Source organism: Haematobia irritans, chromosome 2 (assembly GCF_050003625.1).
Source record: "Haematobia irritans isolate KBUSLIRL chromosome 2, ASM5000362v1, whole genome shotgun sequence".
In the NCBI taxonomy this organism is placed as follows: Eukaryota; Metazoa; Arthropoda; class Insecta; order Diptera; family Muscidae; genus Haematobia; species Haematobia irritans.
In genome coordinates, this window is record NC_134398.1 from 89,770,160 (window position 1) to 89,903,108 (window position 132,949).

The 132,949-nt window shown below is 34.6% G+C and overlaps 6 protein-coding genes and 1 long non-coding RNA gene across 8 annotated transcripts; 3 read left to right on the plus strand and 4 right to left on the minus strand.

Annotated features, from left to right (window-relative positions):
- The first annotated feature begins 36,005 nt into the window (after positions 1 to 36,005).
- Haspin (haspin) lies at positions 36,006 to 86,469 on the plus strand. 2 transcript variants are annotated; one of them, XM_075295558.1, is made up of 7 exons: positions 36,006 to 36,226; positions 72,235 to 72,848; positions 84,822 to 85,279; positions 85,337 to 85,540; positions 85,596 to 85,891; positions 85,953 to 86,159; positions 86,216 to 86,469. In XM_075295558.1, exons 1-7 carry the CDS (start codon positions 36,141 to 36,143, stop codon positions 86,280 to 86,282), a joined length of 1,932 nt encoding a protein of 643 aa, XP_075151673.1. In that variant the 5' UTR covers positions 36,006 to 36,140; the 3' UTR covers positions 86,283 to 86,469. The 2 variants fall into 2 exon arrangements, with proteins under 2 accessions (XP_075151673.1, XP_075151674.1); XM_075295559.1 differs by having other exon boundaries at positions 86,237 to 86,469.
- Positions 74,990 to 76,699, minus strand: LOC142225728 (uncharacterized). The gene is made up of 2 exons (XR_012719387.1): positions 76,663 to 76,699; positions 74,990 to 76,563 (listed from the first exon to the last, which is right to left on the minus strand). It is a non-coding gene; the product is annotated as an uncharacterized LOC142225728 (long non-coding RNA).
- Positions 86,470 to 87,878: 1,409 nt separating the features above from the next.
- On the minus strand, positions 87,879 to 88,349 carry LOC142224749 (uncharacterized). The gene has a single exon (XM_075294536.1). It carries the CDS (start codon positions 88,347 to 88,349, stop codon positions 87,879 to 87,881), a length of 471 nt encoding a protein of 156 aa, XP_075150651.1.
- Positions 88,350 to 93,328: 4,979 nt separating this feature from the next.
- On the minus strand, positions 93,329 to 102,554 carry LOC142225726 (uncharacterized). The gene is made up of 2 exons (XM_075295557.1): positions 102,053 to 102,554; positions 93,329 to 94,305 (listed from the first exon to the last, which is right to left on the minus strand). Exon 2 carries the CDS (start codon positions 94,282 to 94,284, stop codon positions 93,412 to 93,414), a length of 873 nt encoding a protein of 290 aa, XP_075151672.1. The 5' UTR covers positions 94,285 to 94,305; positions 102,053 to 102,554; the 3' UTR covers positions 93,329 to 93,411.
- LOC142224750 (uncharacterized) lies at positions 94,366 to 99,612 on the minus strand. The gene has a single exon (XM_075294537.1). It carries the CDS (start codon positions 99,610 to 99,612, stop codon positions 94,366 to 94,368), a length of 5,247 nt encoding a protein of 1,748 aa, XP_075150652.1.
- Positions 102,555 to 125,631: 23,077 nt separating the features above from the next.
- LOC142224751 (uncharacterized) lies at positions 125,632 to 127,265 on the plus strand. The gene is made up of 4 exons (XM_075294538.1): positions 125,632 to 126,352; positions 126,412 to 126,778; positions 126,854 to 126,998; positions 127,059 to 127,265. Exons 1-4 carry the CDS (start codon positions 125,632 to 125,634, stop codon positions 127,263 to 127,265), a joined length of 1,440 nt encoding a protein of 479 aa, XP_075150653.1.
- Positions 127,266 to 127,705: 440 nt separating this feature from the next.
- LOC142224752 (uncharacterized) lies at positions 127,706 to 129,822 on the plus strand. Its single transcript, XM_075294539.1, has 4 exons — positions 127,706 to 127,977; positions 128,107 to 128,774; positions 129,045 to 129,210; positions 129,405 to 129,822. The coding sequence occupies exons 1-4, from the start codon at positions 127,706 to 127,708 to the stop codon at positions 129,820 to 129,822; spliced, it is 1,524 nt and encodes a 507-aa protein (XP_075150654.1).
- The last annotated feature ends 3,127 nt before the right edge of the window (positions 129,823 to 132,949 follow it).

Below are 132,949 nucleotides of genomic sequence, written 5' to 3' on the forward strand. Positions count from 1 at the left end.
TATCCGCGTGTATAAGGCCAATAAATGTAGAAGTTAAAGTATTAAATAATTTATGGGTTTCATTTCAACATATCGTTAAAAAAAGACAAATTGTGTTGCTGGGACAACAAACATTTGTAGTTGTTATAGCAGTAAAAATTTTAGCTATTTCAACTAACGCAGTTTGCTACTTTAGCAGCGATGTTTGTCAAAAGCTTTTAGCAAACACGTTTGCTAATTCAGCAGCATTTGTTTGCTATTTTAGCTGTAAAAAATGTCTGCTGTTTCAACTAACGAATGTTTGCTCCCTTTTTCAGCAAACAAAAACTGCTGTTTAAGCAAACATTTTTACTATTATGAGTAACAAAATTTTTTGGGTGTATGTTCCGTTCAGACGCCACCGATTTGTCGAATGTCGTGCGAAGTTGTCATTGCCCATAAAAAATGCATGTCTTATGGTGTTTTCTTTTCTAAACAAAAGTGCTTTGCCTTCATTTTGTCTATACAGAATGCGCATTTTTAAAATTTTACCAGCAACCTAAAAAAATGCTATCAATTCAAAGAAGGAAACAGGGCAATCGCAGCACTCTCGTTTGTTGGCAGTGCTCAAAATGCCAGCAATTTGCCTCTATGCGCGGTGCTATTTTCACAACAGAATTCGAAGCCTTTTCGCACTTTTGCCTGTTTTTTTAGATAAGAACCTAAAAAGTACATTTTCCGGACAAAATGCATAAATAGTGGGCATTTTTACAAGAAAAGAAAAATTTTATTGAATCGTAATAGATATCCTATACAAAAGAACTACATAAACAAAATAACAATATTAGCTTCATTAGCTAAGAAAAAGTATATTTATTCTACTGGGCCGGCATTCGCATTAAAATGTACGGTTGGTAAAGGGCGGCCAAGTGCTATAATTATACCATCACCCATTTTGATTGAAACCCAACACGATTTTCAATTAAAAATTTAATTCAATTCTGTCACGGAATCAATTAATTGTGTGATTGAATCAATTAAAAATGTGATTGATTTTTGAAATAAAATTCAATCACAGTTTTAATTGAATCAATCAAAATTTTGATTAATTTCGCGACAAAAATCAATCAACTATTTGATTGATTCAATTATATTGTTAATTGATATGTGCAATAAATTTCAATCAAAAAATGTATATATTGCGCCCCCAATATCTTATTTAGTTTTATTTGAAATAAAAGAAAATATGCGTATCTTATAAAAAAATCTTCAATATTTTATTTTAGACTAAAGAATTTGGTTTTTATTATTTGTGTGTTTTGTTCTAACATAACATATGCTATGGTCGCACTGGGCAAATATTTGACAGAAATCGAACAAGAATCCGTCGCCACAGCCAAACCTGCAATCATTTTGAGCTCATTTTGGATATATAACATCATGGCAGGGTTATTTTCCAAAAACCGTATCCAGATATATGGAAAATATTTCTGGAAAAATGTTTGATACTCATTTTGATCAATAGCCTAGTGTGACCATACACTAATAGAAAAAAATACGTTCCGCAATCGTGAACGGGCGGTGACAAAATGAAACGGAAACGTTGACAAAATATCAAAACGGAATGTTCACGATTTCGCCCACGGGCGTTCACGACTTCATGAACGGCATTCGTTTTTCTTTGGCCATGAAAATTCTGAAAATAATCCTTAGACGTTGTTATGGCAACTCCGCCGGTGGTGCAATGTGCTAAGGCGACTGTTAACGCGTATGGTGCAGACGACACAGGTTCGAGTCACGGTAGCGGAAATCTTTTTTTAAATTTGTTTTTAAATACGTAACCATTACGTTTTCAGATCATGAACGCTGGTTGTTGTTTTGACAACGTATGGTGTCATTTTAACGTTGTCAGATTGACCCCATATGTTCTCAGTTTGACAACACATGTGTGTTGTTGATTCACTTTCATGAACGGATCGTTTTGAAATGACCACGCCGTTCATGATTTTTTCTATGGGTGTAGCCTTACACATACAATCATGGCTGAATAAGGAGGTTGAATCACGATAACAAAAACAACAAATTTCAATATGTTGTTTACAATTTTAAGAAGTCAAAATCAGCTGATAAGAGACTCGTATGGCATTGGTAAAAATGGCAATTATTTATTCTTTCAATTGTCCTGAAAAAAAAATAATTCAAATCAGAGAAAAATAAAGGTTCAAATTTAATTGCGTCACCTATGAGTGATTGTGAAGTGGATAATTCATCCGAGGAACGCCGATATGAGACAAATAAGACTATAATACCCACCAAAGTTAAGAATGGAAGTCAGTCAAATGGATCTTCGCCATCTAGTAACAAAAATAGTTTATAATGCAGTTTAAAAACTGATGTGCGTGGTATTTTGGGTCTGGAATATGTTATTAAGATACTCAAGTCATCTTTGAACAATTCTCCAGCTATGAATGCGCGAGTTTGTTTGAAATGCATTTGCTATGCAGTGTCATTTGGAGAGCTGAAATCACCATAAACATATGATTTAGACGTCTTAAAATTTTGTCGAAATAAAAAAATTGTAATCATATGGGCCTATGATTTAACCTTCTTGTTCAGCCATGCATACAATTATGATCAACAACAACTAAAGGGTTAAAAAAATAAACTATATAAATCATTATCTTCCTTATCGTATTAACGATGTCAGCATGTTCCTTCTAACATTTAGATGCGCCTAGATGTCCAATAAATCAGCAGCCGTAAGCTAAATTAGTTTTTCTGAAAGTAAACAGAATAATTCGAATTTCATTTTGTTCAATTAAAAGTTAATTTTGTTAAACATTACCTGCATAGAATATCAAGTTCCAGGTTGCCTATTTATAATCTTCTTTTTCAGTTGTACTCGTTTAACATAAAAAGTGTATCAAGGAGCTCGGTAATTTAATTTTCGTAACAATTCCTTTCCAAAATGTCCACACATTGAAATTGTGTATTAAAATTTGAACCAATCAAAGACAAAAATAATGGCAAAACAATGTAATATTTGGTATTATATTGATGATACTTTTCAAATTCTGGAAATAGAAAAAAAATATAAATGGAAAATACATATTTTTATAATTTTCGGATATTTTTCATATTTTTAAATTCAAAAGAAAGAACTTTTTTACCCTTACATAATTCAGCTCATTAGTCTATATAACAGATATACTGCTCTCTACTTGGGTTCAAACTGAAAAAGACAAGTAAAACAAAAATGCAATTTAATGCCAACGCTACTTCGCAACATCTAGGTGAATCTTCCAACAAACCCATATCGCTCTTGGTTTTAAGAAAACTAGGAGTGAAAAAATTTATAATTTTAAAAGATCAATACGGTACCCACCTTTTGATTGCAAACATATTCTTATATATTTGATAAAATGATGGAGTCGATGGGATTGATTGGTCAATTTCACGAAATAAAATTGGTCACTAAAAGAAATGAATAAAAAATATATTATTTTAGTCCGTTTAATGTAAACAGGCTTCAATGGAAAACGGTATTTACATTTCACAATTTCTTTCCTTCAATAAACGTAGATTGTAGTTTCAAATGCGTTCTGTCATATATTTTTTCAAACCTTTATATATTTTTTCAAACCTTTTCAAACCACGTGGTCATTTGTTGTTGCACACTTTATTTATTTCAATCCTTTACTATGATTTGTTTTTGCGTTCAAAATATTTATGCACACATTTTGAATGCAGCAGACAGAATGTCGCCAATCATGTTTTTCAATTTACGCGAAACACAAAAACCCAACCGTTCGTTACGAGATACTTCCACAAACTGATCTCTCCACATTTTTTAATAAATACCCATTCTCTTGTTCTCTTTTCGCTCTTTCCATTGCTCAAAATTATTCAATTTCAATCACAAAGGTGACATGTGTAATTGGAAACGGAAAAATTATCAATCACGTTTGTAATTGAAAATTATTTCCGAATTGATTAACAAATTTATTGAATCAGTTAATATTTTAATTGGAAACGTAACAAATATCAATCATTTTTTTAATTGGTTTTTATTTGGATTTGATTAAATAATTAATTGAATCAATTAACATATTAATTGAATCCGTTTCCAAATTCAATTAAATTATTAATTGAAAAAATTTCGGTGATAATTTTTTGTGTGTAGGGATGTGTGTACAAATTATGTATTAATTTTCAGCTACCAAATGGGTGGTTACCGATAATGCAGAGAATAGCTTATTGGTTATTTTGAGCGACATCTCCTCGTTTAATTCTCCGCTCAAATACAAGGGCGGTAGTCAGGCTTATAAGTAGGGGTGTTTACGAATATATAGCCATATAAGTAGGCATTCACTACTTACCCGAACATGCGGGTTCAAAAGCGCGCAATTTTAATAATCTTCTTCTTACTTGGCATACACACCATGTATGCACTTTATTGACATTAGTTCTGTTCGCGAACTTTGTTAGTAAAAATGATCGAGTAGAAATATGAAACTTTCAACAATAAATATATTAATTTTTTAAATAAATCATTCAAGGAAAAATTAGGTATAGGTTCGATAAAATCACGAATATTATTGGTACACATATGAAACATTTGTTAAACAAAATTTGTCGCTATAGATTGTTGAAAAAATACTTTAGCGTCGATAAAGTGGGTACAAGGCATATTAATTAAAGGTAAAGTCACGAGCAAACGTGTGTACACCCCATGATATTTAGAAAGTCAAACTAAAATGACAGGTCACTTAAGTTGACATTTTGTGTATGTGTAGTGTTGTTGTATTGTAACACAATGTAAATAAAAGCAATATTTATGTACACAAAGAATGTATACAAACCTACTAAACGTAAACAAAGCCTTTGACAAGATGAATGTCGATATTAGTCACCTGATTGCATGACTTTACCTCTTTAATATGCCTTGAAGTGGGTATTTAGCGAACTAAAGTGGGTATACGTAGGTATAACCACTTTAGTTCGCTAAATATCGCTTGATTTTTTGCTAAATATTCGCTTGATTTTTTGCGAATTTTCGTTGAAAAGTTAAAATTAAAAAATTTTCTGATGGTTTGTGACTTGCCTAAAACCAACTTTAGAATACAACTTTAACTTCACAGCCTTTGTGTCTTGCCTAAAAACAAATTTAGAAAACAACTTTAACTTCACACCCTTCATAGAAAGCGGTGTTTATTTAGGTAACAGGGAGCGATATTGAATTAAGTTGGTGCTTGCTGCTTGCTATTACACTGAAAAAACAGTGAACCCTTTTCCATTGCAAAATGAACTAAACTGTAGTAATATTGACCATGATTTAGCCCTTAAGATTTTTTTCAGATTGTCTTAACATTGTTATGTTTTATCCGCGTGTATAAGGCCAATAAATGTAGAAGTTAAAGTATTAAATAATTTATGGGTTTCATTTCAACATATCGTTAAAAAAAGACAAATTGTGTTGCTGGGACAACAAACATTTGTAGTTGTTATAGCAGTAAAAATTTTAGCTATTTCAACTAACGCAGTTTGCTACTTTAGCAGCGATGTTTGTCAAAAGCTTTTAGCAAACACGTTTGCTAATTCAGCAGCATTTGTTTGCTATGTCTGCTGTTTCAACTAACGAATGTTTGCTCCCTTTTTCAGCAAACAAAAACTGCTGTTTAAGCAAACATTTTTACTATTATGAGTAACAAAATTTTTTGGGTGTATGTTCCGTTCAGACGCCACCGATTTGTCGAATGTCGTGCGAAGTTGTCATTGCCCATAAAAAATGCATGTCTTATGGTGTTTTTTTTTCTAAACAAAAGTGCTTTGCCTTCATTTTGTCTATACAGAATGCGCATTTTTAAAATTTTACCAGCAACCTAAAAAAATGCTATCAATTCAAAGAAGGAAACAGGGCAATCGCAGCACTCTCGTTTGTTGGCAGTGCTCAAAATGCCAGCAATTTGCCTCTATGCGCGGTGCTATTTTCACAACAGAATTCGAAGCCTTTTCGCACTTTTGCCTGTTTTTTTAGAAAAGAACCTAAAAAGTACATTTTCCGGACAAAATGCATAAATAGTGGGCATTTTTACAAGAAAAGAAAAATTTTATTGAATCATAATAGATATCCTATACAAAAGAACTACATAAACAAAATAACAATATTAGCTTCATTAGCTAAGAAAAAGTATATTTATTCTACTGGGCCGGCATTCGCATTAAAATGTACGGTTGGTAAAGGGCGGCCAAGTGCTATAATTATACCATCACCCATTTTGATTGAAACCCAACACGATTTTCAATTAAAAATTTAATTCAATTCTGTCACGGAATCAATTAATTGTGTGATTGAATCAATTAAAAATGTGATTGATTTTTGAAATAAAATTCAATCACAGTTTTAATTGAATCAATCAAAATTTTGATTAATTTCGCGACAAAAATCAATCAACTATTTGATTGATTCAATTATATTGTTAATTGATATGTGCAATAAATTTCAATCAAAAAATGTATATATTGCGCCCCCAATATCTTATTTAGTTTTATTTGAAATAAAAGAAAATATGCGTATCTTATAAAAAAATCTTCAATATTTTATTTTAGACTAAAGAATTTGGTTTTTATTATTTGTGTGTTTTGTTCTAACATAACATATGCTATGGTCGCACTGGGCAAATATTTGACAGAAATCGAACAAGAATCCGTCGCCACAGCCAAACCTGCAATCATTTTGAGCTCATTTTGGATATATAACATCATGGCAGGGTTATTTTCCAAAAACCGTATCCAGATATATGGAAAATATTTCTGGAAAAATGTTTGATACTCATTTTGATCAATAGCCTAGTGTGACCATACACTAATAGAAAAAAATACGTTCCGCAATCGTGAACGGGCGGTGACAAAATGAAACGGAAACGTTGACAAAATATCAAAACGGAATGTTCACGATTTCGCCCACGGGCGTTCACGACTTCATGAACGGCATTCGTTTTTCTTTGGCCATGAAAATTCTGAAAATAATCCTTAGACGTTGTTATGGCAACTCCGCCGGTGGTGCAATGTGCTAAGGCGACTGTTAACGCGTATGGTGCAGACGACACAGGTTCGAGTCACGGTAGCGGAAATCTTTTTTTAAATTTGTTTTTAAATACGTAACCATTACGTTTTCAGATCATGAACGCTGGTTGTTGTTTTGACAACGTATGGTGTCATTTTAACGTTGTCAGATTGACCCCATATGTTCTCAGTTTGACAACACATGTGTGTTGTTGATTCACTTTCATGAACGGATCGTTTTGAAATGACCACGCCGTTCATGATTTTTTCTATGGGTGTAGCCTTACACATACAATCATGGCTGAATAAGGAGGTTGAATCACGATAACAAAAACAACAAATTTCAATATGTTGTTTACAATTTTAAGAAGTCAAAATCAGCTGATAAGAGACTCGTATGGCATTGGTAAAAATGGCAATTATTTATTCTTTCAATTGTCCTGAAAAAAAAATAATTCAAATCAGAGAAAAATAAAGGTTCAAATTTAATTGCGTCACCTATGAGTGATTGTGAAGTGGATAATTCATCCGAGGAACGCCGATATGAGACAAATAAGACTATAATACCCACCAAAGTTAAGAATGGAAGTCAGTCAAATGGATCTTCGCCATCTAGTAACAAAAATAGTTTATAATGCAGTTTAAAAACTGATGTGCGTGGTATTTTGGGTCTGGAATATGTTATTAAGATACTCAAGTCATCTTTGAACAATTCTCCAGCTATGAATGCGCGAGTTTGTTTGAAATGCATTTGCTATGCAGTGCCATTTGGAGAGCTGAAATCACCATAAACATATGATTTAGACGTCTTAAAATTTTGTCGAAATAAAAAAATTGTAATCATATGGGCCTATGATTTAACCTTCTTGTTCAGCCATGCATACAATTATGATCAACAACAACTAAAGGGTTAAAAAAATAAACTATATAAATCATTATCTTCCTTATCGTATTAACGATGTCAGCATGTTCCTTCTAACATTTAGATGCGCCTAGATGTCCAATAAATCAGCAGCCGTAAGCTAAATTAGTTTTTCTGAAAGTAAACAGAATAATTCGAATTTCATTTTGTTCAATTAAAAGTTAATTTTGTTAAACATTACCTGCATAGAATATCAAGTTCCAGGTTGCCTATTTATAATCTTCTTTTTCAGTTGTACTCGTTTAACATAAAAAGTGTTTCAAGGAGCTCGGTAATTTAATTTTCGTAACAATTCCTTTCCAAAATGTCCACACATTGAAATTGTGTATTAAAATTTGAACCAATCAAAGACAAAAATAATGGCAAAACAATGTAATATTTGGTATTATATTGATGATACTTTTCAAATTCTGGAAATAGAAAAAAAATATAAATGGAAAATACATATTTTTATAATTTTCGGATATTTTTCATATTTTTAAATTCAAAAGAAAGAACTTTTTTACCCTTACATAATTCAGCTCATTAGTCTATATAACAGATATACTGCTCTCTACTTGGGTTCAAACTGAAAAAGACAAGTAAAACAAAAATGCAATTTAATGCCAACGCTACTTCGCAACATCTAGGTGAATCTTCCAACAAACCCATATCGCTCTTGGTTTTAAGAAAACTAGGAGTGAAAAAATTTATAATTTTAAAAGAGCAATACGGTACCCACCTTTTGATTGCAAACATATTCTTATATATTTGATAAAATGATGGAGTCGATGGGATTGATTGGTCAATTTCACGAAATAAAATTGGTCACTAAAAGAAATGAATAAAAAATATATTATTTTAGTCCGTTTAATGTAAACAGGCTTCAATGGAAAACGGTATTTACATTTCACAATTTCTTACCTTCAATAAACGTAGATTGTAGTTTCAAATGCGTTCTGTCATATATTTTTTCAAACCTTTATATATTTTTTCAAACCTTTTCAAACCACGTGGTCATTTGTTGTTGCACACTTTATTTATTTCAATCCTTTACTATGATTTGTTTTTGCGTTCAAAATATTTATGCACACATTTTGAATGCAGCAGACAGAATGTCGCCAATCATGTTTTTCAATTTACGCGAAACACAAAAACCCAACCGTTCGTTACGAGATACTTCCACAAACTGATCTCTCCACATTTTTTAATAAATACCCATTCTCTTGTTCTCTTTTCGCTCTTTCCATTGCTCAAAATTATTCAATTTCAATCACAAAGGTGACATGTGTAATTGGAAACGGAAAAATTATCAATCACGTTTGTAATTGAAAATTATTTCCGAATTGATTAACAAATTTATTGAATCAGTTAATATTTTAATTGGAAACGTAACAAATATCAATCATTTTTTTAATTGGTTTTTATTTGGATTTGATTAAATAATTAATTGAATCAATTAACATATTAATTGAATCCGTTTCCAAATTCAATTAAATTATTAATTGAAAAAATTTCGGTGATAATTTTTTGTGTGTAGGGATGTGTGTACAAATTATGTATTAATTTTCAGCTACCAAATGGGTGGTTACCGATAATGCAGAGAATAGCCTATTGGTTATTTTGAGCGACATCTCCTCGTTTAATTCTCCGCTCAAATACAAGGGCGGTAGTCAGGCTTATAAGTAGGGGTGTTTACGAATATATAGCCATATAAGTAGGCATTCACTACTTACCCGAACATGCGGGTATCAAAAGCGCGCAATTTTAATAATCTTCTTCTTACTTGGCATACACACCATGTATGCACTTTAGTGACATTAGTTCTGTTCGCGAACTTTGTTAGTAAAAATGATCGAGTAGAAATATGAAACTTTCAACAATAAATATATTAATTTTTTAAATAAATCATTCAAGGAAAAATTAGGTATAGGTTCGATAAAATCACGAATATTATTGGTACACATATGAAACATTTGTTAAACAAAATTTGTCGCTATAGATTGTTGAAAAAATACTTTAGCGTCGATAAAGTGGGTACAAGGCATATTAATTAAAGGTAAAGTCACGAGCAAACGTGTGTACACCCCATGATATTTAGAAAGTCAAACTAAAATGACAGGTCACTTAAGTTGACATTTTGTGTATGTGTAGTGTTGTTGTATTGTAACACAATGTAAATAAAAGCAATATTTATGTACACAAAGAATGTATACAAACCGACTAAACGTAAACAAAGCCTTTGACAAGATGAATGTCGATATTAGTCACCTGATTGCATGACTTTACCTCTTTAATATGCCTTGAAGTGGGTATTTAGCGAACTAAAGTGGGTATACGTAGGTATAACCACTTTAGTTCGCTAAATATCGCTTGATTTTTTGCTAAATATTCGCTTGATTTTTTGCGAATTTTCGTTGAAAAGTTAAAATTAAAAAATTTTCTGATGGTTTGTGACTTGCCTAAAACCAACTTTAGAAAACAACTTTAACTTCACAGCCTTTGTGTCTTGCCTAAAAACAAATTTAGAAAACAACTTTAACTTCACACCCTTCATAGAAAGCGGTGTTTATTTAGGTAACAGGGAGCGATATTGAATTAAGTTGGTGCTTGCTGCTTGCTATTACACTGAAAAAACAGTGAACCCTTTTCCATTGCAAAATGAACTAAACTGTAGTAATATTGACCATGATTTAGCCCTTAAGATTTTTTTCAACTTGTCTAGTTTATAATTCTCTTAAATTTTAGTTCATCTATAACATTGTATTTTAGTTCATTTTTACAACGCCATAAGATTTATATACCCCTACCAAGTTAAAAAGTCAGTATTATTTTGGTTTACTTGCTTATTTTTTGGGAAACCCGATAATAAAAATTGGTTGACAGTCCCTTTAAAATGTCGACGACTAAACTATTTTTAAATCAATCATTCCACAGTACAGAGAAATTAAATAATTAAAGGAACAACAAACCGTTTTACTATTATGAGCATTTTCATACATTAAAATTAAACTTTCTTTAAGTAAAAGTACTTTATTATAAAAACTTATGATGAAAGTTCTTAATACAATGTTTTTTGTGAATAAAGATGATGACCTAGTGGAACAGAGAGTAGTTCCTTTGAACTCGCTGTTTGGACATTTTGACTTATCCTTTTTTTTATTCATCGTAGGCAATTTTTCACATATCTTGCTGGAAAAAAATGGAAACAATAATGAAAATTGTTAAAATTTTACACCATGTAATGAAATATAGTTTTTTAATTCATAATTTTAGCTTGTAACTTACCATATTTGGAGGCCTTTTATCAAATGGTGTAAGGAATTCAACTTTTCTTTGGAAAACGTATCTCATAAAATGTATACCTGAAACAATTAGAGAAATAATGAAGTATTCTATATAAACTCATAAAACTGTGTTGTTATCGATGTGAAGGATATAATAAAATAAATATTCTAGTTGAAAGAAAGCCAAAGTTTTAATATAAAACTTACCAATTCTCTATTAAATTGTACGCTGAGGGGAAATATAAAAAGTTGTCCAAATTTATTTGGGTTACTCTGAAATTAAATATTTATTTTTACATTAAATACAATTATTAAATAGGTTTCTAAAGAATCTAATGGAAAAAATAATAATATGGATAAAAAACCAAATATTCTGGTTAACCCTAGACAGTCATCATTCGTCAAAATGACGACATTTCATTTTCGATTTAAAATGCATTTTAGTCTATTGGGAAATGGTAAATTTAAATTATACTAATTCGACCATTTTATGATCTTTTTTGTTTTATACTAATTAAAACCAAATTGAATAAGAAAATAAATTCAAGTTTCGCTCACGATGAAAATTATAGCGTCTTGAAATGAGCCGTAGTCAAAATGACGAAGGATGACGTTAATGTACAAAAAATAAGGATGACTGTCCAGGGTTAAAATAAAGTTAAAGAATCCTTACCAATTCACTATTAAATTACAGGCAAAGGAGAACTAAAAATTTGTCCAAATTTTTAAGGGGTTTACATCAAAAATATTACATTGGTTTCCAAAAAATTTGATTAAAGAAATACTAAAATATGATATTAAAACCTGTAATTTTGATGATAAAAAGGTCACAAAAACGTAAATGTTCTAAAGGGTGATTCTTTTGAGGTTAGGATTTTCATGCATTAGTATTTGACAGATCACGTGGGATTTCAGACATGGTGTCAAAGAGAAAGATGCTCAGTATGCTTTGACATTTCATCATGAATAGACTTACTAACGAGCCACAACGTCGAATTTTCAGTGAATGGGCCCTAGAAAAGTTGGCAGAAAATCCGCTTTTTTATCGACAAATTTTGTTCAGCGATGAGGCTCATTTCTGGTTGAATGGCTACGTAAATAAGCAAAATTGCCGCATTTGGAGTGAAGAGCAACCAGAAGCCGTTCAAGAACTGCCCATGCATCCCGAAAAATGCACTGTTTGGTGTGGTTTGTACGCTGGTGGAATCATTGGACCGTATTTTTTCAAAGATGCTGTTGGACGCAACGTTACGGTGAATGGCGATCGCTATCGTTCGATGCTAACAAACTTTTTGTTGCCAAAAATGGAAGAACTGAACTTGGTTGACATGTGGTTTCAACAAGATGGCGCTACATGCCACACAGCTCGCGATTCTATGGCCATTTTGAGGGAAAACTTCGGAGAACAATTCATCTCAAGAAATGGACCGGTAAGTTGGCCACCAAGATCATGCGATTTGACGCCTTTAGACTATTTTTTGTGGGGCTACGTCAAGTCTAAAGTCTACAGAAATAAGCCAGCAACTATTCCAGCTTTGGAAGACAACATTTCCGAAGAAATTCGGGCTATTCCGGCCGAAATGCTCGAAAAAGTTGCCCAAAATTGGACTTTCCGAATGGACCACCTAAGACGCAGCCGCGGTCAACATTTAAATGAAATTATCTTCAAAAAGTAAATGTCATGGACCAATCTAACGTTTCAAATAAAGAACCGATTTTGCAAATTTTATGCGTTTTTTTAAAAAAAAAAAGTTATCAAGCTCTTAACAAATCACCCTTTAGTTGAAATAAAGCCAATTTTTAAAAGAAAACTTACCAATTCTTTATTTTTTAAATTTGTTCGAATCCATCTGGAGTTGCTCTGAAATTAAATATTGTTTTTACAACAAAGAAAAACATTAAACTGGTATCCAAAAAAATTAATTAACAAATAATAATATACATAAAAATATTATTTTTAAAAGAAAGCCATATTAAAAAAATACTTACCAATTTATGACTAAACTTATATGCTGAGATATTACAAAAATTTTCCAAATTCATCTGGAATTGAATATTAATTTTTTACATTGAATAATAAAAATTTCAATACACTTTCAATTTCAACATATTTTCATAAATATTCTTGATAACTTTTTTTCTAAACTACCGATAAAATATTAATAACTTTCATTTAAAAGGTTTAATAAACAAACACCAATATATGACTCAAAAATCCAAAATATTCCATGCCTTTATATTCCCTTGTTGCATACCAACTTAAAAGATGCAACAGCCCATGCCAACGCCAACTATACAACTGAAGCATGCCAAACAAAACCAAGCAAAGCCAAAACATCCCTACTACAACAAAACCACATGTGCCTTTATTGAAAACAACATCTCATCCAGCCAAATAAACCATCCACGAATAACAAACACACACACAAACCACTAAATGAACAAAAATAAAAACAACCCCACGTTTATGTATACACAACAAAACTCAAGTAACATCATCTTTACATTAATCACATTCTACTATTCCGATAAAGATCTCTGTACTATGCATTAGTTCATCGCATCTGCTGACAATTTACTCTAAGAATAATATTCGTAAAGGCCGGTATGCACCTCTAGCGAAATTTTCGGTAGCAAAAATTTATTTAAGTCTACAACAAAAAAACAGGGCTGTGTACACAAATTTTAAACCAGCTAATCGCTTTTAAAAATTGTTAATATATGTTCCAAATATTCCTCAAATAAATTGTTTATTATTTACAGACCTTTTAAAACTTTTCGCACACAATGATTGTAATAAATTAAATGTTTGCTGCCAAAATATGCTTTCGACAACCCTGTTATTTTCATTAGAGGTGCGTACCAGCTTACGAAATTGAACGCTACCGAAAATTTCGTTAGCATAAATAGCAATGCATTTCTTATGGGAATGAAATTTTTCGCTAGAGGTGCATACCGGCCTTAAAGGCACACCAGTTTATGAACGATGAAACATTTAACTTAAAATTTGCAAAATTTTCATGAAATGTTATCTACCATTTTTGACGAAAATGTCTATAAATTTAATTACATGTGAACTAAAAATATTTCATTGGGTAATTTTTTACCAACAATTATTAACTATAGGAATTGTCAGTAAGAAATTGCTATCCACTTTCAAGTTAATTTTTCGTAAAACAATATTTTCTCATACAAAAAAATCTTATAGTAAATTGCACTTATTATTTAGAAAATACTTTACATTTCACAAGTAGTTTTATAGCATGACAAAAGAATTTTTAACTACCAGTTATGAAATTTTTTAAGGAAATTTTCATCGTATTTTGTAGGCCATGAACTAAAGGATTGCTAAAGTTAAAGTTAAAATTAAAAAATTTTCTGATGGTTTGTGACTTGCCTAAAACCAACTTTAGAAAACAACTTTAACTTCACAGCCTTTGTGTCTTGCCTAAAAACAAATTTAGAAAACAACTTTAACTTCACACCCTTCATAGAAAGCGGTGTTTATTTAGGTAACAGGGAGCGATATTGAATTAAGTTGGTGCTTGCTGCTTGCTATTACACTGAAAAAACAGTGAACCCTTTTCCATTGCAAAATGAACTAAACTGTAGTAATATTGACCATGATTTAGCCCTTAAGATTTTTTTCAACTTGTCTAGTTTATAATTCTCTTAAATTTTAGTTCATCTATAACATTGTATTTTAGTTCATTTTTACAACGCCATAAGATTTATATACCCCTACCAAGTTAAAAAGTCAGTATTATTTTGGTTTACTTGCTTATTTTTTGGGAAACCCGATAATAAAAATTGGTTAACAGTCCCTTTAAAATGTCGACGACTAAACTATTTTTAAATCAATCATTCCACAGTACAGAGAAATTAAATAATTAAAGGAACAACAAACCGTTTTACTATTATGAGCATTTTCATACATTAAAATTAAACTTTCTTTAAGTAAAAGTACTTTATTATAAAAACTTATGATGAAAGTTCTTAATACAATGTTTTTTTGTGAATAAAGATGATGACCTAGTGGAACAGAGAGTAGTTCCTTTGAACTCGCTGTTTGGACATTTTGACTTATCCTTTTTTTTTATTCATCGTAGGCAATTTTTCACATATCTTGCTGGAAAAAAATGGAAACAATAATAACTTACCATATTTGGAGGCCTTTTATCAAATGGTGTAAGGAATTCAACTTTTCTTTGGAAAACGTATCTCATAAAATGTATACCTGAAACAATTAGAGAAATAATGAAGTATTCTATATAAACTCATAAAACTGTGTTGTTATCGATGTGAAGGATATAATAAAATAAATATTCTAGTTGAAAGAAAGCCAAAGTTTTAATATAAAACTTACCAATTCTCTATTAAATTGTACGCTGAGGGGAAATATAAAAAGTTGTCCAAATTTATTTGGGTTACTCTGAAATTAAATATTTATTTTTACATTAAATACAATTATTAAATAGGTTTCTAAAGAATCTAATGGAAAAAATAATAATATGGATAAAAAACCAAATATTCTGGTTAACCCTAGACAGTCATCATTCGTCAAAATGACGACATTTCATTTTCGATTTAAAATGCATTTTAGTCTATTGGGAAATGGTAAATTTAAATTATACTAATTCGACCATTTTATGATCTTTTTTGTTTTATACTAATTAAAACCAAATTGAATAAGAAAATAAATTCAAGTTTCGCTCACGATGAAAATTATAGCGTCTTGAAATGAGCCGTAGTCAAAATGACGAAGGATGACGTTAATGTACAAAAAATAAGGATGACTGTCCAGGGTTAAAATAAAGTTAAAGAATCCTTACCAATTCACTATTAAATTACAGGCAAAGGAGAACTAAAAATTTGTCCAAATTTTTAAGGGGTTTACATCAAAAATATTACATTGGTTTCCAAAAAAGTTGATTAAAGAAATACTAAAATATGATATTAAAACCTGTAATTTTGATGATAAAAAGGTCACAAAAACGTAAATGTTCTAAAGGGTGATTCTTTTGAGGTTAGGATTTTCATGCATTAGTATTTGACAGATCACGTGGGATTTCAGACATGGTGTCAAAGAGAAAGATGCTCAGTATGCTTTGACATTTCATCATGAATAGACTTACTAACGAGCCACAACGTCGAATTTTCAGTGAATGGGCCCTAGAAAAGTTGGCAGAAAATCCGCTTTTTTATCGACAAATTTTGTTCAGCGATGAGGCTCATTTCTGGTTGAATGGCTACGTAAATAAGCAAAATTGCCGCATTTGGAGTGAAGAGCAACCAGAAGCCGTTCAAGAACTGCCCATGCATCCCGAAAAATGCACTGTTTGGTGTGGTTTGTACGCTGGTGGAATCATTGGACCGTATTTTTTCAAAGATGCTGTTGGACGCAACGTTACGGTGAATGGCGATCGCTATCGTTCGATGCTAACAAACTTTTTGCTGCCAAAAATGGAAGAACTGAACTTGGTTGACATGTGGTTTCAACAAGATGGCGCTACATGCCACACAGCTCGCGATTCTATGGCCATTTTGAGGGAAAACTTCGGAGAACAATTCATCTCAAGAAATGGACCGGTAAGTTGGCCACCAAGATCATGCGATTTGACGCCTTTAGACTATTTTTTGTGGGGCTACGTCAAGTCTAAAGTCTACAGAAATAAGCCAGCAACTATTCCAGCTTTGGAAGACAACATTTCCGAAGAAATTCGGGCTATTCCGGCCGAAATGCTCGAAAAAGTTGCCCAAAATTGGACTTTCCGAATGGACCACCTAAGACGCAGCCGCGGTCAACATTTAAATGAAATTATCTTCAAAAAGTAAATGTCATGGACCAATCTAACGTTTCAAATAAAGAACCGATTTTGCAAATTTTATGCGTTTTTTTAAAAAAAAAAGTTATCAAGCTCTTAACAAATCACCCTTTAGTTGAAATAAAGCCAATTTTTAAAAGAAAACTTACCAATTCTTTATTTTTTAAATTTGTTCGAATCCATCTGGAGTTGCTCTGAAATTAAATATTGTTTTTACAACAAAGAAAAACATTAAACTGGTATCCAAAAAAATTAATTAACAAATAATAATATACATAAAAATATTATTTTTAAAAGAAAGCCATATTAAAAAAATACTTACCAATTTATGACTAAACTTATATGCTGAGATATTACAAAAATTTTCCAAATTCATCTGGAATTGAATATTAATTTTTTACATTGAATAATAAAAATTTCAATACACTTTCAATTTCAACATATTTTCATAAATATTCTTGATAACTTTTTTTCTAAACTACCGATAAAATATTAATAACTTTCATTTAAAAGGTTTAATAAACAAACACCAATATATGACTCAAAAATCCAAAATATTCCATGCCTTTATATTCCCTTGTTGCATACCAACTTAAAAGATGCAACAGCCCATGCCAACGCCAACTATACAACTGAAGCATGCCAAACAAAACCAAGCAAAGCCAAAACATCCCTACAACAACAAAACCACATGTGCCTTTATTGAAAACAACATCTCATCCAGCCAAATAAACCATCCACGAATAACAAACACACACACAAACCACTAAATGAACAAAAATAAAAACAACCCCACGTTTATGTATACACAACAAAACTCAAGTAACATCATCTTTACATTAATCACATTCTACTATTCCGATAAAGATCTCTGTACTATGCATTAGTTCATCGCATCTGCTGACAATTTACTCTAAGAATAATATTCGTAAAGGCACACCAGTTTATGAACGATGAAACATTTAACTTAAAATTTGCAAAATTTTCATGAAATGTTATCTACCATTTTTGACGAAAATGTCTATAAATTTAATTACATGTGAACTAAAAATATTTCATTGGGTAATTTTTTACCAACAATTATTAACTATAGGAATTGTCAGTAAGAAATTGCTATCCACTTTCAAGTTAATTTTTCGTAAAACAATATTTTCTCATACAAAAAAATCTTATAGTAAATTGCACTTATTATTTAGAAAATACTTTACATTTCACAAGTAGTTTTATAGCACGACAAATGAATTTTTAACTACCAGTTATGAAATTTTTTAAGGAAATTTCCATCGTATTTTGTAGGCCATGAACTAAAGGATTGCTACTTAGAATTTGTAAAATTTCCTTTCGAGTAGTTAATTTTCGTTGAAGATACGAAAAATGAACTAAAATTCTGGAAAATTCTTGTAATAAATTATTGCAAAAATCTTCTTAAATTTACGAGATACTTTTTTTTCTGTGTACAAAATTAACATTTTATTTTTCCTTGCATTATAAACCCACACAAATAGCTTTAATAAATAAATTATTTTTTAATTCACATTGCAAATGCGCCATGCTCTAAATGTCAGTTTTTCAACTCGAAAAAACAAAGTTCCACAAATGGAAAAAATTTCGCTAGTTTTTCGCGTTTTTTGGTTTTGTATGGAGTTTCAACGCGAAAACCGAACAGAGTACCGGCCTGATCTTAAAATGCAGTTTTTCTGATTGTTTGAAGCGGCTCTTATTGGCATCGTTCTAAATTTATTAAAAAAGGCATCTAATAATTACATTTATGCCATACTTTTTTGTAGTAACTTGGCGTGGTACAACTTCTCAATAGCGACGGCGCTTTTCCGACGAGTTTTGGATGTCGTATACGATGGTTTTCGACGTGGTGGGGATTCTCAGAAGCGCCGTCAAATTCAAAAAATGGTGGCAGGGTATATGCCGTAAATGTTTATCAATTATAAAAGCGTGTGGTGTTAGTTAAACAAAGTGAAAACAGTCTTATATCACGTTTCAGTTCTACGTCTAATAACTGTTCGTTGTAATGTTTGTACTTTCGTCGTTACTATGTTCATTCTTGCGAAAAATTTTTATCGAAACCATTATTTCGCACATAGAAAGCGGCGTTTTTTTAGGTAGCTTGGAGCGCTATTTTATAGGGAGCGATATTGGATTAAGTTGGTGGTTGTTGCTTGTTTTTACAAAATAACATTTTATTTTTCCTTGGGCAATTGATCTGCTATTCCTTTGATCCTTTGTATAGTTTCGGAACAAAAATATGGCCCGTGTTTGATTTATAAACCCGCACAAATAGTTTTTAATAAATAAATTATTTCTTAATTCACATTGCAAATGGCGCCGTGCTATAAACGTCAGTTTTTCAACACGAAAAAACAATGTATCGCAAATGGAAAAAATTTCGCACATTTTTCGCATTTTTTGGTTTTGTATGGAGTTTCAACGCGAAAACCGAACAGAGTACCGGCCTTAAAACAGTAATATTATCCGAAAAACACTACATTTGATAAATGTTTGAATTCAATATGTTTTCAAACACGAATTTTTCAAACTTCTATTAACACGCTTTTCAATAATAGGGCTGTTTTCTTTTAGCACTGGATACCCTAAGCCGTGAAGGACTAAAAGAAAACAGAGTACTCGTTTATCCAGGACATCCCCAAAAATATGCAACACTGTCATCAGCTGTTTAAAAACAATCATAGAAAAGAAGTGAAATCTTGCATTTTTAATGTATGAAATGCTCCAATTAGTAATAAATATTTACTGCTGCGATTATTTATGACACTATACCACTTTGAATTACATGTTTTTCGATAAATTAGTCACAATAAAGTGCTATTTGGAATCGATGAAGCGTCAATTTATCAAAACACAATCTGGCAAGATCGGCGCGACTTGCACTGATGAGATGTTCTGGATAGAACACCAGTGCAACGATGTTCTGGATAGCCCATACAAATGTTGTATCCAGTGCAAAAAGAAAACAGCCCTAATGTTGTGCTTAAAGACGATCCTGTATGTGAATCTCATTGTGGACATGTAAACAAACAGAAACAATTCCATTCCACAATAATAACAAATTGTGCAAATCAGAACTCCTTGACGTCGAAAGCATATAGAAAACGAGATACTACCAAGAGGCCCCTGAGGTATATCAACCAACAATCTAGTAAAAAATTCCTTAAGGCCGGTACTATGTTCATTCTGCGAAAAAAATTTATTGGAACCATTATTTCGCAAATAGGAAGCGTTGTTTATTTAGGTGACAGGGAGCGATATTGAATTAAGTTTATGGTTGGTTGGCCTTACGTCATTTTTCATCGGCCAACATCTTTCAAGAATATAGCCTCCAATGATTTTAGTTTTCTGCAAAGCAATCAAGTTTAATGATTTCCATTACGTTTCCATTTTACTTTTTATTTTGACTTACCAGTTATAGTTAAATTTTTGGATTAATTTCAGTCTATTGTCCAAAATATTTCATATTTTTGTATTTCTTCCAACTAACCCACAAAAACCACAAAATTCGATTTCCTCATTAAAATTCGGGCAATTTGCAAGGAACGTGCTGGCTGGAGTGTTAGAATAAATTTCCAGCAACATGAATTCACAAAATAACAAATTAAACCGAGGAAGCGATGTAAATTAAACTACCGATGTGATGCAAATTAACTGCCAAATTTTTTTGAATTTGACGGCGCTTCTGAGATGCCCCACCACGTCGAAAACAATCATATACGACATTCAAAACTCGTCGGAAAGCGCCGTCACTATTGAAAAGTTGTACCACGGCAAGTTACTAAAAAGTATCGCATGAGTGCAATTATTAGGTGCTTTTTTTAATAATATCAGAAAAAGTGATTTTTAAGGTAGTTGTAAAATAATCATTGTGGTCAAGTAAACACGATTGTTTAGATGTTTATTAATTTGATTAAACATTTATAAATTCTTATAAATATAACATTTATACGACTATCACATCACATTAACATTAATAAAAGAATGATGTTGAGTTACACCCAGAAAAAAGTGACCCCTTCTTTAAGTTAAAATGAACTCATTGTGAAGAAAGTTGAACTTCGTATAGCGCCAAAGACATTTTTATTTGTTTGAACGATGTGATTTTCGTAGAAATTAGGTATAATGCATTCCATATATTAGTTAACATTTTCCTATATTTATGTACCACTATACTACAGAATGAAAAAAATTAACTGATTTGAATTCATATATGGAATGATTTTATTGAAATTTTTTCATTCATTTGGACAAATCTTACACATTTGTGGTAAAACTTTTACTTCTTAATTAGAACTGCTTACCTTCGTTTTTAAATACAATTTTATTTATTTATATGAGCAATTTTATCTTCAATAAAAGACATGTTTTATTAATACATTGAATATACTTATTAAGAATCAACAGCATCGAATCTCCTTGAAATATTAGTTTATTATTCCGCTGTTTCCAATTTCCATGTGATATTATCAACTGTAAAACGCACTTTTTCTTCTTCTTGTACTTTTCACTTTTAATAAGTTGCTGCCTAACGATTTTGTCCTCCTTTTACAATTTCAATACCTATAAATATAAAAAATCATAAACCATTTTTGTTACAAAAGGTTAGCGTCACTGAATATTACCTGATAATTGAAGATTCCAAAATGAAGACAAATGAAAGGGTTGTTATTCTGCTGGTGTTTTCTTTCTTTATAAAGGGTGATTCTTTTGAGGTTAGGATTTTCATGCATTAGTATTTGACAGATCACGTGGGATTTCAGACATGGTGTCAAAGAGAAAGATGCTCAGTATGCTTTGACATTTCATCATGAATAGACTTACTAACGAGCAACGCTTGCAAATCATTGAATTTTATTACCAAAATCAGTGGCAGAAAATCCGCTTTTTTATCGACAAATTTTGTTCAGCGATGAGGCTCATTTCTGGTTGAATGGCTACGTAAATAAGCAAAATTGCCGCATTTGGAGTGAAGAGCAACCAGAAGCCGTTCAAGAACTGCCCATGCATCCCGAAAAATGCACTGTTTGGTGTGGTTTGTACGCTGGTGGAATCATTGGACCGTATTTTTTCAAAGATGCTGTTGGACGCAACGTTACGGTGAATGGCGATCGCTATCGTTCGATGCTAACAAACTTTTTGTTGCCAAAAATGGAAGAACTGAACTTGGTTGACATGTGGTTTCAACAAGATGGCGCTACATGCCACACAGCTCGCGATTCTATGGCCATTTTGAGGGAAAACTTCGGAGAACAATTCATCTCAAGAAATTGACCGGTAAGTTGGCCACCAAGATCATGCGATTTGACGCCTTTAGACTATTTTTTGTGGGGCTACGTCAAGTCTAAAGTCTACAGAAATAAGCCAGCAACTATTCCAGCTTTGGAAGACAACATTTCCGAAGAAATTCGGGCTATTCCGGCCGAAATGCTCGAAAAAGTTGCCCAAAATTGGACTTTCCGAATGGACCACCTAAGACGCAGCCGCGGTCAACATTTAAATGAAATTATCTTCAAAAAGTAAATGTCATGGACCAATCTAACGTTTCAAATAAAGAACCGATGAGATTTTGCAAATTTTATGCGTTTTTTTTTTTTAAAAAAGTTATCAAGCTCTTAACAAATCACCCTTTATACCATCACGAACATTGATAGATTTATTTTCAAAAAACGAAAATTTTTCTCACTAATTTAAAATAATAAATATTTTATATATTTTATTTGTTATTTATTATATTATTTTACAATATTATTTTTTAACAATCTTTCCGTATACCACAACAACGCGATTCCAACTAAAAAAACAACCCACGCGCAAACATATCGATTACACCCACGCGCAAACACATCGATTGCGATGACAGGTATCGATTACAGGTAGACAATAGAAAAATAGGAAAATTTCCTATATTCTAACAAGTGTGTTTCCTTAAGTTTTGATTGGATTGCATACTTCTTAGTACGAATGAACTAAAATATTTTTCTATGCCAAGTGTTGTTCGTATGTATGAAAAACTTTCTATTATAAAGGAAGTCGCAATTATCATTTTATAAGAAATTTTACTAATTTTGAGGAAACTTGGTTTTAGTTCGGGTTTTGTTTATTTTTACGAATGCTTTGTTATCGGTGAATAACATTTTCTTGTTCAGTAGTAAATTCTTATACCCAGCGAAGAAAATAGTATGAGTAAAATTCCATGCCTTATTCTAGTTAATGAACTATTCCTAACTGCTTACAGTATAGGATATTTTTACTGAAACGAGTAAATTTTATTATTTCTCACAAAATTTTACCTTAATGGAAATAAAATGGATAAACTATATTGATGAAAAATTTTTCCTTTAGTTTCGAAGGCACTTTTTTCTGGGTGTACAAGTTGCAGGTTACATCCCTGCCAACATTTTGTGAATTTGACGGCGCTTCTGAGAATCCCCACCACGTCGAAAATAATCGTATACGACATCCAAACCAGAGGTGTGCACGTGACACGAAATTATCGTGACTCACGGGTGAGTCGTGAGTCACGCTGACGGCAACGGCGTGAGTGTGCGTGAACGTGATTAACCAACCAAATGTCGTGCGTGATCGTGAGCCACGAAAATAATATCTTCCTGAGTGTGCGTGAGTAACGACTTTCGGAAAAACACTCTCACGAAAATAATCCCGCTTACGAACATAAAATGCTTACGAGTTGAATTCATTTATAATTTTAAGTTGAGTACTATGTTCGGGGTTTTCACCAAAACACTAAATTAAAAATACAAATATATTTAGGAAGACGATTATATTTTGATCAAGTCTTCCAAATAATGGATGGAAAAGATCCAAGGAATTGATTGCAAATAATTTTATATTTCTAAATTAATTAATTAAAAAAGTAACCGTGAAAACAAGCTGGTTTTCAGCTTGAAAACTGAACATAGTACTCAGCTTTAGTGACATCCTAGGTAGTAAGAGTTTGATAACGCACTCGATTTTAACCATACTCATGTTTTCAGTCAGGTTCTATAGGTAAATCACTCATAAAATTATTCGTGAGTCACGACATTTTTCGTGAGTCATATTTTTTGTGAGTCATGACATTTAAAAGATTTTCGTGCGTGAGTATAAATTTTGTTTTCGTGAGCGTGCGTGACCGTGAGTCCTACCAAAAAATATCGTGCGTGAATAAGATTTCTCCGTCGTGAGTGTGCGTGAGCACAATATTACTCACGTGCACACCTCTAATCAAAACCTCGTCGGAAAAGCGCCGTCACTATTGAGAAGTTGTACCACGCCAAGTTACTACAAAAAAGTATAGCATGAGTGCAATTATTAGGTGCCTTTTTTAATAAATTTAGAACGACGACAATAAGATCTTCACACAATCAGATGAAGTGCATTTTAGTTGAAAAGAATCATTGTAGTCAAGTAAAGCACGATTGCTTAGAAGTTTATTAATTTGATTAAGCATTTATAAATTCTTATAAATATAACATTTGTACCACTAATAATAGAATAATGTTGATTTACAAGGGGCAAGTATCTCCACAACTTCATGTTACGCACAAGAAGGGAGAAATATTGCCCACAGAACTATGTCGATAGAGAAAGCATACCAGGTGAACTACTTATTGGATCATTTCGAAACGCTTTAAGGGGCGATTCTCTTTTTTATTCAAACATAGAGCCGACATCAACCGGACGAATCGACGAAAACGGATCCCTTGTACGTGAAAAAATAAAAGACTACTTCAACTCAGAAGATGGTTCGGTCCCTTGGCAGCGAAAATACGCCTTTTTGAACTAATAGATATTTTATTAAACACTGTAATGAATAAAATGTTTAAGTTTCAATTCATTCATATATTTATGTTTAATTACATTTTATAAATCATTTTAATTAATAACATAGAATTTTTGTAGTAAGGACAATTAAAAGTCAACAAAAAATAACATGTTTAAGTTTTAATTCATATATTTTGATTTTATAAACCATTTTTAAATTAATAACACAGAATATCGCTTAGTGTATCAGTACTTTTATAAAAGGAAAATAAAAAGTCAACGCAAAAGTAATTACTCCATACTTTAAAGTCTATTTAAAGCCCATTTACTTATATTTAATAAATCATTTAAAAACCCAATAACACAATTTGTTGTATGCTTCAATTTTGGTTATAAGGCTATTTAAATAAAATAAAAATAGAGTGAAATGAAATCAAAACGAAAAATAAAAAATATAACATTTTCAACGTTTACGTAGCTTTTCATATGCCAATGCCATTACTTCACCCTGAAAGTCTATTAAATCGTCATCCGTGAATCTATTCATTATTGCCATTAGATAGGGCAAAAAAACCGACATGGGGACTATTTTCCTTTTCTGCCATCTCAACCATTTTCGACATGGTTTTCTCCATTCGTTGAGCTGTAGATAAAACGTCGGTGTTTTATTGTTTTTTTCCCAGTTGACGCTGAGCTCGATGACGTATCCATCTAAAAAAACATTTCAACGAATGCGTTCTATCTTACCACATTATTTTCAAAAAAATTAGGACGTACGTATGTATACGAAGAAGTTTGCGACTGCTCAAAATTCAAATTATATTCAGATTGCTCCAAATTCATATCATTGTCAAACTCGTCTGAACAATCGGTTCTAAAAAACGGAATTCAAACTATAAATTAAGTATGGATCTCGTAAATGAAATTATAATGTTACCTTCTTTTTGTTGATGTGTCTTCCAAAAAGTTAATTTCATCTTGTAACTCCCATGGCTCACACGAACTCTAAGTACTCAGTCTCCATTTCTAAATTAATGTCGAAGGGGTTTCCTGACTTCAAACACTTTCTATGGCGATATCGTTTGGCATCCACAACACTTTTCCAACCTTTCCGGCAAACTTTTTCTTAGTGTAAATTAACATTAGCAGGATAAAAAATATTTATGTTTGCAAACCATACCACTTAAACCCACTTCATTTGCCACCATTTCCCATACTCTTTTTATTGCATTTCTATTGCTATGATCCTTTTCGGTCTTTTTCCAAATTATAGGATTGTTTTCCACAGCTCTACAAATATTTTGTTTATTTTGTAAAGACAGTTTCTTGTTTTCTGGCTTTACTATTTTCACTTTTTGAAACGTACGCTTACAAAACGAAAATAAACAAAAAGAAGTGACGGTCGACGTTCGTTAACAGACTAATGCGCTTTACAGACTATCAGTTATTCCGGACGACAGTGCTCGCGTCGAACATATCCCATATATTGTGCACATTATAAGTTAAGGCCGGTACTCTGTTTGTTGGTGCGAAAAAAGTTCCCCTAAATCATTGTTTCGCGTTGAAAAATGATAGTGTTGACAATATATTTTGAGAGGAAAAAACAGCGTTTATTTCGTCGAAATGTATTGACAACATCGCAGACTGTCACGAAATGATTACATATACATACGCAACTAGTTGCTCGATTTACACACACGCATACAAAATAAATAATTTGAAAAAGAAGAAGCAGGCGGTTATTTTACAAATATCTTTGGAATTAAAAAACTAATTTTACAGTGCTGCATTTTAGTTTTTGGAACATAGCAATTAACTCTTGTGATTCCATTCATTGCTACCTCGGTACTGTACATGTTGGTTGAAGTGCTAATGCTTGTATGGAACATCAATTGCTGTGCCTTAGATAGGGTCACGAAAAAAAGTTGATGCGTTCACCCCCCAATTTTGTAGCATATTCGAAGACAATTTCAGAACACCAAAACTTTTTTTTTTCGTGCACCCTACGATCCCCCGAAATACAATTTATTGTGCTGTGTCGTCATTTGAAGTCCGATCGAAAAGAAACGCATATCGTTGTTCGTGGTTGATCAGGGGCTATATTTCGTGCATTGGTCGTTTTTGACTCCAACGTCAAATTTGATTTTTAATTTTTTTATTTCGCTTCGTATTCCCCTATGACGCCTATTTCTAATAACCATTATAAAGATCTTAACAAAATATGAAACTTTTGCTTTTGAAGTATTTACTTATATTCATAAACAAAAAAGTTACAGAGATTTTAAAAAGTCAATAGGTCACCCTACACAACACTAAATAGTTTTTGCTGTGTTGTCATGATGTCCGATCAAAACCACATGCACATCGTTATTCATATCTACGAAATTGATTTATAAGGCATTTAGAACACAAAACCTGTTTATCTGTAAATTTCTAACGGTACCTTAGTATACATACTCATTGTTTGCACTACGGCATTTTCTGCGTTATGCAAAGTGCATGTGTTTTTGCTAGAACAACTTGAGAATTCACAAAAATCAGTTTAATAAATAAATTATTTCTTAATTCACATTGCAAATGGCGCCATGTTATGAAAATACTGAATACGCGAGTTACGTCAGTTTGTCAACTGGAAAAAAAAACAAAGTACCACAAATGGAAAAATTTTCGCTAGTTTTTCGCATGTTTTGGTTTTGTATGGAGTTTCAACGCGAAAACCGAACAGAGTACCGGCCTTTAAGTCCGAAGACATAATCGATACTGCTGCATGTTTATGGGATCGATAACACATTTACCGATTATTTAGTAATCGCCGACAAGTCGTATCGATCCGACACACTGTAAAGCGGACCTTAGACGGTCGGATAAACCCTACGACAGAGGTTCGTCTATTTGTTGTGTGTTCGTTCAAGATTTGCCCTTACACTGCTCGAACAAATATGATGACAATGTGGAAAAATAAGATGAAGCCTAAACATAAACAATGAAGATGTATGAAAAGTTATGGGTGAAGGCATTTTTTACTGAACAAATGAAAGAAAATAATAAAAATCCGGATATATATGACAAACGGGCTTGTGTACATAAAATCATCTCCTGATACGGATCCAATTCTAATTGAAAATTTAGATGATCTTAACAATTTTTTTCGCGCAGTTCATGCAGCATGTTAAGTTGTTCAGCCATAAACATCAATTAAAACTGGGTTCTAATTTTTATTTGCCCTTCTCTTTCTTCATATGTTTTCACGTTATATCCTATTTCGATTATAACTTACTTTTTCTAGTGTGTAATTTTGTAATAGCATTGCCTTACCTCCAACGAAATCTTGATGTCAAATAATGCAATGAGTTCCAGTAACGGCGTTAAATGTTTACTACGGATTTTGTCGAAACAAAAAGTAGGACTGAACATATGTCACATTAATGCTCAAAGTTTAAGAAAAAAAATGGATGAGTTCAGATTTAATTTCGAGCAATCAGGGATTGACATAATTTGTATTTCAGAGACGATCTGATGCAAATGATAAAGTAGAATATGTACTTGTTGAAGTCAAAATAAACACACGCAAATTATTGCTGGGTTGTATTTATCGCCCGAACAAACAAATTCCATATGTAGAACTAATTGATACTCTGGAACATCTGGTTACTAAGTATAACGATGTGATCATCACTGGCGACCTGAACTCTAACCTACTTTTAGAGTCAACCCTCTCTGATTCCTTCAACTCAATTAGAACTATACACTGCAAACACTTCGATCCCAACGCACTTTACTTCGACTAATAATAGCCTACTTGACGTATTCATGGTGGATGATGTAAATAAAATCTTATTATATGACCAGCTATCTGTACCATGTTTCTCAAAACATGACCTAATCTTTTTGACGTTTGATGTTCCTCCGCCTGCAGAAAGAAAACCAAAAAATGTTTTAACTTTTCAAAAATAAATTATGATATACTTCAACGTGAGTTTCACAGTATAAATTGGGATCAAATATACAATATTCAAACTGCGAATAACCAGCTTATATACTTGAACAATCATTTGAAATATCTACAAAATATCTCAGTGCCACAACAAACTTTACGTCAATTCGACCCGAAGAAAGGCTGGTTTAACTCATCTATTAAAACACTAATTGCGAAACGGAATGAGGCATATAAACGTTGGAAACGATTCAAAACATCTCAACTTAAAGAAGAGTTTCGAGCTTTGAGAGTTTATGTGAATAAAGCTATCAAAACATGTAAAAAATTATACTACAAACAACGATTTGCATCTGCTCTAGACTCGCGCAAGAAATGGAAAACTATTCGAGAGATAGGAATCGGTACAACTAGACAATTACAGATTGATGCAGATCCTAATGAAATAAATGAAAAATTTCTGAACTTGCCAATAACCAACAACACAGCAAATTACATCCCCACATCTGTGAATAGACGTGTTTTCCCACGGTACTCGAATTTTGAGTATGCTTGTATCCGACCATCTGACGTATTCTCTAGTATTTCAGTAAAATCAGAAGCCGTTGGTATAAATTGTTGTCATCCGAAATCAATTAAAATATGTTTACCGTTTCTACTAAACCATATAACTCACATATTCAACACCGTAATAACAACTAGCGAGTTTCCGAACTGCTGGAAACACGCTAAGATTCTACCTATACCAAAGAATGTAGATGGTACAGAATATCGTCCTATATCTATTCTGCCTTATCTTTCTAAAGCATTTGAAAGAATTATTCACAACCAAACATCAAAGTATATTAAAACCCATAATCTACTGCACGACAAACAATCGGGTTTCAGGCCAAAACATAGTTGTATCACAGCATTGATCGACGTTGCCGATGATATTTATTCATCAATAGACGACGGCCTCGTCACCTGTCTCACGTTATTGGATCACTCCAAAGCATTCGACTGTGTGAGTCATGAAATCCTCTGCATGAAACTAAAGTACTTCTTTAATTTTTCAACATCTGCGGTCTCTCTTATATCATCCTACTTGGGACAACGAACACAAGCTGTGGAAATTGGTGGCTTAACTTCTAGACCTTTAAATCTCGCTAAGGGTGTACCTCAAGGATCGATTTTGGGTCCCCTCTTATTTTGCCTTTACATAAATGATCTGCCCAGCTGTCTGACGTTTTCGAAAATACATATTTATGCTGACGACGTGCAAATCTACCTAAGTTGTAAAAAATCTCAGCTGACAGATGGAATTAACAAATTAAATTTGGATCTTCTTAATATACATGAATGGGCCACAAAAAACAGTTTACATATCAACCCAAATAAATCTAAATTAATAATAGTCAGCAATCGTACCCAAGTTGTTTCGACTGATCTGTCTATACAAATTGGTAATGATTCTATAGAGAGAGTCAATAAGTCAAAGAACTTGGGAATTATTTTTAATTCATCAATAACCTGGAAGGACCATGTTTGTTTAACCGCTGGTAAAATCTTTGGAATGCTACGCACCAAAACTACATTCAAAAATGCTTTATTCGAACATTTCTCCGCTTAATGCTAATATATATATATTTATACACTTTTATAAATTCATTCTCTATTGCTAAATTTCTGGCTTTTAAAATTTCCTTCTTATTGTTAGAATTTTGTTGCTTGTTATAAAAATTATCTATGTTAATTATCAATTATAATTCATAAATCAAGTCCCAGATTGCATTTACTATCTTCACCTAAAAAAAAGTGACCCCTTCTTTAAGTTAAAATGAACTCATTGTGAAGAAAGTTGAACTTCGTATAGCGCCAAAGACATTTTTATTTGTTTGAACGATGTGATTTTCATAGAAATTAGGTATAATGCATTCCATATATATTAGTTAACGTTTTCCTATATTTATGTACCACTATACTACAGAATGAAAAAATTTAACTGATTTGAATTCATATATGGAATGATTTTATTGAAAATTTTTCATTAATTTGGACAAATCTTACACATTTGTGGTAAAACTTTTACTTCATAATTAGAACTGCTTACCTTCGTTTTTAAATACAATTTTATTTATTTATATAGGCAATTTTTTCTTCAATAAAATACACGTTTTATTAATATATTAAATATATTTATTAAGAATCAACAGCATCGACTGGCCTTGAAATACTAGTTTATTATTCCACTATTTCCAATTTCCATGTAATGTCATCAACTGTAAAACGCATTTTTCTTCTTGTACCTTTCACTTTTAATAAGTTGCTGCCTAACGATTTTGTCCTCCTTTTATAATTTCAATACACTGAAAAAACAGTGAACCCACCAGGAAGAAAACTTTTGATTAATTTTAGAAAATTTTGAATATTTTTAGAAATTTTTAACTAAACAATATTACAAGCGCTGGCATCGCGCCGATATCACAAAAATAAGTAAATATTTTTCGACAAATTCAAGACAATTTATTAGACATAAATAATTTTTTTCACTTTATAAAGAAAATTTTTTAGTTTGAAGGAAAAAATTGGAGTTCAAAATTGCAAGAATGTCTTTAGTGACATACGAAGTTCACAATGGACGCTTTTGTAGTAAAATTTACAAATTTTGAGGAAATAATGAACTATTTTATGACATATACGAATTTAGTAAATCTCTGTCCTTAACTTGTGTATAATTTTTTCCCGTCTTTTAGTTCATTTAACTAACGTACGCAAAAAATTATTAGAGTAAATGAAACTTTCACCAAATTTAATAAGTTCATGAACTAAAATATAGTTAATTTGGCTTTAGTGAAATAGTGAGTTCACTTTTTTTTGAGTGTACCTACAAATATAAAAAATCATAAACCATTTTTGTTACAAAAGGTTAGCGTCACTGAATATTACCTGATAATTGAAGATTCCAAAATGAAGACAAATGAAAGGGTTGTTATTCTGCTGGTGTTTTCTTTCTTTATACGCCATCACGAACATTGATAGATTTATTTTCAAAAAACGAAAATTGTTCTCACTAATTTAAAATAATAAATATTTTATATATTTTATTTGTTATTTATTATATTATTTTACCATATTATTTTTTAACAATCTCTCCGTATACCACAACAACGCGATTCCAACTAAAAAAACAACCCACGCGCAAACATATCGATTACACCCACGCGCAAACACATCGATTACGATGACAGGTATCGATTACAGGTAGACAATAGAAATATAGGAAAATTTCCTTTATTCTAACAAGTGTGTTTCCTCAAGTTTTGAAAGGATTGCATACTTCTTAGTACGAATGAACTAAAATATTTTTTTATGTCAAGTGTTGTTCGTATGTATGAAAAACTTTCTATTATAAAGGAAGTCGCAATTATCATTTTATAAGAAATTTTACTAATTTTGAGGAAACTTGGTTTTAGTTCGGTTTTTGTTTATTTTTACGAATGCTTTGTTATCGGTGAATAAAATTTTCTTGTTCAGTAGTAAATTCTTATAACCAGCGAAGAAAATAGTATGAGTAAAATTCCATGCCTTATTCTAGTTAATGAACTATTCATAACTGCTTACAGTTTAGGTTTTTTTTTTACTGAAACGAGTAAATTTTATTATTTCTCACAAAAATTTACCTTAATGGAAATAAAATGGATAAACTATATTGATGAAAAATTTTTCCTTTAGTTTCGAAGGCACTTTTTTCTGGGTGTTACAACATTAAGCACATACTGTAATTTAAAAGATCTTTGTATATCTTGTAGTGTGTGAATGAATAAATAAATAAATAAAATAAAATAAAAAAACAATGATTCCGGAAGTATTCCACATTTCATAAATTACAAATTACTTGATGGATTTCAAAATACTTCTCGCCTGGTTCTACACTGAATAGAAGTGGAATTTTTCTACGTTTTTGCCACAATTCTTGTTTAGAATTATACATTTTTTAAATTTCCCGCCAGAATTGACGATCCCTCGTTAATTTCATTGCAGAAATGCCTGTTTTTATTGTGAAAACAAATTTGTTTTTGATAATGTTTGGCGAACATCCCCTTACACCCAATGATTTGTGCCACCCAACCAGAAAAAATCAAAATTGTTTTGATTTTTTCCCAACACGTCCCCGAAACACGCGAACATGACCTTATACTACACACAAAAAAATTTCACGAAAATTTTTCCAATTAAAATTTTAATTGAGTTTTAAAAAATATTCAATTAAAAATTTAATTGATTGAACAATTTTTTTAATTGAAACAAAAATCAATCACAAAAATAATAGTATCAATTAATTTTTTAATTGGATCAATTAACTTTTTAATTGACCTTCAATTAATTTTTTAATTGATACTATCATTACTGTGATTGAAGACATTTCAATTAAAAATTAATTGGATCAATTAATTTCGTGATTGAATCAGAAAAAAAATTTTTTGTGTGTAGCGGATTTGTGGCCGCAACGTGTTGTGTCGCAGGGTTTATCCGACCGTATAAGGTGCCCTTAAGATTCTTTACAAACACCGACATTCCGTCCGAAATAACTGATAATCTGTAAAGCGCATAGTAAGGCGTTTGTATGGATGCCGCCAGTGGTAAAGATTGTGTTCATTCATGAGGCCTCGCTTATTTGTCAACAGTTCACTTTTTAAGGAACATAGTATCTGATATGAAATATGTTCACCGCTTGTTTTTCACGTTCTTTTTTATATGGAGTTTCAGCTTGAAACACGAACATAGTACTCAGCTTAATGGAAAAAATTGTGTTAAATGTGATGTGATAGTCGTATAAATGTTATATTTATAAGAATTTATAAATGTTTAATCAAATTAATAAACATTAAGCAATCGTGTTTTACTTGACTACACCCAATAAACACAAACGTTTGAAAAATTCTAAATTTCAACAATTTTTCAAACATTTTTTCAAAGGATTAGGTTAATATTCAAGTTGAAAAATTGTTGAGAAAATCGAGTTCTCAACAAAAAACAGACATTACCCTCAACAGTGAAATTCAACACATTAGCAATAATATCTCAAGTGTTATCCTCAAATTGAAATGCATCGCTACTCAATAATTTGTCCAACAATTTTCGATGCGAGTCAAATTCAAAATTAACATCGTTGCAAATACTTTTCAACCTAAATTTGTATGAATGATATACCCACTTCAAATTGAAAGTCAAAGCCAAAATTCTATGAATTTTGTATAATTTATTCATTTTCATCAAAATAAAATATATAATACACTACACTACATAATACACTACAATACCAATTTATAAATAATAATCTTATTAAACATATCAACAAATAAGAACAAAAAAAAACAAACAACAAAACTTTAAATGTCTTAAACATTATTAGTAAATACTTTTGCATTGATAATTCGATTTCCTTCCTTTTATTGTCATAAAACAGCATTAAAATTTATTAACATGCGGGCAATTTGAAATTAGGAACGTACTGGACCGCGTGTTAGAATTGATTTCCAGCAGAAGGAATTCACAAAATATCCGTTTTAAACTGATAATAGCATATGAATTAAACTGACGATGTGATGCACATTTTCATCCAAAAGTTGTTGAATTCAACAATTTGTTGCTTTTAACAATTTTAATTGGTTGCACTTGTAATGTTTCTGGAAACTTTTTCTTGTCGATAAGCCACTCATTTTTCATTGGTCAGCTTCTTAATGTTTGCAAGAATGTAGCATACAAAGATTTTAGTTTTCTGCAAAGAGATTTAAATTTAGGGACTTCTTTAAAGTGTTGATTTAATTTTTCATATTGACGTACCAATTGTTATAAACTATTTGAAGCAGTTCCAGTTAATTGTTCACCAATTTTTCATCGGTCAGCTTTTTAATGTTTTCAAGAACGTAGAATCCATAATTTTAGTTTTTTGCAAAGAGATATACATTTAGTGATTTCCTTAAAGTTTTATTTCATTTTTTATTTTCACTTACCTATTTTTATAAACTATTTGGTTATTTGTCCAAGATTTTCCATTTTTTAATTTCTTGCAATTGACCACGAACTTCGTTGCACAAATAAGTATTGAAAACCACATGGTTTTTTCGTTGCATTTTAGGGTAGTGTTTTGTCAAAGTTTTCTCATATTATCTTCAACACCTTTTCAAAGATTTCGTCAACATTTTGGCAAATTGGAAGTAATTCGCAAATAATTTGAAGATGTATTGAGGATGAGCTATTTCAAGTCAAGTTGAATTTATGTTGAAAATTAAAACTGAAAAGTTGTTGCATTTGAAAAACGTTCATCCTGTGTTTATTGGGCAATGATTCTTTTACAACTATCTTAAAATTCACTTTTTCTGATTGTTTGAAGGGGCTCTTATTGGCGTCATTCTAAATTTATCTATAAAGGCACCTAATAATTGAACTCATGCGAAACTTTTTTGTAGTAACTTGGCGCAGTACAACTTCTCAATAGTGACGGCGCTTTTCCGACGGGTTTTTGACGTGGTGGGGATTCTCAGAAGTGCCGTCAAATTCAAAAAATGTTGGCAGGGCAATTATTATAAAATATTTTGAGTAATTTCAGTTGATTATTTAAAAAAATTTCCACATGTTTTATTTCATACACGAACTTCGTTGCACAAAGTTGTATTGAAAACCATGTGGTTTTTTCGTTGCATTTCAGGGTAGAGTTTTGTCAAAGTTTTCTCCAATTATCTTCAACACATTTTCAAAGTTTTCATCAAAATTTTGGCAGTTTGGAAGTAATTCGCAAGCAATTTGAAAATGTTTTGAAGATGACCTGTTTCAAGTCAAGTTGAATTTATGTTGAAAATGATATTTATCCTCATGCGCTTTACAGTTATCAGCTTTCCGGACGGAATGTCGGTGTTTGTGAAGAATCTTGCAGTGTGTCGGATCGATACGACTTGTCGGCGATGACTAAATAATCGGTAAATGTGTTATCGACCCCATAAACATGGAGCAGTATAGATTGTGCCTTCGGACTTAACACGAGCACTGTCGTCCGGAATAACTGATAGTCTGCAAAGCGCATCAAACAGAAAAGGTGTTGCATTTGAAAAACGCTCATCCTGTGTTTATTGGGATTTATTGCAAATAATTGGGTACGCGAACGAAGCTATTTTAAAAATAATCTAGCATTGTGAACGGCACATCAGTTTATGCGGCGCTTATACGGTTCAATTTAGGTAGTTTAACACGACAAAGTTACGACACTACATACACTATTTGCTGCTTTTATTTTTATTAGTAGAGGCAAATTCAAAATAGTGGCTTTATTTTATAATCTATATATTTTCCATTATATCTTAATTTTTTGCCTACATTAAACATAACTATATATATATCTTACGATGGCCGAATGCAAATTACATGGGGATGATACATTACCGGATGATGCTTGGAAGGATTCATTTGACAAATTACTGGAACAAAAAGAGTAAGAAAATGATTGAACTTTGCATGTAGAAATTTGGTTTTCTTGCATGCTTTAATACAATTGACTTCAGTTTTGGATTTCAGTCATTTTTTTTTGGATTAATTCCTGTTTAATTTTGTAAATGTTCATTATCATATTATTCTTTGTTTATTTCATTTTCTTTATTGTCCTTGTAATGCAGACACTTTCCTACGTAAAGTTACGATGTTGGTATGCCGCCATCAGGGATGGAAATTTTAATTTTAAAGTAAAACAAGTATATACGACCGTAAGTTCGACCAGGCCGAATCTTATGTACCCTCCTCCATGGATTGCGTAGAAACTTCTACTAAAGACTGTCATCCACAATCGAATGTGGCAATATATACGAAGTTATCTTAAAAATCCTTAACGTGGTATATTATAGACAAAAAAGGCAGATTAAATGCGTATACAATTCAGTTCTTGACAGGTAAATACAGTCAGAAAAAAGGTGTATACCATAGAGTAACACCACGTACCAAATTTCAACCGGATCAGATGAATTTTGCTCCGCCGAGGGGCCCCGGAGGTCAAATCTAGGGATCGGTTTATATGGGGGCTAAGTTAGGTTTAGTTAGGTTAGGAGGCAGCTCGATGTATCACTCTCACTTAGACAATTCAGTCCATTGTGTTTGCATAGTGGTGAACTTCTCTCTTATCACTGAGTGCTGTCCAATTCCATGTTAAGCTCAAGTCGGTTTATATGGGGGCTATACGTAAAAGTGGTCCTATATGGCCCATTTGCAATACCAAGCGACCTACATCAATAACAACTACTTGTATTCACGAAAAATATCGTGACTCACGAAAAACATCGTGACTTTCGAATAATTTTATGTGTAATTTACCTATAGAACCTGACTGAAAACAAGAGAATATTTAAACTCGAGTGCGTTATAAAACTTACCACCTAGGATGTCACTAAAATTATAACTGAATTCAACTCGTAAGCATTTTATGTTCGTAAGCGGGATTATTTTCGTGAGCGTGTTTTTCCGAAATTCGTTACTCACGCACACTCACGAAGATATATGCGTGACTCACGCACGATATTTGGTTGGTTAATCACGCTCAAATACACTTACGCCGGATACAATTTTTCATAAAATTTCAGAAATATTTGCATATTTGGTAAAAATAATATATTTTGAAAGGAAAACATGAAGTAAGCATCTTTTCGAAAGCGCCTAGTTTTAGAGATATCGACGGTCAATTTTTGTTAATCTAGGACGACATTTTTTACTAAGTTAAAAAAAACTGTGTATTTAATATAACATTTTGCTAAAAAAGTCTAGTTATCAAGATATCGACATCCGATTTTTTGGCAACTTTGGCTACATTTTTGTATACTTCAAATACATTTTTGACTATAATGAAAGTATGTTGGTGTAGTATCAGGAAATATTGTGAAAAATATTTGTTGGCTCAGTTTTCCACACCATGTATATTATTTTTATTTATTATTTATTAATTTACTTATATTAACAAACAACAAGATATAAACTCATTTTGTTTACAGTATGTGATTTCTAAAGTGATGATATCATACGATATTACTTTTAGGTAGATTATGTTCGCTGGCTACTAAAACCAATATAAACAGGCCTTTCCGACAAATAATGGTATTTTTTTGTTTTTAGAATCGAACAATCTACACACTGACCAAAAATTGGACCAATCGCGCAACTTGTACTAAATTAGATTTAAGGCCGGAATGCACCTCTTGAGAAAAATTTCCTTCCCATAAGTAGCGCTCAATTTCACTGCGACGTACATTAAAAAATTGTCTATCAGAGATGAGGATTTGTGATAAGTGTCATAATGTGTGGGCATAGAGCTATATACAATCACAACACCCATTCTGGTATAAAATCGCCTAACAGCATCAGCACAAAAACAGCATAATATACAGTGGGAGGCGAATGTGTGTTTTCACGTTTTCAAGAACACCATGTTAAGCAAACCGTTGAAGCCTTATGGTATGGGGATGGTGACATACTTGGACGCTGGTTAATGATAAGGAATAATAAGAAGAGGAGACTACCTTGATATTTTGCAATCGAAGTTTGTGTAAAAACAAAGGAAAATATCACTCAATCCTCAATATGATGTTTTGCATTGATCGGATAGAATCGGTGCAGAAGCAGTGCTTGTTTTTCACTTTGAGGCATCTCCTTTGGAACAGTGACTTTGTTCTTCCTCTTTGCACTTCTAGGTTGAGGCTGATTCATTTACCCACTCTTAAGAGTCGTCGGATGATGTTGAAGTGCTATTAGAATGCATTATTATTACCGCAACCGACCAGTGTTGTAGGTTAGTTAGTTGTGATGTTCCATGCTCGAAATTGATTAGGATTAATATTTCTTTCATGGCTTCTAGGAATTAACAGTTCGTAGGATGTGCATTGGTTTTAATTCAATCTATCATCTGATTGGCACTAACTTAAGTATTGATGTGATAAAGTCCAGAATTTTAGCATATTTGGATAACTAATACATGTTTTTGTTGGATATGCTAGTATTTAGTCTAGTAATGTAATATATCCGGCTGATGAGTCCTCTGTAGCTGGTTACATTCCCCTTCCTCCACTCCGCCATGGTCCGGATCATGGTGTGTACGCTGTCCATACGTTATGGGGAGGAGGCCCTCACGGTGGGAAGGGGCGGGAAAGTGGGCGATGGCAGATCTTTTAGCCTTATATGGGTACATTTACAGAGAATCAAGTCAAATCTACAAGAAATAGAAACCATTATACATTTATTTGGTCGTTGCCCAATATTCAGTTGTTCGAGAGTTAAATATTTCTATAAGGACGAATTAAATGAAGATGAGGTAGCCTTTTATTTAAATGATGGTGAAGATATTTCCTTGTTTCACTATATAATTATTTAAGAGAAGCTCTTTATTACTGAACATTTTTATAACTGAATTCAATTATTAATAAAACTCAAATTTCCAGCAAACGGGTGTATTTAACCATGCTGTAGTAATCTTTATAAATTGTTTTTAATATGATGATGTAATATTTATAATGTTTATGAAAAAATTAAGAATAGCTAAAAAAGGTCTATTAGCAAGCAAATAAAGCATACTCGTAAGTGGTTTTGCTCCCCACCAGAGAACGGCTGCGATCTACCGCAACCGACCAGTGTATTTAGTAAACACCAATATTTGCAATCCTAAAACACCAATTGGTAAAAATTGCAAAAGATGAGTGTGGTACATAGTTTGGACAGAACAAGAAATCGAAATCTTACTCACGGGGCAGGAGGCGATGGAAATGGTAGTCCTATTGGACACAGAACTAGATCTATGACTCGCGGTAACAGAAGGAATCGAGAAATAGCTTCACCATCTCCGGATGGACGATCTGTCGGTACACATGATATGAATTTGAGAATCCCGTCTAGGAATGTTGTTGGGTCGGTCAGGGATTGTCCTAATACTGTAGATAACGTGGCATCTCGAACACAGGAGGATAGAGCAAGTGAACGTACAGGATCCCCTTTGAGGATAGATGAAGGAAGTGTTCGTAGGATGATATCCAATTCTATTTCGGAAGTTCGAGGAGATCTCACGGCGTCAATTGTTAGGGAAGTAGGAGAGATGTTACGGAATATGAATTTCAACACAGATGGAGGGGCCAGGAATTTACGTTCCCATGTGTCTGGAACAACGGAACATCATGACAGACTTTCATTTATATGGGACAATCCAGAGAAAGCATTGAATATTATTCGGAATTGGAAACTTTCTTTTTCTGGCGGTAATCGAGATATGCCGATAGACGAATTTATATATCGAGTACAGATAATGACTAACAATACACTTGGTGGAGACTTTGAAGTTTTATGTAGAAATGTACACATTTTGTTTGAGAACAGGGCTTTAGAATGGTACTGGAGGTACCATCGTCGAAACAGTAATTTCACTTGGAGAAGCTTTTCCGAGTCTTTAAGGGCCCAATTTAAGGATTTTTACAATGACTTCGACATAAAGATAAAACTGTCTTCTGTTATGGTTGTGGACTAAGGGATGCATATAAACCGTCTTATCCAAAGTGTCAGGGTTCGGGAAACGTGCGAAAGGATGTCCCCCGAAAAGGACATCCGAGATCACAAGGAAAGAATCGTTAAAGGAGGAGTTAGGATTAGTACCGAATGAGACGGTATACCCGGATAGTAACAAATCAATTAATATTGCTAAATTAGGATATACTTATTTACCCGATGTGACGAGCGTTATCAATGCCAAAGCTACTAGAAGTGCTATTAGAATGCATAATTATTGGAAGGAATTGAAGAAATTTAAGAAATACAAAATAGCGGCTATAGTGAGCAAGAATTTGGATTCACGACCTTTTTTACCTTTAAATATTGAAGGTAAGTTATATTTAGCTCTACTAGACAGCGGCGCTAATAAGAGCGTCATTGGGGGTAGTTTGGCAAGACAGGTTCAGAATTCTGCGAATTTTAGGAAATGTCGTGGGAATGTTAAAACTGCTGACGGACAGATTCAACAAGTGTCAGGAGTCGTGAATCTTGAATTTACGATGGATAGTCGTCAGTGTAGGTTCGAATTCTTAGTCATTAATACAATAAAGCAGGACTTGATATGTGGCATAGATTTTTGGAGTAAGTTTAATATTTCCATATCTATAGGTAAGGAAGTTGACGAGCTTTACTGTGAAAGGACTGACTCTGTTTTTATAGATCTGTCCCAAGAAGAGAAGCGAAAATTGGACGCTATCATCGGACTATTTCCGAATTCCGAAAAAGAAGGTCTTGGTTGTACACATTTGGTGGAGCACCATATTGATACTGGTGACTCAAAACCAATTAAGCAGAGGTATTACCCGATATCTCCAGCCAGAGAAAAAATTCTCTGTGCTGAAATCGATCGCATGCTTTCTTTGGGGGTTATAGAGGAATGTCCACAGTCGCCTTGGTCATCACCAGGGGTTTTAATCGTTAAACCGGACAAGGTTAGATTTTGCGTCGATAGCAGGAAACTTAACTCTGTCACAGTTAAAGATTCGTACCCGATACCCAATATTGAGGGTATTCTTTCGCGACTACCATCTGTAAATTTTATCTCCAAAGTGGATCTTAAAGATGCCTTTTGGCAGATAAAATTGGATAATTCTTCAAGACCTAAAACTGCTTTCACAATTCCTAACAGACCACTATATCAATTCAAAAGAATGCCATTTGGGTTGTGCAATGCACCCCAAACAATGTGCCGCCTAATGGACATTGTAATTCCCTACAACATGAAATCTCATGTTTTCGTCTATTTAGACGATCTATTGATTATGTCTGAAAGCTTTGAGGACCACCTACAACATCTTCAACAAGTTGCCATGCAACTTAGGAAGGCAGGTCTCACAATAAATGTGAAAAAGAGTTGTTTTGCTATCGCAAATGTACGTTATTTGGGATATATTGTTGGAGATGGAGCTTTAAAGGTCGATCCTGATAAGGTAAAAGCTATCTCAGAATTCCCTACTCCAACTAACATCCGATCCCTTCGCCAGTTCTTAGGTATGATCGGATGGTACCGACGTTTTATTAGCGACTTTTCGACTTGCACATTTCCACTGACGGAACTTTTATCAAAGAAAAAGAAATTTAATTGGTCAAAAGAGGCTCAAGTATCATTCGAGAGTCTTAAATCACGGCTGTGTAGTGCTCCTATTTTGGCACATGCTGATTTTTCTAGACCGTTCGTGTTGCAATGTGATGCAAGCACCGTTGGTATTGGGGCGGTGTTGGCCCAGGAGGATAAGGATGGGGTTGAGAGACCAATTGCCTACATGTCTCAGAAACTCAACAAAGCTCAACGAAACTATACAATTACAGAATTGGAATGTTTAGCCGTTGTGCTGGCTGTGAAGAAATTCCGGTCTTACATTGAGGGGCATGAGTTTAAGGTTGTGACGGATCACGCCAGCCTTAAATGGTTGATGCGACAGACCGACTTGTCAGGACGTTTGGCAAGGTGGTCTTTGCGGCTACAGGGCTTCAATTTTACTATTGAGCACAGGCGTGGTAAGGATAATGTCGTTCCGGACGCACTGTCTCGCATGTTTGAGAATGAAGTTAGTGCTGTGGAAATTGAGGTAGTACCATCAGTGGATTTGGAATCATCTGCTTTTCTCGGAGTGGAATATAGCAGATTGCGCGAGGAACCGCTTAGGTCTCCCTTCCCCGATTTCAAAGTGGAAGGAAAATATATTTTCAAAAGGACCAAATTTTCATCGGAAAATGACTATGACATTGGGGCATGGAAACTATTAATACCTACGGAATTGCGTAAACAAGTTATTTATGCAGCTCATAGTATACCATCGTCTTCGCATTGTGGCATTGCTAAAACAATCGAGTTATTAAGAAGACATTTCTATTGGCCAGGTCTAGTAATAGATGTGAGAAATTTTATAGGAAAATGTGAAATTTGCAGAACGAGTAAAATACCTACAACTGTTTTAAGACCACCTATGGGGCAGATGGTGCAAAGTGAAAGACCATTTCAACGATTGTACGTTGACATTCTGGGGCCTTTTCCCCGAACTCGAAATGGACATACTGGTATACTAATTGTTTTGGATCATTTTTCTAAATTTTCATTTCTAAAGCCATTGCGCAAATTATTAGCCAAACCAATTTCTACTTACTTGAAGGAGGAAATATTTACTTGCTATGGTGTGCCTGAGGTTATAGTTACGGATAATGGTACTCAATTTAAGAGCAAAGAATTCGAAGATCTTCTTTTGGAATTTGGAATAAGGCATCAATATACGGCTGTACACAACCCGCAAGCTAATGCTAGCGAAAGGGTAAACAGAAGTGTAAATGCTGCTTTGAGGTCTTATGTAAAGGAGGACCATCGACTATGGGACAGATTTTTGCCAAGTGTAAATTGTGCCTTGCGCAATAAAGTTCATCAGACAATAGGAATGACACCTTATCAGGTAATTTTTGATCAGAATATGATTAAGCATGGGAAGGACTTTCAACTCTTAAGGAAGTTGAAGTTGTTAAATGAGAGCGATGCACAAATTGAACGAATGGATAAATTTACAATACTCAGGGATTCAATACTGGCAAAGATGAATGCCGCTTATAAGAAAAACGAAAGGACATATAATTTGCGTTCTAAGAATCGACATCTAGATATTGGACAAGAGGTGATACGCCGAAACTTTCCCCAGAGCTCGCAAATTGAACATTTTAATGCAAAATTAGCTCCAACGGGGATAAGAGCAGTGGTTGTGAGAAAAGTAGGCAATGTTCAGTATGAGTTGAGAGACGTAGATAATGGAAAAATTGGCACCTACCATTTAAAGGACATTTGGGAATAATACTGTTTTTTTTTTTTTTTTTTTTTTTTTTTTTTTTTTGCATTGTGTAGTTTGTAGCACTGCTACTTTAGTTGTTTCCAAATTAATAATTCGAAATTTCAGTTGGTGGTTGCTAAGTTTCCTCATTATGAGATTTACGTTCGATATATGCTTTTGGACAATTTAAGAAGGCCATGATTTTTTCTTTGAAACATTTTTGGAAATTTCAACTTGCTTTTAATTCATACCAAATAATTTTAGAAAACTAGGCAGGCCATGATTTTCTTAAAAATCAGTTTTTCTTTCATTATGCCAACTACTAATTTAAAATACTTTCTTGAATATATTTGGTTCTCCTGTACTTGCCTTGAGAATTTTGTTTCTAACCATAGCAAGCTTTGGATTTTGGTTTGGAGAATTTTGGTTGTGACAAAATAAAATGAGAAAAGAAAAAAAAGAAAGAAAGATATTTGATACTTGAATAGTTCGGTCGCTTTTGTGTGATAATAGACTCTGTAACAAAAGTAAAAATTTTGTAAATTATGGAGAGCTTGGTGACCGCGAGTGATTGATTATATAAACAATTATTGAGGAACTTATTCTGTGAAATCATCGATAATATTATTTCCTGCCGTTTTGAATTAGTTCTAATATTCTGGACTAGAAAACTCCATTTGGGTTTGCCAATTTTGTCTTGCTGACCATTAAGGCAGAGAAAGCTGATGATTTTCGTTCGATATATTGCCAGTTTTCAAGAATACAACCAATAAGAAGGACAATCACAAATTTTGGATTTTCAATATCCTTGTGGGGAGATAGTTTCTCAAGAACACTGCAAAGGATTTATGTGAAACATCTTTTTGATTCCCGGCTATTGGGCTGATATTGGTGAAGATTCCTAATCAGTTGGTTTCTGGAAACCCCAGATTTTTGAATATCAAGATATTTCATCTACATTGCGAGAACATTTAATTACCAAGGATCATATAGAGGGATTTATTTCATTAATTGCATAAGAGAAATAGGAAAAATTATTTCATTAACAAAACTTTACGAAGACGTTTGTCTCCATGTGAGAATTCCTAGAATAATTTTGATTTTTTTTTTTTCATAAAAATACATTTTTTTTATTTCCGAATTATTTCAGTTAAATACATTATAACTTTTCTTTATCGATATAATTAACAAATTTTTATGTTTTAAATTTATTTGAGTCAATTTTCATTTAAGATTTTATTTAATTTATAAATGTTAATGTATACCTAAAAATTAGAATTCACTTCACTTATCCACTAATCAGTTATTTTTTTTTATAAAAATTTACCTTTCTCGTGAGCTATGCAATTTTGAAATATATACAATATAGATTTTATACCCTTAAAAAAAAAAAAAACAATAGATCCGAAGTCATCAGGCCTGGAGACAACTAAGGATTAATTTGGTGAGTCAAAATTTATTTATTTCATTTTTGTATATGCTCAAAATTACACTATAATATTTAAATATTTTACTACACTGAAAAAACAGTGAACCCACCAGGAAGAAAACTTTCGGTTAATTTTAGAAAATTTTGAATATTTGTAGAAAATTTTAACTAAACAGTATAACAAACGTTGGCATCACAGCGATGTCATAAAAATAAGTAAATATTTTTCGACAAATACAAGAAAATTTATTAGACATAACTAAGTTTTTTCACTTGTTAAAGAAAATTTTGTAGTTTGAAGAAAAAACTTGGAGTTCAAAATTGCAAGAATGTCTTTAGTGACATACGAAGTTCACGATGGACGAATTTTTGGTAAAATTTACAAATTTAAAGAAATTCTGAACTATTTTGTGGAAGACACGAATTTAATTAATCTTTATGCTTCATTTGAGTATATTTTTTCCTCGGGTTTAGTTAATTTAACTAACGTACACAAAAAAGTATTAGAGTAAAGAAAACTTTCTCCAAACATAATATTTCTATGAACTAAAATAAAGTTAAATTGGCTTTAGTGAAATAGAGAGTTCACTTTTTTTTGAGTGTATATCACACCTATAAAATGTTAGCCAGATTTTAATTATATACGATTAATTTTGTTCTAATTCAAAAATCAATTTTATCTTTCGGTCAAATTTAAAACATTTCTCCTAAGTCATTTTTAGTACGTTTAGTAACTTTTATTAATAAATTTTATTTAGTCAGGATTTTTCTTGCAATATTTGTTACCCTATATTTATGTAAATATAATCTATTGAAATGAATTTTTAAGTTTTAGTTTTCCTTACGAAAGGTGAAAAACTCATTGTAGAAGATGGCAATGCAGGTCAACATACAAATGTTGACATGGTTGAGTGGGAGGTTTAAGAATAGGCGGCAAGTCGACATCTAATGCAGCCCTTTTAAACAAACATCATTCAAAATTTTTAGTTTCTATTTTTCTCTAATATCCCTTCTTTGCTCATCTGTGTCCTATCAAAAGAGCTACCTTATTTTACTTATATGATAATGATTCCGTGTCTGCTTCTAAAGAGCAAGAACCGCCCAAGACTGAGCACGGCCGGCGGCAAGGAGGTAGCCAATCTCGGAGGAAGCAGGGCCCGTGAAGGAATATTAGGAATATATATCTCAGAACTGTTAAAGAATGGCTGTTTGAAAAATAAGAGGTAATAAATTGATTTGTTTAAAGAATGAAATTGGAGATAGATAGTTGAATAAAACTGGTACCACATATTGCTCTCGTTGAGTGCTATTAGAAAGTACAAGAGTTATATTCCAAATTCATTTCAGATGCGAGAATCTTTGATTAAAAAGTTAAATTTTAGAAATCTGAAATTGCCCATTGTGCTGGAATGGAAAAAGATAGGTCAATGAAACTGGTACCACATATAGCACTCGTTGAGAGCTATCAGAATATATGAGCATTATATTCCAAGTCCATTTCAGATTCGAGAAATTTTGATTCAAAAGTAACATTTTATAAATATGAAACGGCCCACTGTGCTGGAATGGGGAATGATAGGCCAATGAAACTGGTTCCACATATAGCCCTCGTCGAGAGCTATTAGAATGTGTAGTCATTACATTTCAAATCCATTTCAGATTCAAGAAACTTTTGAAATTAAAGATAAATTTAAATTTGAAAAATATAAAATGGCCCACTGTGCTGGACACCTCGCTGTTATTAATATAACATAACATACTTTACTCTGAGAGTAGCTCTCTTGATTCGACTCTCAACAGATGTTGTGAAAATAACATAGCAGTGTCTTAATTACCGCATGTATTTTTTAAGTTAAATTTTAAAATAGAAAAATTCAATTTTTTCAAAATCGTTAAAAGATAGGCGAATGAAAATAACGTCAATAATAGCTTTTATCTAGACCTATCAGAATATATAAGCATCATATTACGAATCCATTTCAGATTAGAATTAAAGTTAAATTTTAAAAATAAAAAAAAAAAAAATAAAAATTCAGCACAGTGGGTATGGCCCATTGTGCTGAAATGGAAAAAGATAGGTCAATGGAACTGGTTCCACATATAGCCCTCGTCGAGAGCCATGATCCGGATCATGGTGTGTACGCTGTCCATACGTTATGGGGACGAGGCCCTCACGGTGGGAAGGGGCGGGAAAGTGGGCGATGGGATCGTTCGAAAAAACTGTGTGCGAGAGGAGATCTTTTAGCCTTATATGGGTACATTTACAGAGAATCAAGTCAAATCTACAAGAAATAGAAACCATTATACATTTATTTGGTCGTTGCCCAATATTCAGTTATTTTGAGAGTTAAATATTTCTATAAGGACGAATTAAATGAAGATGAGGTAGCCTTTTATTTAAATGATGGTGAAGATATTTCCTTGTTTCACTATATAATTATTTAAGAGAAGCTCTTTATTACTGAACATTTTTATAACTGAATTCAATTATTAATAAAACTCAAATTTCCAGCAAACGGGTGTATTTAACCATGCTGTAGTAATCTTTATAAATTGTTATTAATATGATGATGTAAGATTTATAATGTTTATGAAAAAATTAAGAATAGCTAAAAAAAGGTCTATGGGCAAGCAAATAAAGCATACTCGTAAGTGGTAAACATGCACATGGTTTTGCTCCCCACCAGAGAACGGCTGCGATCTACCGCAACCGACCAGTGTATTTAGTAAACACCAATATTTGCAATCTTAAAACACCAATTGGTAAAAAAAAAAAACAAATCAATAATAATAGAAAACACAATGAGTAATAACTAAGTTAAAGGAATATTAGGAATATATATCTCAGAACTGTTAAAAGAATGGCTGTTCGCAAAAATAAGAGGTAATAAATTGATTTGTTTAAAGAATGAAATTGGAGATAGATAGGTGATGCGAGAAACTTTGATTAAAAAGTTAAATTTTAGAAATCTGAAATGGCCACTGTGCTGGAATGGAAAAAGATAGGTCAATGAAACTGGTACCACTCGTTGAGAGCTATCAGAATATATGAGCATTATATTCCAAGTCCATTTCAGATTCGAGAAATTTTGATTCAAAAGTAAAATTTGAAAAAATTTGAAATGGCCCACTGTGCTGGAATGGAATATGATAGGCCAATGAAACTGGTACCATATATAGTCCTCGTCGAGAGCTATCAGAATATATAAGCGTTATATTCCGAATCCATTTCAGATTCGAGAAATTTTGAATGTAAACAAAAATTAGGTATAATATTTTCCTTTTGAAAATTTTCTCTGTGACTGCTTAGCAAAATATGTTCAACCTCGCAGCATATTTTACTCTGAGAGTCGCTCTCTTGGTTTAGCTACAGATTCGACTCGCAACAGATGTTTTGAAATAAACACAGGATGAGCGTTTTTCAAATGCAACAACTTTTCAGTTTGAGGGTAAATATAATTTTCAACATAAATTAAACTTGACTTGAAATAGCTCATCTTCAATACATCTTCAAATTGTTTGCGAATTACTTCCAATTTGCCAAAATGTTGACGAAATCTTTGAAAAGGTGTTGAAGATAATATGAGAAAACTTTGACAAAACACTACCCTAAAATGCAACGAAAAAACCATGTGGTTTTCAATACTTATTTGTGCAACGAAGTTCGTGGTCAATTGCAAAAATTAAAAAAATGGAAAATTTTAGACAAATAACCAAATAGTTTATAAAAATAGGTAAGTGAAAATAAAAAATTAAATAAAACTTTAAAGAAGTCACTAAATGTATATCTCTTTGCAGAAAACTAAAATTATGGATTCTACGTTCTTGAAAACATTAAAAAGCTGACCGATGAAAAAATGGTGGACAATTAACTGGAACTGCTTCATATAGTTTATAATAATTGGTACGTCAATATGAAAAATTAAATCAACACTTTAGAGAAGTCACTAAATTTAAATCTCTTTGCAGAAAACTAAAATCTTTGGATGCTACATTCTTGCAAACATTAAGAAGCTGACCAATGAAAAATGAGTGGGTTATCGACAAGAAAAAGTTTCCAGAAACATTACAAGTGCAACCAATTAAAAACAACAAATTGTTGAAATCAACAACTTCTGGATGAAAATGTGCATCACATTGTCAGTTTAATTCACATGCTATTATCAGTTTAAAATTGATATTTTGTGAATTCCTTCTGCTGGAAATCAATTCTAACACGCGGTCCAGTACGTTCCTAATTTCAAATTGCCCGCAGGTTAATAAATTTTAATGCTGTTTTATGACACCAAAAGGAAGGAAATCGATTTATTTATTTATAGATATTTAAAGTTTTGTTGTTTGTTTTGTTTTTTTGTTCTTATTTGTTAATATGTTTAATAAGATTATTATTTGTCAATTGGTATTGTAGTGTATTATGTAGTGTAGTGTATTATTATATATTTTATTTTGATGAAAATTAATAAATTATACAAAATTCATAGAATTTTGGCTTTGACTTTCAATTTGAAGTGGGGATATCATTCATACAAATTTAGGTTGAAAAGTATTTGCAACGATGTTAATTTTGAATTTGACTCGCATCGAAAATTGTTTGACAAATTATTGAGTAGCGATGCATTTCAATTTGAGGATAACACTTGAGATATTATTGCTAATGTGTTGAATTTCACTGTTGAGGGTAATGTCTGTTTTTTGTTGAGAACGCGATTTTCTCAACAATTTCTCAACTTGAATATTACCCTAATCCTTTGAAAAAATGTTTGAAAAATTGTTGAAATTTAGCATTTTTCAAAAGTTTGTGTTTATTGGGACATAGCAGTGTCTCACAACCGCATGAATTTTTGTTGTTAAATTTTAAAATAGAAAAATTCAATTTTTTCAAAATCGTTAAAAGATAGGCGAATGATTATATATTCTGATTGTACTCGACGAGGACTATATGAGGTACCAGTTTTATGAACCTATCTTTTTCGTGTCCAGCACAGTGAGCCATTTAAATTTTTAAAATTTAACTTTAATTTCATACTTTTTCCCATCTGACATGGATTAGGAATATAATGCTTATATATTCTGAAAGCTCCCGATGAAGGTTATATGTGGTACCAGTTCCATTAACCTATCTTTCCCCATTCCAGTACAGTGGGCCATTTGAGATTTTTAAAATTTAACTTTAATTTCAAAATTTCTCACATCTGAAATGGATTCGGAATACAACGCGTATATATTCTAATAGCTCTCGACGAGGGCTATATGTGGAACCAGTTCCATTGACATATCTTTCTCCATTTCAGCACAATGGGACATACCCTATGATGCTTATATATTCTGATATGTCTAGATAAGAGCTATTATTGACGTTAATTTCATTCGCCTATCTTTTAACGATTTTGAAAATTAATTTTTCTACATTAAAAATTTAACTTCAAAAATACATGCGGTAATTGAGACACTGCTATGTTATTTTCACAACATCTGTTGAGAGTCGAATCAAGAGAGCGACTTTCAGAGTAAAGTATGTTATGTTATATTAATAACAGCGAGGTTTAACACATTTTGCTATGCAGTCACAGAGGTAAATTTCAATAGGAAAATATGTCGTAATTTATTTCTAATTTTGACAATATTTCGAAATAAATTTAGAATATAGCAATTATATATTCTGATACCTCTCGACGAGGGCTATATGTGGTACCAGTTTCATTGACCTATATTTCTCCATTCCAGCACAGTGGGTCATTTCAGACTTTTAAAATTTTACTTTAATTTCAAAATTACTCGAATCTGAAATGGGTGCGGAATATAATGCCTATATATTCTTATAACTCTCGACAAGGGCTATATGTGGTAGAAGTTTCATTGACCTATCTTTTTCGTATCCAGGTGTCCAGCACAGTGGGCCATTTTATATTTTTCAAAATTAAATTTAACTTTAATTTCAAAATTTCTTAATTCTGAAATGGATTTGGAAGGTAATGATTATACATTCTAATAGCTCTCGACGAGGGCTATATGTGGAACCAGTTTCATTGGCCTATCATTCTCCATTCCAGCACAGTGGGCCGTTTCATATTTATAAAATTCTACTTTTGAATCAAAATTTCTCGAATCTGAAATGGACTTGGAATATAATGCTTATATATTCTGATAGATCTCGACGAGGGCTATATGTGGCACCAGTTTCATTGACCTATCTTTTTCCATTCCAGCACAGTGGGCCATTTCAGATTTTTAAAATTTAATTTTATAGTCAAAATTTCTCGAATCTGAAATAGATTCGGAATATAACTCTTGTACATTCTAATAGCGCCCAACAAGACCTATATATGGTACCAGCTTCAGTTACCTATCTGCCCAGTCAGAAATTTACGATGGTTATAAATATTGAGCGTTGTAACAGCGTTGGGACCCAACGCTTGCTAAACAAATTAATTGACGGTTTTTAAATAGTAAATTTTCCATAAAATTATCGTTGAAAATGCATGTTCCATCAATGTCCAATGGTTTTTAATGAGTAATGGAGGTATTATTGTTGATAGGAATTGATTTATAATAGGATAATGTTCCTTTATCATATAAAGTGAATATGTACATTAACAGTGAAACCACTAGGAACAACAATTTGGGTAATTTTACAAATGAGTAGAAAGTTTTAACTAAACTAAACGCTGACATCACGCCAAAACCCAAATATAAGTACTTATTTATCGACTAATTGAAGAAATTTTGTTAGACATAATTACTTTTTTTTCACATGTTAAGGTGAGTATTAACTTCGAGTTTAGCCGCTTAAATCGCTAAAGTGAAAACTAAATCAGTAAGAAAATTCACAAAATCATACATATTTGTTGCAAATTTTATTATAACTTGATGGATAAAGCCCAAAGCAAATTTTCACAAAGTTTGTATTCCTTAAAATGGATTATTAAAGAAAAGTAATCGTGAAAAAATGACTTTTTTATCGCCTAAACTCGAACTTAATACCCACCTTTAAAGAAAATTTCATTGTTTGAAGGAAAAAATTGGAGTTCAGTATTGCAAGAATGTTCTTTTGGTGCATTTGGGGTAAAATGTACAAATCTTTTGGCGCATTTGGGGTAAAATGTACAAATCTTAAGAAATTCTGAAGTGTTTTGTGTGAAATACGCACATTTGTGTATAACTTTTTCCCTTTGTTAAGTTCATTTTAGTGTCGTAGAGGATTCTCTTTTTAATGTACCTTAAAATTTTTCCAAGAGTGAATTTTGAACTATTACCAAAGGAAATAATAAAGACATATGACTAGCCCCTAAAATCACAAAATTTTCACGATTACTTTTCTTTAATAATTCATTTTAAGGAATACAAACTTTATGAAAATTTGCTTTGGGCTATTCCCCATCAAGATATAAAGAAATCTGCAACAAATATGTATACTTTTATGCCTTTTTTACTGATTTAGTTTTCACTTTAGCGATTTTTGACCATATTAAAATAATTTTTTTACCAATTATAAATGTCAATCTTAATCTTAGTTATGTATTTTTCCTATTAACGGCCATTTTCATGTAGCTCCGTTAGGCTTTAACTGCCAATTAACAGAAAGTAAATTGCAAATATCTTAACTGGCTATGGAATATATATGCAAGATGACAATTTCGTCCATAATACGGTTCAAAAGTTGGTTAGTTAACGGAACACTAACGGAGCTTTATGAAAATGGGGGTAATTGTTAATTGTTAAGTTTTCTGATGTTCCTTTGTAAAGTGTAAAACACTAATTTTGTTTTGTTTCAATAGCGGTTTTAAGGTACTGTAAAATTATAATTCTAACCCTCCTAAAGCATTCTAGAAACAATTGGAAATGAAATGTCGTTTTTCAGTGCTTTTTAATGGTTGTAAAAACCATCGATACACCGTATAACGATGTTATCATTTTGGGGTTGTCAAAGCGTTCGTTAAACCATCGGAAAAGCGTACAAAATATTGTTTTCATGACGCTTTGAAAACGTTGTTAAATACAATCGATACACCGTGGAATGATGTTATCATTTTGGGGTTGTAACCGTGTATCAACCGTTCACAACGCTTTTACAACGCTTTTCCGATGGTTTTTTTCTGACTGGGTGTTTGTAGTCCAGCACAGTTTTTATCATTTAGCTTTACATTCAAAAGTGCTTGAATCTGAAATTGATTCGGAATACAATGCGTATATATTCTGATAGCTCTATATATATATTTTTCCATTCCAGCACAGTGAGCTATTTCAGATTTCTAAAATTTAACTTTTGAATCAAAATTTCTCGCATCTGAAATGAATTTGGAATATAATTTTTTACTTTCTAATAGCACTCGACGAGAGCTATATGTGGTACCAGTTTTATTCACCTATCTCCAATTTCATACTTTAAACAAATCAATTTATTACCTCTTATTTTTGCAAACAGCCATTCTATAACAGTTCTGAGATTTATAATCCTTTAACTTAGTTATTACTCATTGTGTTTTCTATTATTATTGATTTGTTTTTTTTTTTTTTTTTAATTGTAATGCACATACAACGCCATTTTTTAAGTTTTAATCTAAAATTAAATTCAAATGTGCTATTTTTTTACATAAAAGAGCTCTGTTGACCGTTAACATAGCTCTATTAAACTGTTAAAATTGCTCTGTTAAAGTTAAATTTTAAAATTTATCTTCACACACATACGACTGTCGGTGGTTGTTAGTATGAGTGTTGTTGTTTGTTGTTGAGTGCAATCACACTTAAGTGCAACACTCGTGTTTTGTTTACCGCGCGTTGTTACGATCTCGATTGGTTTAAGATTGCAAGACACTGCATACGACGCATATGCATATACTACGTTTGTTATATTATGATCGTAGTTGTCTGAACATATGTATGTATATAAATTAGTTTTTGTAGAATAATTACTTGTACCATACAGTTTTCATCTTCTGGTTGACATGATTAGCAGGCCTACCTTGCATACATAGGTCCGTGGGTTCAACCCTAGTTTCGACCGAACTTCAAAATATTTTTCAGCGTTGTGTTATCCCTTTTCAGTAATGCTGGTGACATTTCTGAATGTTTCAAAGCTTCTCTACGCCGTTCGGAGTCGCCAATAAGAAGGAGAGTGCTTGTCAATGGGATTAACAACACTCATTGAAAAGAAAGACGTCCACCACCTGTGGTATCACAATTTTATTTCGAGCTGTCAAAGTAGTCAGACGTATATATATAGCGTTCTTAAATAAATTGAAATTTCTATACGAAAATATAACTGAAATATATCAAAAATACACTTAATGTTTTGTGACAAGTGTCCTCTTCATAAAATAAAACGATTCCTACGGAATCATGGATATGCGATGTGGAAAATGTAAAAATACTTGTCGGAATACAGATATAAAATGTGGAGGTTAATGCGAGAGAATGTTTCATACAAGAAGTGTGGCACTCGCTAAATATGATTGTGACTCGCTTTTTAAATGTCCGAATATCAAATACATTTGTGATGATTGTCTGAGTTTAATAAAAACAACGAATGAAAGTTATAAAAGTCTTTACAAACTTGTCAAGGAAAATGAAATAAAAATGGCTGAAGAAATAAACAAAGCAAAAAAAAAAAGCGCGGAAAAACAGTTAGAGAAAGCAAAAAATGAAATTGTCATCGAGATAAAGAGAAACCAAATAAAAGAGAAGGAAACATACGCAAACAAGCTTAAAGCAACAAATAGTGTACCTGTTATACTGAAACCAAAGAACAGTGACATAACAGAGAAAGATGTGAGACAGAAAATTAAGCCGTCGGATCCATAGACCTTATAATACATAGATGATCCACTATTCTCTTTAAAAAACATGTGTCAATTCCAAAAATTAATTTTCTGACATTTCGTTTTGATTTTTTCGTAAAGAGTCAGTCCCAAACATTAATTTTCGTGCATTTGCATTTGTGTTGTTCGTAAAGAGCAATGCTGCTCAAAATTAAAATTCGTATTTTCGCGGTTTTGGTCACAATTTTTGGTTCAAATATGAACTTTTAATATATTAATTTATTTATAAATCCTCTGGTGCATCATAAACGGTCTAATTTTGTGTAAAATTGGCAAACTATAAAAAGGAAAACGAAAGAGATTGTACGCGTGCTCTTATTTTTCTCGTTTATTCTTAATCTTCGGAACTGTCAAACATAGTTTGACACCCATGGCTCATCTATGTATTATAAGGTCTATGGTCGGATCTTAGTATGCAAGTGAGAAGAATAGCAAATAGAAAACGATCGTAATGTATAACGCAATAGTTGAAACAGATGAGGAAGGATTTAATCAAATAATTCAAAGGAAAAAAATATATAATAGGACAGATGTCTAGTCAATGACATCAACATTCCACTGAAAGATATGGAAATAAATAGAGGGCCAAAAAGCGTAGATGATAAATGGTTCACAGTTAATTTAAGAGAAATAAAGATGGAAAAATAATATTAGATAACATAGCATTATGGAAAAATAATGAATTTCACTGGGATAACTATCGTGTATTTAGAAATGAATACACCAAACATTCAAGAGTATGTAAAGGAAACTATAGTTGTGTTCCTTTACTTTACTCGTAGTAAAAAGTAGTAAAAGAGAGAAATATTGAAAATTCTTTCAGACTTGTTAAATGTACAGTAACGAAAATGTAGTAAAAAATTGTAAAAATGTCAAATAAAAAACAAAAGAAGTATTGTGATTTGAATAAATATTTTCAAAACAAGGAATCAGGTAAATTAAATACTTTTATATCGCAATTATTTTGACAAATGGCAGATTTTTTTGCAGGAAACTTTGAAATCCTTATTGTGATGGAAAGGAGCTATGGTTTTTACTTTGTTATTAATATTAATCCTTGTGCAAAATTTAAAATTAAAGTAAACCTCTGACTTCTGGGCCATATAAGGACACCCAGAAAAAAGTGACCCCTTCCTTAAGTTAAAATGAACTCATTGTGAAGAAAGTTGAACTTCGTATAGCGCCAAAAACATTTTTATTTGTTTGAACGATGTGATTTTCGTAGAAATTAGGTAGAATACATTCCATATATTAGTTAACATTTTCCTATATTTATGTACCACTATACTACAGAATGAAAAAATTTAACTGAATTGAATTCATATATGGAATGATTTTATTGATCTGTTTTCATTCATTTGGACAAATCTTATATATTTGTGGTAAACCTTTTACTTCAAATTTAGAACTGCTTACCTTCGTTTTTATATACAATTTTATGTATTTATATAAGCAATTTTTTCTTCAATAAAATACATGTTTTATAAATATATTAAATGTATTTATTTAGAATCAACAGCATCGACTGGCCTTGAAATATTAAAACACATTTTTTTCTTCTTCTAGTACCTTTCACTGTGGAAAAGTTGCTGCCCAGCAATTTTGTCCACCTTTTACAATTTCAATACCTACAAATATAAATAAAAAATCCTAAATCATTTTTTTCACAAAAGGTTAGCGTCACTGAATATTACCTGATAATTGAAGATTCCAAAATGAAGTCGAATGAAGGGGTTGTTATAATGCTGGTGTTTTCTTTTTTTATAAACCAATTTTCAAAAGACGAACATTTTTCTCACTAATTTAAAATAACAAATATTTTATATATTTTATTTGTTTTTATTACATTAATTTACTATATTATTTTTAACAATCTCTCAGTATACCATAACAACGCGATTCCAACTAAAAAAACAACCCACGCGCAAACACATCGCTTACATCGATGACATGTGTTTCCTCAAGTTTTGAAAGGATTGAATACTTCTTAGTACGAATGAACTAAAATATTTTTCTATGCCAAGTGTTAATCGTATGTAAGATAAGCTTTCTATAATAAAGGAAGTCAGAATTATCATTTTATAAGAAATCTTACTAAATTTGAGGAAACTTGGTTTTAGTTCGGTTTTTGTTTATTTTTACGAATGCTTATCAGTGAATAAAATTTTCTTTTTCAGTAGTAAATTCTTATACCCAGCGAAGAAAACAGTATTAGTAAAATGCCATGCCTTATTCTAGTTAATGAACTATTCCTAACTGCTTTCAGTTTAGGATTTTTTTACTGAAACAAATAAATTTTATTATTTCACACAAAAATTTAACTGAATGGAAATAAAATGGCTAAACTAAATTGATGAACATTTTTTCCTTTAGTTTCGAAGACACTTTTTTCTGGGTGTACAGTAATAGCGCATATTATCAGTATCTTATGGGGGTTTGTCATTCCGTTTGTAACATATACAAATAACGATTTCTGACTATAGAAAGCATATATAGTCTTGAGCAGGGAGAAATTATAAGGCGATATAACGATGTCCGTCTGTGTGGTTCTGTTATTTGTTGCAATCAGGCTATATCCTTCAATAATGAACCTATAGCGCTGAAATTTTGCGCAGACACGTATTTTGTCTACAAGCAGGTCAAGTTCGAAGATCGGTCTAATTTTCGATTTTGCCCCCATATAAACTGAACCCCCAGTTGGGATCTTCAGCTAGGAGGTCCCTTGTCATTGAGCTTAACATAGAACCAGCAGCACTCAGTGATAAGAGAGAACCCAGTCAGAAAAAAGCCATTGGAAAAGCGTTGTAAAAGCGTTGTGAACGGTTGATACACGGTGGGAAAAAGCGTTGTTACAACCCCAAAATGATAACATCGTTCCACGGTGTATAGAGTGTTTTTAACAACGTTTTCAAAGCGTCGTAACAATATTTTATACGCTTTTCCGATGGTTTAACGAACGCTTTGACAACCCCAAAATGATAACATCGTTATACGGTGTATCGATGGTTTTTACAAGCACTGAAAAACAACATTTCATACGTCTTTCCAATTGTTTCTAGAATGCTTTAGGAGGGTAAGAATTATAATTTTACTACACCCAGAAAAAAGTGCCTTTGAAACTAAAGGAAAAAATTTTCATCAATATAGTTTATCCATTTTATTTCCATTAAGGTAAATTTTTGTGAAAAATAATAAAATTTACTCGTTTCAGTTAAAAATTTACTCCTTAAGTTAAAATGAACTCATTGTGAAGAAAGTTGAACTTCGTATAGCGCCAAAAACATTTTTATTTGTTTGAACGATGTGATTTTCGTAGAAATTAGGTAGAATACATTCCATATATTAGTTAACATTTTCCTATATTTATGTACCACTATACTACAGAATGAAAAAATTTAACTGAATTGAATTCATATATGGAATGATTTTATTGATCTGTTTTCATTCATTTGGACAAATCTTATATATTTGTGGTAAACCTTTTACTTCAAATTTAGAACTGCTTACCTTCGTTTTTATATACAATTTTATGTATTTATATAAGCAATTTTTTCTTCAATAAAATACATGTTTTATAAATATATTAAATGTATTTATTTAGAATCAACAGCATCGACTGGCCTTGAAATATTAAAACACATTTTTTTCTTCTTCTAGTACCTTTCACTGTGGAAAAGTTGCTGCCCAGCAATTTTGTCCACCTTTTACAATTTCAATACCTACAAATATAAATAAAAAATCCTAAATCATTTTTTTCACAAAAGGTTAGCGTCACTGAATATTACCTGATAATTGAAGATTCCAAAATGAAGTCGAATGAAGGGGTTGTTATAATGCTGGTGTTTTCTTTTTTTATAAACCAATTTTCAAAAGACGAACATTTTTCTCACTAATTTAAAATAACAAATATTTTATATATTTTATTTGTTTTTATTACATTAATTTACTATATTATTTTTAACAATCTCTCAGTATACCATAACAACGCGATTCCAACTAAAAAAACAACCCACGCGCAAACACATCGCTTACATCGATGACATGTGTTTCCTCAAGTTTTGAAAGGATTGAATACTTCTTAGTACGAATGAACTAAAATATTTTTCTATGCCAAGTGTTAATCGTATGTAAGATAAGCTTTCTATAATAAAGGAAGTCAGAATTATCATTTTATAAGAAATCTTACTAAATTTGAGGAAACTTGGTTTTAGTTCGGTTTTTGTTTATTTTTACGAATGCTTATCAGTGAATAAAATTTTCTTTTTCAGTAGTAAATTCTTATACCCAGCGAAGAAAACAGTATTAGTAAAATGCCATGCCTTATTCTAGTTAATGAACTATTCCTAACTGCTTTCAGTTTAGGATTTTTTTACTGAAACAAATAAATTTTATTATTTCACACAAAAATTTAACTGAATGGAAATAAAATGGCTAAACTAAATTGATGAACATTTTTTCCTTTAGTTTCGAAGACACTTTTTTCTGGGTGTACAGTAATAGCGCATATTATCAGTATCTTATGGGGGTTTGTCATTCCGTTTGTAACATATACAAATAACGATTTCTGACTATAGAAAGCATATATAGTCTTGAGCAGGGAGAAATTATAAGGCGATATAACGATGTCCGTCTGTGTGGTTCTGTTATTTGTTGCAATCAGGCTATATCCTTCAATAATGAACCTATAGCGCTGAAATTTTGCGCAGACACGTATTTTGTCTACAAGCAGGTCAAGTTCGAAGATCGGTCTAATTTTCGATTTTGCCCCCATATAAACTGAACCCCCAGTTGGGATCTTCAGCTAGGAGGTCCCTTGTCATTGAGCTTAACATAGAACCGGCAGCACTCAGTGATAAGAGAGAACCCAGTCAGAAAAAAGCCATTGGAAAAGCGTTGTAAAAGCGTTGTGAACGGTTGATACACGGTGGGAAAAAGCGTTGTTACAACCCCAAAATGATAACATCGTTCCACGGTGTATAGAGTGTTTTTAACAACGTTTTCAAAGCGTCGTAACAATATTTTATACGCTTTTCCGATGGTTTAACGAACGCTTTGACAACCCCAAAATGATAACATCGTTATACGGTGTATCGATGGTTTTTACAAGCACTGAAAAACAACATTTCATACGTCTTTCCAATTGTTTCTAGAATGCTTTAGGAGGGTAAGAATTATAATTTTACTACACCCAGAAAAAAGTGCCTTTGAAACTAAAGGAAAAAATTTTCATCAATATAGTTTATCCATTTTATTTCCATTAAGGTAAATTTTTGTGAAAAATAATAAAATTTACTCGTTTCAGTAAAAAAATCCTAAACTGTAAGCAGTTAGGAATAGTTCATTAACTAGAATAAGGCATGGAATTTTACTCATACTATTTTCTTCGCTGGGTATAAGAATTTACTACTGAAAAAGAAAATTTTATTCACCGATAACAAAGCATTCGTAAAAATAAACAAAAACCGAACTAAAACCAAGTTTCCTCAAAATTAGTAAAATTTCTTATAAAATGATAATTGCGACTTCCTTTATAATAGAAAGTTTTTCATACATACGAACAACACTTGGCATAGAAAAATATTTTAGTTCATTCGTACTAAGAAGTATGCAATCCTTTCAAAACTTAAGGAAACACACTTGTTAGAATATAGGAAATTTTCCTAAATTTCTATTGTCTACCTGTAATCGATACCTGTCATCGTAATCGATGTGTTTGCGCGTGGGTGTAATCGATATATTTGCGCGTCGGTTGTTTTTTTAGTTGGAATCGCGTTGTTTTGGTATACGGAGAGATTGTTAAAAAATAATATGGTAAAATAATATAATAAATAACAAATAAAATATATAAAATATTTGTTATTTTAAATTAGTGAGAAAAATTTTCGTTTTTTTTTTTAATAAATCTATCAATGTTCGTGATAGTGTATAAAGAAAGAAAACACCAGCAGAATAACAACCCTTTCATTTGTCTTCATTTTGGAATCTTCAATTATCAGGTAATATTCAGTGACGCTAACCTTATGCAACAAAAATGTTTTATGATTTTTTATATTTGTAGGTATTGAAATTGTAAAAGGAGGACAAAATCGTTAGGCAGCAACTTATTAAAAGTGAAAAGTACAAGAAGAAGAAAAAGTGCGTTTTACAGTTGATAATATCACACGGAAATTGGAAATAGTGGAATAATAAACTAATATTTCAAAGAGATTCGATGCTGTTGATTCTTAATAAATATATTCAATATATTAATAAAACATGTCTTTTATTGAAGATAAAATTGCTTATAGAAATAAATAAAATTGTATTTAAAAACGAAGGTAAGCAGTTCTAATTATGAAGTAAAAGTTTTACCACAAATGTGTAAGATTTGTCGAAATGAATGAAAAAATTTCAATAAAATCATTCCATATATGAATTCAAATTAGTTAAATTTTTTCATTCTGTAGTATAGTGGTATATAAATATAGGAAAATGTTAACTAATATATGGAATGCATTATTCCTAATTTCTACGAAAATCACATCGTTCAAACAAATAAAAATGTCTTTGGCGCTATACGAAGTTCAACTTTCTTCACAATGAGTTCATTTTAACTTAAAGAAGGGGTCACTTTTTTCTGGGTGTATTGAGACAAAACAAAATACGTTGAATATTTTATTGTTATATTTATATTAGTGTTTTACACTTTACAAAGGAACATCAGAAAACTTAACAATTAACAATTAATAGGAAAAATACATAATTGAGATTAAGATTGACATTTCTAATTGGTAAAAAAATTATTTTAATATGGTTATTTAATATGGGGTTCACGTTGGAAATAATAGACTCCTCCATTTTTTGAAGTTATAAAGTAAACTTCTCCGTAAACTGCAAATTTCATTCTTCAACTCATTTTTTATCTCTTCAATTTCGTCCTTAATAGCCCTTAACTCTCTTCTAACTTCATCCCTAAATGAAGCTACATAGAAAGATAAAGAATAACATTTGTTGATGATGGCCTGTATTGGGCGAAATACATTTCCTTAAGGCCGGTATGCACCTCTAGCGAAAAATTTCATTCCCATAAGAAATGCATTGCTATTTATGCTAACGAAATTTTCGGTAGCGTTCAATTTCGTAAGCTGGTACGCACCTCTAATGAAAATAACAGGGTTGTCAAAAGCATATTTTGGCAGCAAACATTTAATTTATTACAATCATTGTGTGCGTAAAAGTTTTAAAAGGTCTGTAAATAATAAACAATTTATTTGAGGAATATTTGGAACATATATTAACAATTTTTAAAAGCGATTATCTGGTTTAAAACTTGTGTACACAGCCCTGTTTTTGTTGTAGACTTAAATAAATTTTTGCTACCGAAAATTTCGCTAGAGGTGCATACCGGCCTTTACTCTCGTCATCCTTATTTACGGAATGGGATGGCATACTGTGATCCTCCGTCTCGAAAAAAAATCCAAATTATCTATAGCATCTGTAAAGTGAAAAATGAATTAAAACAATTATATAAATTCAGGATTTTAAAATGTACCTCTTCTGTGTTTTAGCTTTTGTCGCTTTGCAAAAAAATTTGGAAGTTCTTCCAAAGGCACAACTTTAAAATCACTTCCAGAAGATGCACTCCCATTGATGTTCTTTATTTTAACTACCTTGGAAGTTCTTTTAATTCAATTTTTTATAACTTGATTTGTTCATACTTTTAATGGGTAATTTTAACTTTTTTTGTTTTAAATAGGTTAAAAACGGAGTAGGAATTCATAAAATGGTACAAATCATTTAAATTTTGTCGAAAAAAATGCTAAATTCAATCTGAAGAAATTGTGAATGTTTGACAATATTTGAGGTCAAACGTTTTCAACAAGCGTTAGAATCCATTAAAAATTATAAAAAATTATAAAAATTATTTATTTGACAAAATATAACAGAATTTTTTAATTTACATCCAAAACACTGAATTCGGATTACACCTAAAGAAGTGATGCAAATTCAGTGCAACGGCTGTTGAAATGGAGGACTTCCGTCCTATGACAAGCCCATGTTAAATTCATCGCTTCTGCGTCAATTATGCACCACTTCCGGATCCAAAAAGAACATTTGCATTACTTTTTTGGCGACGCTTTTTTTGCTGGGTACGAAAGGCATCGTTCTAATGGAGTCCAACTTTTTATCAGTGTCTGTAGAAACAAATTGAAAATATAAAGAAATGAATTCTTTATTGCACGACATTTTTCTTACCTTCAGTTGTACCAAGGGTGTTAATTTTCCTTTTGTTAAGATTTTGAGACATTTTACCAATATTTATTCTTTATTTTATTTTCTTATTTCGAAGTGACGCTTGTTTTCGCTGTTATAACTGTTTCACGTTTGTTTATGAATTGTTTCTTGTACACTAAATTATACAAAGAAAATTCCCGACACTAAAGGTGAGTATTAAGTTAGAGTTTCGTCGCATTTTTTCACTAAAGTGAAAACTAAATCTTAAAAGGCATAAAATTATGCATATTTGTTGCAGATTTCATTATAACTTGATGGGGAATAGTACAAAGCAAATTTTCACAAAGTTTGTATTCCTTAAAATGGATTGTTAAAGAAAAGTAATCGTGAAAAATTTGCGATTTTAGGTGGGTATTAAGTTCGCGTTTAAGGTGGGTACTATGTTCGGTTTTCGAGTTGAAAATCACTTTATTTTCGCGATTACTTTTCCTGAAATAATCAAAATTATAAATTAAAACCAAAATATTCCTGTAAAGTCTTGCTGAAATCTAGGGGAACAAGAAACTGAGCATCAATTGAATTAATTTATCTGCTTCATATTGAACTGTTTTATTAAAGTAACCGCGAAAATTTCAACTCGAAAAGCGAACATAGTACTTACCTTTAGCCGCTAAAAACGTCATTTTTTCACGATTACTTTTCTTTAATAATCCATTTTAAGGAATACAAACTTTGTGAAAATTTGCTTTGGGCTTTTCCCCATCAAGTTATAATAAAATTTGCAACAAATCTGTATAATTTCATGCATTTTTCTTACTGATTTAGTTTTCACTTTAGCGATTTTAGCGGCTAAACTCGAACTTAATACCCACCTTTTAGCGGCTAAACTCGAACTTAATACCCACCTTAAGCCGCTAAAATCGTCATTTTATCACGATTATTTTTCTTTAATAATCCGTTTTAAGGAATACAAACTTTGTGAAAATTTGCTTTGGGCTTATCCCCATCAAGTTATAATAAAATTTGCAGCAAATATGTATAATTTTATGCATTTTTCTTACTGATTTAGTTTTCACTTTAGCGATTTAAGCGGCTAAACTCGAAGTCAATACTCACATTAACATGTGAAAAAAAAGTAATTATGTCTAAAAAAATTTCTTCAATTAGTCGATAAATAAGTACTTATATTTGGGTTTTGGCGTGATGTCAGCGTTTAGTTTGGTTAAAACTTTCTACAATTGCCTCATTTGTAAAATTAACCAAAATTGTTGTTCCTAGTGGTTTCACTGTTAATGTACATATTCACTTTATATGATAAAGGAACATTATCCTATTATAAATCAATTCATATCAACAATAATACATCCATTACTCATTAAAAACCATTGGACATTGATGGAACATGCATTTTCAACTATAATTTTATGTACTATTTAAAAACCGTCAATTAATTTGTTTAGCAAGCGTTGTTTCAACGTTGGCTTCCAACGCTGTTACAACGCTCAATATTTATAACTATCGTAAATTTCTGACTGGGAAGTTCACCACTGTGGTATCACAATGGACTGAATAGTCTAATGGTGATTTCGATTGGCAAAAAATATGTTGCACATTTTACACCTTACCCCCATAAGTCGAAAATTTTTGTTCGATTTGTTCAGTGCAGCCTACCCAAAATGTGCACGTTCGATTGACGGGGTGTTACCCATCGCAAGAGCAAAAGTGTAACCCATTTTACACCGTAGCTGGTCTACGGTGCAGATGGTTAAACTTTCAATCAGATGTTGACGCTTTTAGTCTTCGACCTAAATAATAGCGTTGTTGAAAATACAAAAGAAAGTGCTTGACGCGTGTTTTGTCGTTTACCAAGAAGAAACATGTCAATTGTTTAGTGCCGCGACAACAAAAATCGATATTAAATATTTTTAATATAATAGCAAAATGCAAAAAGAAAATGCGTTTTTTTGGTCAACACCATTGTAGATGCGTTTTTTTTTGGCTAACACCATTGACGATCCCACGGCGGCGGGTTCTGTGTACCGGATCGACCCGATGGTCCCCATCCATTGGCCAGTGCTGCCACATCAGTGTACGTGTTGTTTCGTCCGTCTTTTTGTGTTGGAGAAAGAGAAGAAGGAGGTGGATCGCACTAGAAGTTGAGGTGGTGGCCTGGCTTTCATATTACACCGTTCCGTGCACTATAGACCTATCCCGCTTGTGCCAGACACTAGTGATCCGGTGACAATGGGCTCCGGGGTAAGATTAGCGAGATCGTGGACTTTATGAATCGGAAAATGATAAGGGTCGCGGCGATCCAGGAAACTAAGCTGAATTCTACCTGCAGCCTACGCCATTGTGATGGATACAATGTGTTTCGAAAGGATCGCACAAGAAGTGGAGGTGGTGGCCTGGCTTTCATATTACACCGTTCCTATCCCGCTTGTGCCAGACACTAGTGACCCGTATATGGAATGTATGGGGGTAGCAGTCAAGTCTGGGGCTGCCGAGATAGAGCCATACAATGTGTATATACTACAGCCGGTTGGTAGCTGTGCTCCAGGTTATAGCCCGAACATTGAGGGGCTGTTGTGCGGGCATAACCGATTGGTTCTAGGAGACTTTAAAGCCCACCATGAACTTTGGCATTCTCTCCTAGGTAATGACCAGAGAGGTATAGCTTTGGCAGAGCAGATAGATGACTTGCACGGTGAACGAAGAGGCCCCCACGAGGATTATGAGTGAATGCAGCAGTTCGCCAGATTTATCTTTAGCGTCGCCTGGTCTGATAAATGACGTCTCCTGGCAACCCGTCATTTCATTGGGTTCGGACCACCTCCGATCCCATCAACCGACCCTCCGATTTCATAACCTCTGAACGCCGGACGTTTATTAATCAAAAGAAAGCCAACTGGGAAGGCTTCAGAGAATACACCGATCGCCGCTTCAGTGAGCTCCCGTCCCCCCACTCATGTTTATGATGCCCAGAGGGCGTTCCGGGACATCATCAACGCAGCAGCCGCTCACTTCATACCCGCTGGTCGAATTGCCCAAGTGAGGCCCAACTTCCCAGCCCAAGCGGCGGGACTCGCAGACGAGCGTGATGAACGCCGTCGTGCTAATCCTGCTGATCCTAGAATCAGAGAAATAAATCTAGAGATTAGTAAGATAGTCGACGAGCACAAGCGGAACACTTGGTTAGAGCACCTGAAGCAATGTAACTTAGGCACAAGGACTGGTAAATTGTGGTCAACAGTTAGAGCCCTCTCGAACCCCGCTACAAGGGATGATGGGATTTCAGTCACCTTTGGCGACGTGACTGTGACTGATCCGAAGATATGCGCCAAATAATTCAACCGTCGTTTTGTTGAGCATCCCGAGAGTGATAGAGCGAAAAGGAGAGCCACTCGTCGCATACGTGGTCTCCGAGCCGACGACACACAACAATTTACTGCAGCCGAAGTAACCAATGTCATCAACAGCGCGAAACCACCCAAAGCCCCGGGCCCCGACGGAATTTCAATGCTAATGCTGAAGCATCTGGGAATACTGGGAGTTGAGTACCTGACCAGACTGCTCAATTTGTCCTTAGAATTACTCATTATACCCGATGTATGGAAGATGGGAAGGGTGATTCCACTACAGAAACCAGGCAAAGATTCGAGTAAAGGTGAATCGTACAGACCGATATCCCTTCTCACGCCAGTAGCCAAGACACTTGAGGCACTACTCCTCCCTAGCCTTGTGGAGAATTTTCCAGCTGCCCACCATCAACATGGATTCCGTAAGGTACACAGTACGACGACAGCCCAACAAGCCATTTCGACACATATCAATAAGGGACTTAATCAGACCAGGCCGTGTCATAGGACGGTCCTCGTGCCGCTTGACCTATCGAAAGCATTCGATACGGTCAACTATGCCACATTATTTGAGGACATCGAGAATACGTCCCTACCGGCAGGAGTGAAGCGTTGGGTGCTGAATTATATGTGTAGACGCCAGTCGTACGTGGAATTCAGGGAAAAGAAGTAAAAACCCCGTAGAGTTAAACAGGGAGTTCCCCAGGGTGGGGTGATATCTCCGGCACTGTTTAACCTCTACCTGTCCTCGATTCGACGCCCACCTGATGGCGTCAAGATTGTTTCATATGCGGATGACTGTACAATCTTGGCATCTGGGCCCAATGTTGATGACATCTGCGATCGTTTACGTCTACTTAGCCAATCTTACCAGTTATTTCACTTCGAGAAACTTGAGGATATCCCCCACCAAATCCTTAGCCACACTATTCACTACATGGACGGCAGAAGTGCGCAGGCAGTTGAATATTAGTGTCGTTAGCGAAATAATTCCGACCACAAATTACCCCAAGATTCTTGGGGTCACATTCGACAGCCTTTTCAGGTCGTCTGCCCGTTCCACTGCAATTTGTAATAAGCTCCGTGGTAGAAACAAGGTCCTCAAGTCACTTACCGGCAGTACTTGGGGTGCGGACAAAGAAACCTTCTTAACTACCTATAAGGCAATTGGCCGGTCAGTGGTAAACTATGCAGCGCCAGTGTGGACACCGCAGACTAGTGATACGCAGTGGAATAACATACAAACCTGTCAGAACGCTGCCCTTAGAACTGCGACTGGGTGTTCCGCAGCACACCCCTGGATCAACTTTATGTGGAGACAAAGATCATCCCTGTGCGAAGACACAACTACATGTTGCCAAAGCAGTATCTCCTGGGTTGTTATCGCAGTAATCATCCAAACGACCATCTCATGGATACACAACCACCACCAGGAACGTAAGGGTTGATATACATAATCTAGAGCGCGAGATCCAGCGCTACAAAAGAGAACCTCTAGATCAAGCAGCGTACCAGGCAGGTTTGAACAGGATTCATGAGGATCCTGTTATCGGAGTCCTTCCATCGCCCATAGCACCGAGGGAAAGAGACCTCCCACGGCAGATTAGGGTAGTTTTAGCCCAATTAAGATCAGGCAAGTGCAGCCGCCTCAATTCCTACTTATCATTGATTGATAGCAGCGTAGCTGACGTATCCCAGCGGGAAAATTGCGAAGTACCGCAAAAATCATACCTTCTTAGCCCATGATTTTGGGATCCTTAACACCTTCCCATATGCCTTCTCCTATCATGCATTCTATAATGCCTTGCACTTCCTTTCTAAAAATGCCCGCACACATTATTCTGTGCCTTCTTTGGGTATTGGAAAAAGAAGGACCTACATTGTTGTTATAAGAACGAAAATTCAGTTTTACAGACAGTTTTAATCAAATCTTTAATTCGTGAAATTGAATCTGACTTTAGGTGCAAGTAAAAGCAATATTTCTTCCTTGGAGTTAAAGAAGCAAACAAATTGTCTTTGATAGATCAGCTCGCCCATTCTCTCTAGTAATTTTGACAACTTGTTTCACGGTATGAAATTGAAATCTTTTTTAATGCGAATCGTAAAGTCCAATAGGAAAACACGAATTAACTCATTCTCATATTAAACAAGTAAGGAAAGTCTAAAGTCGGGCGGGGCGGGCTATATTATACCCTTCACCACTAAGTATACCAATATCTTAACACCTTCAAATTTGTTAGGAGCTTATAAAGGTTTATGTTATTTTCCCATATACAAATATTTAAATATGAACCGATTTGGGTATTTTTTTAAACATTCACAAAATGTTTAGACTCAAAATTTAAATTGGTTTATGACCCGGACGGACAACAGTGTTAGTAAAAAACAAGTAAGGAAAGTCTAAAGTCTGGTGGGGCCGACTCTATTATACTCTGCACCACTTTGTAAATCCACATTTTCGACACTATATCAAATCCGTCAAATGTGTTGGGCGCTATATATGAAGGTTTTTGTCTGACTCCATCTGAACAAAATTTATAACCTATAGACTTAAAATTTAAGTCGGCTAATGCCCTGGGATGGTACACTATGATAGTAAAAAAAATATGGGAAACATTTTAATCTGAACCAATTTTGAGGCAACTTCGCAAAAGTGTATTTATGATTTATCGGTCGATAGATATGTATAAAGGAATACAGGAAAATTTGAGTCACTTTTACAAGTTTTCGACTTAGCAGTGGAGTTTTTATAAGGAAAATGTGGGTATTTTGGTCATTTTTGCCCAAATTGGAAAAGCATATATGGAAGCTATATAGAAATCTGAACCGATTTTAAACAAATTTGACATGCATACTTACGGCCATTTTCATGAAGATCCGTTAGGCTTTAACTCCGAGTTAACAGAAAATAAATTGCAAATATCTGCTCTCCGGTTAACTTTAACTGAAAATTTTTTGGCAGTTAAGTTCCTAACTGACATATGGAATATATAGGCAAGATTGCAGCTATGGCCATACTACGGTTTAACGGATCACTAACGGAGCTTCATGAAAATGGGAGTTATTATTTTAATTCTACTCCCTGTGCAAAATTTCACGTAAATCGGACTACAACTTTGAACTCTGTGGTCATATGACGGAAAATCGGGCGAAAGATATATGGGAGCTATATCAAAATCTGAACCGATTTCAATTAAAATTCGCTCGCATATCCAGAACCTTAATTCTACTCCCTGTGCAAAGTTTCAAGTAAATCGGGGTAACTCTTTGGTCCCTGTGGGTATACGAGTCGAAATAGGTCGAAAGATATATTCGGGAGCTATATCTAAATCTGAACCGATTTAAACTAAATTTGGTATAATTAACAATACTATTAAACGCACTCCTTGTGCAAAATTTGAAGCAAATCAGGGTAAAACTCTGGCTTTTGGGGCCATATAAGTCCAAATCGGACGAAAGATATATATGGGAGCTATATCTAATAATTTTGCATATTTGACGAGAGCCCCCAAATATTCGGCCTTGCGAATACGTTGATAAATACGTCAATTATGGCCATATCGGTGATTAATATATATGACAGCTATATCTAAATCTGAACCGAAATCAATAGCGATTGTCTTTGAGCCAAGGTAAAACTCTGTGCCAAATTTGAGAACGATCGGACTTAAACTGCGACCTGTACTTTTCACACAAAACTACATATACAGACAAACAGACGGACATCGCTAAATCGACTCAGAATTTAATTCTAAGACGACCGGTATACTAAACATACAAATGCACAAACTTATTATACCCTGTACCACAGTAGTGGTGAAGGGTATAAAAACGAACTAAAAATAAGGACACAATCATAGGCATTTCATTCTATTTTTTGGAATCGTATGAAAATTTTCTTTTGCTTTAGTTCATATGGAATTTATAAAATGTTTGAGACATACGTACAAAAATCGAAAATTTCATTGGGATGTGGAAAATTTCGAAAAAAATAAATTTAACTACAAACAAATAATCAATAGTTATCAATAATTATTGTGCAATAAAAGTAAGTTAAATTTAGCGTTCGGTTAACTACGGATTTTTTCGGTGTAGTAATATCGTCTTTTCATTTTCCCCTAATCAAGTATATATACACTGTATATAGTCGGAAATAGATATTTTGTTGTGCTACGCACGGAATGACAAATTTATTATACCCCCAATACCATTCTGTGACGTCAGGTATAAAAAGGATTTCATACTCATTCTTTGTTGGCTGCCAAGCTATTAATTTACTTATTTCTAGTTACTCCTAACTTTGGCCTTCTAGAAGGCATTCTCTGTAACATATAAAAGATCCGATACCCATTATACGTTCACTTCCAACGGAAGGGAACGCGGAATGACCTCACGTGTAGCTTAAGTTTACATTTTGGCGCCCACATCACATAAATGTGTCGTAGGCCAGTGGATGAGTGTAGGACTATCAATAACGAGGACCCCGGTTCAAATCCCGACGGAGCAGAAAAATAAAAATACACTTGAGGTAAATATTAAAATCACAAAATAAGATAAACTGTATAGGAAAAGTAAGTCAAATTAAATTCTAATCTAAAAGGTATGAGGGCAAATGTTCAGTTCATAGACAACCTTGCCTTCAAAATATTTATTTTTACACGCTTTCTTTTATGCCTTCCTTTCCAGGCCTTTTTGAGGGCCTTATTTGGAAGGCATGATTTTTGTACTTAGTATGAAGGCCTGATAACATGGCAGCGACGACATCACCTCTAGAAGGCATACGAATAGAAGCGAGAGGCAAGGCCTTGGTCTCCAATCCAATCCAATGTTATTTTGAAATGAACACGTAATGCAGCGCCCAGGCCTTATAGCTACCCGGACAGCACTTCCATCATCGATTCCACGTCGCTTCCATTTCCCGCTGGGATGTTCAATTTGCAACCAAGGGCCACACGACACGTGTCATCTTTTCTCTTGCCCAGCTAAATCAACCAGACTTACCGCCAGATCACTCTGGACGCACCCCACATTAGTCGCAGAGTTCCTCGACCTGGCTACAAGCTGAAGTACCAAAAGGTATAACATAAAATGGATGAAATCACAATAAACTGTTACAACAACCACAACAAAGTAGAGGAAAGCGCTGTATACTACAATGGCATCGCCTTACCCACATTAACGAAATGTTGGAAAGTTAGCAATGGTTATCAGTGAATCAACGATTAACAATGAATTTTTTATTACTCACTTTCAAAACTAAACATGGAATGATGCCGAAATATACGGAATAATTGTTGAATTATGTTGTGGATATTCAACTGTACAATCTTAGACATGTCATGGATTTCAGACTTGATTTTTCACCAACAAACGTTGGTCAAAACCTAATGTTCTACAAGGGACTTAACATTTTTAATGGAATGCCTCAAGAATTGAAAAATGAGAACAAAATTTTTGTATTTAAACGTAAAATGATTACATATGTAAAAGAAAGATTTTAAAAGTTTCAATTTGTACTTATTAAGATAATGAGTTGTATATAATAACTTATTGCTAAATAAATCATTCAATCAAAAAATCAAATGGAATAGTTAAAGTGAGCATAACCTATCAAATGTCGACCTAGATTTTTTGACAAAAAAGCGTTTAGTGGAAATGTCGATTTTAAAAACTAATTTGTGGGTTAACTGGGTTTTCATATATTTGCTACATTAAAAATTTCAGATTGGCATAAAGTTAATGCTATGAAGTTGCATCCTATTCCTGGCAGTTTATATGTATGCACTGTCTGTATTGTTTAATTTTTTTGTAATATTTTATTTTCATTGCAGAGTATTGAGAGAAAAGAACTTACTTAAAAAAGATGTCAGAGTATCTTTTAATATGAACTCTAGTTACGAAAACAGTTGCGTCGAAGATCCGGAACATATATTTAACAGTCGAGCTACTCTTCAACTTCCTGCGTCTAATATTCATGAAAACCTGAGCTATAAAAACGTTGAAAATTATAAAGCCATTTCAACCCCACAAAGCAAAACATGTTATCTATTTAAATGTACTTTGTCTCCCATTGGAAACTGGAGATCTAGGCATAGAACTACTGAAATAGAAAACCACCAACAAGTTTTGAATGAAGTACCGGAATTTAATGCCACCGCTGTCCCTAATGACGCAAATAACTTTAATATACCTAATGTTCGTCGTTCTCCAACTGTCGAATGTAATTCCAGAAAAGAACTAACTTTATTATCATTAGTTGTTGAAAGCATCAAAACGAAGAGAATAGCTAAAAATGTGTGCTTCGATTCGCATGTTGTTTCTCAAGAATCAAAACAAAGGCATGAAAAATCTTCGCACGATCCAATACACGCCATTCCCTTACTACCAGGAAAGTGGAGAAAATCATTAAACATTCTTCGTCGAGCACAATCTACGGGTTCAAGAGGTATGTACACTTTTTTGCGCAGTTTGAAACAAAATGCAACTTTTAAAAAGTTTTAGTTTAAAAATGTCAATATAACTAGAAGCGCGCCTTTACAATGTAAATGTACATGTTTGCAACGTACCTAATAGTAATAGAAAAAACAGCATTAGAGAATGAAATGGATCCATATATTTCGCGTCTTTCGATCTTTCATAACGGTAACATTGTGAATATTGGAAGAGTTCTACTTTTCAATTTAAAACAAGTATATACGGCCGCAAGTTCGGCCAGGCCGAATCTTATGTACCCACCACCATGGATTGCGTAGAAACTTCTACGAAAGACTGTCATCCACAATCGAATTACTTGGGTTGTGGTATCTTAAAACTTCTTATTCCTGCATGGTTGTTGGATACCATATACTAACATCACGTACCAAATTTCAACCGAATGGGAAGTATTTTGCTCTTCCAAGGGGCTCTGGAGGTCAAATCTGGGGATCGGTTTATATGGGGCCTATATATAATTATGGACCGATATCGACCAATTTTTGCATGGGAGTTTGAGGCCATATATTAACACCACGTACCAAATTTCAACTGAATCAGATGAATTTTGGTCTTCCAAGAGGTTCCGGAGGTCAAATCTGGTGATCGGTTTATATGGGGGCTATATATAATTATGAGCCGATGTGGACCAATTTTTGCATGGTTGTTAGAGACCATATACTAACATCACGTACCAAATTTCAGCCATATCGGATGAAATTTGCTTCTCTTAGAGGCCTCGCAAGCCAAATCGGGGGATCGGTTTATATGGGGGCTATATATAATTATGGACCGATGTGGACCAATTTTTGCATGGTTATTCGAGACCATATACTAACACCATGTACCAAATTTCAGCCGGATCGGATGAAATTTGCTTCTCTTAGAGGCCTCGCAAGCCAAATCGGGGGATCGGTTTATATGGGGGCTATATATAATTATGGACCGATGTGGACCAATTTTTGCATGGTTGTTAGAGACCATATACTGACACCATGTACCAAATTTCAGCCGGATCGGATGAAATTTGCTTCTCTTAGGGGCCTCGCAAGCTAAATCGGGGGATCGGTTTATATGGGGGCTATATATAATTATGGACCGATGTGGACCAATTTTTGCATGGTTGTTAGATACCATATACTAACACCACGTACCAAATTTCGGCCGGATCGGATGAAATTTGCTTCTCTTAGAGGCCTCGCAAGCCAAATTTTGGGGTCCGTTTATATGGGGGCTATACGTAAAAGTGGACCGATATGGCCCATTTGCAATACCATCCGACCTACATCAATAACAACTACTTGTGCCAAGTTTCAAGTCGATAGCTTGTTTCGTTCGGAAGTTAGCGCGATTTCAACAGACGGACGGACGGACGGACATGCTCAGATCGACTCAGAATTTCACCACGACCCAGAATATATATACTTTCTGCTGTGGGACCCATTGAGAGAAAATGTCATAATAACAAACTATTGATTTTTTAGTGATAAAAGGCTGAAAGTTATGAATGAATTCTATTGGGTGTAAAAATGATCCACATCGCTAGTCAACAATAGCTTCAGAAATAGGTCGATTTCATTGCGAGATCAACAAAGTTTTTTTTTCGTTGACTTGTGTTGCAACAAGTTTCTTTTAGTAACAATCCTTACTAAATTGTTATTGTACATTTTTTAGCTTTTGGACTTCGAAACAGTGCTTACAAGAACATGTGTTTCGAAAATTCGTGATAGCAGAGGGCAATATGGTACAATGAATTCATTTCCGATCTCAATCTCTTGATTTTTAACTTTTTGATGGTTCGATAATTATCTTCTTTTGAACGCCGACGATAGACTGGATATCCATCAGCCATGCAAGCCACTTCATTTGAATGTAATTTTTTCATCAACCAAATTAGGATATGATCATGCCGTAGTCCATGCTTCTGCCATTCCACCGAGAACATATAACAACGTGTGTCACCAAAAACTCGATACTTAGTAAGGACATCCATCATAACCTTAAGTTTTTGCTGAAATACTCTGACGATTATATCATGGCGATCTTGCGGTTTTTGGTCCATTTCCAACTTAACAGGTTGGCTGATAAGTCCCCGGTCTAACAAAGAAAAGCACATTTTTTTTGTCAAAATTAGTTTTTATTATTCAACATAGTTCCCTTCAAGAGCGATACAACGATTATAACGACCTTCCAATTTTTTGATACCATTTTGGTAGTACTCCTTCGGTTTTACCTCAAAATAGGCATCAGTTTCGGTGATCACCTCTTCATTGCAGCCAAATTTTTTTCCCTGCGAGCATCCTTTTGAGGTCTGAGAACAAGAAAAAGTCGCTTGGGGCCAGATCTGGAGAATACGGTGGGTGGGGAAGCAATTCGAAGCCCAATTCATGAATTTTTGCCATCGTTCTCAATGACTTGTGGCACGGTGCGTTGTCTTGGTGGAACTACACTTTTTTCTTCTTCATATGTGGCCGTTTTGTCGCGATTTCGACCTTCAAACGGTCCAATAACGCCATATAATAGTCATTGTTGATGGTTTTTCCCTTCTCAAGATAATCGATAAAAATTATTCCATGCGCATCCCAAAAAACAGAGGCCATTACTTTGCCAGCGGACTTTTGAGTCTTTCCACGCTTCGGAGACGGTTTACCGGTCGCTGTCCACTCAGCCGACTGTCGATTGGACTCAGGAGTGTAGTGATGGAGCCATGTTTCATCCATTGTCACATATCGACGGAAAAACTCGGGTGTATTACGAGTTAACAGCTGCAAACACCGCTCAAAATCATCAACACGTTGTTGTTTTTGGTCAAATGTGAGCTCGCGCAGCATCCATTTTGCACAGAGCTTCCGCATATCCAAATATTGATGAATGATATGACCAACACGTTCCTTTGATATCTTTAAGGCCTCTGTTATCTCGATCAACTTCATTTTACGGTCATTCAAAATCATTTTGTGGATTTTTTTGATGTTTTCGTCGGTAACCACCTCTTTCGGGCGTCCACTGCGTTCACCGTGTTCCGTGCTCATCACCACGCTTAAATTTTGCATACCAATCAATTATTGTTGATTTCCCTGGGGCAGAGTCCGGAAACTCATTATCAAGCCAAGTTTTTGCTTCCACCGTATTTTTTCCCTTCAGAAAACAGTATTTTATCAAAACACCATTTTTTCACAATAACAAAAGTTGCTTCACAAAAGACGCTCTATCTCACAAACTAATTGACTTACAGACGTCAAATTTTGACACGAATCATTTGAAGGTTGGTACTATATAAAAATAATATGCATTTAATACTAGCGACGCCATCTATGTGTCAGACCGGGGACTTATCAGCCAACCTGTTACGTTCAATTTCCGTCCAATTCGGATTGCATGTGAACGTAATAAATAAATCCGAAGTTCCCTATTCGTGCATGTGACGTGGGCTTCCGATATAAGATGATGGGAGAATGATCAGACGTCCAATATTCTGAAGGTCACCATCTGAATGACGCATATGTATGTTATATAGTCCTCAGATCGTAGCATTGCCTGATTGAGTCGGATGAACCCTAAATGTTCGGTCTCGATTTTAACATACATATCCACAGCGAATATGTATGCTTGAATAGCCGACGGCACTTCAGAATGACGTTCTCCTAACGTGTAAGAATCATCATATGATACGGATTGCGCTTAGATTTCTATTCGTTGAAACGCCAGAAAATGTAAAATTAAGTGAATTGTCAATGGAAACCAATAAATAATTAGTGTGTGAATATTGTATCTGTAAATGGATTTACCATTTTCAAGTTATGTCGTCTTCGTCTTGCACTTGCCAATGAATTATTGGATATTGTAACGCATCGTACAAATGATGTGTCTCGTTTACACGATGCATGATATTGCTTCTTCGCTAAACGACAATATCTCGCGATTTAGTTGGATCGTCAATAATAATTGCAGCAACATCATTAACGGTGGGTGCATTGAATCTTCGCACATGTTCACCATTTGGGGTACAATCCGCTCTTAAGACAAATTTGTGCGTATCCGATGTCATTCGTTCCAATGATGTTTTAAACATATTAACGACAGCATTATTAGCGTGAAAAAATGCTTGCAATTGTTCAATAATTCGTCTCTTTAACTGTTGTGTTCCCTGTATATTACACCGCACATTTGCTGATCCACCATCGACGAAATGAAATAAAATTTGCAGAAATTGATGCGGTTCATCTAATGTTGGCACCATTGAACCATGCAAATGATATATTTGTCCTTGTATCTGTATTTGCAAACTATCATTTCCCTATAGCCACGGGAGTTAGTTTCAAATCTGTAGAATAACTAAATCTCAAGTAAGCAGAGCTGACTTTTTTTTTGACGAATTGATTTTTTGTTACATTAATATTTTAATATTTCTTTACTACCTGTACACAGCTTTTAGATATTTTTTGATATTTTCACCTTTGTTTTACTCACTCTTATTTGGTGCGAAAGAACTGACCAATAGAAATCGACTTTGAAAACAGCCATCCCTTCATCGCAAGAATAGCTGAACTTTGTTTTGTTTTTATTTCTCTATTTGCAAAAAAGCATGAAGTAAATTGTGAAATTTGTATATGTATTTCTTGTTTTCGTCATTAAAGCATTCCCTATAGCATTACTTGAGCCCAGTTATGTAGCTAGTACGCCACAAAAACATATTTTGTGAACTAGATACCTTTTTTGGATTCTAAATTACCTGTAGTATAAAATGGAGCCAGCTCAATAAGGCATTTCCAAAATGTAATTTCCGAACTAGGTGTTGGTGGCATTTGGTTACACTCGTGACTAGAGGGTTATTGAAAGAATACGGTGTAACTTCTGATCGTGTGGTTATAGTATTTGTTATGTGTTTCAATTCATTGTGTTGGTGTGAGTGATTGTTTATATGAGTTGTATCTTTTACTTTGCATGTCGACATGAAGCCGCCTTCTCGAATGATATTAGCTCCAAAGGAAGTCATGCGAAAGCAGTTATTGTATTCAAGGATGTGTTGAAGAAAATGGCTGGAATCGGGATCGCTGCCATCGAACAATGATTTCAGTGGCTGTGGTAATTAATTTGATGATTTCCAATTGAAATGTTAGGAAACGATTAAGTTCTTTTTTTTATTATTTTTTCACAATTTCACAGTGTACACAATTCCAATTTGTCACATCACTTTTGCAACTACTTAAATCTTTCGCAATATAAACATTACCGAATATATTTTATTGAATGACAATACATGTGAACAAATAAAATCATTTTATAACAAAAGCAACTGCGATGAATTCAAATTATAATTTTTTGTAATGTGCGCTGTATGTAAAAAAATATTTTCCCGCTTTTGAAACTTTTCTTGATTTTTTATATCAATAAACCTCACAGGGCCCGAGACCCTTCCAACGAATGCAAAACCGCGGAAATCGGTTCGTGCGTTATGGAAAACCCGACTTATTTTTATATAGTAAAAAAAGAAGAAGAAGAAGGCTTCTCAATAAACCAAAAATGGTCTGATGTATTCGAATGTAATCGGAATTTAAATTCCATTTGTGTCATACTTTCAATTGCTGTGTAGATGAAGTTATTTCAGTCTCTCAACTATAAGAATATGCACACACACACGTTCTATTCCTATTTTGTTTGTTGTTGGCACTGACCCGCTTACAGTCTGCATTAGCTGACTTCTGCCAATCAACTGATCGACTATTGTTTTCTTTATTCGATTGATAATTACTTCGTGTCGTATATGATGTTTCGTCTTCGATAAAATAAAATATTTTATTTTCACTAAAATGTTATGTTTTACCCGTGGCGTGACAATGACAACAAAACCAAAATATTGAAAATAATTGCACAATTCCTTTTGCATGTGATGGCTATGCAATGCTTGACATTCTAAACGTTTTCTGTGTTTCGGTTTCATTTGTTACTCGAACCATTCGAAATATTTGTGAAGTGAATTTGCATCACTAGAACGTCGAGTACTTCGAATAGGTTAGTGCCGACCTTTTGTATCGACAAAATTCATTGACACATGATCATCGAAATGTCTACAAACTAGATCGATCGTACTTGTACAACGCGAGATAGATAATGTTTGCAGAAATAAATAGATCAGCGGCGTTTGCTGATATATATTTGTACTTTAGGGTTAGCGAACAACAAATTTCAAAATTTTTAGGTTTTAAAATCTTATCCAAAGCCAAAAATAATTGTAAGAACACAAAGAACAAAAATAGTTTTTTGAGTATTCCTGCACTCTAATATCCTTAAATAACAGGTTGGCTGATAAGTCCCCGGTCTGACACATAGATGGCGTAGCTAGTATTAAGTGCATATTATTTTTATATAGTACCAACCTTCAAATGATTCATGTCAAAATTTGACGTCTGTAAGTCAATTAGTTTGTGAGATAGAGCGTCTTTTGTGAAGCAACTTTTGTTATTGTGAAAAAAATGGAAAAAAAGGAATTTCGTGTTTTGATAAAATACAGTTTTCTGAAGGGAAAAAATACGGTGGAAGCAAAAACTTGGCTTGATAATGAGTTTCCGGAGTCTGCCGGGAAATCAACAATAATTGATTGGTATGCAAAATTTAAGCGTGGTGAAGAGCACGGAGGACGGTGAACGCAGTGGACGCCCGAAAGAGGTGGTTACCGACGAAAACATAAAAAAAAACACAAAATGATTTTGAATGAAATGAAGTTGATCGAGATAGCAGAGGCCTTAAAGATATCAATGGAACGTGTTGGTCATATCATTCATCAATATTTGGATATGCGAAAGCTCTGTGCAAAATGGGTGCCGCGCGAGCTCACATTTGACCAAAAACGTGTTGATGATTCTGAGCGGTGTTTGCAGCTGTTAACTCGTAATACACCCGAGTTTTTCCGTCGATATGTGACATTGGATATAACAGGGCTCCATCACTACACTCCTGAGTCCAATCGACAGACGGCTGAGTGGACAGCGACCGGTGAACCGTCTCCGAAGCGTGGAACGACTCAAAAGTCCGCTGGCAAAGTAATGGCCTCTGTTGGGATGCGCATGGAATAATTTTTATCGATTATCTTGAGAATAATTTTTATCGATTATCTTATATTATATGGCGTTATTGGAGCGTTTGAAGGTCGAAATCGCGGCATAACGGCCCCATATGAAGAAGAAAAAAGTGTTGTTCCACCAAGACAACGCACCGTGCCACAAGTCATTGAGAACGATGGCAAAAATTCATGAATTGGGCTTCGAATTGCTTCCCCACCCACCGTATTCTCCAGATCTGGCCCCCAGCGATATTTTCTTGTTCTCAGACTTCAAAAGGATGCTCGCAGGGAAAAAGTTTGGCTGCAATGAAGAGGAGATCGCCGAAAATGAGGCCTATTTTGAGGCAAAACCGAAGGAGTACTACCAAAATGGTATCAAACAATTGCAAGGTCGTTATAATCGTTGTATCGCTCTTGAAGGGAACTATGTTGAATAATAAAAACGAATTTTGACAAAAAATGTGTTTTTCTTTGTTAGACCAGGGACTTATCAGCCAACCTGTTATTCCTAAATATGATCAGAAAACATTTTGTTTGCTGTTATGTCTTAATTTGATAAGTAACCAATTTCTAATTGTACATCCAAAAATGTTGTTTCTCATAATAGCAAAAATGTTTGCTAAAACATCAGTTTTTGTTTGCTGAAAAAGGGACAGCGGTAGCATGTCATTTTCGACACACCAATTATGGTCTTAAAATACCTCTAGATTTCCATTTTCAGGCAAATCGCATAGTAAATACAGTTTCTAGAAGCCTAAGAAGTAAAGTCGGGAGATCGGTCTATATGGAGTCATATCAAAACATGGACCGATAGGCACCATTTTCGGCACACCTTTTGATGGTCCTAAAATACTTCTAGATTTTCAATTTTAAGCAAATTGGATAAAAACTACGGTTTTTGTAAGCCCAAGACCCCAAATCAGGAGGTCAGTTTATATGGGGACTATATCAAAACTTGGACTGATATAGCCCATCTTCGAACTTGACCTGCCTGCATACAAAAAACGAATCTGTGAATTTTTAAATTATAATTTTAAAAAATTATGGAAAAAGGCAAAGGTAAAAATGCTTTTTCCATAATTTTTTCACTGAGATTTTGTTTTACATTTTTTAAAAATCCTTCGATTCTCAATTTTGTTAAAAATAACTTTTAAAAATAAAATTATATAAAAAAATTGTGCGTTTGATCTGGATTTCCCTTGACCCAAAATAATTATATCGAATTGCTTAATTTTCCCGGCTATTCCTGTGTTAAATGCGATGCTCTCGACGGCATTTACATTTGATACAATGGCGCTGGAGGGCCGGTTAATGGTGAGAATTATGGGGACGTGGTCTGATCCCAATGAAATGACGGGTTGGCAGGAAATGTCATTTATAAGACCAGGGAATGCTAAAAATATATCTGGCCATAGACTAAATGTCTAACTTTTCAGAATCAGTTAGACATTTAATCCATGGTGAAACTACAGTGGTGAACTTCTCTCTTGTCACTGAGTGCTTCCCGATTCCATGTTTAGCTCAGTGCTAAGGAATCTCAGTTTTATAGTCGAGTCCATACATCGTTTCACATTGCGATGAAACTTCTTAGATAAGACAGGGAAACAAAATTGAACTTTTTTTGTGTTGATTTGAAATTTATAGAAAATTTTTAGTAATTTGAGGTCATTGAATCCAAACCTGCACTTTAAGCCGTCTTTGCATTGTTTTTCAATCGGCGAGCTCTGTTCGCCGTTTTGCTAGCTTCGTTTTCCGTAGAATTTCGTTTGGTGATTAAAAGGTGAAGAAAAAATTTTAAATTTGTTTTATATTTGAAAAAGAAAAATTTATTGTTGATTTTTTGTTCTTTGATCTCAGCTTAAAGCCATGCATTGACTAAACTACAAGTGTAGCTCCCTCCCTCCCTTTTTCGGGAGGTTCAAGTGTAGTTCACGTTGGGTTGAGTGAATTACCCGAATTTATTCTGATAATTGGTTGATAGTTTTGCTGCAAGTAGAGGATGCTGATGAGGAATGTGGTAATTCCGAAACAGCTGTACATCCAACCATCTTGCAGTCTATAGGTCTTTGTCCAAATAAATTTGACAAGCATACTTTTCCTCTGTTGGTTAAGCTACACTTGTAGTTTAGTCAATGCATGGCTTTAAGCTGAGATCAAAAAAACAACAATAACGATTGAAGAGAAGCCAACAATAACAAACAAAACGAATGAAGATAGAGGAAGCACGCTCAAAAACAAACCCAGCCAAATACATACAAATCGATGATTTGAGTTTGGCAAAGGAAAAGAGATATGCTGGCAAATTTGTTTAGGCAGTAGCCGACTATCAAACCCTTTTTCGGGAGGTTCAAGTGTAGTTCACGTTGGGTTGAGTGAAGTACCCGAATTTATTCTGATAATTGGTTGATAGTTTTGCTGCAAGTAGAGGATGCTGATGAGGAATGTGGTAATTCCGAAACAGCTGTACATCCAACCATCTTGCAGTCTATAGGGCTTTGCCCAAATAAATTTGACAAGCATACTTTTCCTCTGTTGGTTAAGCTACACTTGTAGTTTAGTCAATGCATGGCTTTAAGCTGAGATCAAAAAACAAAAAAACAACAATAACGATTGAAGAGAAGCCAACAATAACAAACAAAACGAATGAAGATAGAGGAAGCACGTTCAAAAACAAACCCAGCCAAATACCTACAAATCGATGATTTGAGTTTGGCAAAGGAAAAGAGATATGCTGGCAAATTTGTTTAGGCAGTAGCCGACTATCAAACCCTTTTTCGGGAGGTTCAAGTGTAGTTCACGTTGGGTTGAGTGAATTACCCGAATTTATTCTGATAATTGGTTGATAGTTTTGCTGCAAGTAGAGGATGTTGATGAGGAATGTGGTAATTCCGAAACAGCTGTACATCCAACCATCTTGCAGTCTATAGGGCTTTGCCCAAATAAATTTGACAAGCATACTTTTCCTCTGTTGGTTAAGCTACACTTGTAGTTTAGCCAATGCATGGCTTTAAGCTGAGATCAAAAAACAAAAAAACAACAATAACGATTGAAGAGAAGCCAACAATAACAAACAAAACGAATAAAGAAAAATTTATTTCATTTCACAGCAGTAATGAATTTATTTCGATTACAAAAATAAAGTGTTATTTATGTTAGTTGAACTTGTCTAAATGAAAGTGTATCCAAAGTAATTACTGAATCGAAGCGTTATACGTGTCCGAAAATTATTCGTTTCATTGAAGTGCTCTTTGGTAAACCACATTTTTGTGTTTGGTTTAACGTTAATACAAACAAAGCGGATGGTTTCCCAACTCGTGAACACGCAATGTATAACTGACCATGTGAAAAACAATGATTTTCTAAATTTATCCCGCAAACACTAAGCGATTGGCCTTGCGATTTGTTAATGGTCATTGCGACCGCAAGGCGAACTGGAATTACAATCTTTTGAAGTCAAACGGAAGATCAGTCGGAATCATTGGTATTCGAGGAATACATACATTTTCACCTGCGTACTTTCCGTTAATAATGGTTGCCTCAATCAAATTCGGCATAAGTCTTTTTACCGAAAGTCGAGTTCCGTTGCAAAGTCACGGTGGATTAAAATTATGCAATATCATAATAGCCATACCAACTTTGAGTTGCAAGTTATGTGGTGGAAATCCTGGAAAACGATTCACCATATTAAATTAAAAAAAATCGAATCCCAAACAATATTCTCTTACATTGTTTTTCAATTTCCAAGTAGTTTTGGAGATATCGTTCAAGTTTTGAACAAAAAATTAAAATTTTTATAAAAAAAAAAAAAAAAAAAAAGTTCTCTAAAAATACCTAAAAAAATGGGACAAAAATCACAGTTTTTGTCCAGAAACAGCGTCCCAAATAACCTTAAAAATGACATTCAGTTCTCAATCAACAGAACCATTGTTCCCTTGTGTAATCTTTCAAACACTCAGAAATATCCCAGCATTACTTACAGGACTGTTTGGAGTTTCTTCGAAACCGGGATTGAATTTCTTTAATGAAAAATACTATTTATTTCCCATAAATAACCTCCGCAATATGGGAAAATTTGGAAAATATACACACTTTACCAAAACAACACAAAATAATATCGAATTGCTTAATTTTCACGGCTTGTTTGTGTTAAATGCGATGCTACCGACAGCGTTGACATTTGATACAATAGCGCTGGTGTTTTGTTGTTAAGCTGATAGGTCGTTCAGATTAAAGACCAACTGGACCAACAAAAATAACATGGTATTTACAATAATACTAAGTACAAATGTTATCAAACTAAAATACTTCGAAATTCGCAGACTTTTTGTTGAACATTGTATCGAATTGAAAGTACTTTTATAATGTAGAGTCAATTTGTTTATTATTATGGTACCACCCACCATTTACATTCGGGATTAAATAACATATGAAAAGAAAAAGAGAAAGAAACCTTTCTTCTTCCATGTCATGTGAAAGAACCCCATCAACTCAGCGTCGAATCAGTACGATGGTATTCGTGGGACTATCGAGGACGAAGGTGCTGACCACGATTTGGTTATGCAAAATTACATGAAATAGATTTGGTTTACATTATTAATTGCATACTTTCTGCTTTATTATGAAACAAACATCTGATCATTTATCTAAAAAAAAAATAATTTTTCTTTAAATAAACTACTGACTTTTTTAGCAGTATGTCTGCATTTCCAAAATAGCAGAATGTTTAATGTTATTTAAAGATACATTTTCGTTAATATGCACAATATCATCATTGTAAATAAAATGAATTGTTTTCTTTTTAATTACTAAAATATTACAGATAATTGAATATATTGGTCATAAAATAAATGTTATAATATGTTTATGTAATCAAAATTAATCTTGCAGACAATCCTAAAGGCACTTATTCCGGAGTTTCCGATAAAATACTACCGCAGAAGGTGTCATTGCCGAAAACTACTGGTGGACAACGGAAATCTACTTTAAATCGAAAATTCTCGAACTTTAAAAAAGAAAATTTTAAACATCAATTATTACTCCGTTGCCAAGAAAATCGTATAATTCCATTTGATGCAGTATATAATGAGGAATACCTTTATAATTGTCGTAAAATAGGGGAAGGCGCTTTCGGGGAAGTGTTTCTATATTCGAAGCCAAGGGGAAAAGATATCGAAAAAACTATTCTTAAAATTATACCAATTGAAGGAAAAGAATTAATTAATGGGGAAGTACAAAAGTCATATGAAGAAATTTATCAAGAAGTTGTAATATCTTTGGAATTATGCTCACTGAAAAATTCGAATGGTAATTCTAACTCCGCTGCTGGCTTCGTTAACGTGAACAAGGTAAGGACATTCATTTAGTAAGATACTCTAATATTACAAAAATTTTATCTCTCCAAGGTTCGATGTGTTAAAGGACAATATCCCAAATATCTTCAAAATCTTTGGGAAGAATACGATGCCAAGAGGGAATCTGAAAATGACCATCCAGAGTGTTTTAACTCCTCTCAACAGTTTCTTATTTTAGAAATGGCTTATGGTGGTGAAGACATGGAAAAGTTTATATTTCGAAACGCAGAGCAATCGTTTTACGCCTTACAACAGGTATTGCATATTCTCACCTAAAAGTGCATATGTGCCATAAAAATATATTTTTTAGATTATATACACACTTGCTGTTGGGGAGGATATGTATCAATTTGAACATCGAGATTTGCATTGGGGCAATATTTTAATATTGAAAACCAATGAAAAATTCGCCACTTATAGGTTAAAGGGCAATGTTATCAAATTACCCACAAAAGGTGTTAGAATAACTATTATTGACTATACATTGTCGCGCATTACTTATAACGATTGCTGCTACTACAACGATCTGTCTAACGATCCAGAACTTTTTTCTGCCACTGGTGATTATCAATTTGATATATATCGTATGATGCGCGACGTGTTAAAGTATGTTTCCCTATATGAGAAAAAAAAATGAATGTAAAATTTTAACTTTTAATTCTTTTAGTGACAAGTGGGAAATTTATAATCCGAAAACCAACGTCTTTTGGATATCATACATTATTTCAAAAATGTTGGAGGGTGTAACATATAAAAGTACGCAATCGAAGCTACATTCGGAATATATGGAAAAACTCATCTCCCTTAACACGAATATACTAAAATATGCGAGTTGTTTTGATTGCGCAATAGATCTATCATCAAGGCAAAAAAAGTAAACTATATATTTTTTATATGATCTATGTATTGAAGACGTTGATTCGATTGTAGGAACTATATATATTTTTACAGCTTTCTTTATTCACTATATCTGTTTTTTATTTGTCTGACAACATGAATTACCCCTTGTCGCTGGCTGCAACGCGAGTTTCTCCTGTGAGGAAAGCGAATTTAACTTCCACAACTGTACCCGAAATAATAACACAGGCATGTACTTTATAATTGTACAATAATGCAATTTGATGTTTATTTCTAAAAAAAATATTAATTAACAAAAACCACAAAAGAAAAAATCTAACACCGAACTCACCGCAGTCTTTATCCCTCACGAACTAAAATCTTCATCATAGAGCCACAGCATTTAAAGAAACTTCAAATAAACTAACGGTTTAATTCCAATAAAAAAACCTGTTCCTTAACGAAAATACTGCAGTAGAATGAAGGGATAAATGACTCCAGTGATAATAACAAAAGGGAAAACAAAATAAATAGATCACTGACATTCAAATTAAACCAACAACTTTGCACATACATACATACATACATACATACATACATACACACAAATAACAGAAAAACAAGTCAAAATTATTTTATGTTTGTCTGTATGTGCATATAAAGTATAATGTAAACAATAAAACAAACAAATATAAACTTCAGCGACATCCCCGCCCCCGTAAATCAACCCGATTCACAACTCAAATCTAGGACGGCAAATTTAGATACAGGGCGCTTTAAAACTCCAGTACTGGTAGCGACGTTGGTTTGATGAAACACCCCATCTCTGCCTTTGAAAACTTCTTCGACGCGGCCCCTTGTTCATTCTCGTCTAACCACGGCACAAATGAGGACTAAATCACCAGGCCACAGGTTTCGCATACTCACACCATTTGGATCTTCTAGTGAGCGTAGGCAAATATTCAATAATCCACCTTTTCCAAAAGTGGTCACGAAGCTGTCGGGAAATTCGCCATTGCTTTTTCAATACAGTTTATCAATTACCGTACCTGCCGGGGTATCTGGTGTATTTGGTGACCCAAGCAGAAAGTGGTTAGGCGTCAATGGCTCTTCGTCAGTTGGGCTCACGGGTAGATGTGTCAGAGGACGAGAGTTGATGATATTTTCGGCTTCAATCAGTAGACTTTGGAACGTGTACTCTCTTGGGGCTACTTCTTTCAATGTGACACGCAATACCTTTTTGACTTGGGCCGGACTTTATGATCTTCAATTCTAAAGTGAAACTTTCTTCTTGTGGCAGGCGAAAAAGTATAGCCTCGGCCTCCTTGAATTCTCAAACTATCAGACAAGTTTCCCCGCGGTAAATGTTTCTCTTCCGACAACGATTTATAAATCTCAGAACCCATGCCATAGTACGTTTGATCCTGAGAAATGAAGAAAAACGATTAAAATCAATTATGATGTTTTTACAAACCAGTAACATGAACTTTGGACGAAGTTCTTCTTCAATATGTTCATATCCTTGGGCGTGATTTTTTTCGGGCCAATCCTCTTCATGATTGAGCAGAAAATCTGGACCTTGAAACCACCTTGTCGCGAACGTAAAATCAACCTTGGACTTCATTCGTGTAGCTTCATCTGCTACATTTAGTTCTGTGGGTAGCCACCTCCAATCAGCTGGTCGAGTTGAATCCAAAATTTCTGCGACTATGAGCAACGAATGGCTTATATCTTTTTCTTTCACAATTTATCCAACTTATGACTGTTGTCGAATCACTCCAAAAATATGGCGGGATACTTTGATAGAGTGTTCCTCCAATATAGTACACAACAGTCGAGTTCCTAATACTGCTGCTTGAAGTTCAAGTCTGGGGATTGTCATGGTTTTCATTGGAGCACACTTTGTTTTTGCAGGAATAAAGGAAACTCCAATTTCACCATCAAATCCAATCCATCTCCAATATGACACGGCACGAAATGCGTCTTCACTTGCATCGACGAAAGTGTGTACTTCCAACGTATAGGGCAAAACACATTGAAAGTAATGACGTGGTACACTAACCTGGGCGACATTTTTAAGATCTTGGCGCCAATTGTCCCACATGTCTTGTAAACCATAGGGCAACGTTTCATCCCATCGAACTTCATGTCGCCAAATTTCACGCATTAATAATTTGGCCGAAATCATATAATGATTTAAAAAACCAAGCGGATTAAATACGGACATTACAACGCTCAGCAATCAATTAAACACCTCCTGTGTGAGTGTCCTGCTTTTTGTGTAAGGCGTAAGCGATTTTTAGGAGCATATAGCTTTAGATTACTGGCGGACCTGGAAAACGTTAACTTAAGCAGTTTGTTAATGTTTTTGGAGCAGTGGTTAAGACTATAAGTGCCCATATGTAATAGGTACTTTTAGTTAAATGTGGTATCACAATGGACTGAATAGTCTAAGTGAGCCTGAAATTTAATCGGGCTGCCACTTTAACCTAACCTAACCTAACGCTCAACAATTCTCTCTTTGTGGGATACAGGACGCCATCAATAATTCCAGTTTTCACACGATGAAATTTCAACTCAAATTTAAAAACATCATCACCAGGATGCCAATACATGCCAATATTTTTTATGTTGAGAATTTCATATCGTTTGAATCATTAGAAAAACTTACATTCTTCTCCAAGCTTCCTTCTAGGGCCACGATCACCTCTGGAGAATTTGATGTAAAATTACGAAACTCGAAACCTGCCGAATTATGGATTTATTTATTTATTAATTTATTTATCAGTTTTATTCAGTAATACTAAGCCTTCATGGCCAAATACATTTGTATTACAAAGTTTTTATAATCTGAATAGAAGTGAATGTAATAAATTTATATACAACTAGAAATTATATAAAATAAACTAAAAGTATAAACTAATGATTTAATCATGATTGGCTACCCAGCCATATGTAAAGAAAAGAAAAATATACTAAAAATAAATCCCATTAGCAATCATGTACCAACAACACTACAAATCAGAAAAATGTCTAAACACTTTGATACGGAACACATTGTTCGAGTGTGAGAAAATGCGCAGTTCAGCAGGTAAGGCATTCCAACATCTGGCCACACGAACAAAAAATGACCTTTCAAAGACGGATTTGTGAATAAGTGGTATAATAATCTGTGTATTCCTACTGGAACGTGAAAAGCTAAACCAATTGTAAAGGGGGACAGGTACACCCCCTTTAACAATCTTGTAGAAAAGAAAAATTCGCCTCCAATCAAGAAATTGCTCAAAACTAACTCCTAAGAAGTCTTTTGTAAACTCCGATATATGTTCCCTCAAGCGAAGGTTATAGACAAATCGAACAACGGAGTTAAGTAAACGCTTCAATCTATTAATGTTGCAGTCCAATGTCCCGGATACTATTTCTAACCCATAAAGCAACTGTGGTAACAACAAAGAATGAGCTAGTCTACGTTCAACCCATTCGGGTAAATAAATGGAAAGCGAATACAACCTACGCAAGATTCTATAAACTCGAGAGTAAACCATATCAATATGCTCATTAAAATTCAAGTTCCTATCCAAAATCACACCTAAGCACTTATATCGGTCCATAAATTCAACATTAGAAACCCCAAGGAAAACATTTAACTCATGAGAGCTAGAACCGAATAAAATAGCCTTCGTCTTAGACGGATTTATCATAAGATTATTTCGAGATGACCAATTTAGGGTTTGGTTCAAGCATAAATTCATATTATGTTCCAGACGTGGAATAAATTCACGGGAGCCACTAAAATAGAGGAATATATCATCTGCATACAGAAACACTGTACACAGATTGGGATCAAGATATCGAAAAATATCATTTATATACAGAATAAAAAGGAGAGGCCCAAGGACAGAGCCCTGTGGAACTCCCATTTTCAATGAACGTATAGATGATGAGGCACCATTGAGCTCTACAAATTGAAATCTATTCTGCGTGTAAGACATCAAAAGCCTACAGGCAGACTTAGAAAAACCATACTCACTCCTTAGCTTACAAACCATGGTAGCATGACATATCGAATCAAATGCTTTAGACAAATCAAGGGAAACCAAAGCACCTATCCTATTATCATTAAGGTCTTTCCTCACAGTCTCAGTAATGTGCAGCAACAGAGATGTGGTACTATGACCACAACGAAAAGCATACTGTGATTCAAAGAGTTTACCCCTAGTATAATCCAGAATCTGATCTTTCAAAATGTGTTCAAAAACCTTCGAAAGAACCGGAAGAATGGAAATCGGGCGAAAATCCTCAGGACCACTAATAACAGAACATTTAGGAATAGGCACGACCCGAGCAGTTTTCCATACATCAGGAAATACAGATGTCATAATTATTGCATTGAATATATTAAGAATCAAATCAGCCACATAAGGATATATGAGTTTTAAAAATTTGATAGAAATGTTGTCCACACCAACAGATTTAGATTTGATTTTACTCAAAGCAATAATAATATCATCTTCACTAACATAATCAAATGAATAACCAAAAGGCAAGTCATGAAACGAATCAAAATCAACATTCCCAGGTCCATTGTCAGAAAAACTAGACGTAAAAAAGTTATTAATCTCATCAACGTTAGCACTATAATCAACTTCATATCCACCCATGCATCCGGAATTGCGAAGCAAGCGCCAAAACGATTTTGTATCCAAAGATCTAAAAGTATTAAGAAAATGTCTGCGTCTACATTTACGAAAAGCCGACTTAGCCTTATTCCGATACTTCTTGTATATCTCCCAATTCTCTCGAGTTCCGTTCAGCTGAAATGCCTTGAAAGACAAGTCTCTCAGAAATTGGGCCAATCTTATTTCTCTTGCTCCCATTCAACTGTCGTCATCAGGCCGAAAATTTCGACGCACAACAGGCACAAAAGTAAAAAGATTTTGGAAAAGCTGAGAAACAAGACAGCACATAAGATTAATATCAGAAGTCGAATAGAAAGATGTATAATCAAACTGTGACAAACACATCAAAAGACCATCCCATTGCACATTATTGTAGTCATAGAATTCAATAACCTCAACAGTAGAAGTAACAAGAATATCGAAACAAGCAAAAATTAAAGCATGATGAGATACACCAGGTAGTTGAACTTGACTAGACCTGCGGACAATGAGACCATCACTTACCAAGAAAAAATCTATTAAAGAGAGAGAGATTAGGAATATCAAAGTGTCTAGAGTTGTGCAACACAGACAAATCCATTCTAGAACAAATAGTATGCATCTGATGAGCTCTTGAAAAGTTAAACATATTACAATTAAAATCACCAGATATGATTACATTTGAGTAATTAAGAAGAAAATTACAATGAAGTTCCTCAAATGACACTTGCCCCCACTGGTGGCAAGTAAACAACTCCTAACAATATCTTAGAACTACCTGAATAAAGTTCCAAGAACAGCGACTCACATTTGCCCAACACAGAAGTTCTAAAGACCACTTTATGCTTTATCATAGTCGAAATATAAATGCCTACACCACCACCCCTGGATCCGCGTCGATCATTTCTATAAAATTTAAATCCTTTAATATTCAGAGCCTTAGTGGAAACTTCAGGCTTAAGCCACGTCTCCGAAATACAAAAAGCATCAAATCGAGAGGATAACAAGAATGACCTCAATTCATCAAATTTCGATGAATAAGACGATGGCCTTATGCTCTGACAGTTAAGATGACCTACTTTAAAAATGCCATGGGTATTGTCCAAAAGTGAATAAACGTACATGTTATTGCTAAAAACAGGACCTAAATTAGTATCAAAAGACATCATAAGAAGTAATAATAAAAATGGCGGGGAACCAAACAAAATGAAATAGTCCTATAAGCAGTGTGTACATCTCATACCAAAAAGAACAACTGATCACAAGCATGATGAATAATACACTTCATTTATATATTTCAAAACTTTTACATTGTTGAACAAGTGTTGCAAATAAGTATAGAGTAAAAGAAATATAATATACATAATTCTAAAGCAGAGATCAAAAATTATAAAAAAAAAAAATATAATTAAAAGGGTAAGTAAGGAGGGCACTAAAAAGTCTTTTTGCTATAAGACTAAAATTAAATGCAGGAATAAAATTATAATCCAAAAACTATTCCACCATATTGTTCTAAACTTAAATATCCAACATGTATGTGTGTCTGTATAACATAACCACAAATACTTGAAAAAGACTTGAATCCAACATGATTTCAAACAAGAAGAGTTGAATGTATATTAAAATAACGGTTTACAACAATTGCCATATACAAAAATGAAATTTTAGTACCCACCTTAAGGAGGAAAAAAATAAAAATGAAAATTATTAGCCATTTACAACAGCAGCACCATTATTGAGAAGTAAGGTGCATTGATGAAAGTTACGTACAATTTCTTTGCCGTCAGGAAGTAACAATTTCACTCGAAGATTGTCAGTGTTTATGTATGTGGGAGCAATCAATCTGTTGGAGGGAGAATCTCATGAGCCAAAACAAAGTTCACAACTATTTTGAATAGTAGGTGACTTTGTACTCCGGATGATATTAGGAGTTTGAAAGAAACCAATAATCAGAGAATGAAACGAAAAGAATAAAAACACAAATGGATTTCAGATGTGTGGAATAATACAGGATTTATTTTCTGAGTAAAGGTCTTACCAGTATGGATTGTAAATTTGAATAGAACAGAGGTTTTTTAGTCTTCTGCGGAAATTGTACTTTGACATTGTTTGACAATGTGGTGAATTCATGTTGTTATCAAATTTTATCGATATCATTTTCAGATGTATCTTTAAGGCAATTGGCCATTCTTAAAATCCCAATAGGGAATGCATTAAGGAAAAAATATTATGTATTCAAAGAAAATTTAGGTGTTTATGTGGCATAAACATTAGCGCCCGCCTTGCAGTACGCCTGCAAAAATTTTTAAATTGTCAAACTATGTTTTGATTACTAGTTTCAAGAAATTGATAATGAAAACTCATATCAAGTATAAATCATTTTACTAACTGGTTACAATTTTTAATTTCATGCACTTGTAGTTTTAAATTTAATAGTTAGATAATATATAGGATTATTATTATTTATAGTAGTATTATTACTATTATCTTTTTTTTATACAATTTATAATTATAGTTTAAGGAAGTTCACGTTTGCATTAATTCTCAAAATTCAGTGCTTATTTCGGTTAAGTATCATCAAAAGAAAAATTCCAAAAAATTCAATTAAAAGTTTAGATAATAATGATTAAATTAGTTAGGACATATTCCATAAATTGACCAACCAAAAATAGTATTTTGGGCAGTGGGTAGCCCACTTCTATTAAGGAAGCCCTCGCTAATAATTCTAGAATACACATCCACCCCTAAAATGATGGATATAGGGGCAGATTTGTAAAAATCTTTATCTGCTAAAACAAGATTAGAGAAGTGTTGGACATAGGACTGCGGAATAGATTTGCTGGGTGTATGCATAGATATGCGATTGTTGACCTTCAAAACAGTATCAATAGATATATCGGAGTTATGTGTGGATGTCAAGGTGAGTGGGCAAATAGTTTCTTCTTCCAATGTGAGGGTGGTCAAATCCAATTTGTCCACAATTTTAGAAGAAATACTGCTAGAGTTAGAGCCGGAATCCAGTAGACAACGCAGAACACAATTTCCCTTTTTTGTAGTAACAGAAACTAAGGCTGTTGGAAGCAGAGTGACCGCATTTTGTTTCAGTATAGCTGAAAGGGTTGTGCTTGCTGAGTTAAATGCCGTCGATGGTGTTGAAGATACTGTAGGTTTTTCAGTTTTCACAGAAGGCTTTTTAGACGAAGATGATGATGAGTTTTTCCTTTGAGTATTCTGCAATCTTGGATGGGCATGGAGCAAGCTATGGTGATCCTTTTTGCAAAACCGACAACCAGTCGTAGTAAAACACGCATTTCCTGAATGTTCGTGTGCCAAGCAGTTTGTACAATAGCCATATTTTTGAACTGTCTCTTTGCGTTTCGTAATGTTCATACTCAGAAAACGCTTACATTTCCGCAACGGGTGGGATTGCCTACATAGACGGCAGATATATGAAGAAGTCCTTTTTTGTCCACAACGGTTGGTGTTGCTGTTTTTAGGTGACATTGTCTTAGCGAGTTTATGGAACTATAAACAAAAAGATGTTGTTGATAGGAATTCAGAAATATAAATAAGGTATATTGCTATTTATGGCGTATTTTCAAATGGGAGTACAACGAGTTTGGTGATTGGTCTGGTTATGATCCCTTTTTGAGTCCTGACTTCTGCAACTCGGACTCTGTTGTCCGCCCCAGGGTATACTTTTGTAACGCGACCAAGACGCCAACAGTTTGGTGGTAAATTTTCTTCTCGTATAACTACCATAGCGTTTTCCTGGAGGTTTTCAGATGGTTGTTTCCATTTATGTCGCTTATGGAGTTCTTTAAGGTATTCCTCCTTCCATCGCAAGCAAAAGTGCTGATGGATTACCTTTAGCCTCTGCCAGCGATTTACAATAGATATTGGATTGTCTCCGATAGACGGATCAATCGGCACTAGAATTGGTGAGCCTATTAAAAAATGGCCAGGAGTAAGGGCGGACAGGTCTGATGGCTCTTCGGAGCAAGGGGAAAGTGGACGTGAATTCAGACAAGCTTCAATTTTGGACAAGAGTGTTTGAAATTCCTCAAACGTATGTTTAAAATTTAAAGCAACTTTTTTAAAGTGACTCTTGAAGCTTTTTACCCCTGCTTCCCAGAGACCACCCATGTGTGGAGCCCCTGGAGGGATGAAATGCCAAGTAACATTTTGGTGGGCGTAATTGGATGTGACAGATTGCTGTGAAGTTTGTAGAAATTCTTTAGCTAGTTTCCTGGATGCGCCAACGAAGTTAGTCCCATTGTCGGAATACAAATGTAAAGGGCAACCACGGCGGGAAACGAATCTACTAAAAGCGGCCAAAAAGGCGGAAGTTGAAAGCTCGGATGTGGCTTCCAAATGTATCGCTTTTGTGGAAAAACATATAAAAACACAAGTATATCCTTTCGAAATGCGACAAGCTCGGCCAGAATATGACTTAATGTCAAAAGGACCGGCGAAATCTACACCAGTATGAGTAAAAGGGCGAGTGAAATCTGATCGTTGAGGTGGTAAGGCGGACATTAACTGCGTTTGACATTTACGTCTATAGAGCACACATGGCTTGCACTTATTTATAGTGGCTTTTATCAAATTCTTTGCCTTTAGTATCCAGTACTGCGACCTGATTAATTTCAGTACCAGTTGGTTGCCTCCATGAAGGGAAACTTCATGGATAAACCGTACAAGGAGGCGAGAATATTGGGAATTATAAGGCAAGATGATTGGATGTCTCTCATTATATGTTAGAGCTGGTGAAGACGAGAGACGACCACAGACACGCATTATACCTTCGTTGTCCAAAAATGGATTAAGGTTTAATAGGGAACTAGATTTTTGGATATTTTTCTTTGCGGATAAAGCCATGTACTCATTGGGATAACACGCTTTCTGGCACATAATTTGGAGCTTATTATGGACCAAAAGGACCTCAAAGGTAGAAATATCTTTACTGGTCCTGTGAAAGCTTTGTCGGTATTTAGGATGCGTTCGATAGAGAAATCGGTACATATAAGCAATTACTCGAATTGCTCTTGGAAGCGAGGAAAAATTATCTAAAACATCCTCAAAATTTGTGAAAAAGGAAAGGTTAACTTTTACGTTTTTCTTTTCTAAAATGATATCATCTGTTTGGTGATATACTGGAAAGTTATCCTCAATATTTCTAAGGAAATGTGGGCCTTGCCACCATAGATCATTTTCGCCTAAGTCTTGTGGAGAAATACCTCGGCTTGCTAAATCCGAAGGATTATGTTCGGATGGAACATGGTGCCATTTTGAAGGCGAAACTACTTGAACTATTTTGGCTACTCTATTGGCTACAAAAGTAGTCCAAAAGCAAGGAGGTTTTGCTAACCACGATAATACAATGGTGGAATCTGTCCAACAATGTAATGAAAATTTATCAATTTGTAATTGCGGAACAATGTGATCTATCATTTCAGCTAGCAATGTTGCGCCACATAATTCTAGTCGTGGAATCGACAATGTCTTGATTGGTGCAACTTTGGTTTTAGAAGCTACCAAATGGGTACTTACGGACTCATTATTTTTTATACGGATATATAAGGTCGCAGCGTATGCTTTTTCTGAAGCATCGCTGAACCCATGAAGTTGTACGATGCTGCTAGGACAATATTGGAACCATCTAGGAATTTTGATGGAATTTACGTGAGAATAGTCGGATTGAAAGGCTATCCATTTTTTCAAAGTCTCTGGAGACAACTTTTCATCCCACCCCGTAGCATCAATCCACACTTGTTGCATAATTATCTTAGCCACTATGATGCATGGAGCTAACCAGCCTGCTGGGTCAAATAATTTTGAAATTTGGGATAATACTTCCCGTTTCGTGTAGGAGCAAGTGGTTGGAAATTCCTGGACAACAAAGAAAAATGAATCGGACCGAGCATTCCAACGAATGCCAAGAGTTTTGGCAGTGCTAGAATCGTCAAATTCTAAAAAATCAGCATTCAGCAAATCAGAAGATGGGATGTCAGCTAAAATGGATTTGGAATTTGAAGTCCATTTCCGCATTTGAAACCCTGCTGACTTCAATGCTAAAATCAGCTGGTTTCTAGACTCAACCGCTTCGGGAATTGTATGGGAGCCGACTAAAGCATCGTCCACATACATTGAGCTTCTAAGAATTTTGCTAGCTTTGGGATACCTAGCCTCGACATCATCTGCCAGTTGTAAAATGGTGCGGATCGCCAAATAGGGCGCACAATTTACACCGAAAGTGACTGTCTTGAGTTCAAACGTCTCTAAAGGATCTTGTGGATCTTTTCGGAAAAGTATACGTTGGAAGGACGTTTGTGTGGGATCGACAAGAATTTGGCGATACATTTTGGTTATATCGCCATTGAATACAAATCGGAACAACCGCCAATTGAGAATGAGTATTATGAGCTCATTCTGTAAAATGGGACCAGTATGCAAGATATCATTTAGGCTTACCCCATTGGATGTTGGGGCCGAAGCATTAAATACTACTCGGACTTTAGTAGTAACGCTTTCGGGCCTAATAACCGCATGATGCGGAAGATAGTAGCTTTTGGAATTATCAGAATCTGTATTAGGGGTAACGCTTGTCATATGACCAAGGGTAATATATTCTTCCAAGACGCTATCGTATTCATTCTTAAAAGAAAGTGTACGAGTTAAACGAGCCTCATTCCGAAAATATTGGGCGATTGCAATTTTTCGAGATCGATCAATATTGATATCTCTTGGAAATGATTCTTTGAATGGGAGAGATACAATATATCTCCCCTCATTATTCCGTCTTGTAGTACGACTGTATAATTCTTCACAGTATGTATCAGATAAAGAAGCAAATTTCTTCTTGGGAAGGTCTTCCACCTCCCAAAAGCGTGAAATCTCCTTATCAAGTGAGATTTCACAGAAGTACGAAACAATAGGAGAATTATTCGTTGCAGTGTTTGGAATAGGTCCTGTTAGTATCCATCCAAATACTGATTCCTGGGCCATAAGAGAGCCACAAATATGTCGCTTGAGGCCAGGAAGCAAAATGGACGGAAGGATATCTGCCCCTAAAAGGATATCAATTTTGGAACTCTCGTAGAATCTTGGGTCAGCGAGGGGAATTGTGGGCAGATCTGAAAGTGAACTAGTGTCAAACGAGCTTGATGGAAGATTTCCGGAGAGATATGGCACGACAAGTGCCGTCGTGAAAACTTCTATATTTTCATCGATATTGGAACCGAGGACAAATGAACATTCCTTTTGTACCGCCGCAGAAATAGTATTATTTAAACCAGAAATTTTGGCGCTGGTACGTCGAAAAGGAAGTTTCAACATGTTAAAAAGTTTTTGTGAAACAAAAGTCCCTTCTGAACCCGAGTCGACTAATGCTCTAGCCGTATAGGACAAGCCGCTGTAGCAAACTTTCACTACTGCCGTTCCTAATAAGACACCCCTAGAACTCGAAGTGAAACACGAATGAACTATACCGCTGCCCGATGAATTAGTGGACTGTAAAGAACTCGAGGAAGATGGAAGCGGTGTAGCATTTGCATTAGAATTGGTGTCAGTAGGCTGGAAATTTTGTGGTCTATGGAGTAGCGTATTGTGTCTCTTACCACAGATACGGCAAGAATTTTTACTTGTACATGTTTTCGCTGTGTGTACTTTCGAAAAACAGTTTATACAAAGATTACTGCCTTTAATTTCAGCAAATCTCTTGTTGGGATCCATTTTCAGGAATTTGGGACATTTTCGGATAATGTGGTTATCCTTTGGGCATAATCTACATTTTGGTTCTGAAACATTGTTTTGGAATGATTTGACATGTGACGAATTGTCCCGATTACTGGATTTACCAGGTGGAGGCTTTGACCGACTTGTAGAGCTCGGGTCCTGCTTCCTAATTTCCGAAACAGACTCTAAAGTCTTATGTCGATTTGTTAAAAACAAGTCCATCTCAGACCATTTAGGAATAATGGTCTTGTCTGACAGGGTCTGTTCCCATAACGTCAAAGTGGAATCTGGAAGACGATTGGAACATATAAACGTAAATATTGGGTCCCAAGTATCCACCTGGATATCGTGTTTTTTCAGAAGTGAAATACACGTATTCATGTCTCTTTGGAGCTTTTTCAAAGCAGCTCCAGATTCGGACGAAATAGCTGGAATAGCGAATAAATTTTTCAATTGGATGTTAACAAGAACCCTTTTATTTTCGTATCGCGTTGAAAGACTTTTCCACGCCACGTCGAGATTATCGTTTGTAAGAGGGAACTTGGCAACTATGTCATGCGGCTCCCCTTTCGTCCTCTGATTGAGGTGAAACAATTTCTCAACAGCACTCAACCTTGGGTTATTTAAGCAAACTGCTTTGAAGATGTCCCTGAAGGTTGGCCATGCCGAAAAGTCACCTCCAAAGATTGGGATCTCACATGGCGGCAACTTGAACCCATTTATGGGTTCCGAATTAGGAGTGTGTGAAAAAACAATTTGAGGACTTGGCTGGGTGCCTCTGGAGAGAGACTGTTCATGCAAAGCTTCACGTAAAAGTGCATTGCACCGACAAAATGACCCATACGCGCTTTTGAATTTCCCCTTCACCGTCTCCGTCTCGGAAGCCACATCGTCGTCTTTCTCCTCTTTATCATCCTCATCGATATCCTGGAGACATTGATCATAAGTGAGCTTAACATCTGCCCACAGAGTTTTTATTTCCTCCATATGAGTCTCGATAATGTAAGACGATGTTAAAGGGGAATTCTTATCATTAAGGTGGGCTTCGAACTCCACCAATCGGTCAGAAACGCGTATAAAACGATTAAGAGACATATCGAAAAAATATAGAATAAATTCCAATCAAAAATTTAACTATTATTAAAATTTAGAAGTGGATTCGAGTCTGAACTTTTTCCGGATGGAAATGAAAAATGAGAAATTGAAACTTTGCGATGATATCACCGAATACAAAATGTTGGCTTAATAATAGCCTTGAATAGATAAGGATTTTACAAAGAATACAATAAAATCAGAAAACAAATTTACAATGTGAAATTCAGTATTTAAATATATATGCCCCCATTCAAATGATTTATGAATAGTTTTTCCAGGGGTATATATGTGAGAAGTAGCATTGATCATGGAATTTCACTTTTTTATATATATTCTCGGATTGATGGAATAATGTAGAAACGTACCCCAAAGTAAAATACTATAATAGCATATTGTAGTAAACGCCGATAAAAAATGGGTATTTACAAAAAAAAAAATTAAAAACGTGTTTTGGCAACCCTACTACTTTACAACCTTGAGCGTGAGATATTGATATTCAAAAGATACAATTTATACGCGGTTGGGTAAACACAGAAATTATATTCATTTGCATCAAAGTGAGATCAGCTGTTTCATAAACATTTAACACCAAAAATTTAATATCAAAACATATCTCCGATGAAATACATTCCACATGATTTATATAAAGAGAGCGAGAGAAATAATTTACTGACTAGGGCTAGTGTGAATGTGGGTGTGAGTTGAAGTGAGTGGATGGTAAGAGAGTGGATGATAAGAGAATGGGTGATAAGAGAATGGGAATGAGTGTGAGAGACTGGAGTGCAAGTGGTGATGCGTACACCGAAGAAAAAATCTCGTTAAAAGTTGATGGAAAATATAACTTGACAAATCAAATTATTATTATTATTATTATTTTTTTATTTATTTATTTATTTATTTTTTTTTTTTTATAGCCAACGTTATTTCATTTCCTTTTTTTTACAACTCAGTGCAATTCCGCTTATCACAAATATGTTTATGGGCTAATCGTCGGTACATAACTCAATGATCAGTCCAATACACTAAAGCACAAAACCATTTTCATACGATTACAAAAAAAATGTAAGCATAAATTAGTACACGGTAAAAATGATCATGATTCCAATTTCTGCTTTTAGACAGTTTTTCCGTTAATCTAAGGAGTAATTCGGAATACAGTGGTTAAAGATACACCAGAACATTAATTTTTCCTGTATACCAATAGGCTTTTTTCGTTCAGTGTGTAAAGAGGTGTTGTATCATGAATTTGGGAATAGAGCGATGAACAAAATCTCTACAGTATGACCTCGTCCATCACGATAATGCCACAAGAAACAATAAAATAAACAACTACCAGTATCATGCAAATTAATTAAATAATGGATATATAAATATGAATATATAAATCTTAAATATCTGTGCCAACTGCCAGAGGAAATTATAGAAAGAATTTATGGAACGATATTCCCTAATCAAAGTAGGTTTCGATTATACTTTTTATGAATATGAAACAATGAAAAATCAATTAAATCGCACAAGCAGAATAAAATTTAGAAAAAGAAAACTGATACAATATTAAATGGAAGAATATGGAAAATTTAGAAAAATAAAAGTAAATATGTTTAGGATTAGAAGTAGAGGTTGCACTGTAACTAAGTATAATGTGGTCACTTCGATGTGGTGTGGATCTGAAGAGGGTGAGTAGAGGGGTAATGTATAAAATGAGAGAATACAATAGAAGTGAGGGAGCCAAAATGTTACTTTGGGGATAGTGCAGGGAGCTTATGGGGATGTATGTTAAATCAAAAGGAATGGAAAAACGGGATTAATCAATAATAAAAAAGAATACTGAAATAGAATGGGAGAGAGTTATGGGTGATGGAGTTTGAGGTGAATATGGATCGCTGTAAAGTAGGAAGCATAGGCATAATATAATTACAGAGCCATGTTAGAATTATAACAGGCATCTGTCACATGCATTAATATTCATAAAAGGCTGTAAATGCAGACAACATAACACGTTTCCCAAAAAATATGACTTTTCTTTTTTTTTTTTTTCGCGATTTGCGACTCACCAATAAATTTTCCAGGCGAATAATTCCTCTGTATTCCTTAAGTCAAGAAGATAATTCATATCGCTCCTTAAATGAGAATTTTCAACCAGCAAACCAAAGCAAAGTAACAAATCTCTTTTGATAGCATTTAATGTAATTGGGAATTTTGCAAGACAAATGAATAGGATGACTTTTGTGTACTTGTCTGATTTTCCTTTCCGTTCTAACTTAAAAATTCGCAATATTGACTATAATTTTCTATTCTTGAATTATTTATTTTTTGTTATGCACAAACTTTACTAATATTTTTTAATTACGCGTCCTCTAATTTTCTTGCGTTATTGTCTTGATCACACCGAATAGCACTTGAATAATGATATAGAGAAAAAATGGAAACGTCAACTAACCTGTTAATATGATGAGTGCAGGTAAGTGGAGCAATGGTATGGAGCAGTGATGCGGAGCAGAATTCTCAGAGAGTACACCAATCACAGAGTTGATAGAATCCGTCTCGAACTGGACCAAAAATGTTTATGTATGTGGGAGCAATCAATCTGTTGGAGGGAGAATCTCATGAGCCAAAACAAAGTTCACAACTATTTTGAATAGTAGGTGACTTTGTACTCCGGATGATATTAGGAGTTTGAAAGAAACCAATAATCAGAGAATGAAACGAAAAGAATAAAAACACAAATGGATTTCAGATGTGTGGAATAATACAGGATTTATTTTCTGAGTAAAGGTCTTACCAGTATGGATTGTAAATTTGAATAGAACAGAGGTTTTTTAGTCTTCTGCGGAAATTGTACTTTGACATTGTTTGACAATGTGGTGAATTCATGTTGTTATCAAATTTTATCGATATCATTTTCAGATGTATCTTTAAGGCAATTGGCCATTCTTAAAATCCCAATAGGGAATGCATTAAGGAAAAAATATTATGTATTCAAAGAAAATTTAGGTGTTTATGTGGCATAAACAGTCAGAATTCAAAATTTTAAATTTGGTGACCAATTTTTTACGAAGAAGTTGTCTGCAAATCGAATTAGAAGCAGCTGGAGAGTGATGGTCATTAAGGTAGATTCTCATATCAATATCATTGCCTTCGCCATTAATAATATAACGAATCTTAAGTGAACGGGTTTTGAAATATTCCGACATAATTTTGTCACGAATCTTGACTGAATTAAATTTGACCAAAACATGTTTCCGGTTATGCATATAGCAAACTTGAAAAATATCGTGAGTCGAAAGTTTAATTTTGTAAACATCACCCAAAGCTAAAACAACAGCCTCCAAGTTATCCAAATTTTCAGGCAAGCCACCAATAATGATATCTGCTCGATTAAGTCTACGGTGAAGCACATTTATCTCAGCCTTCAGTTCAGCATTGGACGAGGATAGCACTTCAATGCGCTTTTTGCAATCTAATATGTCTGTCTTCATTTCACTCAAGGATGACAGCTTAGATGTAATATCAACTAGAGCAGCCTTAATAGATTTGGATTCATCTTTATACTCAACTAGGAAGCGATCAAATTTTTCATTAAAGCCACAGCAAGGTTCACCAACAGCAGTTTGACATACTTCACCATTGTCAAGCTTGGTTATACAAGATGAGCAAATAAATGTAAAAGCTTTAATAGCTTTAATCGCTGATAAATCCTTTTCAGTAAGATTGGCACATGAAGCATGAATCCAAGAAGAGCAAATTCTGCACTGAATACTTCCATTTTTTGCCACAGTCCCATTGCAGGATCCACAAATAACTTTGGAAGAACCACCCGGCATATTTAATGTAAACAAACAACAACAGGCAGGTCAAAGAAGAAAAAGCACAAAGCAGGAGAGAAAAATAAGACAGTTATTGTAATTCAGCAATAAGCCCACACAGCGATAATGGTGTTATGTAACCAGACTGCACTCCATGAATTGATTTTAATTGATTTTCAGCAAAATAATTGTAATTATGGTTGAATTTCATACGATCGGAACAGCTTACAACCAAATAAATAAACGTCAAACAATGTAATCAGCTGCCAGCACAATATAGCAAGGTAATATGCGATTAGTGATCAGATGCTCAGATACACACAACTATTCAGGCATAGCGCTGCCAGATTTTTTTTCTCGAACTTGCATGGCGACCTCCACAGCTTTTGTTTTCGAAACTATCAACGAAATCGTCAACATAATGGTGGTCTATTATCGATTTCACGGCCCTTGGAAATTTTTCACGGAATTCTAAAGCGTTTGTCTCTTCCTCACCCTTATTCCTGAAGTCGCCCTCGCCGTCGCTTTTCGTCAGTCGCCACTAATTGGTATTCCTTTCGTCGATATATTCTGCTATCGAAGAAAATCGGTATTCCTGGTGTCGCTGTTTGTCGCCAACATCGTCGCTTTTTGTCGCCTTTAAATTTACCAGCGACGAGTTTAGTGTTTAATTTTTGAAGAAGTTTTTTAGACTTTATTAATCGAACAATTGAAAAATAAATGTAAAAAATGGAAATTGGTAAGGGCCAGTTTCTCAATGTCTTGTTATTATTTATCGTGTCGATAAAACAGCTGATCCCATACAAAAATTTTACTAATCGGAGGTCTATCCTCCGCTTAAAATTAATCGGAGGATGAGAAACTGGCCATAAGAGGTAAAGTGACTAATCTTCAACAATTACAAAAAAATGGGGAAAAATCAGTATATATAGCAGTTATGGTCATCACATTCAAATCATAGAAAAGAACACTGTACAATTAAAGTAAACGTGTTGATTTTCAAATCCATTTATTTTTAATAGAGATCCTTCAAGGCCAATGTATTTTATTTAGCACCAAGGTAAGGTAAGGTAAGGTTAGGTGGCAGCCCGATGTATCAGGCACACTTAGACTATTCAGTCCATTGTGATACCACATTGGTGAACTTCTCTCTTATCACTGAGTGCTGCCCGATTCCATGTTAAGCTCAATGACAAGGGACCTCCTTTTTATAGCCGAGTCCGAACGGCGTTCCACATTGCTGTGAAACCACTTAGAGAAGCTTTGAAACCCTCAGAAATGTCACCAGCATTACTGAGGTGGGATAATCCACCGTTGAAAAACTTTTTGGTGTTCGGTCGAAGCAGGAATCGAACCCACGACCTTGTGTATGCAAGGCGGGCATGCTAACCATTGCACCACGGTGGCTCCCATTTAGCACCAAACTTAGGTAACAATTGTGTCGAACTTTGAATGATCCTTGGACACATAATGTCAACGTCGTTCCAATTGTATATGCCGGATGTTGTTATTGTCCTAATGTAGATATCTAAATCATTTCCCGAGTCAAATGTATCATTTATTTTGATTTTCCAAGTCAACTTTGGATTACAAACAAACAGCATTTTAAACGCAAATAATTAAAATTCAGTTTTGCACATCAGCTGATTGTTTTCTTTCAAGATGATCCTTGTGCCATTGATCTCAGCGTCATAGCCATTTTTGTAGTTTTGGAAGCTTAAACTGTCCTCGAATATATATCCACATTTTTTCCGCGTCAAATTAAATATTTTTTCTTAATTCTCCGACTTAGAATTGCGTCAGAAATAAAGATATTTTAAAACGAAAAAATTAAAATTATTTTTTGCACATCAGCTGATTGTTTTCTAGTGATATCGGCCTTTTATTACCGAGTATTGTAATTGGTACAAAAAGTAATCGTCGTCGTCGCCGTCGCCACTTCGCAGGAATACCAAATGAATGACGAGGCGACTTAAAAGCGACAGACGACAAAAAGCGACGGCGAGAGTGAGGGCGACTTCAGGAATAAGGGTGATTGAGCAATACACGGTGAACGAGCTGCACCAAATGTCATCACGACCATTTCGAAAACATCAGGGGTATAATTTTCATTTTCACGCCACAAAAACCTTTGGGAGCATCTATCTTCTTGAGCCACGATGATTAGTTGGAACATCTCTTTTTATATCTCCGCATACAGCAACGGCACCAACTCGAAAATTAAATAATATCGATGGCAGTGGTTTGTACTGTTGGGGACCCTTTAATAACTTCGAGTTAAGAGATATTCCTTCTTCTGTGGCGGCGGCGTCAAAACGAATCGTATCTTTCCAGGCTTGTTGGGATTATAAACTCCAAAATGGGGAAGAAACCATGTCCTCTGAGAAAATTTAGAACATTCTTTATGTAGTCCTTGATTATAGCTTTGTAGGCGGCACCAAACTCAGGACTTCGTTTCATTTTTCTTTCGATGCCAATTAATCGATTGAATGCCATGGAATAACTATCTGGTAGTAAAGGGTGATTCTTTTGAGGTTAGGATTTTCATGCATTAGTATTTGACAGATCACGTGGGATTTCAGACATAGTGTCAAAGAGAAAGATGCTCAGTATGCTTTGACATTTCATCATGAATAGACTTACTAACGAGCCACAACGTCGAATTTTCAGTGAATGGGCCCTAGAAAAGTTGGCAGAAAATCCGCTTTTTTATCGACAAATTTTGTTCAGCGATGAGGCTCATTTCTGGTTGAATGGCTACGTAAATAAGCAAAATTGCCGCATTTGGAGTGAAGAGCAACCAGAAGCCGTTCAAGAACTGCCCATGCATCCCGAAAAATGCACTGTTTGGTGTGGTTTGTACGCTGGTGGAATCATTGGACCGTATTTTTTCAAAGATGCTGTTGGACGCAACGTTACGGTGAATGGCGATCGCTATCGTTCGATGCTAACAAACTTTTTGTTGCCAAAAATGGAAGAACTGAACTTGGTTGACATGTGGTTTCAACAAGATGGCGCTACATGCCACACAGCTCGCGATTCTATGGCCATTTTGAGGGAAAACTTCGGAGAACAATTCATCTCAAGAAATGGACCGGTAAGTTGGCCACCAAGATCATGCGATTTGACGCCTTTAGACTATTTTTTGTGGGGCTACGTCAAGTCTAAAGTCTACAGAAATAAGCCAGCAACTATTCCAGCTTTGGAAGACAACATTTCCGAAGAAATTCGGGCTATTCCGGCCGAAATGCTCGAAAAAGTTGCCCAAAATTGGACCTTCCGAATGGACCACCTAAGACGCAGCCGCGGTCAACATTTAAATGAAATTATCTTCAAAAAGTAAATGTCATGGACCAATCTAACGTTTCAAATAAAGAACCGATGAGATTTTGCAAATTTTATGCGTTTTTTTTTTTTTAAAAGTTATCAAGCTCTTAACAAATCACCCTTTACTACATCATCCTCACGCCACAGTAGTCGGGACTGATATCTCCCTGCTACCTTCTTCCTTGATCTTTTGAGCCACTCTCTAGCACGTAAATCGTCATTAGACTCTAAGGCAGGAAGAGCCTTGGCACCAAAATTTTCCGTTTCGCAGTAGCATTTTACCAAATTATCAAAATTTTGATCTGTCAGTGTTGCCAACAAACAGGTGCGACTTGTAGACTGCCTTCCACTCACCTGGCCAAAAACAACCCACCCTAACCCATTTAACGCAAACTTCCTTCTCTTGTTAACAGCACTAATGTGGAGGTCGACAATCATGGCGACTTCTTGAGATTTTCCGCCGTACTAACATAAATTCAAATTGCTTTGACGGCCTTTGAGTCGAAGTTGTTTTACCAGTGAACTATCAATCAATGTAATCGAAGAACCTTCATCGAAAAGTGCATAGGTTTCCACAACACAATTCGGTCCATGCAAAGTCACTGGTAGCACCCGGAAAAGTAGATCATTTTTTGTACGAACACTAGAGACGCAACTTAAAACACGTTCAACACTGGGTTCACTTAATGTATCTGGTGGTGAACGTACTTTTAATCCACACTGTGCTCGCTTCAAATTTATTATTATTTACTTCATTCATGTTTAGCTGTCTATTTGTTATATATTTCTCGTTGTGTATAACACATTGCTCTCATTCATAAATATAACACTTTGTTCTCATTCATAATTATACTCATTGCACTTGTCACTTTAATAATCTCACGTAGAATGATTCTCAATGAGTATTGTTATTGTTGTTTTTATATTACTTTACTAATATGAATATGTTGTTGTTGCTTTCAAAACTGTTAATATCAATGAATGTAAACCTATGCATGAAAAAGAGTAAGCTTAAGCAATACTTTATACGTATGTAGAAAATATGAATGACTTTGAAATATCATTGATAAAATAATGAATGAAGTACCGCTTTAAATTTGGTACACTAGAATTGAACAATGAAATCAAAAATCACTTTAGCTTCGCCCATTGATTGAAACAAGTGAACAGCTCGCGAATTAGGTCTTCAACAGAATTTTTAATAAATCTACCTTATGGTGTAATAAAATTCAAAGTCAACATTTGTTTTATTCCTCACCAGTATCATTTGAATTTAAACTATTTTCGCTTAAAACGTTCTGCTGATTTTCATGCAAAAGTTTGTGATGTTTCCTTTGACAACCATCTATGGGACACTCCTTACGGCGGCGGCAATTTCTGCTTGAATGTCCAGTACCAAGACAAGAAAAACATAACCTCAGCCTTTTGACTTCACTCCACCTGTTAGTAACACTCAGCGAAGCAAACTTTTTACACTCCAGTATTTTGTGTTGTCCACGACATATGGTACATTAAAGTTGTTACATTGTGTGGGCGTGTTTTTAAGCTGCTCCAAATAAAATTAAAATTCTTTGTAGATACACCGCTTTGTTGGTACTAAAAACTATGCTAAATTGTGAATTAAAGCTTTTGCAATCTACTCGTAATATTCGTTTCGAGATATTTTGTGCTGAAAGCTGCTGTTTTATAAAATTGAAAAGCATTGAAACCAAAGCAAGTGATTCCAGTTTTGTTGTTTCGTCTTTGTAAACAAAGAGAAAAGGCGCTTTAACCTGTGAGTAGATAAATAAACAAAAGTCATCTTACTCTACACTCAATTGTGTTGGCTCGCAAAACGTCATCCACTATTGCTTTTGCTTTATGACTTGATTAAAGCTCACTTCAAAAGTTTTCTGTGGTTGCTGGTCAAGCTAAGTACTAATCACTGGTGGTTGTCGTAACTAAGTACTGAACTTGTTTAGCCAAACTCACCTCTGAATGTAAGGTGTTTTTTATTTATGCCTAGAAGTATACTTTGATTTTTTGTATTATACTGGAGTGAGTATTACATTTGAATTCAAGTCTGAAATTATACATACTAATTTAGTAAATCTTGAAATTATCATGGAATGCATATCCTATCTTTGATATATCAAATAAACTTTTGAGATGACTTGCCCAATATCATCGTGTCGTATAACTAAATTAGATGAACAAATGATTTCTTGCTGGATTTAGGTTAGGTTAGGTTAAAGTGGCAGCCCGATTAAGATTCAGACTTACTTAGACTATTCAGCCCATTGTGATACCCAGTGCTGTGGAGCAGGTGTCGGAGCAGCGTTGCCAATTTAGCTTTTTTCCCGCTAGATTTGGCTTTTTTTGAAGACGTTTAGCGGGAAAAAAATGCATTTAGCTTTTAGCTTTTTTTCTGGCTTTTTTTCATGACCCTTTTAGCTATTTTTGGCTTTTTTATTTTCGACATGTTTCTATTGAAATATGGAAAAATCAGCGTTTTTATCTAAGCCTTGCTGCAAGTATAAGGGTTTCCACATATTTCAAAGCTCAGTTGAAACATTAATAATGAGTCCAGCCATTATGCGGGCATTTTTGTAGCAAGTACACCTTGTTGTAAAGTTTTCTCATTATATACATAAAAGTTATCGTAAACTTTAAATCTACTATGACCATACAAATTTGTTAGATAAACTGTCAGTAAATTATTGGGAATATTATCATTTGACTCGTTTATCCTTTTTATGTTATTATAATATTCTAAAGTTATTACGATATTACTAAATTAAAATAGTAGACGTGAATAGCTTTGTGCACTGAAAAAATATTGTCGTCTCCTTAAAATACGAACGCGAATTTTGGTTATAATAGCATTTGTGAATTTCTTTTATATAAACTGTTTTCCTTGTCCAAAAGACGATAAAGTCGTTTTGTCCTTATAATTGAGTGATTCAACTTAAAAATGGGTATGTTTTCATGAAAGAAGGAAGAATTAATGAAATAGTCTTTAAATGTGAGGAGTTTTTGCATCTTAACCACAAACCAAAATAGCGTTCAAAAATAGAAGATTTTTGCAACACTTTATTTTAAAAACGTATATATACAATAATTTCTACTTGAAGTCGAGTCTGAATTTGGAAATTTAAGTTGGCGTTAGCACGTTTTTAAAGCACTTTGATAGCTCATGAACAAAAGGAAAATGTTTTTACTGGGAAATGTAAACTATAGGTATTTTCTACAATTTAAATAAAAGTAATGTATTTCGAATTTTTCACAATTTCAAATCCAAACTAAAATTTTATTTAAAAAAATGACAAATCATTTTTTTACCAAATCCAAAGCATGCTTAGATCATTTAATATTTTAAAATAACAAGTAAATAAAATAGAGGTGTTGGGAAGGTAGCTCCAACAAAACGAAGGACTTCCAGTAAAAAATTTGTGATAGTAATCAAAATGTATCGAATACGCAAACAGATCTAATATGCCTTAGATATTATTACAGTCTTTAAGTTTGTTAAATTTCAATACAAAAAATTTAGCTTTTTTTCTAGCTATTTTTTAGCATTTGTTAGCTTTTTTTAGCTATTTTTTTTGGGCAAATCTAGCGGTTTTTGGTGAAACAATTCTGGCAACGCTGTGTCGGAGTCTGAAGATTTTGCTGGAGTCGTAAAAATTTTGCTCGACTCCGGCTAAACCAAATTATTTAAAACATTTCAGATTTTTGTAACCAGCGTTGCCAATTTAGCTTTTTTCCCGCTAGATTTGGCTTTTTTTGAAGACATTTAGCGGGAAAAAAATGCATTTAGCTTTTAGCTTTTTTTCTGGCTTTTTTTCATGCCCCTTTTAGCTATTTTTGGCTTTTTTTTATTTTCGACATGTTCCTATTGAAATATGGATAAAACTTCGTTTTTATCTAAGCCTTGCTGTCAGAATAAGGTTTTCCACATATTTCAATTCCTTATATAAACTGTCAGTAAATTATTAGGAATATTAGCATTTGACTCGTTTATTATGATATAACTAAATTAAAATAGTAGATGTGAATTGCTTTGTACATTGAAAAAATATTGTTGTGAGGCCAAAGATTTCATTTCCTTAAAATACGAACGCGAATTTTGGTTATAATAGCATTTGTGAATTTCTCTTATATAAACTGTTTTCCTTGTCCAATAGCCGATAAATTCTTTTTGTCCTTATAGTTAAGTGATTCAACTTAAAAATGGATATCTTTTCATGAAAGAAGGCTAGGGTCAATTCTAAAAAATTCTTAAAATGAATGAAATAGTCTTTAAATTTGTGGAGTTTTTGTATCTTGACCACAAACCAAAATAGCGTTCAGAAATAGAAGAGGTTTTTCAACATTTTATTTTAAAAACGTATACATAGAATAATTTCTACTTAAAGTCGAGTCTGAATTTGGAAATTTAAGTTGTCGTTAGCACGTTTTTAAAGCACTGTGATAGCTCATGAAGAAAAAGCTGAAAAAACGAATATTTATATTCAAATTTGACTCGGAATCAATACCAAAATCATTAGTGTACAAAATCTTTGGAACCGAATATAGAAATAATTAAGGAAATAAAGTTTTGAATGTGGTATTATTTTTTTAACATCAAAAAATGCAATGAAAAAATTCGTAGTTATAGGATCAAAACAAATCTCTATATTAATGGAATGGATTTACATTTACGAAAATTGGACAACAATAGGTTTGTATGGGAAATTTTCGAATAAAAGTTATTCAATATAAACTTGCAAGACAGTTAGAATGGGTTTTATTCTCTTGGGTAAAATTAGGAGAAGTGTTCTCGTTCACGAATTTATCATTAATTCAGTTAAAACGAAATATATTGATATTTTCTAATGCAGTTCTATGTGACATTATGCAATATATCGCACATTGGACTTGTTGATGATTAACCAGCTGGCAATTGCAAGTTTACTGGGAAAAATGTTTTTACTAGGAAATATAAACGAATGACTTCCAGTAAAAATTTGTGATAGTAATCAAAATGTATCGAGTACGCAAACAGAGTTAATATGACTTAAATTTTCTTACAGTCTCACAGAAATTGAATTAAAATGAATACAATTAAAATAATATGCATTTTAAGTGAAATAAATCCTTTAAGTTTGTTAAATTTCAATCAAAAATGTGACTTTTGATACAAAAAATTTTAGCTTTTTTTCTAGCTATTTTTTAAAATTTTTTAGCTTTTTTTGGCTAGTTTATTGGACAAATCTAGCGGTTTTTTGTGAAACAATTCTGGCAACGCTGTTTGTAACTAAGCAAGTTTTTACGCAAATAAGTTTCCATTGCGTTATTCATTCGATCAATGTACAGCATGATTGTAAATGAAAATCAACTTCCAATTACGGCTATCTTTTTATGTTTCCTAGAATGTTAGACTAGCAGATGGGATGGATCGATCCATTTTAATGCCCATATCAATTTATTTGAAATATTTACAACAATCGAGATTATTTTTTTTTTTAATTTTATTTTTAGGCCATATACATATGTGGAATATTGACAGAAAATTTTTTCAAAGTTGTTTTTTATAACATAGTAAATTTTGTCCAAATGTTATTTCTATAAAAAGTGTTGTCAAAATTTTCTTTCTATAGCACATTTTGTCAAAATTGTAATTCTATACAAAATTTATTCAAAATTTTATTACTATAGAAATATTTTTTTCTATAGAAAATTTAGTCAAAATTGTATTTCTATGGAAAATTTTGCAAAATTTTGTTTGTTACACCAAAATTTTTTCAAAATTTTATTTCTATTGATAATTTTATTTCTATGAAAATTTAAGTCAAAATTTTATTTCTATAGAAAATTTTGCCAAAATTTTATAGTCATAGATTTTTTTATTAGAAACTTTGGTCAAAATTTTATTTCTATAGAAAATTTAGTCAAAATTTTGTTTCTGTAGAATATTTTGCTGAATTTTATTTACTACATAAAATTTTTTCTAAAATTGTATTTTTATTGATAATTTTTTCAAAATTTTATTTCTATAAGAAAAAATTGTCAAATTTTATTTCTATAGCAAATTTTCTCAATTTGTTTTTTCTTACTGATGCTCACTGCTATAAAAAATGTATTCAAAATTTTATTACTATAGAAATATTTTTTTCTATATAAAATTTAGCCAAAATTTTATTTCTATAGAAAATTTGGTCAAAATTTTGTTTCTATAGAAAATTTTGCAAAATTTTATTTCTATATAAAATTTTGCAAAATTTTATTTACTAAACAAAAATTTTTCCAAAATTGTATACTCACTGATACTCACTGCTAAGTCGAAAACTTGTAGAAATAACTCAAATTTTCAATTTTTTCAATGAATGAATCATAAATGCATGTTTGCGAAATTATCTAAACAATTATTTATAAATATTTCCCAAATATTGCCCGAGATTTTGTAGAAGTCTGATTTGAGATTTTATCAAAATGTAGATCTAAATACAAAGTTGTGCAGAGTATATTATAATCGGCCCGCCCGACTTTAGACTTTCCTTGCATTTTTATTTTTTGTTAAAATTGTGTTACGTCCCATAACGTTAGATTTAAATTTTAAGTACATAGATTTTGTAGAAGTATGTAAAATTTTGTCTAAATCGATTCAGATTCAAATTCATGCATATGGGAATATAAACCTTTATATAGCTCGCAACAAATTTAAAGGATTTGAGATAGTATCAATAATTTTGGTCCACGAATACATATACTGTTGGTATCTTCTCATATTATAATGGGTATTTATATCATTATTTTATTTATTAAACATTGCCCTAAATTTGAAATATAGAGTTCAATTGGCATCTAATGTGAAATTAAGACCTTTTTTTGCACACATAATTAAATACGATACTTTATATCGAACCACTTACGGTATCCCCACAATAGAACTACAAATTAGTGGTATTAAAATGAGATTTAGTTATATTACCCGGAGTCGGAGTCGAGCTGATTAAAAATGCTCGAGTCGGAGTCGAGCAAAATTGGCTCGACTCCACAGCCCTGGTGATACCACATTAACTAAAAGTACCTATTACATATGGGCACTTCTAGTTTTAACCGATGAACCTTCTAGATTATTTTTCTTCGTTGAACCAACCAGATTGTTCCAAAAACATTAGCAGACTGCTTAAGTTAACTTTTTCCAGATCCGCCAGTAATCTGAAGCTATATGCTCCTAAAAGTTGCTTGCGCTTTACACAAAATGCAGGACACTCACACAAGAGGTGTTTAATTGATTCCTTTTCCTCCGCATCATGACAGCTCCTACAATAGTCATTATACTTCGCGCCAATAGTTTTTGCAAAATCGCCTATCAGGCAGCGACCCGTTATAGCAGATATCAGGAGTGATATCTGACGTCTCGAAAACACTAGCATATCTAGTTTGCGGTTTAAGTTTAAATGGGGCCATATTTGCTTGGTGTCGTTACAGCCCTTGCAATTCTCTCATCGAACATTTGCCATCATAACAGCCTTCTCACGCGGCATGAGCTTGAAGGTGTCCAGGGCATACCAACAGATTCTAGTTCCCCTGGAATATGTAAGGTAGTCCCTAGCCTTGCCAACTCATCCACTTCGCAGTTCCCCGGTATGTTCCTATGGCTATTCACCCATATTAGGTGAATATTGTACTGCTCAGCCAACTCATTGAGAGATTTGCGACAGTCGATGGCCGTTTTTCGAGTTGAGGAACACAGAGTCCAAGGATTTTATTGCAGGTTGACTGTCTGAGTATATATTAATGTCCACATTTTTTGGAACATTACTTCTCAGCCAATTCGCCACCTCTCTTATTGCTAATATTTCAGCCTGAAAAACACTACAGTGATTAGGTAATCTTTTCGCTATTCGAAGTTCCAGACCATTAGAATATACTCCGAAACCCACTTGTCTATCCAATTTGGAGCCATCAGTGTAGAAATCTATATATTCTTTATTCCCCGGGGTATGTGTGCACCACGCCTCACTGTTGGGGATTAGAGTCTCAAACTTTTTGTCGAAAAGTGGACTCGCCAAAGTGTAATCCACTACGTTTGGCACATCTGGCATTATTTTGAGGACCGAACTGTGGTCGTAACTTTTTTCCGACCACAGCGATAGCTCGCGCAAACGCACAGCCGTTGTTACAGCTGACTGTTTGGCCAAAATGTCTAAAGGCAATAGATGCAGCATGACAGGGAATTTGTTCCTGTCTTGCTGAATGCGCCTGAGATACACAAACACGTTACGCTGAACTTTGTCTAAACTTGTTGGCTGGTGAAGTGCCGTCCACCAGACTACAACACCATATAGCATTATAGGTCTAACCACTGCCGTGTATAGCCAATGCACAATTTTTGGTTTTAGTCTCCACTTTTTTCCTATTGCCTTTTTGCACGAGTACAAAGCTGCCGTTGCTTTTCTCGCCCTTTCTTCAATATTAAGCTTAAAATTCAGCTTCCTGTCCAACATAACGCCAAGGTATTTGCACACTCACCAAAGGAAATTTCAATACCCCCTAAGGAAATGGGCCTAACCGTGGGAGTTTTGCGATCTTTGCAGTACATGACTAATTCTGTCTTTGCAGGATTTACCCCAAGACCATTTGTTAGCAGAAATAATTGATGAAACACGAATATTTATAAAAACAATTGATGTTTATTCAAACTAAGTTACAAACAAAAACTAAACTGAGAAATACAAGGTATGAATGAAACAGAATTCAAATATTGTCATTTAAAATCACAGTAAGCTATGACATGCAATATGTTTAGCTCCCTGCAAATGTTCAACATGTGGATTTGTATTGAATTGGGACAACTTGTTAACAGCATGAAGTATATCAGGACGAGTACAAATGGCGATGTACATTAATGAACCGATAAGAGATTGGTACATTGTTTTATCAACTTTTTGGCAATTTGAACAATCGTTGCATTTTTTAAAATTTGAACCTGGGTCTAAAGGAGTTTTACATCTTCTTGTGTCTTGCATGTTGTTTTGTTTCAATAAATCCATTATCATTTTCGTTTGGGACAAATATATAAGACCAGTAGATTCTTTCCTATCAACTTCCATCCCCAGGAAATAATTTACTGGACCCTTGTCAACGATATCAAATTCTCGTGCTGTGGATGTCTTTATAAATTGCATAGTATTTTCATTAGAGCAAAATAAAAGTAAATCATCTACGTAAATAACTATGATATTGAACACATTCTTTCTATTCATAACGTACGTACATTGATCAACTATGCAGCGACTAAATCCAATTCCTTTAAGAGCTGCGTCCAATTTTTCGTTCCATTTGCGCCCAGACTGCTTTAGTCCATAAATTGATTTTTTAAGTTTGCACACTTTTTCGGGATGTTCGGGATCAATCAATCCTTCAGGTTGACACATGTATATATTTTCATCTAACTCTCCATTTAAATATGCCGTAGTAACGTCCATGTGATGCACTAATAACTTATTTTCTACGGCTAAAGCCAACATTGTTCTAATAGTCGAATATCTTGTAACTGGCGAAAATGTTTCGGTATAATTAACTCCATATTTTTGACCGCAACCCTTCGCAACAAGACGTGCCTTATATCGCTCTACATTTCCATTCCTGTCCTCTTTGATTGCAAATACCCATTTGTTCTTAGGTTCACTAGCAGGTTTATCTACTAATTTCCAAGTATTCTTTGAAAGTAGTAATTCATACTCATCCTTCATAGCTTGTGCCCACTTGTTACTATTAACTCCAGACAAAGCTTCTGTAACATTTTGCGGAATTTTTACCTCGTTATTTAGCGCAATCTGTAGTTGGTTTGAGGAAATAAATTTTCCAGATCTTAACATTTTACCATCAACTTTATTTGTATTTTCACTATTTCCACCACATAACTGTTGAGCCTCCAACTCCACCTCAATGTTCGCTGCATCCCCTATTAATGATTGTGTTGTACTTTGATCATCTGTTCCTATTTCTTGATTTCTTTTAATAAAATGTTCAACGTTTACCACGTCACTCCCACAATTTTCTGCTACATATTGAGGGAAAATGCTATAATCAGTACTCATCATATCAACTGAACTCTCTATAAATTTAACGTCACGGCTTTTAAAAAGTTTATTGGTTTTTAAATCAAACAGGCGATAAGCTTTTGATTCATTTGAGTAACCTGTTAACACACAGTCAATTCCTTTCGGGGAAAATTTAGACTTCCCAGGCCTTTTATCAAGCATGACAGCTTTGCAACCAAAAACATTCAAATGCGATACAGAGGGTTTTATGCCGCTCCATAACTCGATAGGAGTTTTATCGCCTAACGATTTGGATGGGCTCCGATTTCTTAAGTACACAGCAGTACCTACTGCTTCTCCCCATAGATTCTCATTTAAGTTGGACTGAATTAGCATGCAGCGAGCCATCTCTACAACTGTACGATTTGCCCTCTCCGCAACTCCATTTTGCTGAGGTGTGTACTCTACCGAAAATTGCCTTTTGATGCCCAAGTTTTTTAGATTAACAGAAAATTCTTTGCTCAAATATTCTGGTCCATTGTCACTTCTTATGACCTTAAGTTTCTTGGATGTTTGTCTTTCAGCTGTGGATATAAAATCCTGGAATGCATTGTAGACTTCGTTTTTATGTTTCATAAAATATACAAACATCATTCTAGTAAAATCATTTATAAATAGAACGAAATATCTAGATCCGCCAGCAGATGTCACTCTCATAGGTCCACAGACATCCGTGTGAACCAACTCGAGACACTCTTTCGCACGATATATTGATGCTTTCGGAAAAGGTTGAACATAAATCTTTGCTTTTAAACACGTCTCGCAAGTAAAATTTTTTGGGGCACTTCCCAAATGCATGCCGTGTACCATCCCCTTATTCGATAATTCAACAATACTTTGAATATTAAGATGGCCCAATCTTTGATGCCATTTCATGAAATTGTCCTCCGAACACATACTATAAATTTGTTGAATTTTTTTATTATTACAAATATATAGCTGACCACTTTTTGTGACAGTCAGTATAACCTTGTTCATTTGATTTCTAATCTCAACCTTATATTTAAGAAATGTTGCAATTTGATTCTCTTCAGACAACTTTGAAATACTGATGAAATTGTATTTTATTTTTGGAACGAAAAGTACGTCCTTCAAAACAAGGTCTTCTCCATTCTGAGTAGAGATATTTACATCACAAATGCCTTCAGAGAAAATGTAGTATCCTCCTGCCAGCTCAATGCGTTCTTTATGAGCACGAAACTTAACAACATTTTTTCGAGTGCAACACATATGACAAGTTGCGCCACTATCAAATACCCAATTGACATCCGAAAGATTATGAATATATTGTCCGTGGAGCATGGCATTTGATTCATATGAATTCTTACAGCATTCGCGAGCGATGTGGCCGATTTTCCCACATTTGAAGCATTTAAAATTCTTATATTTATTCTCACCTGTGCACATTTTGCAGTGTTCTTGTTTGCTTTTTGACATAAATATTTGTGCATTTTCCTCAACGCCAATTGTAGAATTTTTCCTTTCAAATTCTTCCAAAAGTTTGTTGTTTAGAATATCAAGCGACGGCAAAACATCTCTCGATTCCATTGCAACTACGAAATTTTCGTAGTCCTCCGGTAAGCTGCTAAGCATTATAATTACCAATAATTCATCAGGAACAAAAATATCGACTTCTTGAAGCTTTCCAACGATATCATTAAATTGCATTTGATGATAATACATTGGCTGTCCTGTTCTCATCTTTGTTGATAGCAACTTTCGAAATAGTAAAACTTTCCTCGATGGTCCTCTAGATTGAAATTTTTGTTCAAGTTTCATCCATGCTTCTCGAGATGTTTGGCAATTTTTAACTACATCCAATTGGTCACTTTTGATACATAAATATATCGATGACAACGCCTTTTGGTCTTGTTTGCTCCATGCCTGCAATTCTTCTTTTTGTTCCGGCTTAATAATTTCTCCTGATACATATCCCCAAAGATCCGTATGGATTAAAAGGCTTTTCATATGTAAACGCCATCCATCATAATTTCCTTCTTCCAATTTATCGATATTAAACGCTGACGCCATTATACACTTTTTTTATTTGGCTCAATTTTCAAGGCACTGGGCCCATAACCTTTGTTAGCAGAAATAATTGATGAAACACGAATATTTATAAAAACAATTGATGTTTATTCAAACTAAGTTACAAACAAAAACTAAACTGAGAAATACAAGGTATGAATGAAACAGAATTCAAATATGAATAATATCTCTGATTGTGGATGGGAATTTTCCCCTGACTGCTAGAGCCACATCATCTGTGTATGCCACCACTTTTATCATTTCTTTTTCTAGGGTAACCAGAAGGTTATTTATAGCAACATTCCAAAGAAGAGGTGATAGAACTCCTCCTTGGGGAGTGCCTCTGTTCACATACCTTTGTATGTTTGCTTGTCCTAGTGTGGCTGAAATACGTCTCTTCATTAGAAGTTCGTCTAACAGCCTAAGTATACATGGATCAACATTCAGAGTTGTCAGTCCATTTAATATCGAGCTCGGATGGACATTATTGAACGCCCCTTCGATGTCTAGAAACGCCACGATGGTGTATTCTTTGACAGATAGTGAGCTTTCAATAAAGCTGACTAGTTCATGTAATGCGGTCTCAGTAGACCTCCCCTTCGAGTATGCATGCTGTCGTTTCGAGAACAAACTTGAATCGATGCTAGTTCTAAGATAAATATCTATCATCCTCTCCAGAGTCTTAAGTAGGAATGTGGATAAGCTGATTGGTCGGAAATCCTTCGCCCTCGAGTGAGAGGCTTTTCCCGCTTTAGGTATGAAAACCGCTTTTGTTTCCCTCCACTTTCCTGGGATATATGATAAGTTGATGCATCCTTTATATATCGCCGACAACCAGGGGATAATTTTGTCAGTCACTGCTTGTAACTCCGCCGGAGTAATTCCGAGGGTTTTGAATGGTCCAAAGCTATTTAACGCCCATCTTATTCTAGATTCCGATACCATTTCCTCGACAGGAAACGACTGAATATGGTTCAACCGTCTGATTTCCAGGAAAATGTGTGTCCAATAGAACATCCAGCGTCTCCTCACTGGACGTTGTCCAATTGCCCTCCGATGTTTTAATGAAACCTGGAGCGGAGTTGGTGGATGCCTCGGATGTATTCTCAATACTGCTGCAGTAATCATTCCAAGAGTTATGCTGAGTCTTTCTCAGTTCTCGCTTGTATCCTCTCAGATTCTTCTTGTAAGCGTCCCAATCCTCAGGGGATCTAGTGGACTTCGCCTTGTTAAAGAACTTCCTGCAGGATTTCCTCATATTACTTAATTCCGTAGACCACCATGGTGGTCGATTTTTCCCCCTTGGCTTCCCTCTAGGGCATGCAGCTTTCAATGAGATGTTGAAGGCCTTAGTAATCCGCTCCACTGCGTGTTCGATATCTTGCACATTTCTGATATTTGTCTCTGTTATTTCCGGTATCATCATATTGAACCATTCTCTATACCTATTCCAGTCAGCTTTCCTAACATGTGGCGGTATGTCTTGGTGATATGAACATCAAATTTGAAACTGATGTAGCGATGATCTGAGAAGCTGTGTTCACTTAAAACCTGTCACTCAGATATCATTTCATTCAGTTCTTGCGAGGCCAAGGTGATGTCCAAAACTTCTTGCCTGTTTTTAGTGACAAAGGTTGGTGCATCTCCCTTGTTGCAAACTACCTGATTAGTACGCAAAATAAACTCTATTAGTGACTCTCCCCTTGCATTAGTATCACTACTTCCCCATATACTATGATGCGCATTCGCATCGCATCCCATAACGAGTTTCGTCTTTGTTTTCAGTGACTCCTCCACTAAGGTCTTAACGGCACATGGAGGCATCTCCCTGTCATGTCCCATGTAGACCGAAGATACCCAATATTTGCATTAGGCTATTTCTAAATTGGCAACGACAGTGTCTGCATTGCACATTGAAGGAAGCAGAAACAAGTTAAGCTCGTTTTTAGCAATTACATCATTACCAGTATACTGCAATAGTTTGAACCCCGGAGTACTTAATTCACATATTTTGTTTCTATAAACATATGGTTCTTGAATAAGAACTATATCTATGTCCCCTTTCATCAGGAGAACTTTTAAGGCAGCACATGCAGCCTTACAATGATGAAGATTTATCTGTAGGATCCGTAGGACCATAGAGATTTTCAACAACCGTCACATCAGCCGCTTCAATCGATTCATCAAGAATGTCCTCTTCAGAGATCTCGGTGACTCTCGCAATAACCAAAGGTTCAACTTTGGTTAGTTCTGAGGGATTAGAAACCTCCTCTCGCATACGGTGTCTATCCATGTCATCAACTTTGGTATCTCATTCCACTTCGCAAGAGGATCCGCTTACTTCTGATTCATACAGAGGCTTGTCCATTTCTGAATCCTTTAGTTGATCGTTTTTGTATACCTTCATTTGGATATAATGAAAGCCATAACATACACGTCCTAGGACTTTGCTAGATGTGACAAAGACTGAGTGTTCAATATAAACACTGCATGCCGTCTTGGTCCATCCACTTCATCCAAACGGCCAACCTTCCAATCAGCTGTTGGAAGATCTGGGTTGCATCGTTTCAGTCTATTTAAAATAGATTCAGGGTCAGTCAGAAGGGTTTGCAGGTATCCACGCATGTGCTCTAGGTCTAGCCGGTATGTCTTTCTTCTCGACTAACTCTAGAGCAGCTCCTTCCCAAACTTCACCAATTAGTATCAGAGCAGCTTTAAAACATTCTATAGACCTCTGGTCCTCAAATGCGACTAGCTTAAATCGTCTTTGATTCCAACCAGCCTCTTGGTGTCGAGGATCTGGACCGGGAAACTTTTCCAACACCTGTGAGTAGACGACAGACAGAGCATTCTCAATTTCCCCCCATTTTTGCTTTGGAACCATACCGTCCAATGCTCCTTTATTAATGATAGCCATCACTAGGCTGTCTTTAGCAACTGAGGCAAACGATCTTTGATCCCTTTTGGAGGATGGCAGCTCATCCGGTGATCGTTCCCTTTTTCCAGCCTCAAGAATTCCTTGAACCCATTTTAAGGAATAGCTTTGTTTAGCCGACAGCGTGCTTGGGTCGACTGATCCTAACTTCTTTAGGATAAACAAAGCATTTCTGCGTTCCTCGAATCTCTTTCGTGAGGGATTACCTCCTTTTGATGTCGTTACCTTAGAAAAAGTTCGACTTGTCAAAGTGTCGCCACCTGTCGACTAATTGGGCCTAACTCTTGGTCATTGCCAAAATTTATAGCTCCAGTCGGTACCCGTCCACTGGGCCCTGAAGTTAGCAACCCAGAGGATGACTTTGAATTTCGCTGCATGGTGGCTTAATATCCCACCACACTTGAAATTCTTAGTAGGTACCCATTACGATGAGTTTATCCACTATTAAAAAACACGTCCGTTCCGTTCGACGGTTGAATACGGTCGGCTGGATTTGTTAAACAAACTTCCATTTAAAGTGTGCGCAATTGGCAGCACGTACCATAGATAACTTACGTGAAGATAAGGGTGGTGCTGTGAAAAGTGCAAACTGATTGATGGAGAGTTTTTTTTATTTTTTTTAAGAACTGTAGAGCTAGACTTGATGACATTGCAAATGATTTTGATTTACTGTCGGATCGCTTTAAAAGATTTAAGATCATTCTGGATAATTCATCTAACTTGGATTTGGCTTTACAATCACCAAATGAAAATTCTAGAAAAAGGAAGAAATCTAAAACTAATAAAAATTCATCGAAAAACGAAACAGACAATTTCCCGCACCATTGGATTCTAATACTGTTTAAGTTCAACTTCGTATGATCAAAATTTATTCGTTAGATGGGGACTTAAAATATTGTAAAATGGCAATTTCCCCTCGTTAGAAAATGTACCCTAATATCTGGATGCAGCTCTGTGCTTTCAGCACAGTTCGTTACATTTTTCTAACGAGTCGCGCCATTATCGTCTTTCGGCGTCTAAGCTTTGGTTTTTATTCGTTATTGGATTACGTCCTTGTAAGAACGATTTTGTAAAAAAGATAAATATCAATCCCCCAAAATTCAATAAAATTACGTTTTATTGAAAGACTATTGAAAAGAAAACTAAATCCTTTGTGTTTTTATTTATTTTATTTTTCGGTGCTACGCATTCATTGCTCCTTCGAGCCGGATACTTGCTTACAGCAATTAATAAAGGATTTTGTTTTGTCTTTTTTCAAAGGAAAGGGCTCATCATTTTGAAGAACGACAAAAAAGCAGACAGTTTGCAGCCATATTTGTGGAGAATTTAAATTGAAAAATTATTTAAATAATTAAATATCAACACACAGGTGCGTATGTCAGTGTTTTATTAAAATAATTGAGCAAATCGCGGTCGTTTTACAACATTGATTCAATTTCGTTTTGCCGACGGCAAATTGCATTTCGATAAACACACATTCGTTGCTACATACGTACGTTTCTTTCGTTTGTTTAATTTCGTTTTTCTAAACGATATTCAAGTGAAAGAATAATCAAAATAAAAAGTGAAAAATTCAATGGTATATACTTGTGTTGTGTGGTGAATTTAAACGTTGACAAGTGTTTATTTACTTCAAAACATTATATGCAATTACGTTGCCTTTAACTTGAAGTAAATAAAACAATAACAAAATACACACAGACTCCAAAGGCTCTGTTGGTCGTATTACCAGTGTAAACATACATCAGTCGTCGCTGCAGTCAACGTTTGAATTTGCATTGTGCATACCTACGTATGGTCAGTGATACACACACGTATATACATACATATTTTTTTGAGCTGTGTTTCTTTGCTTTATTTGTTAACCCTCACGGGGCCGCGAGTCGTAATTATTTTGAGGAAAATTATAAAAATTTTTGAAATTGAGTTTTTTAGGTTTTCGTTTTATATGACCCATTAGCGTTACGCGCATTGTTAAAAATGATCGTTTTGGTCACCGTGCACCCTACAGGCGGTCCGGTACGATCGTATAATTTTTATTTTTTATTATATATATTACGTATATATTTTTATTTATATATTTTTCAATTATTTACGATTTTTGATTTTTTGGGAGATTATTTGGCGTGGAAGTGTAGAGGTGTATTTTACAGTCCATGCACCCTACATTTGGTCTTACGGACTTTTTTTGTTATAATTTTTTGAATATTTTTGATCTTTTGGTTTTCGTGTGTGAAGTTTGATATAGATTAGCGGCAGTTGGTATTCTTCGATACACTGAGCGTAATTTTCGTAAATTCATTCATACACTGAGAGAAATATTTCGAAGCTTTTTTGTAGAATTTTGATATTTTTCGAATTCGACTTGCATAAATAATTTGCACATTTATTTTGGTACACGGGAAAAAATATCTTGTGATTCGGTACACTGTGCGAAAGCTAATTGTTTCTACACTGGGAGAAAAATAGTCCATTATTTTTCAAATTGTTTGGAATTTGTGATTTTGGGTTTTGAAGTGATTGTTTTACGAACAATTGTTTGCACTTCAAGAAATTTTGTGGTAACTTCGGTGCAGTGTGATAATTTGATACACTGAAAGAAAAATGTTGTTAAGTTTTGTTTTCGCATTTTTCAGCATTTCGTGCAAATTTATTGATTTTTCGGCCAGTTTTCGTTGTCGATAACTGCGTTTTCACTTACTTTACCAGTTTTTGTGAATTTTTGTGACTTTGAATTATTTTCGATATGCCAGTTACTGCATTCGCTAAATTCATTAGAGCCGCTGATGCGGTTGTGAAGTTTGGGACAAGGGTTATCTCTTTGAAGGAGGAGAATTTGGATGTTTATTCTCTAAGAGCTCAGGTCGAAGAAGCGAAATCACTATGGGCGAAAGTGAAAGAGAGGTATGAAGAGTGTTTAGGCGATCTTCAGGGTAAGGGAACGGTAGAATCTGCTGACGGCAAGTATGAGGCAACTTATGATGCCTATATTCGTATTGTTTCCTCTATCGAAAGGAAGATAGACGGTCTGAAAACCGTTCCTAGGGCTTCAACTCCTATTCCACAGGCCGATGTGGCGAATATTTCAGCTCGTTCTAAGAATGGAGATTACAATATTTCGAGGAATTCCCTTTTGTCAGGTGTTGACCAGGGTGCGGTCCATAGTTTGGCGTTACCACCATGCGATATTGAGGTTTTCGATGGAGACTTTCAGTCTTGGCCAACATTTAGGGATTTGTTCACTGCAGTTTATGTCAGGAATTCCCGTTTGAGTGATATTGAGCGCTTGTGTCATTTGCTCAAAAAGACTAGTGGCGACGCCCGTGAAATTGTAAGAAGATTTCCTCTCACCGATAGGAGTTTCGAGTTAGCTTGGAGGACGTTAAAGGAAACTTATGACAATTTGAGGATTTTAGTCAGCAATCAGTTGAAGCTACTTTTCGGCCTTCCGGCCTTAGACACTGAGACAAGTTCAGGATTGAAAAACTTGCAGCGTGGTATAAACGCGTGTATTTTGGCGATGGCTGTGAATAACGTTTCTACGAACGATTGGGATCCAATTTTGATATTTTTGTATGTACAACGTCTACCGAAGATTAGTGTTACTTTGTGGGAACAGGGTATAAGTGATAAGTCTGCGTTGTCTTCTTGGGTGGACATGGATCGTTTCCTTACGGAAAGGATTCAGACACTCACGTGTCTCCGCGATTAGAAGGGTATCGATGCTTCAAGGAAAACTGATGGCAGGAAACTGCGAACGCATTTTACGAATGCAGCTCCGAAATCTTCGCCATCTAGGTCGCGTAATTCGCAATACACTTCTCATTCTTCAAGAGATTCCGTAGATAAGATGTGCGTTCTTTGTCCACGACAAAGCCATCATCTTCGTGTTTGTCCGAAATTTAGGAATCTTTCTGTGAATGATCGATTGACTGCTGTGAAACGGCACCGCTGTTGTTTCAATTGTCTATCGCGTAGACATATCAACTGTGCTACATCCCGCAGTTGTGAGAAGTGTCAAGGAAGGCATCATACTTTGCTTCATCGCGATTCTTCCCATTCTACGAATGTGGCGACTACGTCTTCGACGGTTCCGGCCGCTCGTCCTACGGATTCTAGCGGTTTGATTGACCCGCAGCCTTCCACTTCGTCTGGAATTGTGTCTGGTACTTCGCCCAGGCAAGTATTTCATGTTTCCCAGAACAAGTCGGTACTACTAGGGACGGCTATGGTGACTATCGTTCATCAGGGTATGACGTACCCAGCTCGGGCTCTTATTGACCCAGCATCAGAAGCCTCCTTTATTACCGAAGGTATGCGAAAATTGCTAAGGATTTCGACAACGAGTACGAGGTCTTCAATATCGGGCGTGAATCAATCGGTTTCGATAACTTCTCGCGGTATTTGCCCTCTGAGTATAGGGTCACCGATAGATGAGTCGTTCGTGGTAGAGGCGACATCGTTGGTCCTGCCTAAGATTTCTGGGAATTTACCGTCTTTCCAACTGAGTCGGAATTATATGTCGCGTTTGCCTAACTTACGTTTAGCTGATCCTAATCTGTTCGATAGTCGTTGGGGGCAGACGTGTATCCCAGAATTATATTACAGGGGGTTCGGTCCGGTATTTTAGGGTCGTTGATTGCTCAACAGACAGTCTTCGGCTGGCTCATTACTGGCTCAATTCCCACTTCTATTGTGACGGGTTTTTCAACGACTGTTGAATTTATGGAAGAAGATGGTCTTGACAAGACTCTTCTTCGGTTTTGGGAATTAGAGGACTTACCAAGACGGGCAATTTGTTCTCCCGCAGATAAATTTTGTGAAGAAAATTACAAGAATATCACATATAGGGATTCCGATGGAAGATACGTAGTGACTCTTCCGATAAAACCCGAATTAAAGGGACAGGTCTTGCTTGGACATTCGCGGAAAAGTTGTTTAAAACAGTTTATTCGTGGTGAGGCTTCGCTTTTACGAAAGCCTGAAGCAAAATTAATGTATGATGGGGTGATTAAAGAATATTTGGACTTGCAACATACCAGTGTCGTCGACTTCTCCTTCTGACCAAACAGTGTGTTACTGCCTCACCACCCAGTTATCAATCCGGAAAAATTGACATCCAAACTTCGAGTTGTCTTTAATGCTTCGCATAAGACCTCAAATGGCAAAAGTCTGAACGACATTCTTTATGTGGGACCTACATTACAATTGGAATTGGTTTATTTGATTTTGAGGTGGATATTTTTCAAATATGTTTTTAATTGCGACATCTCACAGATGTACCGCCAAATTAGGGTAAATTCGGCCCATACTTCTCTGCAGCGAATTGTCTTTAGGGACTCCCCACAGAAAGATGTACAGGACTATGAGCTGCAGACCGTGACATTTGGAGTGAATTGTGCTCCCTATTTAGCCATACGGACGTTATTGCAATTGGCCGATGACTCTGAAGATGATTATCCCCACGCGGCACATATTCTATGAAGGTGCTTGTACGTGGATGATGTTTTGACAGGGTACCATGACGTGGATACTGCTGTTGAATCCAGGGATCAATTGATTAGGGTATTATCATCGGCAAAGTTCGAGCTGAGGAAGTGGACTTCTAATGAGCTAGCCATTTTGGAATCGGTTCCGGCTGACCATTTGGTTGACGCCAAATTACTGGCATTTGTTGAAGCTAGTAGTTCGAAACCGTTGGGCATTAGGTGGAATGCGCAGTTAGTATTGTTTTATTTTGATATGAAACCGATTGAGCGGAAATCTCGGTTTACGAAGAGAGATGTTTTATCGGCTATAGCTAGACTATTTGACCTTGTTGGCTGGCTGGGACCAGTTATTTTAGTGGCGAAGATAATTATGCAACAGGTTTGGTTGGATAAGATAGGATGGGACGAGTCTCTTCCGTTACAAACTGAGCGACAATGGCGAAAGTTTGCGAGACCTATCAGGATGTGAATCACGTTCGTATTCCTCGATGGGTCAATTACTCCTCAGACTGTGAAGTAGAATTACATGTTTTTTCCGACGCCTCGGAAAAAGCATACGCGGGGGTAGTTTATGTTCGTGTGGTTACGCCGCAGGGACATATCTTCACCCATTTGCTATCTTGTAAGACTAAGGTAGCCCCCATCAAATCTATATCTTTGCCACGTCTGGAGCTTTGTGGGGCAGTTTTGGCCTCGGGACTTTACAAGTATATAGCCAGGTAGCTAGATATTGAGTTTCGGCGTGTTTTTTGTTGGACGGATTCTACGATCGTCCGCTCATGGCTTCGAAAGACGCCATCTACGTGGTCTACTTTCGTGGCGAATCGCGTATGTAGGATTCAGGAGAATACTGGGGGACAGAATTGGTACCATGTTCGCTCTGAGGACAATCCGGCCGACTTGGGAAGTCGCGGACTGTCGCCTGCAGAGTTGGCGGTTTCGACGCTTTGGTGGCATGGACCAGAGTGGCTCTGCTCAGATAGTTCTTGGTGGGATGTTAGTGATTTGACCCCTCTTGAGACTGATGTTGAACTACGGGCGGTCAAGACTCACGCATCGTTTTTTACGAACTATAAGGACATTTTAGAGAGGTTTTCTTCGTTAGATAGGGCTCTACGAGTCATCGCATATATATTTAGGTTTTATCACAGGACCCATTATTCACATGCTAGTCGAAATGTGTATCACGACACGACGTTGACGTCAACCGAATTAAAGACAGTGAGATTACGTCTAGCTATTCTTTCTCAAAGGGCTCATTATCCAGATGAGTACTATTGTTTGGTGGAAAAGAAACCGTTAGGTTCCAGGAGTTCGTTGTTGTCATTGAATCCATTCCTTGATGAGGAGGGGGTTATGAGGTTGAATGGTCGTTTGAGTAGGTGTCCTACCCTTTCGTATAGTGAGCGACATCCAATTATAGTGCCGTATAATAGTAGATTCGCTAGGTTACTAGACATATCTATTCACGAAGGGAACCAGTTGGTTCTACGTCTTATTCGGAGTGAGTATTGGATTCCTCGTTTGACATCTTTGATTAGGTCGACTATCAACCGGTGTAAACGGTGTCTGTTGGTTAGGAAGAAGTCTTGTACGTAGATCTTGGCGGCTCTCCCACTGGAGAGAACTGTTCTTACTACACCGTTTACTACGACTGGCGTTGATTTTGCGGGGCCTTTCGATGTTAAGTCATTTATAGGGCGTGCATGTAAGATAACATAGGGTTATTTTTGCGTTTTTGTATGCTTTTCGACGAAGGCCATACACTTGGAAGCCACATCAGACTTGGTTACGACAACGTTTCTGGCTGCCTTTCACAGATTTATATCTCGGCGTGGTTGTCCCAAGACTATTTTTTCGGATAATGGTACGAATTTTGTAGGCGCTTCACGCGAAATGGAAAAGGAATTGAGATGTGTTCTTAAGGAGGACGGGATAAGGTGTGTTCCGCATACCAGTTTCAGCAGCTTTCATGGCAGTTTATCCCTGCCGGAGCGCCACATATGGGTGGCCTCTCGGAAGCTGCTGTCAAAAGCTTCAAGACGCATTTTAGGAAGCATACATCAGGATTCAAATATACATTTGAAGAGTTTTCGACTGTTCTTTCGAGAATTGAGGCTTGTTTGAATTCTAGGCCGTTGTGCCCGATGAGTGAAAGTTCTCAGGATTTGGTGACACTTACGCCTGGTCATTTTTTGGTAGGATCTCCGATCCTTGCTCCTCCTGAACAGGTAGAGGAGGAGTCCCCACTACATTTGGTTCATCGATTTAGGAAAATGAAGGCGTTGTCGCAACAATTCTGTTTACGGTGGAAGGAGGAATATTTGAAAGGTTTACAGAAAAGATATAAATGGAAATTTCCGCAGCGTGATATCGAAGTAGGGGACTTGGTAGGAAGTCGTGATGAGCAATTGCCTCCTACATCGTGGAAGTTAGGTCGTGTGGATGACGTCTACCCGGGATCTGACGGTCGCGTTAGAGTTGCTGAAGTTAGAACGGCAAACGGTGTTGTAAGACGACCGGTGGTAAAATTGGTCATACTGACCGAATAGTTTTCGATAGTTCGTATAGTAAGCGTCATCTTTCTTTTCGCAATACAATGGAAAATATGAGGGAAATTGTTAAGACTCTCCCTGATTACGAAGATGACGTCCCGATGTCCGATGAGAAAAGAGAGATTATAGAAAGTGATGTTGCACCGGTTCTTCGCGAGCCGTTACCAGCTATCGAGCATGTTCCTGACGTCGGGATGACCCCAGTCGTCGCCTCTTCACAAGAGGTAGTACCGACGCAAACAGTTGTCCCTCCGTCGGGGGCTGATACGGCTCCTGCTGACGTATCCGCAACCAACATAGCCAAATCATCGTCATCCCCTACGGGGACTGCCCAAAAGGATTCAGGTGTGAATAAAAGAGTGCACTCGAATGTCTGTGTGTTCTGTAGACGAAGTCATAATCTACGGTCGTGTCGCAACATGCGTTTAGTGCAACGTTTGCGCACCGTAGTGTTGCATCGGATATGTTCAAACTGTCTGGGCAGGTCACACATGCGATCGACCTGCAATAGTCGCGAAAGGTGCCGCGAATGTGGAGATAGCCACCATACGCTGCTGCATTCATTTGACCAGCAACAACGTCCTTCCGCTCCATCGTCCACCTTGTCGAAGCGAAAGTCTAAGTCAAGTTCGTCCGTTAATTCGTCCGCGTACTGCGTATCAAATGCATCTCCCATATCTGGACCGATGTTGGTACTACAACCAACCGTCACGCTTGGTCCCACTATTGTCCTCTTGCTTGTCTTGTCCGATCGTCGAATTCCAGTCCGAGCTGTCCTCGACCCGTGTGCGGGGTACAGTATGATTTGTAGCAGTCTAGCCCTCAGCAAATTTGTGTGCCTGAGGAAATTTTTGACACTGTGGTAAACCCGGATTTTTGGCGTACAGAGCTGTAGTTCATGAATCTGTTTTCAAAGATAGAGTTGTCCGTTTACCTCCCCGTACTGTCGAGCCATCAAAAACCTGAATACAACCCTGTCTGATATAAACTTTATTATGGTTTATCAGAATGTTAGGGGACTTAATACCAAATTATGTAATTTATATACTGATAGCTTTGGCTTTAATTACGATTTATTATATTTACAGATACCGGGCTTCATGTCTTGAATACTGAAATTTTATGCGATAACTAGATACCAAATTTACAGATGTGACCGCACTAAAGGCTTGAAGAAATCAGGTGGTGGTGTCCTAATTGCTGTCTCTACAAAGTATGTTTCGCCAAAACATGATATTCCTAACGAACATCAAATTGAGTATTTGGGAGTGAAAATAAGGTGCGGCTACAAATTTCTGTTTGTAACTTGCTCCTATATTCCTCCTGATTCTTGTAACCATGTTTATAATGCTCATTTGACTGCTATCCGATCGGTCATGGCAACTACAAGATCCTCTGATTTGATCGTTGTGTCTGGCGATTTTAATCTTCCATCCATTTCATGGAATTTTTGTAAGGATATAAATCACTCTGTACCAAATATAAGTAACGGATTTCATTCTGAATTTATCGAAAATCTATTGAAGGAAGGTGTTTTTCAAGTCAACAACATTCTAAATTAAAAGAATAAATTGTTGGATTTGATTCTAATGAATGAACTAGAAGATGTTTCCCTTTCACGCATCAACGCTATTGTAAAAAACCCTTATCATCCCATTATCTGTATGAATATAAATATGTCCTATTCAAGATTTATACGACATAAAACTGACACGAAAAGTGAAAAGAAATACTGTTTTTGTAAAACTGACTGCGGAAAACTGAACTCCTTACTATTAAACGTAAATTGGCATGCGAACAATCAATAATCAATATATATAAAGGGTGATTCTTTTGAGGTTAGGATTTTCATGCATTAGTATTTGACAGATCACGTGGGATTTCAGACATGGTGTCAAAGAGAAAGATGCTCAGTATGCTTTGACATTTCATCATGAATAGACTTACTAACGAGCCACAACGTCGAATTTTCAGTGAATGGGCCCTAGAAAAGTTGGCAGAAAATCCGCTTTTTTATCGACAAATTTTGTTCAGCGATGAGGCTCATTTCTGGTTGAATGGCTACGTAAATAAGCAAAATTGCCGCATTTGGAGTGAAGAGCAACCAGAAGCCGTTCAAGAACTGCCCATGCATCCCGAAAAATGCACTGTTTGGTGTGGTTTGTACGCTGGTGGAATCATTGGACCGTATTTTTTCAAAGATGCTGTTGGACGCAACGTTACGGTGAATGGCGATCGCTATCGTTCGATGCTAACAAACTTTTTGTTGCCAAAAATGGAAGAACTGAACTTGGTTGACATGTGGTTTCAACAAGATGGCGCTATATGCCACACAGCTCGCGATTCTATGGCCATTTTGAGGGAAAACTTCGGAGAACAATTCATCTCAAGAAATGGACCGGTAAGTTGGCCACCAAGATCATGCGATTTGACGCCTTTAGACTATTTTTTGTGGGGCTACGTCAAGTCTAAAGTCTACAGAAATAATATATATATATATATATATATATATATATATATATATATATATATATATATATATATATATATATATATATATATATATATATATTTTATATATATATATATATATATATATATATATATAATATATATATATATATATATATATATATATATATATATATATATATATATATATATGTATATATATATATATGTATATATATATATATATATATATATATATATATATATATATATATATATATATATATATATATATTATATATATATATATATATATATATATATATATATATATATATATATATATATATATATATATATATATATATATATATATATATATATATATATATATATATATATATATATATATATATATATATATATATATATATATATATATATATATATATATATATATATATATATATATATATATATATATATATATATATATATATATATATATATATATATATATATATATATATATATATATATATATATATATATATATATATATATATATATATATATATATATATATATATATATATATATATATATATTATATATATATATATATATATATATATATATATATATATATATATATATATATATAATATATATA

Bases quoted from the DNA above. Each gene is read 5' to 3' on its own strand.
- Haspin (XM_075295558.1), top strand. From the start codon at position 36,141: ATGGCCGAATGCAAATTACATGGGGATGATACATTACCGGATGATGCT. The intron at 36,227-72,234 runs GTAAGAAAATGA...TTTTCATTGCAG, and splicing joins AAATTACTGGAACAAAAAGA to AGTATTGAGAGAAAAGAACT. The intron at 85,541-85,595 runs GTATTGCATATT...TATATTTTTTAG, and splicing joins CGTTTTACGCCTTACAACAG to ATTATATACACACTTGCTGT.
- LOC142224749 (XM_075294536.1), bottom strand. From the start codon at position 88,349: ATGTCCGTATTTAATCCGCTTGGTTTTTTAAATCATTATATGATTTCG.
- LOC142225726 (XM_075295557.1), bottom strand. From the start codon at position 94,284: ATGTCACCTAAAAACAGCAACACCAACCGTTGTGGACAAAAAAGGACT.
- LOC142224750 (XM_075294537.1), bottom strand. From the start codon at position 99,612: ATGTCTCTTAATCGTTTTATACGCGTTTCTGACCGATTGGTGGAGTTC.
- LOC142224751 (XM_075294538.1), top strand. From the start codon at position 125,632: ATGTGCGTTCTTTGTCCACGACAAAGCCATCATCTTCGTGTTTGTCCG. The intron at 126,779-126,853 runs GTATGATGGGGT...CTGACCAAACAG, and splicing joins AAGCCTGAAGCAAAATTAAT to TGTGTTACTGCCTCACCACC. The intron at 126,999-127,058 runs GTTTATTTGATT...GACATCTCACAG, and splicing joins CTACATTACAATTGGAATTG to ATGTACCGCCAAATTAGGGT.
- LOC142224752 (XM_075294539.1), top strand. From the start codon at position 127,706: ATGGCGAAAGTTTGCGAGACCTATCAGGATGTGAATCACGTTCGTATT. The intron at 127,978-128,106 runs GTATATAGCCAG...TCGCGTATGTAG, and splicing joins TTGGCCTCGGGACTTTACAA to GATTCAGGAGAATACTGGGG. The intron at 128,775-129,044 runs GTGAGTATTGGA...TACACTTGGAAG, and splicing joins GGTTCTACGTCTTATTCGGA to CCACATCAGACTTGGTTACG.